At 41.7% G+C, this 144,179-nt stretch overlaps 2 protein-coding genes across 5 annotated transcripts; one reads left to right on the top strand and one right to left on the bottom strand.

Moving 5' to 3' along the window:
• Positions 1–34,264: 34,264 nt before the first annotated feature.
• Positions 34,265–82,381, top strand: Pcolce2 (procollagen C-endopeptidase enhancer 2). Its single transcript, XM_075964975.1, has 9 exons — positions 34,265–34,473; positions 35,222–35,330; positions 61,234–61,489; positions 67,393–67,517; positions 70,893–71,029; positions 73,996–74,150; positions 79,767–79,850; positions 81,497–81,664; positions 81,820–82,381. Exons 1-9 carry the CDS (start codon positions 34,394–34,396, stop codon positions 81,948–81,950), a joined length of 1,245 nt encoding a protein of 414 aa, XP_075821090.1. The 5' UTR covers positions 34,265–34,393; the 3' UTR covers positions 81,951–82,381.
• Positions 82,382–86,975: 4,594 nt separating this feature from the next.
• Trpc1 (transient receptor potential cation channel subfamily C member 1) lies at positions 86,976–141,760 on the bottom strand. 4 transcript variants are annotated; one of them, XM_075964972.1, is made up of 13 exons: positions 141,241–141,760; positions 131,668–131,822; positions 124,786–124,887; positions 119,510–119,712; positions 107,289–107,420; positions 105,220–105,415; positions 101,818–102,154; positions 99,805–99,944; positions 98,127–98,270; positions 92,744–92,919; positions 91,096–91,297; positions 90,672–90,866; positions 86,976–88,864 (listed from the first exon to the last, which is right to left on the bottom strand). In XM_075964972.1, the coding sequence occupies exons 1-13, from the start codon at positions 141,458–141,460 to the stop codon at positions 88,637–88,639; spliced, it is 2,430 nt and encodes an 809-aa protein (XP_075821087.1). In that variant the 5' UTR covers positions 141,461–141,760; the 3' UTR covers positions 86,976–88,636. The 4 variants fall into 4 exon arrangements, with proteins under 4 accessions (XP_075821087.1, XP_075821085.1, XP_075821088.1 ...); XM_075964971.1 differs by having other exon boundaries at positions 87,454–87,688; positions 141,241–141,595; XM_075964970.1 differs by lacking the exon at positions 124,786–124,887 and having other exon boundaries at positions 141,241–141,595.
• Between the last annotated feature and the right edge of the window lie 2,419 nt (positions 141,761–144,179).

Raw genomic sequence — 144,179 nt, 5'->3', positions numbered from 1 at the left:
AAATGAGCAGCAGAGAAAAAATGGAAGAGAAATGTTAGAATCTAGATACCCTATGTGCCAGCCTGTCTGTTTTCTTTCTTGTTTCTAGCTTCTATTTCTTTTTCCTCCATTTTTTCCCCCTCATTCTTTGTGCTAATGACTTAATTACCTCTTGTGGCAATGTCTGAGCCTTGTAACAATTTTGCTGTAGAAGCTTTTTTTTCTTCTGAGTCTGGATTTCCCAGACTGTCATTGGAGGTAGAATTTATATTCTAAGGCTTTGTTAGACAAACCCGAACTCCGGGCAGCGAGAGGCGAAGGGAGGGGAGAAAAGATGGTTTACACTGAGCTGGGTCCTCTAGCTCTAGAAAGCAGTGTAGGTTGCTTGGTCAGGTCAGGATTTTGAGATAAACTACATGGAACCATTTTTCTAAAGAGTCCTTTTTGGGGAGGGGAAGAATTCACTCCTAGACTCTCTCTCATCCTTCTTTGCCTCACTGCGCACCAAGTTCTTAGTACAAAATAACTGTGGCATTTGCCCGCCGGTGAGTGCCAGACTGAGTAGTGAGTGGGCACAGAAAGGTGCATTCTTACAGCCTGAAGCCTCCTGAGCTTTATCACACCGGCATACCTCACATGGTTCCACTGCGTCTTGTATCTTATGACGGGGGAGCCCTGGAGAAAGACGCGCAGCCCAGCGTAAGGTACAAGGCAGTGTACCCAGTAACAGCGGGCAAGGCCAGGCTGCCTGAGCAGGGAGAACTCTATAGCAGAATGACTGCTGTAGCCGTGGAGTCCTGAGAGCTCCCATAGCAATGGCTAAAGCGTCCTGCCAAAGGTTGAAAGGGGATCTTCCTTGAAGATCGACTTAGTGCTGAGTAGGATCGATGAACTCAGACTGGCAGAACATTCTCACCTGGGTCTAATGCTCGCCCAGGTTTCTCTTGGTTGTATGTTTAGACGTGTGATGGTTGGTCATTGAGAATGCTCATTTTTACTTCACCAGCTATATCAGATTGCAGTCTTAAATAATAGCTCCAGAGAATTACTGGTCACTGATCCCATCTGATTTTCTTTCCTTCCTTAAAAGGTACACTAAAGACTAGCCAGATGGCTCAGCGGGTAAAGGCACCCGATGACTTGACCTGCATTTGATACCCAGGCCCCCCATGCTAGAAGGATAGAACCAACTCCAGCAAGCTGTCTGCTGAGCGTCACCTACACAGTGCAGTGGTGTGCAATACCCTTATACACGCAAATAAATAAATATCTTTTAAAAGTCCACCAGAGACCCCGAAGGTGATGGAATAGCCAAATATTCCCATTACAATGTCCTCCTTATTAAACTGCTAATCGGCATCAGCTGCCGAATTCACAGGAGAGCCCAAAGTAAGTTTAAAGTTACGAGGCATTTGGAATCGAAGGGAGACAGTAACATTCAAATCCACGTTCATTTTTTTTTGAAGTTTATTTTTTTTATTTTTTTTAATTTATTTATTTATTAAAGATTTCTGTCTCTTCCCCGCCACCGCCTCCCATTTCCCTCCCCCTCCCCCAATTAAGTCTCCCCCCAGCCCGAAAAGCAATGCACCCACACACTGAGACAATGGGGATGTTCTATTGGGAACTCACCAAGGCCAGCTGGCCTGGGTCTGAAAAAGCCTGGGATAAAACCGGACTCTCTGAACATAGCGGACAATGAGGACTACTGAGAACTCAAGAACAATGGCAATGGGTTTTTGATCCTACTGCACGCACTGGCTTTGTGGGAGCCTAGGCAGGTTGGATGCTCAACTTACTAGACCTGGATGGAGGTGGGGGTTCCCTGGACTTCCCACAGGACAGGGAACCCTGATTGCTTTTCCACGTTCATTTTGAACGCAGAATTGCCTGATGTTCCCGGGAGAGAGCACCGGCTGTATTTGATGCTCACTCTTAGTTCTCTTTGCCGCCTCCCTTCCCTCCCCTACGTGCACGCAGCCCTTCCCATGACTAAACCTTTAAGTAACTTCTGCACTTGCCACAACTTTGCAGTGAACCCAACTAGCACACAACATTGCCTGTCAGCTGGCCAACTCAACTCAGAGAAGCCCTGACCTAGAGGGGGCTATCAACATGCAATTGTTTGAGAGCTGAGTCCCTCATGGCGCAGAATCACCGTTGCTGCTGGAACTGCCTTGGATGCAATTCCATCACCAACCTGTGTGGGGCGAGCTGCTTCTGTACTCAAACACTAGATCTGAAATAAGTCATGGCAGAACAGGGACCATGACTGCATCTGAGCAGTTAAAACTTCAATCTTTCTCATCAACTTCATTCTCTCATTAAAGCTTTCACGGAGTGTTTGCTCAGGATCAAATTTTGAAACAGCAAAACAGTGTAAATTGCAAGGTCTGTTTTGGGGAGCGGGGCATATTAATTCAAATTCACATATGGTAAACTCTTGATAAACTGATATTGACTCTTTTTTTGTAGTAATTACTGTTAATCTGCAATGTTATTAGTCATTTCTGTAGTTAATATGAAGGCATGTGTACTTTTTCTTTTGAACAATAGTAATGGAATTAAGGAGAATAATCAATTACATTCTCCTCTCTCGATATGGTAATAATTTATTACTTTTTTTTTAAAGCTGACCTAGAAAGTTTGGACAATTCTCCTTCCGCTTATTCCATGCTTATTGATAGTGGGTTATGGAGGCAGGCGAAGGATCTGCTCCCTGTGCAGATCTACAAGGTGCCAGCTCCCGATGACCAGGCAGGCAGCTCAGATTGGAGAGCGCCTCTGCCCCCTGCTGCTTGCTGTGAATTTGCTGGGGGAGGGATGATTAGCCCTTGTTTCACCTAAATCCTGGTTTTGTGTTTAGAGACACAGACTTAACTATGATGTCAACCCTGTGAGGATTAGAATTTAATCGCATTCACAGAGAGCTTCGGAAGCGTGTGGGCAGTTGGCGTACTTTTATTGAAGAAATGAAGGGACGTGGTACTACTCTACTGGAAACCATGTGCTAACACCTTGGCATGGTTTTTGTTTGTTTTATAGTGCTGGGTCTTGAATGCAAGGCCCCTATACATGCTGGGTAAGTACTCCGCCACAGACCTATACCCTCAGCCCATTCTGTGTGTTTGTGTGAGTGCTCACAGAACAAAGAAGATGCCTCGTCAGAGCACACATCAGATATTACTTCTTTTGTGTCCTCCTTTCCCAACTCCCCCCACTTTCCTCAGTGTCAGAGACTCAATAATTGCAGCTTGACAAACTAGTTGATTCACAAGATCCAGACTCAAAGCGCTCCTCTGAGGAATTGAGAATGACAAAGAAGATAAAAATTGGATAACTGGTCTAGCCTGCACCACACAGCTGATCTAGCCTTCACCCTCTGCAACTCCAGTGAAGGCTTCTAGGACCACCTCAGCTCAACTTTGGGACTATCATACTATGAATGGCTAGGATGTACCTTTTTCATTTAGAATTAACTTAATCATTGTGATCAGAAGCCTTTTACTGTTGCCAGAGCTTTTAAAGCCTCCACGTTCACTTACACAATCCTACAGCATGGCCACCTATGGTTTGGGAACTGTGGCTTTTAGGAAGGTGTTCCTAGCCTTAAGCGACTCTCCTAAGGGCCAATGCGATTTTTCTATTCCCAGGCAAGATGTCAGTCACACTGGCCCCAGAACTCAGTCTCCTCCCCTCTTGCTAGCTCTCAACCAGTCTCTCCCTTTTCCTTCCCATAGGGTACTGTGTGCCCGACTACTCCCCGGTCACAGGACATAGTTAGGGGATGGAAGTAGAATGGTGCCAGATCTTAGGAAGCTGGAAACCCTGAGCAGGCCATCGGTGAATCACTGATAGCCTCTGGCAGGGCTGAGGGAGCCAGAGGCTTACTAGGAGGGCCCCTTCTCGGGAAGGTGGGCATTGCACCGAGACCTCCTTGCAGGTGGTGCTGCGTTGGCAGGTGATCTCCTGAGCCAGGCAGGTACTGTTTGGGAAATGAAGCCTTCCAAAGCTAGGCAAGCAGAGGTCCCTGACTATTCTTCTCTCCCCCAGAAGGGGGAATCAGTCATCTATCCCTGAGAGAATCTATGGGGATGCAGTCATCACCATTAAGAGGATTTTAACTCCTGATCCTGAAGAAATCATCTTTTTGGTAGGCGGTCAAGCAGATGGTCTGAGTGCCCTACATCAGGGTTTTCACAGCTTCAAACAAAAGCTAAAATAACATCAAATAGTGTGAATTTGGAGAGAACCAGCCTTGTTCCCTTGTACACATTACTTAACAGTTGAAGTTAATTTGATGGTAGAGAAGGCCTATAACCTTATGTTTTGACTGTTTCTTTTTTTAAATCACTGTTAATGTATATAATACAATGCTCACACTTCCTGTTTCATCTTTCTAGGTTTTTATTAAAATGTGATATTATTTATTTTGTTAGCAAATGGATTTGTTTGTTCTGGAGAAAGGATCTCACTACTAGTTCAGAGCATCCTAGAACTCACCATAGAACCAGGCTATCCTCAAACTTGCAAACACTACTTTGGCCTCCCAAGTGCCTGGATTCAGGTATATGCAACCATGCCTGGCTCAAAAAAAAAAATTTTTAACCCAAGAATTTAATTAAAAAACAAACAAACAAACAAGGCAGAAAGGGACCCAGCAAGCATGAGAAGATCCAGTTTTAGGAATGAGTCTCAGGATATCTGTTGCTGTGATAAACACCAAGACCAAAAGCAACTTGGGGAGCAAAGAGTGTATTTGGCTTACACTTCCACATCAAAGTCCATAATTGAAAATGTCAGGGCAGGAACTCAAGACAAGAACGTGAGGCAGGAGCTGAAGCAGGGTCATGGAAGTGTGATGCTCCTGGCCTCCTCTCTGTAGCTTGCTTTATACACCCAGTACCACCTTCCCAGGGTGGCACCACCCACCACCTACAGAGGGCACAGTGGGATGGGCCCTCCCACAATAATCTTTTATCAAGAAAATGCTCACAGGCTTGCCTACAGGCCAATCTTATGGAGGCAGTCTCTCAGTTAAGGTTCCCTCTTCCCAGATACGTCTCGTTTGCAACAAGTTGAAAAAAACCAACCAGTATAGTGTGGGGCTATCCTAAGAGATTAAAGAGGAAGGAAAATAGCTTTGGATTAAAATGTATTTTGTGGCCTGGAGGGATGGCTCAGCCGTTAAAGGCTAGGCTCACAACCAAAAATATAAAATGTATTTTGTATGATAAGATGATGTTTTTGTCTAACATGGAAACTAAATTAAAGCATGTAACAAAAATAAGTGTGTATATGATGAAACTTAAAATGACTCGTATAATTGAAGGCTATTCAAATTTTTTAAATTCAAAATTAAGCACACAATACAGAGCTAAAGCCCGATTCTCAGTTTGAAGGTTTTCTCATACCATCTGCTCTCAGGAATGTTGACAGAAAACTGGTTCGAAGAACAATGATTCGGGCAGCTCTTTGTTGATGGAAGTTTCTGTCCTGCCTGGTCCTGCAGCCATTCGGTCCCAGAGAAACACACAGAAGCTCGTATTAATTATAAACTGTTCAGTCTATTGCTCGGGTTAATTACTTAACTAGCTCTTACAACTTAAATTAATCCATAATTCTTGTCTATGTTTAGCCACATGGCTTGGTACCTTTTCTCAGTAAGACATTTTCTTCTTGTTTTCTCTGCGTCTGGCTGGTGACTGTGTCTCTGCCTTTCCTCTTCCCAGAATTCTCCTAGTCTTGTTGACATGCCTATACTTTTTGCCTGGCTATTGGACAATCAGCATTTTATTAAACTAATATGAGTGACAAATCTTTACAACGTACACTAAGACGGTTTCTTAATACACTCTAGCTTCCCTTCAGATTGACTCATCCTAACAGTTTTTTCTGCATTCTAAGTCAAGAATCCAGGTTTCACCTCAGTAGGAGTCTCTGACTTGAACTCTGGAAGGACTCTGGACCAGGCTTTCCAACTACAGCTGGCCGTGTTGAGCTGTGTCTCACTCCCACCGACAGTCCTCCACGGTGGCAAGGGTAGAGATACTGGGAAGCTCTGCTAGTGAGCTTATTACTATTATCTATTTCTATTTATTATTGTTGTCTCTTGCCTGCTCAGCTCTACTCTTGGTTCCCATGTTACTTTCAGTTCTTTGCCTTTTTTTGTTGTTGTTGGCTCAATTAAACATTGAATGTTAAATGAGCTCCTCTCAGGCTGTTACAGGGACAAACAGCGTTGGAGGCCACTGAGGAAGCCCACCTTCTGTTGCCTTTCGTAACACTGGAAAGAAAGCCCCTCTTTAGGATTTAAATTACTCGATAAAAAACTGGAGGGACCTGAGCTTTGATGAGACCCTGTGATGGCTAATGTCATGTTTTAAGTTTAAATTACTGTGCTTAAGAGATCTATAAAACAAAACTGCCTCTAACCTATAAGCCCTTTGCCCAAGGACAGATCACTTCCTGGAATGCTGGGGGCTGTTGTTTATATAAGATAACAAACTGTGTGTTTTCACTTCTGTACCAAGCTTGATTGCTCAAGTGTCCCTTCACTTAGCCTAGAGTCTACCAGGGAAGCTGGTCCACCTGAGGACATGCTAAGAAGAGGGAGGACTAATTATCCCCTTAATGAGAAAACATACCTCTCCTCCCTAGAAACCCCTCCTTGGGTGCAGTGGCTTACAATGCTTCTATCAGGCAACATGGCCGAGTTGGTCGGCTTTTCTGAGTCCTAACTCTGAAAAACATAACTTTTTATCTTCTTTGTTTCTAGCTTTTTTTTCTTTCTAATATTGACCAAGCCTGAGCAGGCATTTCCTGATGCACTGGGGCTTTCCATTCATTCTCCGAAGCACTACCTCCCAACTTTCTACCATGCTTTCACTATAAAAGATATGACTTCTGCTTCTCCTCCTCTTCCCCCTCCTCCTCTTCCCCTTCTTCTCCTTTTCCCTGGCCCCTCCTCCTCCCCCTCCTCCTCCTTTCCTTTTTCTCCTTTCCTCCTCCTCCTTCCCTCTACTCCAGGCAGCCGCTGAGATGTACAGCTTGCCTGATCTCTTGTTTTTCTTTCAAACGCTGATCAAATTGTCCTTTTCTTCCCAGTCTACTGATGAACTCTTCACTAGCAAGCCTGAGAACCCACGAGTGGTACTTCACTGGGGAGATAAGCAACGCTGGGGCAAAGTACAGCTGCAGGAGCCTTGAAAATCCTCGGAGGATGTCCTATCCATTACCAGCCACCACCACCACCAGGCACCCTCTACCCCACCAGCCTGGACTGGGTCAGCCTTCTGCTCTGTCTGTTAGGCTCCCAGCTGAGTGACAGATAAAGCGCACAGCCTGCAGACTGAGCTCATCAACGCTGGCATCACTGGGCTAATCAGGGTCACCCAGTTGTTCCCCATCAGGCTGGCTAAGAACTCTTTCACTGACAAGTCTAAGAACCCACAAGTGGGCACTTCACTGGGGAGATAAGCAACATAATGGCTTATCAAGACCATCTGGTCCAAGGAACCTCAGTCTTGAGCCCACCTATGCCCATCCTCAGCCCATGGCCAGCGCAGGATGGTCAGTCTGAGTCTCAGGAGATAAGGTCTCTCCCCATCAAGCAAGGAGGCAGAGAGACAGTACAGGGTGTTATTGGTTATTTTTTTACTCTTTACTCTTGGAGGAGGCCTGCCACCCAGCTCCCAAATAAACACATAGAGACTTATTACTTATAAATCCCTTGGTTTATTTCTAGCAATTTTTTCTTAACTTAAATTATCCCATTTATCTTCTGCCTCTGGGCTTTTGCAACTTTTTCCTATTTCTTTTCCTCCCCTTTGTAATTATCTGTTTATTTATTTAAATTTTTAAAAAATTTTACATGCTAGCCCCAGTTCCTCTTTCCCTCTCCTTCTTCCACCCCTACCTCTCCCCATCCCCCCATCCACTCCTCAGAGGGGGTAAGGCCTTCCTTGGGGAGTCAACAAAGTCTGGTACACCAAGTTGAGGCAGGGCCAAGCTCCGCCCCTCATAACAAGGCTGAACAAGGTATCCTACCATAGGGAATAGACTCCAAAAAGCCAGGTCATGAGCCCAGGAAAAGTCCTCATCCCACTGCCAGCCGCTCCCCACAACAGATCAAGACATATAACTGTCACTCATATTCAGAGGGCCTAGTTTGGTCCCATGCAGGTTCCCCAGCTGTCAGTCTAGAGACCATGAGTTCCTACAGTACATGCTTTTAATCCCAGCACTCTGGAGGCAGAGATACGTAATCTCTGATTTCAAGTCTAGCCTGGACTATATATCAAGTTTCAGGCCAGCCAGGGCTACTTAGTAGCCTAGTTCTTTAAGTTGCCTAAAACACAGCAACCAAGAAAACAACAACAAAACAGAACAAGTAAGCAGGCAAACTAACAAAAATCCCTGGGTTTTTTCAAGGTTCTTATCTTGTCCAATTTAAAGTAAAGGAGAAAAAAAACTATTGGGGCTGGAGAGATGGCTGAGCGGTTAGGAGCACCGGCTGCTCTTCCAGAAGCACTGGGTTTGAGGCCCAGCACCCACAAGGCAGCACACATCTGTCTGTAATTTCAGGCCCAGGGGATCTGATGCCCTCTTTTGGCCTTTGCAGCTACCAGGCACACATGCGGTACACAGACATATACACCCGTACACAGACATACACACCCATGCACATAAACAAAAGTGACAAAATTTAAAACAGAAACAAGCTGTTGGTGCCTGGCCAGTCTTATTAATGCCTTGTCAGCATACGGGTGAGGTTCTGTCCTTATCTTCAAAGGCCTTATACTTTATATAAAAAAAATAATAAGCTCTATCTTTACATATGACTGTGTGCATACACATTGTTTATATGTACTTGTGCTTTTACGCTTACACAGTACTAACTCTTCAGATTTTATGATTACTCTTTAGCGTTAGCTGGAGACTACCATAGTGGCACAGCTTTGGAGCCCTCTCCATTTCCCCGGTGACAGCTCTGTCTCTCCATACAAAAAGCTGGAGGTATTTGTGCTTTGCTGAGGCTTCATTAAGGCAAAGTTATTTCCTCCAGGACAAAAGAATAAAATTTAAGTTCCACTTCTACCTCAGACCCAAAACATTATGTACTGTTGTCTCCACCTAGTTTTATATTTTTTGTGAGGGGGCATTGGGGGTTTGTTTTGAGACAGGGTTTCTCAGTAGCTATGGAGCCAGTCCTGGAACTCACTCTGTAGACCAGGCCATCCTCAAACTCACAGAGATCTGCCTGCCTCTGCCTCCCAAATGCTGGGATTAAAGGCATGCAACAACCTTGTGTCTTGTGCTTGTGTCTCCACCTTTTACGAGTTAATTCAGACCACAAGTGATGCTGCACGCCTTTCATCCTGGCAGACAGAGACAGATCTTTGTGGGTTCAAGGTCAGCCTGATCTACACAGGGAGTGCCAGAACAATCAGGGCTACATATTGAGACTCTGTCTTTTAAAAAAAATAAAAGAAAATGGAGTTAATTTAGCCAGGCCTGTCAATCCCCCAGCTGAGAGTCCATCCTTCCAGAAATGAGTTACCTGAAGAGGCATTCCAGAGAATGGAGGATTAGCTGTCCTCTTGTAGGGATAAGTCCCGCCCCTTAGGGGGCGTGTTCGCCTCGGGCTAATGTCTGCCTATAAATTTGGCCAGCGTGCTCCCAGCGTCGCTTCTGCTTTCCTGGTCTCTGCTGGAACGGTGGTTCTGTAAGTCTCTTTCGACATTAAAGCTATATATATTGTTACAATTTGTCTGCATTCGTTTACGCCGCTACATTTTGGCGCCCAAAGTGGGGCTCGAACCCACGACCCTGAGATTAAGAGTCTCATGCTCTACCGACTGAGTTAGAGTGTTGAGCACCAAAGACACTCTACCTGGAGCCTTTCTATTTGGCAGAACTGGCCTTTGGGCAAAGAAATGCCCATACCTCAACCACTGACAGAGATACAGAGCGTGCATCAATGGATAAAACAGGACTGTCATATCCTGCCAAGACAGGGTAAGATAGTTTTGAAAAGTTCCTTGCCTTTAATAATGGTATGTCAGTTATGTTAGGCCTTAGCCAAAATTGGTTGACTCAACGTTGCAAACGAGACTTTGGGTGATTGCCCAGGTAGTCAGTTGTCTCTGTCAATTGTTGCACATTTTGGATATATCTCGTTTGTTGAGTAGTGTTTATTCCCTTCTCAGATCTTTGACGGAGTTGAAGATTATATAATTGTAGTTACTCTTTACATTATTTGAACTCCTTGAGATAGAATGTTTAGCAAAGCTTTTGTTCTCAATATTGTTTGTTATATTTATTATTTGTTGTTATTGTATGTAGTTGTATTTGGTTTAGTTCTGTCTTATTTAGACAAAAAGGGGAGATGTAGGGATAAGTCCCGCCCCTTTAGGGGGCGTGTTCACCTCGGGCTAATGTCTGCCTATAAATTTGGCCAGCGTGCTCCCAGCATTGCTTCTGTTTTCCTGGTCTCTGCTGGAACAGTGGTTCTGTAAGTCTCTTTTGACATTAAAGCTATATATATTGTTACAATTTGTCTGCATTCGTTTACGCCGCTACATCCTCTTAATGAGAGAATACATTTTTCTTTCCCAGAAGCCTCTCCTCAAGGAAGCCTCTTGCACACCTTTCATCGGGCAGTACTGCAGAGCCTCAGGTTTGTCATGTGCCTGGTTTCTTTCTTTCTTTCTTTCTTTCTTCCTTCCTTCCTTCCTTTCTTTCTCCTTTCTTCCTCCTTCCTCCCTCCCTCCTACCCTCTCTCTCTCCTTCCTTCCTTCCTTCCTTTTCCTTTCTTTCTTTCCTTCTTTCTAACTTCCTTCCTTCTTCATTCCTCTCTCTCTTTCCTTCTTCATTTTTGACACTGAAATCCAGGCATGCTTTCCCTGATGCTCTGGGCCTCCACATTTGTTCTCTGATGCTCCACCCCTACCCTATCCCACCCCATAGACACACTTTCTGCCATTTCACTGCTTACCAATCTCCCTTACAAATGACACAGCTTCAAGGTCACCAAATCAAGTCTCTAATAAACAGGACACCATATTTCAATTGTTGACTTCCTTCTGCCTTTGTTTCTGGTAGCTCAGTGTTATAGATTTTGTCTAGCATTTGTGAGGCTCAGGGTTCAAACCCTAGCACTGCACAATGGAAATTACTTTAACAAGGTTTTTCGTAATAGTCATTCAGAAGATTGCAAAATGTGCACTGGAGGAAGCTGTCAGGTTGGCAAAAAAAAAAAAATCATCAAATCCTGTTACTTCTCTGTCTTTAAAATGTAGTAGTATCTAAACAGTATAAACCACAAGAACCTCCAAGGAACAGAATCAGTCAATGAAACGGCAAGTTGCTGGCATAGTAGAGAGAAGAAACATGACACTCAGGAGAATATTTACTTCCCGGCATTATTTGACATTTACCATTTAATAAATTCTGAATGTTGAACTTGGCCATAATCACAAGCGTCAATTTTTATATAGAAATTACATTTGTCTGTGATTATTTCCCCCCTAGGAATATTCTTTTTGGTAACAGAAAAATTAAGTGGCCTTGGATCTTGAAACTTGAGGAAAGGACTTTTTTGTGTGTCCCTGATTTTGTTTTTCCTAGCAGAGAGTCATAAGAGCCCCGTGTCAGCGCCCGCAAGGAGAACTCTGCCCTCATTCCTTGGTAATGACCTGAGAGTTGGACACTGTCCTGTGTTTTCACAAACATGCTGTGTAGGGTTTTCCACTCATCTACTGACATGACTCATTATTTCTTCAGAATGATTATCTAACTTTTTTCTTTTGAGACACCATTTCCAATTAGATACTCATTACAATAAAAGCTGAATGTTTTGCTAAAAGACTTGGTGAGATCCTTCATCTGAGAAAATTCTACCTTTATGGCACTATGAAGAAATTTGAGTTCCGGAACTGCTGTGCACAAAGGTTTTAAAAATTCAGCAATAGTCCCTGAGTTGGCCAGATTCCCAGCAATGTCACTGCAACTTTCCCCAGTCAATTGCAATGTGGGCTTTGCATCTTAAGGATGTTCAGTGTGAAAGAGTTCTCCTTTGGCTCCACCCCCTTTTCCTCTCTAGCCACCTGTCTTCCATCGAAAAGTATTCTGTGGGATGCTTTTGAAAATACAAGTGAAATTAAAATGGCCATGTTTTGAGGTTATTTTGTTGTTGTTGTTTTAGAGGGGTTTTGGTTTGGTTTGGTTTGTCTTCCCCCACAGAATTCTGGGTCAGATATGGAGGATTCGTTTCCATGAGGATTACTTTTATATCTCTTTATAACTAATTTATGATTTACCCCTTTTTACTTGATGAAAATTTCAGAAGTTGGTTCAGATAATTTTCTCAGATGTTCGAGAAGAACCTAGTCATTGTAGGCACTGTCTCAGCATTACAGTTGTGGCTTCACCTCTAGTTCCGAGCTTCAGGGTGGTGGGTGGAACATGTGTTGGGCCTTGGTGGGTGAGAAGGTGGGAATGCCCTGCAGTGAAAGCATCCTGATCCCGCTCAGCTGCCATCCGTTCTGGTACCAGGTGGACTGGATTTAAGGGCCCAACAGGCAGCCTTGGGGAAATCCTGAACCAATGTTGTGGTGATATCTTGTTAGTGATCTAACAAGGAGAGCTTTCCTAAAGACTGAAGGGCAGAGCTAAACCACTAGTTGTCCATAGAGACCAGGCCAGTGGTGGCACACACCTGTAATCGCAGTACTTGGGAGTCATGTGCTTTAATCCCAGCACTAGGAAGGTGGAGACAGGAAGGGATATGGCTGGGCAGAGAGAGGAATATAAGCGGGAGGAGACTTCAGCTCATGGCATTCAGTCTGAGGATTCGTGGAGACAGGAGTTTGTCCACTCTGATCTGAGGATTTGGTAAAGGTAGAAGGTATCTCTAGTGGTTGGCTCCTTCTCTGATCTTTCAGCATTTACCCAGATATCTGACTCTGGGTTTTTTGTTTTTGTTTTTTTTAAAAAAATAAGACTAATTAGTATTGTGTTACACAATGCGAGCCTGTTTTTTTTACTTATGTAATGAACCCATTAGGGTCCAATCAGGAGACAAAATTCAGACCAGTTCTCTGAGCAATGAAAATTAAGTACTTAAAACATTGCTAACTAGGTGTGGTAGTTTGAATGAAAAGGGCCCATAGGCCTGTGGGAAGTGGCACTATTAGGAGGTGTGGCCTTGTTGGAGTGGGTATGGCCTCTGCCTTGATGGAGGAAGTGTGTCACTGGGTGGGGGGGGTGGTTGAGGTCTCAGATACTCCAGGTCCAGTGTCTCCCTCTCTTCCTGCTTCCTGCTCATGCAAATGTAGAACTTTCAGCTGCTCTCCAGCACCACGTCAGCCTTCCTGCTGCCCTTCTCCTTCCATGATGACAGTGACTAAACCTCTGAACTGTGCATGTTTTCTTTATTAAGAGTTGCCGTGGTCATGGTATCTCCTCACAGCAACAGAAACCCTAACTAAGACTCTAGGTACGAGGGTAATGGTTAAAGAAGACTCTAAAGAATAGTAGCAGTAGCGGCTGCAGGAAGCAGTTGCTGCCCCCAGAAGTGGGGTGATGGGGTAGGGAATTGGAAGAGTAATCTAGGGTCCCTGAGCATTCAGCTTTCCCCAAGGCTTACATAAGTGTTTTAAAAAGCACAATCTAGAACAAGCAACAAGCTTCAAAGTGGCCTCAGTGTCGAAGGAAGATCCAGGCTGTGGAGGTCATGCTGGAAGTGAGAGCCTCCAGACTGGGCCAAGAGCACATTCATGCTCCTGGAGTCCAGTTCCCTGGCGACAGACTCCTAAGTGGGATGTTTACACGTGTCTACAAGTACTCCGGCGGTGAAGACACCAGTGAGGGAAGAAGGGCAGCTGGATCAGACCGAGGAGAGGCAGAACTGCTGTCCAGCTGTGACAGACTTCAGCTGAGTGACCCTCAGAAGGAACTTGGTCTTGGGTGCAATCCTGTGGCATAGTGCCATGGTCCTGAACAGAAAGATTGCATACATCCACAGCATCACCCATCAACTCAAAACATTGTTGAATCACACACTTGAGAGAGGATCTCATGTGCCTCTGGCTGCTCTCAATCTCACTATGTAGTGAAGTCTGGTTTTGACCCTTGATCATTCTTTTTCTGCCTCCCATGTGCTGGAACTACAGATAAGTGTCACTATGTCTACCTGAAGAAGATGTTTATTGAATCACTGCTCCAAGCAGGCCCTGGGAATGCATCATTGTTGGAGCCTAACAATGACCGAGGCAGACAGAAGTCTGGCAATAGACAGCTATGTTTACTAAACATTTCTTTGTTGTACTTGATCTCATCCGTAAATTAGGGGTAGTAATAGCTCTTGACCCTCATGTTTGCTGTACAGAGCAAAGGAGACAATGCAGGCTAAATCTGTAACATTTTGCATAGCACATGGCAGTTGCTCAGTATTAAATGCTGTGACTAAAATGTCTACTCTGCATTGTCTGAAGATGACCTGGAGGGCCAACAGACCAGTCAGGTCCACTGCTGACATTGTTCCCAGGCATGTACAGTTGCTTGGGAATTCAAGGGCCAATGTGAACTCTGCATATTCTCAAGACTCTTATATAGAACTGTATAGCATTTGTGCAGAACCTGGGCCTGTTAAACTATGTCTACATTACTTATTACAGGTATTAAGTACATTGGGAGCCAATGGAAGTGCCATGTTGATAGTTTTTGTACTCTATTGTTAAGGGAATGATGATGCAGGAATGGAATGTTAATTTTTTTTCTCAAAATACTTTTGATTAATTTTTGGTTGGACCTGCAAATGCAGGGTAAACTTCCAGTGTAGAAAGTTATGGTTCCCAGCAGCCTCCCCTGAGCATTGATGGCCAGCCTGTCAACAAAGAAAGTCAGAACAAGAGGGCTACAAGAAGATATGTGACAACTCACAGGGCTGTCTGACTGAAATCTCCGTGGGCATAAACATGGCCCCTCTCCCCCTCTCACCACACCCTGCCTAACTAGGCCAGCAGCCTCGCGTGAGTCACTGTGGGTTATGCACCAGGCAATCCACCCATGCTCCCGTCCATCTCTCCACCACGGTGCTCCTCAGCTCCACTCCCTTTGTCCCTTACATGAGGTTCTGGTCATGGCTCCACATCTAGGAATTGCCCCTGTCTCCACACCCTTGATTCCACCGCCACAAACAATGCTTTCGAACAGCCCCACCTGGTGCTTGTGCACACAACACTGGGGTTCCCTTTATCTGATCTTTCAGTGGGTTCCAGCAGTGGGAGCAGAGGGCATGGGCCTCGAATGCAAGCCTTTGGGAGTTGGTCCTTCCTGTGATGTGTAATGTCTATTCAGCCTCTGGAGGACATTGGATACCCAGCAACAGCACTGGTCTTGATAGCCACTGAAGTACCGTAGGCCACTGTGGCAAAGGATGGAGAGGGCCAAAGGCGGTGAATGCCATTTAAATGCTAGACGAACCGTTCAGACTATCCACATGTGATTCCTAGGAGACCCTGAGGACCGACAAACTGTCAGGAGCCAATTTCCTCCTAAAATCATTGCAGGAACCATCACCCTGGGGAGTCTGCAGAGAACCCCACACCCCTAATTGTGTTAGGAATCGTTCTATTGACAGAGCCTACCCCACACCCAAATTGGCTGTTAATGAGAGCTATCTGTTAGCGGAACCCACCCCACATTCCAAACTATCTAGGGAGCTAGGTGTGTCAACTCGTGACTTCTTGGCCTACAGTGACCTGACCGAAGGTAACCTCCTGGCTACGTGACCAAAGCGGACCATGTGACCAACGTGAACCATGTGGCAAGAGCCCAGGCCCCTGTGCCCACCCCCCAACTCTTTACCATATATAAGCTGTACCCCATCTCTAATAAACGGGGGCTCTGAAAAACTTAGCATGGCCTTCTTCCTCTCTCTCAGCCCATATCTTACAGGTAGTACCTCTCTGGGACCCTGGAATAACTGACTGCTGGGTGGCTTACAACCCCTAGACTGAGTAGCCCACCCCAAGGCAATCAACAACAAACAATTGTATGGAGCTGAGAGGATAAAGTCCCTACATCATAGGTGGGAATACAGCTGGAGAAATTCCAGTTTTTATTTTTGTGATCCCAACTGTCCCTCCCATCTGTCTCTTCCACAGACACCACCCTTGTATGGCCTGAGGTATTAGGAGTTTCATTTACATAAATGACACCTATTGTATGTCATGTAGCCCTCATACTTCCTTCAGGTAAATATAACAAGATTCCTCTCAGGGTTGTCGTCACCAGCTCTCCTCTCCCAAATATTAAAATTATGGTGGGATTAGTTCAGCACTTGGCTTGTTACATGGCAGTGTGACTGAAGCCACAATTACTGACATTTAGAAAGAACGCCACTTTTTATTATTATTAGCTAAAATTTTATTCTTGAGAATCTCATACATGCATACCTGAGAATTTCAAACATGTATATGATGAAATATAATCATAGCTGTCCCCTCATCTCCCTTGCAAACTCTAACTCTCCTCCCCAACACACCCCCAACTCAAACTGTACATTTTTTAATAGCCCACAAAATCCAGTTTGTGCTGGTCCATACATGCATGGGTGTTGGAGTAAAGATGATTATCCCTCCCTGATGTGGGAAGTCCTTCTGTATATGTGTTGCTTTATTGGCTAATGAATAAGGCTATTTTGGCCAATGATTTGGCAGAGTAAAGCTAGGTGGGGAAATCCAGAGATGGAGAGAGAGAGTAGGTGGTGTCCAAGGGACATCATGTAGCTGCCAAAGGAAACAGATGTTGGATGGAACCTTACCAGTAGGCTCCAGCCTCGTGACAATACAAAATAATAGAATAGAAAAGGGTTAATTTCAGATATAAGAACATGGGTAGAAACATGCCTAATGTGTTAGGTAGAAACAGCTGTTGGCCAAGCTGCATTGTAATTGATATTGTTTCTATGTGATTATTCGGGTCTGAGAGGCCAGGAAACAAATGAGCAGTCTCTGTTTTACACTCCCCGAGAAGTTATCAACTGCCAGTCAGTCCTCAATAAGGAACAGGGAGGCCTGGACACTGTCTGCCCTGTAGGTGCTGGAATTCTGACTGACTGAAATTGTGCAGGTCACCCCAGCTGCTGTGAATTCCTGAGTGTGATGGTGGCGTACTCTCCGGAAGACAGCGTGGCACAGCCCTCCTCCCCAGCCTCCTGCTTACATTCTTCTCACCTCATCTTCCACTATGTTCCCTTATCCTTGGTGATGGTAGCGGGGGCCTTAGGACATGGATAGATGTCCCACCTAGAACTGAGCAGTCAGCCTCTTATTCTAGGCAATCTGCACATCTGTCCGGTGACTGCTGTCACTGAAGATTGTCACTTTTGGTCACAAAAGCTGGGGTAGGGATGGAGCAGCATCCAAACAGAGCCAATAAAACAGGATGTGGTTCAGGAAAAGGATGATTATTGCTTTATATTAAGAGCTGATTTTATTTAGCATTATATTTGAGGTACTAATAAAAATAGATGAAGAAATTAAAAATCAATCCCACATTCGATATAAAGGCATTCAACACAGTAAAACCCTGCATCTTATAACTGATATCAAAAATACGAAATGCCCCATGTGTATAATGCATAGACTATAGAATGAGGACTTCCTAATAAAGGTCCATAGTCAGAAAAGCTGCAGTCTTTCTGGTCTGACTACTCTAGCCTACACAGCTGTTTTCCCTAATGCCAGTCTAAAACTCTCAGACAAGACTAGCAACACCGAACGTTCTTGGACAAGGGAGGCCCTGGGCAAGCAAGATGCTGGCTCTGAGAAACAAGCAAATTGGTCTAGTGTTCAAACAACGTTTGAATGTTCAAACTACTAGCACCTGAGAGCCCCAGTTCTTACATCACCTACTCAGTCTAGAAGTTAGTTCTATTTCTGCAACAATTTTATGATTACACAGAAAAAATCATAATTTTTCAGATGGTATTCATATTATATGCTTAAGTTTCTTTTTTCTTTTTGTTTTTTGAGACAGGGTTTCTCTATAGCTCTGGAGCCCATCCTGGAAGTCACTCTGTAGACCAAGCTGGCCTTGAACTCACAGAGATCCGCCTGCTTCTGCCTCCCGAGTGCTGGGATTAAAGGCGTGCGCCACCACCGCAGGCACGTTTAAGTATTTTTAAAGCAATCTGTACCACTTGGTGAAAAAGTGGCCAAAATAAAAATTAGAAATTTTTTAGAAATAAAAAGCAAGATGCATTTGAGATTCATAAACACATAAATGGGGAGGGTAAAATTGGTTAATAAAACCAAAATGTACTCCCAAAATAATTAGTTCTTTCCAGGCTGTTGGAATAAATAAACAAAACAAATCTGGAAAATGAGAACATACAAGGAAATATTTTTAAAGCCATAAACATCAGAGAAGGAAAAGTCACTATAGGCATGTGGTATTTTCTTACAAGCACCTTCTTAATGTAATGCAAAGTAAGATACGGGAGAAAACAACCTAAAGATCAGTTCATTGGAAGAGTTTAATATCTTAATAATTTTATTGTTTCTAAGGCCTTCCACAAAAGGACACCACAATTCTTCAGTTTGTTGCAAACACATCTTTTTAAAAATCGGCTCTAAAATAAAAGCTATGAGACTAGGATTTAATTACTGGCTCTATACAGTAAAGCACAAAGTAGAACCATTTAAATAAAAATAATATTCCATCGGGAAGTACACACAGTAGCTTTTTTCTCTCTCCATATCTGTATCCATTGATGATATTTATAGACAATCAGCCTTGGGGAATTAAATTCCCACACACCAGACAGTCAAGCCACCTATTACAAACTAGGGAGCTGCTGACTTATGTATAGGCTAGTTTCGAAACAAATGTAATCTTTTAAACATTGCAAAAGCCACGATTTGCTCAAGAATGCTGCTGTTCACACACCCCCAGGTTGTCCTCCAGCAGACACCAGCTTGCCAAGCTTCAAATGGCAAAATGCTAGGCTGTTGTCATTGCTATTACCCCACTCACTGCTGTTTCTTGCTCTGGGGACTCTGATGACAGATGTTGAGAGATGATCACCTTGAGGCCACTCCTTCTCTTCTTACAGGTGGCGCCACTAAGACAGAACCTTCAAGTCCATAAGATGTGAGGCCTGACAGAAGCCACCCGCAAAGTCAATGGATATCACAATGTTCTGCGTGAAAACTCTGTTGCTTAGTCAATGACATTGTTGATTTCAGGGGTTGGTCTGTTCTCTCGTTTCTTAATCTGTCTTTTGTTTACATCTGTAACTCTCTTCTAATTGACTTGCACAAAGCCACCATGACAGGCCATCTGTAGAAGAAAGTCAATACCTACCAGTTTCTGCAAGTTTTCCAGCCTTTAATTCCATTTGGAATTAAATTCTTGCACACCAGACAGTCAACTCACCCAATGCAACCTGAAGAGCTACTGAGTATTTTCTATGTTAGGTTCCAAACTTTGGCCAAATACTCCGTTCCACCAGTGATATCCTCTTGCATACTCAGTTAAGTTTGGCATTCCACAGGACTCATCATTGCTTTCTCACAGTCTGGGGGAAGAGGATTTCCAGGCTCTATGATACCACCTGCTGCTAGTTTGGGGGGCGGTCCCCCAATAACTACTTCTTATCCAGTAGACTTGAAGTCTGCTACTGCTGCAAGCATCTTGTGAACTGGTGGAGCAGTAACTTGAAATTGAACCAACAGGGAAGGAACAAAGGTGACTGGCTAGGTTCCAGTGACATCATTGGAACTGTGGAGGCCCAAAAATGTGAGCCTGAAGGCCAGAGAGTTTTAACTTTTCAAAGTTGTTGACAGCAAGTGGGCTACACACCCTGACCTAGGGTGTGGTTACTTGGTCTTTTTGACATTAAGATGGCCCATACAGGTAGATCCACTCCACCCTGACCAATGGTCAGTATATTCAATAATGCTTTTGCTCCTTCTTTTGAAATAGGAGGTTTGACCTTGGAAGTGGCTGTCTTTAGGATACTTGGTTTAGGATAGGTTTACTGCCTAAACAGTGGAATGTTTTTCTCATGGATTAATGGCTTGATGGCTCAAAGTATTGAAACAAATACTTTGTTTTAGTTGTCCTTTGTATCATGTTAAAGCAGTCTTTTGTCTTCTTCCCCATGTTGTATTGGGACATAAAGTATATGGAAAATTAAACGCAGGAATTTCAGTATCCCAGTACTGTACTATGTTTTCTGTTTTATTATTTTATCTTGCATCTTTGTTCTCTTTGCTATTTTTCTAATCCCCGTGCCCCTACCCTGGTAAGTGGTATTTTTGTCCAAGCTGGTCTCCGACATGAAACCAAAATTCGTCTTTAAGTTGTGAAAGCCAATTCACTTTAGCTTTCCTTATAGGTGTTTGTACCATTTCTCTGTTAAGTTTCAGCTTATCAGACAAGCAGCGTGGAGTTGAACATAAGTTGACATAGTCTAATTTTAGTCTTTCTTCAGGTAATCTTTATTCTAGCCTTAAGATATAACCAGGAGTTGTGGTTTTATTATCCCATTGAAGAAGTAATAAGATCATGTTCTTGTTATTTTTAAGGACTAGCCCAAGGCTTGGAGTTGGCTATCTTCTGATTTGGAAAACAGGAAATGTCAACACAATGAGGACATCAAGACACAGCACTTAGTCAGGTCTATTTACAAAGATGGTCTTGAGAATAATTTTAGAAAATCATCTGACTATTAAATTTTTTCTTTCTGCATCTATTAATGTAACCTTATTCTACTAGTGGTCATGTTTACTCTACCACACAGTTTCTCATATTAATCAAGAGAAAAATTGCCTTTAATAAATAAATTCAGTTGACGGGTGAAAATGCAGAAAATACTCAGAAGCTACTCATCAACTTCACTGACTTCTTCAGTTTTTCCCCCCCTAGAGATGACTATTACTGAACATACCCCAAGAAATAAAGTTCAACCACCTGTACTCAATAAGCCAATTAAAACATCCAAATCAATAGTAAAAACAGAAAGTGGAGATTTATTCAATATGGCCACAATGGGAAGAGGACAAAGAGATTCAGTGACATTCAGTTCAGCCGTGTGCCCATGGAGCTCCCTATCTCAGAGCAGAACTGACAACAGTTACTACAAAAATCAGTGCAGGATTTCCTGTTCCCAATCCTGGGAGCCTCACAGTTGAGCAACATTCAGAGACATTCAGCCAGATTGAATCTGGGAACTGTTATTTCGAGAAAGAGTTGACAGTCAACCTCCCGGTCAACACTATGTCTGCTGTGGCCAGGACTCTGAAGCAGTTCAATACTGCATGCTCTAAGTGACTAGTGTCACGTTCAGCCTCGACCCGCAAGGGTGACGCGACCACTGGAGCTCTTCTCACTGCAGTTTATTCAGGACCTTTTACAATTCTCTCTCTCTCTCTCTCTCTCTCTCTCTCTCTCTCTCTCTCTCTCTCTCTCTCTCTCTCTCTCTGGGCAAATCTCTCCCAGCCCTTAAAAAGGCACAGGCTGCCAAACCCGGATTGCCAGGTGGGCACTGCCCATAGGTTCACGCATATGCAAGCAGCTGATAATCATTGCGTGATCATTGATTATCATAGAGAGCACTCGCTTTCGGGATTGCAGAGGGCGGGAGCCAGCACCCTCAGGTGCGCTCCACGCAGCTCTCTACAGTTCCCCCTTTTGTTTTGTAAAACACCAGGCAAGAGTAGAGGTCTGATCTCTGTTAAAAATGGAACATGTACTAGTGTTTGTCCAGGTGTCATCCACTCAGAGAACACTAGACCTGTCCAGTTGCCCCGGGCTGGGACAGAGGTTCAGGCCAACAAGATCTTATCGTGGTTGTGCTGTGCTTCTACGCCCTGAGGCAGGTCTCGGGTGTTTGCAGCTTCGCAGACCCTCAGTGCTGCTTGGCCTTGGAGCCACCTGGAGCTCCTTGGCCTTGGAGCCTCAGCTGTTCACACTCCACTGCTGTGGAATAATCCTTTATACACTGTGAATATAGTGTATAGTGTAAAGAATTAACTTCATTGGTTAATAAAGAAGTGACTGGCCTATAGCTGGTCCAGAAAAGACTGGGCAGGAGAGTCAGATTAGGAGGATACCAGGAAGAAGAAGGATGCCAGGAAGAAGATGGGTAGAGTCAGAGGAATCGTGAGCAGACACAGCAAGATGGGCATGCGGTACTAAGAAAAGGTACCAAGCCACGTGGCAAAATGTAGATAAGAAATATGGGTTAATTTAAAATGTAAGAGTTAGCTAGTAATTAGCCTGAGCTATTTATAATTAATATTAAGCCTCTGTGTGATTACTTAGGAGTGGCTCACGGGACAGAAACTCCTGCCTATGCTATACCTCACTAGAATCTCCCTGAGAGTGGGAGTGCCCATAGGCTTCATTGCCCACCAACTACCAGATCTTCAAGCACTCCCTACTTGCAGTCTTAACGGTTTGTTTTTGCTTTCTTGTTGTTTTGCCTTAAATAGTTAATTTTTCTTAATTTCCAAATTCTCTTGGCAGTAATAATGTTGAAGGTGGAGTTATTTGTCTATTATGCCGCTGATGGAGATATTCAAGATGTTTTCAAACTTGCTAGAATTCTTTGACAAGAGGGTAACCCAAGGATGGGTTCAGTCATGTGTGGGTCACTTATAATCATTCTGGAACTAGTCACACGACCTTGTAGTTTTCAAGTTCATTTTTCTTATGTGGTCCTATAATCTCAATGTTTGTGTCCTCCTCAAAATTTAGAAGTGAAAATGCTAACCTCTGTAGGGGCAGGGCTTAGGGGGATGGGTCTTTTGTGGGGTGATGGAGCAATAAGGAATGAAGCTCACAACTGGAATTAGTGCCTGATCGACAAGATTAGGTCAATTGCTTTGTTCCCTCTACCAAGCAAAGACACTATGGGAAAGTGGCACCCGTGAGAATCAATTGGCATCTGCATACTATGAGAACCTCAATCCAAACTTCCCAGAGTCTAGAGCTTGAGAAACAAATGTTTGCTGTGTAAAAAGCCATCGAGTCTAGGGTCCTGTCACCAGACATGTTAAAGAGAATAGTCTCTCTTTTTTCTATTTGAACTCTTGTTTTTATTGATAGCAAAGACTGGGTGTTTATATCTTACTTTTTTAAAAAAATAAGAAAAGGTAACCCAAGGTTGTCCCTAGATTTGAGACTCAAGGAGGACACAACCTGAGTAGCTGGAGGAGGCAGGTGATAAAGGTGTCTTCTGTGTGTGACTCCTGGTAGGTGACTGCTATAGGACAAAAGTGGACAGGGAGGTGACTTCCCAGGCACCTGAGATGAGCCCCACCCTACAAGATTAATGAAGCAGAGAGCATACATGGTGGGAGGGAGACCTGGGACACTGGAGTCCTGATACCTGCAGTCCTCAGGGCCGCAATAAGGTACTGTCCTGTTTCCTCCACCCCCACCTATCCCAAGGCATGGAAAGCAAAGTTGCCTGATAGGATGAAACCCTAGCATCCAGCCAGTGAGTCCCATAGTTCTCATTCCAAGAAAAAAAACATCTGCTGTAAGGGCTGTCATTGGCTGGCAGCCCTGCCCACCACACACCGGGATCTGCAACTTCAGGCATGCCAATGCTAAACTCACCCTCATCTAGGCTGCTTTCTATCTGTGATCAGCAGTACCCTTCACAGCCTCCCTGTCCTGGGCCATCTTCTTGCTAAAGTTCTTCACTGCTGGGGCCAAACTATTACTTAGGCTGCAGCAGAGTCTGGAGCTCTGCTCCCTCCGTTCCTCTGACTCCAGGCTGAGGTCAGATTTCTCGTAGTCTCAGGCTCTGTAGTAGGAGGCCACTTGTTTATTCTCAGCTGCTCAGTACCGAAACAATCACACAGAAACCATATTAGTTGCAATACTCTTTGGCCAATAGCTTAAGCATATTTCTGACTAACTCATATCATAAACTAACCCATCTCCATTAATCTGTGTGTCGCCACAAGGCTGTGGCTTACCAGGTAGAGTTAGGGCTTCTGTCTCCAGTGGGGCTGGCTACATGGCTTCTCACTGACTCCGCCTTCTTTCTCCCAGCATTCAGTTTCATTTTTCCCGCCTAGCAAAGTTCTACCTTGCCAAAGCAGTTTCTTCATTCATTAATGATATTCACAGCACAGGGAGGAGACTCCCACATCAAGGCTCTCTTAGAGGCATTATCTTGCAGGTCTAATTCTGTCTTGGTGTTTTCTACTCAGAGGACCAAACCCACACATTACAAAATGAATGAGACTCTTCAAACATTAAATCCCTCTTTTAAAAGTAGGAGGCGGCAATGATGGAAGTGTTTGTAGAGGCCAAAGGAAAACTCTGGTCTCTTCCTCAGGAATGTCCTTTGAGACTGGGTTTCTCATTGGCCCGGAGTGTGTCAGTTAGGCTGGACTGGTGAGCCATTGAGTTTGGGGCCCTTTCCTGTGTGTGCTGTTATGTCTGGCTCTTTACATGGGTGCTGGGGTTTAAACTCAGGTCCTCATGCTTGAGAGGCCAGTGTGTTACTGACTGCGCCATCTCCTCAGGTCCTAAAAAACAGGCTTAGAGGCTTTCTCAACAAGGAGTGTGGGAACCAGACTCTGCTGCACATGCTGGATCTCCAGGGCCTGCATTGAGCAGGCTCCTAATAACAGGAAAAACAGAAGGAAGGGAGAGAGGGAGGATGGAGGAAAGGAAGAAAGGAGGGAGAGAGAGAGGGATTGGGGGATGGAGGGAAGGAGAGAAGGAATGAAGAAAGAAGATTTGGATTAGCCTGGACTAAAATCTAATCAAGTGTTAGTAAATGTTAAAAAAAAAAAACAATTTGAATAGAAAACCTGCAGGCAGATGAGCAGTCTTGATTTGAAATCTAGAAAAGGAGCCAACCCAAAGTGTGTGTTTCTAGCACTGTCCGGGAGACAAACATGTACACAGACACATTCATCCCTCCATCTCTATCTACATAGGCATGAATGAAATGTTCAGGACATACTATACAAAATATGCATTTATATGCCTAATATTTTTCACAAAATATCCAATACTTACAAATAAGACCTAAATATGCCACAAAAATAAAAGGAAAATGAGCCAGCAGTAATAGCAACAATAACAAAGCGTCTAGACACTGCCATGGAAACACTGACAACCACGGAAACAGAGCCAACGCCAGCTCCAGGCACAGAGGTGGTGTGTCTGCTGAGGGCACTTCCCATTGGTGCGGTTAGCCAAGAGCAGGAGGTCAGAAGATTGCTGTTGCTAGTGTCTGGCCAACTCTCCCCAGCTCAGAAGCATCAATCCTAATATCCCTGAGAGGAAGAAAAAGAGTCAAGCACGAAGTATGTTCTGATTAAGTTCAGTCAAACAGGCAAGGCTAGCACTGGGGTTAAAAACAAACAACGATTTAATGCCCATGATAAGCTTATGCTAATGTTCGAGTGTGTTGACATGACGTAATGTGTTCCCGTGTTGAGAATGATGCTTTCCTCTCATGTATCTTCTTCTGCAATTATCTTAGCAAAAACGTGTATTCAGAGTTCTCCTTTCTCAGGAAAAATGAAGTTTTTTGTTGGGATTATTTCACCAGCTATCACAAGACTATAAAATATTCTCAGAATTCTCAGAGCAAAGGAGTTGACTTAGGCTTTAAGCCGGTTTTATGGATATTGTGGATTTGTGACTCTATTCATAAGCGTAATTTTATAGGTGAATATATGTAAGTACACATGCTTGTAAACTCTGTAGGGCTTTTCTCTCAAGTTCGAAATTAGAAAGCAGCCCTTAGTTACTCAGTCTCTCACCTCCAGTCCCTTTATCTCCATAGAACATTTATTTGGAAAATACCTTTCATGTGATCCTACTTTTTCATAAATGATAGCACTAAAATAATCTTTCAATGTAATAACAATCCAGACTCCAATGGCTCTTTCACTCCAGCTGTTCAGTAAGCAATGAATGCAATGTTTTCCCATGTGAATTGGCCAGATTCTCTAATTGTCTACTGTGCCCTTGATGACAAAGAGGTTCTCCAAATAGCAGGTTAGAGAGGACGGAGTAAATGGGCCAGTGTGGCACTAGTGTTCTCGTTCTCTCTCTCTCTCTCTCTCTCTCTCTCTCTCTCTCTCTCTCTCTCTCTCTCTCTCTTTACATAATGAGCAGATGTGCTGGTTTGAAAGAAAATGGCCCCTGAAGGGAGTGGCACTGTTAGGAGGTGTGGTGGTTGTTGGAGTAGGTGTGGTCTTATTAGAGGAAGTGTGTCACTGTGGAGGCGGGCTTTAAGGTCTCATATATGTTCAAGTCACACCCAGTGAAACGGACCACTTCCTGTTGCCTGCCAATCAAGATGTAGAACTCTCAGCTAAAGCCCCATGTCTACCAGCATGAAGCCATACTCCCAATCATGCTCCCTGCCATGAGGATAATGAACTAAACCTCTGAAACTATTAGCTATCACCTCAATTAAATGATCTCCTTTATATATAAGAGTTGCTGTGGTCATGGTGTCTCTTCACAGCAACAGAAACCCTAAGACAGAGGCTATTTCCTTTACACTGAAGGATATTGTTACTTAAGACATTGCCCCTCCCACACACACAAAGCTGAAAAGCCAATTTGATTTCATTCCTTGGTGTGGTCTGCCCCGACCTTCTAGAACCAGTGAGTGAGGAGGAACATCTGAGAGAGAGGGAATCTGGGATAATGGCTCCTGCTACTCTGAGTATGTCTTGTTCTAGACTCATGGCTTCTTCTCACCAGCCAGCTTGGTGGCTCATCTTTGCTGTCCTTAACCTTACCTTGGGTGGACCTATGGCATTGTCTTTCTTGCAGACAAATACTAGCTTGCTATGAGTCAAGGTTATGAAGTAATACTGAGCCCAGTGAGACAGTCAGGCTAGTCAGCTACAAAATGTACTCACTGACTGTGCGTTTACAGGATGGGGCTATTCCCATGTGGTAAGTACATTACAGGATAAGGCTATTCCCACGTGGTAAGTGTACCTGTACAATAAGATTTGTGTTACAGGCAGCTGATGCTAATCCCTCTTACAGCCAAAAATCTGCCTCTACAAGTCAATACAATGAGACAGTTCAGAGGTATTTTGGTATGATTTGGTGGTCCTAATTGTTTTCTATACTTCATACTTCTTATTGCCACTCATGGTCTATATAATTGGTTTCTTTTATTATTGGTGTTGTTGTTATTATTTGCAAACCCAGGGCCTTGCATATGCAACCATAATATCACTGAGCTAGATCTCTAGGCTTTGGTTTGATGGAGTCCAAGCTTGCCTTGAACTGTGATCCAACTGCCTCTGCCTCCTGAATGCTGGGATTGCAGGCATGAGCAACCATAACCAGCTAGCATAATTTGAGTAGTGTTTTGATTATCCTTATATCTTCCATTCATGACTTCTCAGTACTACACGGTAGAACTATTGAATTTTCAGGAGTCTTTGTAATTCTTGGAACTCTAGCTCCATAAGGAAGCCTTATGTGGTCTGTTGTTCTGCAACACTGATCTCAGGTTTGGTTTTGGAAATGTTTGCTTACACGCTACTTCCAGGGGATTAAAGAGGAGACAAAAATAGATAATTAAAACCTTGAGTGAGCGCTCTCATTCAGCCCTTGGTCACATTCCCTACCTGGGTGCCTGAGGAATAGTGAATGGGCTTAGTGTTCCCAGAACCACAAAGCACAAGGAGGGGTGGCTTCTTGCAGAAGAGATTCTGGAAGGCAAACAGCATCTGCAAGTCCATTTACACCCACTGCCTCTGTGTGCCATGAGCATTTTGCATAGAGGTCATGATGAGTTAGCTTACAGTACTGATTAAAAGCTTAATTTTTCAGTCAGTCCGGGTTCCAATCCCAGCTTTTCATTTACTCAAATTAACGGCTTAGTGTAGTAATATGGGGCGGCGGCGGGGCTGCGTCCCCAAACACCCCAGCCGCCTGCCCTGCCCGGCTAGCTTATGCCCCGAAATGATTACACGGACACTGTATTCATTTATAAACTGCTTTGGCCCATTTCTATGTAGCCTCTTCTAGGCTAATTCTCACATATTAATTTAGCCCGTTTCTAATCATCTGTGTAGCGCCCCTAGGTGCGCTTACCGGGAAGATTCTAGCCTAAGTCCATCCTGGGTCGGAGCTTCATAGCGTGCATCTTCCCTGGAGCAGGTAGCATGGCGTCTCTCTGAAGCTTCTGCTCCGGAGAGCAGAGCTGCGGAGTCTGAGCTCACTTCCTCTTCCTCCCGGCATTCTGTTCTGTTTACTCCACCCACCTAAGGGTGGGCCTATCCAATGGGCCTAGCAGTTTCTTTATTGCTTAGCCAATGAAATCAACAGATTGATATATCTCCCACATCAGCTTAGTGCTTTGGACCTCAGAATCTCCGCCTATAAAACAACAGCAGGCACTCTTACCCCACAGACTTGAAAATAGAAGCAAGTTAATCTTATTGTCTTGTATTTTGATATGTTCGGTTGTTATTTCTTAGAAGCCTGTTCTTTTCTAATGAGAGACACAAAGGGAGTGGATCCAGAGGGGAGGGAAGATGGGGGAAGAACTGGGAGGAGTAGAGGGACAGGAAACTATAATCAGGATATATTGTATGAGAAAAACTGTTTTCAACAAAGGGGAGAAAAGGAAAATAAATGAATAAACATTTTTTAAAAAAAGGAAAAGCAAAGCAAGTGAAATGTTGCCGTGCAGGCCGCGCATGGTTCCTGTTATACAGTACATGATGCTCAGCAGAAGGCAGAGATCATTACTGCCGTGATGCTGATAGCGATGATCTCGACAGCAGCGATCCATCATGGAGGACCTCCATTGGAAATCAGCCAGCTGCAGCTCGCTCCTTTGAGTCCAGCTTCCCCTGGCTGCCTTTGACTGACCGAGCCTCACCTGTGCAGGTGGTTGTAGCTGCTTCTATTTCAAACACATTATGTTGAAAATACCCAAGAAAACACCTCTTCAGGGTCTTTTTCTCCATAAAGGCAATGGGTTCATTGAGCTATGCAGGCGTTAATCCTAGCATGGATTCACCTAATCCATCTTTAGCGTGGATGATAATTGGTCTCTTGCCTTTCCATTGGCTTTTGAAAGGGGTAGGATTTCAATGGTGGCGCATGCCCTTCATTTCCCACATGATGAGTTTCTACCTCCCATGGAGCTGAGAGGCAGGCAGGTGACATAGACGATACCCATCTAGGCACTTAGATGAGTCCTTGGATCCTGTGCTGAGCTTTCATTCTGTAGAGGGTAGGAGGAATTTCCCAGAGCAGAAAAGCATCCAACAGGCTTGCTGCAGTGGTGATAGCAGTAACTTCAAGTGACTGCACTTAGTGGTCAGTTTTAGTGGCAGTGATGCCAGTGGATCTCTCAGAGGGCCACTTGCCAGGTGAAATTCTAGCCATGATTCTAGGGTAATAAGCCTTAAGTCTTTTTCCTTGCTTCTGTAAGTGGTATTGTGCACTACTCGCTTGGCCATGTTTGTGACTAAGAAGCCATTACTGATTCAGTCCCTCCGTGACACTGGATTTTTGGGAGGAGTATTGGGAGGGTAAAGGAAAGCTTACTGCCGGGAGCATTTGTCACGAGCGATCGTTGACCGTGATGCAAATGCATCTTACAGAATTTGATAATTCAGATGTCAGCCCACCAGAGAAACTGTTCTCAGGTGGAGGGGCCCTGCCCAGCAAAGCCAGCAGAGCCACCGCCTCTGAAAACTGCTGCTTCCATCTGTAATTTCGCTTGTGCCATAAGAGCAATGGCATGGCCCCTCTACCATGCATTTTCATGTAGTGTGTATATGTAATCTCATGGTTACGTCTCACTCTTACGGGCACATATATCTGTGGGTGCAGGAAGATGACTACTTTCTCCACCTTGCGGTTGGAAACTCAGAAACCTGTTCTCTATCATTAGCCTCACTAACAGAGCAACTTGGCCAGACATGGGTCCTTCTGAACAGATCACAGACGAAACCTCCACAGGTTTTACTTACGAAGTTGCAGGTGTTTGACCCTGTAGGATCTAAGCCCTTCAGAGGATTTATGGTGAACTAGGGCAATATTGAGGTGTCTGTCTTTGTTCTATCACAGTCCTTCAAGAGATCAATAGCACTGATATTGCCCAAGTTTCCTTAATCACCACCTCCCTACTCTGACTCAAAAAAGCAATTAACACTTTCGGCCAGTTTTTGAGCAAAGATTTTAGATTCAGTAAGCTGTTTTTGTTTAGATCCTGAGATTCAGACAATAAAAGAAGGCTGTTAATTTTCTAACCATGTCTAGATATTATTAATCGCACTTAAGAAATATAAAATAATAATGTACTCTTCGCATTTTCCTTAGTGCTCTCAATGGTTTAGTTTTCTCCCTTTGTAACCTGTGGCAGCCCCTTTAAGAGATGGCTGGAACCTCCTCACAGCTGCAGCTGTGGTTGGCTGATAATTTTTGTTCTATATCTTCAATGAATGCCTGTGTTCCTGAGATAGGACCTTGTAACCTTTTTGATTGCTGACAAGTTGCTAATGAATGGATGTATATACGCTTGGGACTTTGTAATAGTTGGGGAATAAGAATGTAGAAGATATAAATTTAGAGGAATAAGAATGTCGAAGAAATAAGAATGTTAGAATTGGTACAGAAAATTAGAGCTAAGAAATTATAGTCAATTAGGACAAGAGAATTAGAATTGAAGAAGAAATAAAGAAAATGACCCTGCCTGGTAACCACATTTTTTAAGTGAACTTCTAATTGTAAAGTTGAAAGAACATAGAGTATCTACTGTCATGGGTAACAGAGATCTTACATGTTGATATTATTATTTCTCAAGACAAATTCAGGGTCTGATTGTGCTGCTCGATGTAGAATACTTGACTAGCAGACATCAGGTTTTACGTTCAGTCCCCAGCATCAGAATCATAGTAGCAATGACAACAACGAGAGCTAAATGGGGAGAGAAAGAGCTGAATCCATGAAAGATATTTTGAGCACTGTAGCATTAGCTTCAAAGTTCTACACTATTATATTTTCCCAGAAAGAACATAAGGAATCCTCACTTTCATAGCTCTAGCAAATTAAAAATATTTTGGAGACATCAAGATGCTGTACAAAGAGAATGTCCACACGGATAGCTTCCCAGTCCTGCTTTCTTCCTAGTGCTATGACACTTAGAAGTCAGAAGACCAACCAAGTACAGTAGGAGCACAGAGCCCACTTGAGCTCCTCCAGGTTCAGCTCGGAACAGTGAGAAGGGAGAGTCCAGAAACTCTCATGGCCTCCTCCTCTGCCTAATCCAAAGCCCTCGCTGGACTGGTTTTGAGGCACCTTTCAAGATAACCAGAGGAAGCCAGTGTGGTGGTTTGAAAGAAAATGCCCACCAAAGGGAGTGGCACTATTAGGAGGAGTGACTTTGCTGGAGTAGGTAAGGCCTTGTTGGAGGAAGTGTGTCACTGTGGGGATGGGCTTTGAGGTCTCATACGTGTTCAAGGCACACCCGGTATCACAGAACACTTCCTGTTGCCTGCACAAGATGTAGAACTCTCAGCTACCTCTCCAGCACCGTGTCTGCCTGCACACCGCTGTACCCCACCATGATGATAATGGACAGAATCTTTGAAACTGTAAGCCACCCAAACTAAATGCTTTCCTTTCTAAGAGTTGCTGTGGTCATGGTGTCTCTTTACAGAACACTAAGATACCAGGTACCCTGTTGCTATGATAAACCCCATGATCAAATCTTTTTAGAGGAGGAAAGGTCTATTTGGTTACACTCCCAGCTAACAGCCCATCTTTTATAGGGCTGATGCTGACCTGTAAGTGATGGGGTTGGAATTTATGGTGTATTTTAGATGTTTGCAAGGTTGATGAATCAACCAGAGATGAAGCAGCAAACACTAGATGCTAATATTCCACACAATGCATGCTAACTTTACAAGAGGTCAGTTCACTGGTGGTTTTATACATGTTCCCATGACTTAGATTCTCTGTGCTACCAGGCAACATCAGAAAGGGTATCACAAACTTGTGTGAAGAGAACACCTGGCCCCTCACTCTGCGATCCTTCAGATGATCTCTCAACAGCTCCCTCTGCTTCTGTCCCTTCTTGCCCTAATTGCATCCTAAAACACCAGAAACTGACCTCACACATGTGAAGTATACACACACCATCAGAGGTCCCTTGAGTCTGTCTCAAATTTAACACATTAAACATCTCAGGACATTTAAGGTTTATAATTTTGGTTAGAACTGTAGTTCCAGGTCAAATATGTGTTTTTAAGAGCAAATAACACGGTTCTTAATAAACTTTTAAAATCACAAGGTAAGATCTTTTTTGTGAGTGTCAACAACAGAATGATCCATGTTAGAACCTTTTACTTCTTAGTGAGAATACAAACACAGCCATTATCCGATAAATTAAGAAAAGAAAATAATTCTACATATTTGTGCTCAAGCAGTTTTCAATTTATGCATGGTTAGCACTTATTTATTTTATTTTATTTTTTAAAATCCTACAAATAGAATAGTTTCAGGCATGAAAACTCTAAACCATTACTAGAAAATGAAATTTCACTTTAGATCCCCAAACTGTGACTTTTTAATAAACCATCATCTACAAAGTCTTGACTTTCTGATAGCTTATTCTGGGACTGTGTATCAAATAAACAAATTAATTTCCTCTTGGCTGTTTTAAAGAAGTTTTTACTAAGTTGAGGGTGTAAGTTTCAGAATACAACGTATGCTGCCAAATTCTGTAATTCCTTTTGCAAAAATGTCATACAGGGTGTGGTACATTTAGGGAATTTTTTTAAAGTTGTAATTCCCGGTAAGGTTTTTTGTTGTTGTTGTTGCCCTTGCTTTAAAATAAAATCAAAAACAAAAACACAACAAGCAAACAAACAAAAAGCAGTGCTAAGGCAGGAAGGGGCTGGAGAGATAGTTCAACAATTAAGAGTCCCAGCAACTCTTCCAGAGGACCAGGGTTCAGTCCCTAGCACCCACATGATAGCTCACAACTGGCCAGTTCCAGGGGATCTGATCTCCTTTTCTAGCCTCCGTGAATACTGCACACACATGGTGCTCAGACATACATGCAGGCAAAACACCCAAACATGTAAAATAGATATTTTTAAATTATTTAAAATAATAATGCAATCTAAACTCTGAAGAGGGCTTCCAACTTTCAGCCTGTAGTCTTTGCTTGCCAGAGTGTTAAGTTCTTAACATTACAAACTCATTATTAGCAATTAAGTCTTTTAAAAATATTAGTGTGTGTGTGTGTGTGTGTGTGTGTGTGTGTGTGTGTGTGTGTGGTGTGCTCGCTCCCATAGAAACCAGAAGAGGGTATTAAATCCCAGAGAACTGAAGTGTCTAACTGAGCTGCCTAACATGGATTCTGGGAACCGAACTCGAGTCCTCTGAAAGAGTGGCAAGGACTCTTAACCTCTGAACTGTTCCTTCAGCCTCAGAACTGGAGTCATAAAAAGGATCGCCTTATTTTTTTTTTCCTTACAAAGAAAAAAGTAATTTAAAAGGAGCAACACTGGAAAAGCCTCACAGGTAAGCTGTATCTCCCAAGGGTGTCGAGTTAATTCTGCTGCTCTTGGTCTTTTATGGCTCTCTGGTGACGTGCCACAGTAAAGGTAAGACATTTTTCTGTCATTAAGTAAAGCCTCGGTGGCACAAGGCTAGAACTGCCCTCGTCTAAAGTGTGTAAATATTTTAACTCATCAATAAAGTTGCCTTTTCCAGCCGTTGGGGTAACTCTTCAAATAACAGACATGCCCGCAGAGAAACACCATTTTCAGAAGCTAACGTGGGTGGTGAGATGAGAGGATCTGACATTTAATGACAATTCACTTACAAATCTCTTACTTGGAAACGCATGTGGAAATCTGCCCACAAAACTATCTCTCTAGTCATTGTTACAGTCCCGTGAACACAGGCTCTAGCGCGTGTGTATTTAAAGCAAGCACGCGAGCTGGAGGTCCACTATGGAAGGATCTCTTTACTTGTCCCTTGGGGCTGCAGTTCCAAGAAGACAAAGGACCGGGGGAGGGGGGGAGCTCCCCAGCAGGCCCACTGTGTTATATTTAAAAGCAAACTGGGGGCAACCCCCCGCCCCCACCCCGGAGAACCACGGCTGGCCCTGGGTACCGCTGGCTGGGCTCCCTTCCCCCGCGGCCGCCCCGGGGGACAGGCCGCGGCCCCTCCCGCCGGAGAACAAACGGGACATTCAGCCGCCGCCCGTGGCTGCCAGGGCGCGTCCCCCGGGGAAAATTAGGCGTGGAGTCGGCCCCGAACGCCTTCAAAAGCGGCCCTCCCGCCGGCCGCGGCGCACTTGGTACCTAGCTGCGGGCGCCGAGCGGGATGCCGCAGTGAGCTGCCGGCCATGGGGGGCGCGAGCGCCTGCATCCCACTCTGCCTGCTGCTGGCTGCCGCGCAGCTGGCCCGGCCGCAGACCCCAGAGAGGTAACACCCGCCCGGCCCTTCCCGCACCCCTGACCCCGCACCTCGCCACCGGGGGCTGCCCGGCTCCCCTCGAAGGCTGGCGCTGCGCCCCCCGGGCCACCACGTGGCGCGGCTCCCTCTCCCTTGCCTCGCCTCCCCGCTGTGTGCGGGTGCAGGACACACTCGCGCTCGAATGTGCTCCCTCCTCCTCCCTGCTCTTTACTTCCCAGCCTCGGCCAATCTAAGGCGAACCCAGGGAGTCGCTCTTTTAAGTCCTCACTAACATCCAGGACAGAGGCTGGCTAACTCCCGCGTCACCTCCAGCCGCCTCTGCCTTCCCCTTTTCCTGGGCGCGGGGAGGGGCGCACGGAGAAACTCAACTTTCCGAAAAGGGGAGAAAGCAAGGCCTGTCTCCAAATCTAGGAGCTTACAAACTTTATATTTACCACTACTTTTAAACCATGCGACTCTCCCCCAGAGTGTCCCTCACCGGTGACCTCTCCCACTCTCTCCAGTTAAATCATTCAATTTTTATACAATACTCTCTGTGAGTGGAATATCTCTATCTAAGTCAATGGTGAATTTGGATGGGTTCGCGGGCTATGATTTCAATATTCTAAGAGCTGGCAAGCTTTCAGATTTTTTATCTGGTGCAAGATTTTGCTAAACAATATTAACTCGTTCATATCAGCCCTTAGACCTTTTTGAAATCCACATTCGATTGCTAGACTGTGTTTCAGTTTAAGTGTCCTCTCCTTTATTTCCCCAGACCTGTTTTCACATGTGGCGGCGTTCTCACCGGAGAGTCTGGATTTATTGGCAGTGAAGGTTTTCCTGGAATGTACCCTCCAAATAGCAAATGTACTTGGAAAATCACAGTAAGCATTCCTTTTAAAGGTGTTCTTCTGGACGTGGGTACTGCAAAGAGTGCACTGTGATGCCTCCCCCGCCCCCGCCCCCGCGCCCCGCGTCAGGATTGGGTTTAGTGGGAGACGCCTGAGAACGTGAAATGTTGCGTTTACTTCATTTGCGAGGTTTTTTATTAAGAAAGCCGGTGGTGTCCTGCAATAGCGATTAGACCGCGCTCAAGATATGGCTGAAGGAAGGAACCCTTCAAGCAGATGTTTCTGAGTGAGTTGAGCTTTATGAACTCACGATTAAGGCTGTTTCCATTCAGAGGTCTGTTGTAAGGACCGTTGACAGCTAGATGCTGTTCATGGCTGCATAAATCCCTCCTGGGAAATAAAAGATCAAAGTTTTGACTTCTTTATACTCAAGGGAAGAACAACAGTTACCACCCTGCTGCGTTCATTGTCCCTTCTTAGGAACCACCACCAAGGCAACCTAAGAACTGAGGGTGCTAATGAGGGCTTAATAAAATGCCATGGGGGTCAGTGCTGGCTGTATTAGCCCGAGTCAAGGCGAAAAAGCAGATATAGACACAACTAATGTAAACAAACGTCCGGATTTAGAGTCAGCTGGCTGAGCCATATTTCCAGTCATTGCTGCTGTAACTTTTGTTGCTACCTTCATTTTGCTATTGCTCTTAGGAAGTTATTTGGTATTCAAAAAAGCCCATGTAGTCAGGACATAACACCCACCGATTGTGATTTGTTGTGTGTGTGTGTATTTTATGTTGCGGAAGGTTGTACATGCTAAGCCCCGGATCATGTTTGAAGTACTTAAATGAGCCAAGTAATTAACAAGTGTCTCACAGAATCCACAGAATCATTCTGATCATTGTTTTTTGCCTATTTTATAGATGGGAAAGCTGAGGCCTAATAGAATTATATAGAGACATTGATTTGATAAGCCCTCCTTCACCTGTTGTGCAGTGATGTTTGGCAGACCGATTTGGGAGGAGGACCCCTCCATAATATAAAATTTAATTTTTTTGGTACATTATTGCCCACCTGTAAAATCTCAGTGGATGGGTACAGACTTCATTATGTTGTTATAGCAACTAGGGTAGGTGATGTCCCAGAAGCAGCTTTGAAATCCTGATATTGTTAATAAATGTGAAATAAGACTGGGAAGCAAATGTAAGATGGTTTAGCTTTATATTGTCATTGTGTTTTCATTGTGACTCAGTGGTTCTGAGTTCAGAATGATCCAAGAGGCATCATGTGTTTAACGAGGCAAAATTCATGCTTGGTTGTGTATTTGGGGACGGCATCGGACTTTCATGAGAGAAGTGTGTGTCCAGGGAAGATGTTTCTGGATCAGGGAGGGCTTTGTCTCAGAGGAGGTGCAATTGCCAAAAAAAGAGAGAAAAAGAAGGGCCTAGGGGTGGGGCGGTGAAATGGGTGTGGAGTGTTCAGGGGTGGGGTGAAGAGGTTTAATGACCTTAAGAACAGTGGAGGAGGGCAGTGTGGCTGGGACAGATGAACAAAGACCGTAGTCTGGAGAGAAGTGGGGAAACGGAGCCAAGAGGATCCTGAGTTTGAAGCCAACCTGAAACCCTGAGCAGTGGGGGGGGGGGCAGTGGAATGACGGGTGCAGGGGGCTAGGATACTGTTAAGGGTCCGGGAGAGGATGGGGTAACTAGGGTTCTAACAACAAGGATGAAGAAACGGGGCATCTTTTGCCTTCAGTATTTCATAGGCAGATGGACATGCAGCCAGGGTTAGGTGGCACCAGCTGAGAGGCCCATGTGCCAACTTGTCCCCTTTCCTTTGTGACTTCTGTCCTAGACAGGGGTGACTTCTGCTAGGGCCTTATCCAAGTCTCAAGGCCAGCTGTATTAAACAAGGTTCTCTAGAGAATTGGAACCAATAGTGTGTGTGTGTTTGTGTGTGTTTGTGTCTGTGTGTCTATGTGTCTGTGTGCTAAAAACGGATCTATTAGGCTGGTTTGTACATATGGTTTGGGGAGTCCACCTGTGCCTGTCAGCACAATGGACAAGCAAGAAAACCATCAACTCAGTAACCATTTAGTCAACACAACCGGGTACCTCCGCAGTCTCAGTCTGGCATTGGGAGCCTGGAGGCTCCCTGGAGAGCAGCTGGAAAGCAGAGGAAGCCAGGGTGTGATGTCAGTATAGGATGGCGACAGCGGGGAAGGACACACTGGCTCCTCAAGAAGAGAAGGCAGGGTCGTGCCTACGGCTGTTTCCTCCTGCCTCTTTATATCTGGGGTGCCAGGGGGATGGTACCACCCTCAGTCACTCCTCTCTGAAAGACAAACAAATGACAACCCTCCCCTGATAAGAAACCCAAACACCTAAAACCTCATAGACACGCCCTGAGGTCTTCTCTGTGACTCGAAGTTCTATCAGGTTGACAATCAAGATCAAATGTCACCTCAAATTGATCCCGTCCAGTTTTCCGCTCCTGCAGTCAGTAAAGCAAGAGTGGAGTTCCACTGGAACTCAATATTACATATTATATTATATTAATGATTATATATGTGTACGTGGGTATACATGTACATGTGTACAAGTTGAAGCCAGAGATTAACATCTAGTGTTTTCTTCAACGCTTCTCCACCTTACTTTGTGAGACAGTGTCTCTCACGGAACCCTTCTCCCACCTGGTGTCTGGACTGGCTGGCAAGCCCCAGAGCTCCCCGGCGACCATCATCCTCCACTATCAACAGACTTTACACTCCCCTTTCACCCCAACCTTTCCAGCTGAAGATGTGCACGGCAAGGTGGATCGCACCCCCAGATGGTTTTCATGAAGCTGCTTCATCAGTGGGAAAATAAGGATGTTTGATGCGTGTTGTAAAAGTTGTCTCAACCAAATGTTTTAGCCCCTTGTCTTGGCCTTCCTGGCATGGAAGTGTAGCTTGCATATGGGACGTTTATCTTTTTTCCTGGTTTTCATTTGTTTTTTGTTGCTATGATAAAGCTCTGACCAAAACCAATTCGAGGAGAAAAGGGTTTATTTCATCTTAGACTTTACAGCCCATCACTGAGGAACTCAAGCAGAAATCTGGATGCAGGAACGTAAGCAGAATCATGGAGGAGGATGCTGCTTACAGGCTTGCTTCCTCCACCTTGTCCAGCTATTTTTGTTATATAGTCCAATCCCACTCACCTGGGCAAGGCACTATCTAGATCTATATCTATATCTAGATATGAATATTGACTGCTCTGTCAATGGGGAAGTGATTAATGACTCAGCCTTACCAATATTGATAACTATATCTAGGTGTAGATATAGATATAGATCCCTCCTGTATCAATTAGCAATAAGAAAATGCCCCACTGGTGTGCCATAGGCCCATCAGATGGAAGCAACTCCTCAGCTGAGATTCCCTCTTGCTAGTTGGCTCTAGTTTGTGTCACCTTGACAAAGACTAACCAGCACAGGCCTGATAGAACTCACTTCCCTCGGAGGTGGGGATCAAACGCAGGGTCCTCAACAAGCAAAGCCCTTGCTGTACAACTGAACTAGATTCCCAGCCTCTATTCTAGCATTTTAAATTCTAGGGCAACTTCGTGGATGACAGCACTGTTGTCCACGTGGTCCACATGGATTGTATAAATTAAATGAGTTTCATTGCCTTAATCATAGTAGCCACTTCAAGTGCTCAATAGCACTCCCTCTCTCCTCCCTCTCCCGCTTGTGGGACCACATGTTTGTGAATATTTCCATCACTATAAAATGCCCCTTTGGCAGTTCTAGAGAATTTTAGGGATTGGTTTTCTTGTGGACAGACATATGGAGAATGTGCTCCAGACTGCCTAGCCATACTTCGGCTCCGTCAGTGGGGAAGTGATATTAGTCCTCCATAGTTGATGACTTAATCCTGTTGACTCAGCCTTATCATTCTGACCATCAGCGTACAGTGGTGGCCCTAGCTGGCTAGGTTTTAGTAATTCATCTGGCTGAGTGTGTTCTTAAAAAAAATGCATGGCTAGACATTAAATCAGATGATTGAGGGTTATGACATAGTTGGATATTTTGTAATCCATGGTGAGAGTGAGTGTTTCTTGACTTCCTGTAGATGCTAAGGCTACAGGCAGCTAATCACATGAACATCTGCATCAGATGCCAGAGCCTTGCGCCTGTTGTAAGGGGCAAGGGTTGAGTACAGTTCAACAACTACCGTCCTGGGAAAAATGGAGATCAATCTGGTTTGATCTAAAAGATTGGAAATAAAAGATTGCGGCGAGACTGACATTACCCCAAGTGACTGGAGCATGAAAACCACATGCCAAGCCCAGCAGCAAGAGATGAAACTCCAGATCTTGGCACACTCCTACTGCAGTGGGTTACAATGCTCCTTCTCAGTGATGTGCAGAGCATGATGGGAGGTATCTGAGATCCTCAGAGAAAGTGGGGGAGGCAGCAATGAACCGGGCCAGCAAGGACTTAGCCAGTGGCTGAAGCCTTTACAGCATCCCCCACCCCAGGCGAGCCCAGGTGATGTCGGAAATGGTGTGAGCACATGAAGAGGACCGTAAGGTGTGGGCTAGTGAGAGAAAGCCCACCAGACCTCTGCAGTTCTAGCTCTTCCGCGACCCTGGCATCTGAATCGTCATCCTGTGACGATAAACTCAGGATAAACCTCAGCACAAACTCGGAGAATCGCCGAGTTGTTCCCTGGTGCTTTCACCCATTTTCTGTCCCTTCTATGATCCCCTCGGCAGGGTTAAAGAAACAACTTGAAACAATCACACTCTTCTTCTGTAGGAACGTCAACAGCCGAAGCTTTGCTTACAGAAGAAACTATAAATTACAGGAAACTTGAAGCCCAGAGCCTTCTGGGAAATCTTGAACATGTATAGGAATTGTTTAAAATTAGTTCCTGAACTTAGAATCCAGCCCAGTATCCAAATGTGTAAAGGCGATGCTGTTACTAAAGCTGGCTCTGCAGAGATGGGTGAAAGTCATTTTATTCTTAGGTTTTAAGCCGGACACAATTGGCATATCAGTTTGAAAATAGAGAGGTTTACGTGTAGAGCTCAGTTGTCATGCATTATGACTGAAATCATAAAGTTTTTACTCTTTGTAATTGCCTCATTTATTAAAGATGTTTGAAGTCAGCCTCTTACTTAAAGTTTTAAATATGAATTTCAGCATGAATCTGATTTGGAGAAAAAAATCAGCAAGTCTTTGAGTAATTTATTTACGTTTCTTCTGCAGAAAGACCCTCGGCTACCTTGCCAGGGCACGTACTGCAGTTTCATAAGCTACCTGCTTTATTCTGGCCAGCTAACATTTCCTAGACTTACTGTGTAATTCGTGCTACTAAGATGATAAGGCATGTCTTCAGCCTTCGCATGTACTGAGCCGCTTTATCTGAGTGGGTGAGGCAAGCATGAATACACCCACTTCACAGACAGAGAAACGGTTATCTGCAAAGCCTCTGTTAGATTTGAACTGGGTGTGACTGCTTACACCTGTAATCCCAGAGGTAGGAAAGAGCCATGAATTGGGGGTCATCTTCATCTTTACAGTGAGCTCCTGTATCAAGAAAACTAATCTAAACAAAACTTGTACCTTGCCTAATAACATTGTGTCTATAAACACCATGAAAAGATTCGCAATTTCCTGGCTCAGTACTATAATTAGCTGTGCATGTACTTACTTACCTCTTGTATAAACATTTACCTCAATTCACTGAGTGTCCTTGAATAGGTGTTCCATTGTGCCGGCCCCCTGGGTAAAGAGAGGAGGCAGGCTTTCCATCCCCAGAGAATTAGGAGCTGGTAAGGAGGAGATAACGAGAATCCTTGAGAGGAATGTTTAGAAGTCGTTTCGCGGCTCACTCTTAAGGAGCTTTATGTATTGAAAATTTTGGAGAGGTTGTAAGGTTTTGGATTTACAGGTCAGCTTTACATGCGCCTTGGTTATTTTCAAATCTGAATAATAATGAACCCTAGAGAGGTATTTCTGTACCATTGCCTTGAGGGTAATCTTATAACTTATGTCTGTTAAAGTCATCATACTGAGTCTGTCTGCCAGAAGCCTGGTTACATTGAAATGGCGTTCACATTTTGCTTAGAGAATTTATAAATTAAAAGGGGGTTGGGCCTTGTTTCTTCTCAACAATTTTTATATGGTTAAGGAGAAGAAAATCAGCAGGGACAGACATGGTATTGTGGATGTTTGAATATATAGTGATGGTCTAGGAAGACCAGTGGTAGGTATATAATTTGAGAAAGCACACAATTAATTTGGGCAGGAACTCAGCATTTAAGTCAGTTATTATACCAAAGGGTAAAGAAGGGGCTCTCCAATCATTGTAGCTGTTATTTGTCTGGGATAGCCTCAGCAGGGAAGAGAGAGGAATGGGATTTGGGGCTTAACCACGTGTTTCCTGACTTTTGGTTGCACATAGGATTTAACATTATATGGAGACTTAAGTTCTAATCTTAAGTATTTTTAAATGAACGTATGCATTTCTCTGATAGGCACAGTCATTTAGCCACCTGAGTAATAATTTTATCCAGTGCTGAAGTTGGTATGACTTACGCCCGAGGAAAGCCCAGCTGAGTGAGATCACTAGACCAGATTTGCATCTTCAAGCTTGGGCGTCATATGGCTGGGCCGAGAGTGTGCAACCGTTGCTTGTCTTGCGTTTTAAACTGATAACGTCTAATTCGGAAGCTTTATGAGTCTTACAGTGGATAAATTCCTCCAGCGAGGGTTCAGTTACTAAGGCACTAGAATTACAAAGCTTTCCTGTTGCCTCTGGGCCTTTGGGGAAGGACAGATACAAATCCTAAATAAATAAGCCAGTGGGTAACACTTTCCTGATGGGGCCCCGGTCCACTTTTCCTAAATTTGTTTAGTTTTCTGCTTGCTTTTGAGGGCATCTGTTGCCTCTTTTAATTTTGTTTTCCTTTGCTCTTTCAGGTGGAAGTTAAATATGTTTTTATTGACTGGAAACCCGATGTTTTATACATATACTTCTTTATTCTACCTGTGTTTTTAATGCTGTTTCAATCCAATGCCTTTAAAAGGCTTAATTAATAGGGGGGGGGACATGAAAATGAAGTCTTCACATTTTTCTTTTCTGACAGAAATTCTTTGATAACAACATTGTCAATAGAGAAGGCATTCAATAAAGGTAAACACCCAGGGAGGATTTTTTTTAAATGTATCATTAGATGGACTGACAGATGTACTCTCACATCCCTTGCTTATGCCACAGTTCAGTTTATGGTGTGAATCCAGTGGTAAAGTTGAGTTGTTTCATGATGACTTTGCAAATTCCTTGTGAAGTGAAAAAGTGGGCTCCTTGATTGGTTTCCTTTGCTGAAGACAAATGCAGTGTCAGAGGCTTTCACTTTTCACATCCTTAGAGTTGGGCGTGCTCCTGCAGATGGTTGCTGCATCCTTAGAGTTGGGTGTGATCTTGCGGATGGTTGCTGCATCCTTAGAGTTGGGTGTGATCTTGTGGATGGTTGCTGCATCCTTAGAGTTGGGTGTTCTTTTGTGGGTGGTTGCTGCATCCTTAGAGTTGAGCGTGCTCTTGCAGTTGGTTGCTGCATCCTTGGAGTTGTGCGTGCTCCTACAGATGGTTGCTGTGCTGTGTTCTTCACGCAGAGGGATGTTGTTTATGAACGCAGGTAGAGCCTGAGGAGCAGCCTATGAAAGCATTCACTACCCTCACATCTCTACCTCAACAGTGCAATTATGCCTTTGGGTATCTCCAAATTTCTTACTCTAGGAACTTGGGGAAAAACAAGTGTTTTCCTCAAATACTTTATTCACTAGCTCATGAGTAGCAAGTCTTCGACAACCTATGTAAACATCCTGAATAAGCTGGAGAGCTAGAACAGTGTAGTCGGAATCAGAGTGTCCTAAAGCGAAGTCCTGCCACTAAATGTCACCCCTCTCTCACCACCATGCCCCAGGCTCCCTCCCCCAGAAGCTCACTATTGGACACTGCACATAACCAAATAGTGTGTCCCCAAATGTTCAGGGTTAGAGAGGTGAGTTTGTCAAGAACAGGCTTTGAACAGACCAGCCTGAAAAGCAAGGCACGCAGAAGCCTGCGGCAGTTTTACTGTTAGGTGCCAACAGAGATGGATGCTGAGTTTGGCTGCTAGACACAGACTTGCCGAAATCTCTGGGCTACAACTGACCTCTTCTGAAGGAACCATAATTCATTAATTCACTAAAACAGTTCATGATGCGCCCACCCGGTGAGAGGTCACATCCCTGAATAGAAGCAGGGATAGGCATGGTGAAGGGGGATCAAAATATTGGGTTGTGTGTGTGGCATTTCTTGGAGCCTAGAAGAATAAACAGTGGAGAGTCATATGGACGTGGGCTTTAATCCCTGTTTACACATTTGCTGGGCATACGGAGAAGTTTCTGGAGCTGGCACCCTCTTGATGTGAGGACTGGAGTAGGCATTAGATGGGAGGCCCCTTGGCACGGGGCAAGAGGTGTTGTTGATCTTTTTTAAACCACTTCTCCAAGGCTGTAATGAGGAATGAAAATGTGGTGTTTGTGTAGAACTTGCCTGCAAGCCAACTGGTTCCAATCTGGATGGTAATCCCTTAGGGCATGGCGAATTCCCATTGGAAATGTCTCACTGTGTCCTTTCTTCATTTAAAATACGATCTTTCATAAGATTTCATCCACAGAAGTGCCTCCAACCCTCCCTTCCCAGCCAACTCCCATCCCGAAACCAACTGAGGGTTCCTCATGACTTTGAAACTGGAGTGTTTAGAATCAGAGAAAGGCCTGTCAGTGAAACTGAGATAGGGTTGAGCTCAACGGAAGGACATGTGTCTACCTCGTGCGAGGTCCTGGGTTCTGCCCACAGGACTACCTGAAAAACATTGCAAGCATTGTTCTGTCTTTAGAGATGGAGGCTTTATCCTCCTTTGGAATTCCAAATTACCAAACAGGCCCCTAGCTACACAAACTAGCTAAAGGTATTCCCCAGGGATTCCCAATGAAGACACACCATGACCTCATGTTTAAGGTGTGGTGTTTGGAGCCAGACTGCTATGGTCCATCACCAGCCCTGCACTTGAAGTCTCCAAAGATGAGCTTCTTTCTGATTGTCGTGCCTTCAGGCTTCCCGTGTCCCCCAACAGAGTTTTGAGGGGTCTAGAGAAACAGAGAATTATGCAAATGTGATTTGTGGGAGTGGCCTAGGGAGAAAGAAGTCCTAGCTTTTGCCCAACCTTTGTCTTTTCTTCCTTTCTCCCCTCTCCTCCCTTTTCCTCCCCTCCTTTATCCCATCCTTTCCCTTCTTTTCTCCCTTCCCTCCCCATCCCTTCCTCCCTCCCCCACCCTTTCCTTTTCTTTGTTTTCTATATTGGGCATCAACCCAAGAGTCACTAACTACCTCCCCAGTTCTGCCTTGATTTTTAAAAATGTACATTCTAGAGCCCAGGAGGTGGTGAAATATTCATAACGTCTCAGCATTTAGGAGGCTTGGACAGTAGCATGCTGAAATTGAGGATAACCTAGGTTTATAATGAATTTGGGGTCAACCTGGGCTACATAAGAAGATCCTATCTCAAAAAAAAAATCAAGTGTCTTTGGAGTCTGAGGAGATGATTTGTTTAGTAAAGAGTTTGAGCTGCAAACATGAGGACCGGAGTCCAGATACTCATCACTCAAGTTAAAAACCATAATCCTGTGTATAGTGGCACCTGTGTAGAACACCCTTACAGGGTAGATGAGACAGGAGGCCTCTCGGAGCTCACCTGCCAACCAAGGTAGCCAAATAGTGAAGTCCAAGTTTAGTGAGTGAGCCTGTCTCAGAAAAGGTAAAAAATGATTGAGGAAGGCACTTGAATGTTGGCCCAAGTTCCATGAATGTGGGCACTCACATGCATACATGCACACACACATACAAATGTACACACACACCCCAGGTGGCATAAAATCCCTTCTTAGGACCATCATTCTGTGAGTATGTCCATGGGGAGACTTTCAGGCAGCCCTCAGAATTTGTCTTCAAAGCTGACTTGTTAGACTATTAGTGAAAAAGTCACCTTGGAGGTCCAGGCCCTCAGAAGACTAAGTGTTTCCTGCTTGCTCACAGAAACCACAGAAGGGAATCAAGCAAGAGGCCTGACGCCATCTGTGGTAGCTTGAAAGAAAATGACCCCCAAAGTGAGTGACTCGTGTTGGAGTAGGTGTGATCTTGTTGGAAGAAGTGTGCCACTGTGGAGGGAGGCTTTGAGGTCTCATATATGCTCAAGATACCACCCAGAGTCTCAGACCACTTCCTGTTGTCTTTGAGTCAAGATGTAGGACTCACAGCTTCTTTCCCGGCTCATGTTCCTCAAAGAACGTGTGAAAACTGCAGTGCTCCAGGTGCAGATACTTTAGTCTGTGGGGTAACCCCTCTCTGAGTCTCTGTTCCCTCCAAGTGGTGCACATCAAGCCCCCAGTCCATCTGTGAACCAGAAGGCCGTGCCTAGGACTCATGGCTCCCTTCCCAGAGCATCCAGAGAGAACTTTTGTCACAGCACTGATGGATCACGCTCTGTGCTCCCTGTCTGTTCGCTAATCGGTGTCCCCTGCTACACTGGAAAGCCTTTGAGAACACAGCCCTTGCAGTGTCTTTTCCTCTCTGGAATGTCCTACCCCAGCCCCACAGAGGACATGGAAACCTAAACCCTCCTACAGTTTAGTCCTCTGCTCACTTGGGAAGGCCTCAGCTGAAAGTAGAAAATCAACTTGAACAACAACCACAGGGGGAAGAAAGGTGTGGCGGGGGGAGGTATGGGGGAGAGTGGGGGAACCACGGGGCGGGGGGCGGTGTGTGTGGGGGCTCAACCAGAAACTACCCTACATATGTAAGTCTCAGCATAGAAACAGCATGAAAAACCAAGACAATCCGTCTCCTCCACAAGTTACAAATACCATAATGATGTTACCCAATGAAAATGACCTGTAAGAACTCTTAAGGAATTCAAAAGAATGACTTACGTAAGTTCAAACAACTCAAAGAAGACATGCGTATACTCTAGGAGAATGAAAACAGAGAGAGAAGTTAGATGAGGACGTCCATCTAAGATACGAAAATAGAATTCAACGAAGAGATAGAATTGCTGAAGAGAGACCTAACCTGAAATAACGCTGGAAATGAAAAACTCTGTAAGCCAAGGGACACCTCATGGGAATTTCCAACAAAATGGATCTGAAAGAACTGGGTGGGTCTCTAGGTGCACCTAAGCTACGAAAGTTAAAGCAAGGTGACGTAAATGATCTAAACAGACTCACAGCAACTGACATGAACTCAGTAATTATAAAATCTCCCAACTAAAAGAAGCCCAGGGCCAGTTGGATTCTGCTCAGAATAATACCAGACCACCCCAAGAACTAAGACCAATATTCATTCCTCAACTTATTCTATAAAGTAGAACAGGAAGGATACTTCTAAATTCTGCTGGAGGTATCACCATCCCTGATTTCAAGTAATAAAAACAGCATGGTACTGGCATAACAGCAGACACACTGACCAAGGAATAGAACTGAGGACCTACATAGAAGTCCACACTCTTGTAGCCTCCTGATTCTCAACCAAGAGGCAAAAAAAAAAATAATAAGAACAAGAGCAAAAACCACATTGGAGAAATGACAGCATCGTCAAGAAATGGTGCTGGTCAAACTGGATAGTGCCATGTAGAGGATGAAACTATATCTTTATCTGTCACCCTGCACACAACTCAACTCCAACTTCAACGTAAGACCTGACTTGGTACCCACATCTGATAGAGGGGGAAACAGGGAGGTTTTAACTTAAAGGCATAGAAGAGAATTTCTGAGCGGGACTCTGGTAGCACAGCCCATAGGAAAGTGGGACCTCGTGAAATTAAAAAGCTTCTATACAGCAAAGGAAATAATCTAGATGTCCCTCAACTGATGAATGGATAATGAAAATGTGCCAGATAAATACAATAGAATATTATTCAGCTGTAAATAAAAATATATTTAACATAGACAATCTATTATAGGCATATGTGGAGACTCTTATTTCAAAGCAACAGTTTAAGTGGATGGGTATGCAGTGCTGGGGATTAGACCCAAAGGATTTGTGCACTCTGTCCCAAATGAGGTGGATTCTCAGCTCACAGCTTGTGTTTTCTAAGCATCACCCGGATGCTGTTTGGAGAACAGACTGTGGAGTCTAAGAGGGGAGGCCAGTTAGGAAACTTGCTGCAAAACATGAAAAACATTTTCTTGTGCTAAATGTTGCCAGGACTCTGTTCATGGCCGTAGCCCAAATGGAAGCAGCCAGCCTTGTAGATTGGAAGTGTGATGTGTTCATCAGCCGAGCATTTGTGGAATGCTGGATTTTGTGAGAAGGAATGGCTTCATTACTTTTGGGTTCTTATTTGATGTATTTCTTCATCAAAACTATCTGGGGAAGACAGGAAACACATGTGGCATTATTACGAGAAATCCACGTGAGTCTGTTTAAAGGGTATCAAGGATTCATTAAGATATGAAAGGGGGAGATACACTCACAAATACAGCACGTGGTAGATCCAGTTACAGAGTCCTTGGAAATCTGGGGACCAATCGCACACTGCTTCACGCCCACCTGAGCCAGTCTTCACCACTCAAGAGAGAGCAATCCCTTCTGTCTTTCCTCATAAGAGGTTATGAGAAGCACCGCCTCTATCCAGCCAAGGTCAGGGGCTGTGTGAATACCCACTTCAGGGCATTCTTGACATCTTATTGTTCTCCATTGTGAAATTGTAAAGATAAACAACAAATGCTTTAAATCTAGAGTGTCGGCTCTGAGTAAGAGCTTTTCTTAAGGACCTGGGTTCAATTCCCAGCACCCACATGGCAGCTCACAACCACCTGCAACTCCAGTTCTAGGGATCTGATGCCCTCTTCAGGTTTCTGACGGCACTAGGCATGTACATGATACACAGACCAAATGCAACCAAAATGTTCACACATATAAAAATAGAATTAATTTAAAAAAAATCTCTCTTTGAGGTCATTAGCAGAAGGACTGTCATACATTAGAACCATCTCTTTCTTATGTGAGCACGGTACTGTGTTCATCTGAAAATGTCTCAGCTCAGTGAAGGTTAGAATTGAACGCAGGTCTAGCACTGACAGACAGTACGCGTGGCTAAGACCCGTCCATTGCCCTTGGAGGCCAGAAGTGACACTGTCGTCCCTGACCATGTTGTCGTGGGGAGCAGAGAACCCACACTTAGCCTTCATCCTCTCCTTAGAGCCCAGTACATGACCTGACACAGTCATAGTGCCTGACAAATATTTGGTTAATTATTTTTAAAATATTGGCTCGCTTTCACAGGGGGTGCTAAGTAAATAACACAACTTCCTCTTGTTCCCTGCCCCACCCTCAAGGAACTGAGTTCATCCTTGAAGGGTTTAAGTTCATGTCACTTCTTGGTTTTATGACCTGCTTCGATTTTTTTTTTCAGGCCTCAAAGGTACTTTCTGAACTGAAGCCAGGGACCACAAGTCTGGCTGGAAATGTAGGTCAGTGTATATACTCAGCATGAGCGAGGCCCTGGGTTCAGTCCCTAGCACTACATAAACCCTATCACACATAAACTGGAAACCAAACCCAAACAAAACAAAACAACAACAACAACAAAAACCCCTACTTTAGAGCCATTGAGGGAACTATCATATTAGCTATTGATAAACATTTTGTGTGTGCTGGAGATGGAACTCCTGTCCTCGAACATGCATGGTAAGGGCTCTAGCACAAAACTGTAGCCCCATCACTGATATATCCTTTTTATTTAGAGAATTTACATATGTGTGCCTGATGAGAATGTGTGCACCACATGTGTGCAGGTGCCTGCAGAGGCCCAAGGAGGGCTTTGGATCCCCTGGAACTAGAGTTACAGATGGTCGTGAGCTGTCTGATGTGGGTGCTGGGAACAAAACCATGCCCTCTTCAAGAGTCTATAAACACTCTTAGCCACCAAGCCATTTCTCCAGCCCCCACTACTGATATTTCTAACCTATAAATGGAGTGGTGATTATTTCAAATTAAGGCCACAGGTGGTAAAACTAGCAAGATATGCTACACTGTGTGTGGCCTATAATGAGTTACTGGATTTTTCCGGTAGGTGGCAGGGTGGCAGACTGTGAATATATTTCAGGTAATTTGTTACACGGATCCATAGCAAACAGTTTCAACTGGTTCCTACGTAGAGGGTTTCAAGTCTGCTCTTAACCAGTGGTTTTATTGTGACAGTATTTTTTATTTACGTCTATTTTATATATACGGGTGTTTTGCTTGCATGTATGTCTGTAGTGTACAGAGCCCAAGGAGACCAGAAGATGTTGGATTCCCTGGAACCCAAGTTACAGATGGTTGCAAACCACCATGTGGGTGCTAGAAATTGAACCGGGGTCCTCTGCAAGAGCAGTCAACGTTATCTCTCCAGCCTCCATAGTGTCATCATGTTAGCCAACCTTTATCCATAGTGAGTGGACAGTAAGCACTGTTCTGAACTCAACTGACTGGCAGATAAATAGACAGGTTATTATATCATACAGGTCTTAGCACCTGCACAGCACGTGGGTTGGCTTTCTTCTCTATGACGAAGACTTTATAACATCAACTCCAAGGAGGGAAGACTCATTTTGGCTCACAGTTTCAGAGGTTCCAGCCAGTGGTCACTTGGCTGCTGCTTCTGGGCCTGTAGCAAGGCAGGGGCAAGGCAGGAGCACCAGGTGAAGCTGGTTGCTTGCTGAACGACAGGCAGGAAGGAGAGAGAGGGAGAGGAGAAGGAAAAGGGAGGCACAAACCGTCAGTAACCTACTTCCTCCAGCTCAGCCACCTCTCTTACAGTTTCTCCCACATTGTGACCGAGGACTCGTCTCTGCAGTGAGAAGTTAGAACACTGAGCATAGAACCTGAAGACGGTACCTCATGGTGGGGAGACCTCCTGGGTAGGCAGAATTAATTTTGTGAAAATGGCTGTATTACCAAGCAGAGCTACCAATTCAATCCAATGCATAAGAAAATTCCAACGATCTCCTTCACAGAAGTAGGAAAATAAAACAAAACAACAAAACAAAACCAATCCTACATCCATTTGGTTTATTTTAAAGCTGGGGATACATCTCGGTTGTCAGAATGATTGCCTAGCATGCAGGAAGTCATGAGATCGATCCCCAACCCTCAGCCCCACTGTGTTTTAATTCTTGGTTCCTCATCTTCTGCTCTGGAAAGCAGTAAGAGGGAGTCCCTGCTTCCTTCCTTCCTTTATTCTTTTGTTTGTTTCTCTGTGTAACTCTGGCTGTCCTGGAGCTCACTCTGTAGACCCGACTGGCCTCGAATTCAGAGATCACCTGCCTCTGCCTCCTGAGTGCTGGGATTAAAGGCGTGCGCCACCACACCTTTGCTTCTTTTTTGTTTCTTTAAAATCACACCTGGCCATCTTGAAGCATTGCTGCCATTTCCATCAGTGCTGCCAAGGCCTTTGCTGAGAGCAGACCAAGTTTAAAAGTCTCTGCAGATTTTGATCCGATGTTTCTAAATTGTCAATCCTAGAGAACTTTTAAAATCGAAGTACAAAGAAAAGAATCTAATAATCAGATGTACATCGGAGGCACAGCAAATCTGGTCTGCACATCCACTCTGCCAGGAGGGAGATGGCTGGTACCCCTAGGTGGCTTCTTTATTGAGATCACTCTACCCAAAGTGGCAGTGACCTCCAGGCCCCAGAGAGAATGTCCCAGCCCTGAACACTGTTGTTTTCTTTCATTCTTCAATCAGCAGCCAGGACTCTGTTTTGCTTTCATGCCAATGATAATTCCCCCAGGGTGTTTCTGGGGAAGTGGAAGCTGCTCATACTTTCTCAGACACATCACAAAGCGAATGTGTGCTTCGCTGTGCACCCGAATGAATGAGTTTACAGCTGCCAATCATACCTAAATGGAGCTGTTGTTTTTAAGGGTCGTAAAAGGGGGTGGGGCTTCAGATTGGAAAAACTGGCCTGGCTGACATTTGAGATCTCAGGGGACTGTGGGACCCTGCCTAGGGATTGTGGCCTAAGGGGTGGGGTGAGGACAACACCCCCCAGGCCTGGCTTCCTGGCACTAAGAAGCCCCACAGCATCCTGCACTGCCAGCCAGCCCCTCAGGTAGTGGCAGGGGTGGCAGGCGGGGGTGGGGAGGGCTCTGAGTGAAGGGGCTTTAATCTTTTCCTGAACTAAGGTCAAGCTCTGTGGTTGAAGAACTAAAACCACGGAGGACACCTAGAGATGCCAGGCACACCGCACACCATTCCCGGCATCTGTAGTGGCCTGTCCAGCCACATGCGTCAGACACTGCGCAGCGACAGTGCTGAGCCTTCTGTCCTCTCTCTCCACTGGTGTCCTTCTGGGTTTCCCTAAGTGTGTCATTGTATTAAACATTGGATTAAATATCACGCCATCTGAGCACACTGACTCACTCTGCCTCGCTGTGCTTAAATACCACGCTAGTTTATCCATTTTTCTTCTGTTTTCAGTTTCATTATTCTTTTTAAAGCTTTTTGGGTGAGGCTAAGTGGGAGATAATTTAATTATTTTGAAGAGAATTTATAACAAAGTTAGCTAGGTTTCTCCCCCACCTCCCATGACCCCTCCTCCCTCCCCACCCCTGGCTTTTGAAATAGATTCTCACTATGTTTGTAGCCTGGGCTTGCTTTGAAGTCCCTATCTTTTGCCACCGCTTTTTAAGTACTGTAGCGACAAGCAAGGATTTTTTTCTTTTTCTTTTTCTTTTTTTGAGATGGGGACTCACTATGCCCTAGAGCTCCCTATGTAGGCTCATTTGGCTTCACACTGACTTCTGTCCTTCTGCCTCTGCTTCCCAAAGGCTAGGATTACAGGCTTGTCCATCACACATTCTAAGCATCCTGAGCTACTGGCAAGAGCTCTGGAATTACATGGGGGAGAAAAAAGGAGGAGCAAGCGCTACACACAGCCAGTCATGGTCACACGGGTCTAGTTGACCCATTTCTTAAGTCTGCTTCTGTGGGACCCAGCTGGCCCCAGGAAGTCTTTATTGCCTGGAAATTGAATGTGGTTATTATCTGTCATTGCAGAAGGAGAATCACTATTCTTGGAATTCAAGATGAGTTGAGGCAAAAATGACAGCCAGAAAGATAGAGTGGGTTAGAGAGACGAAACTGGAGGTTGACAAGGCCGGAGCCTTTGTGGCAGTCGCTCTGATTGCCCTTTGATATTGTAGCATATGACTGTAACATCTTAATCTCAACATTTTCAAAAACAAGCCATTGTTCCCTCTGCCTCTAAGGTAAAATAACGCACGCTTCTTCTCTTGCCTGCGTTTCTGATGGTGCCTGTGGCCTTGTGGTCTCCAAGGTACCTTAACGAAGTGTCTCTTCCTTGACATTGTTCCTCTGGTCTATCGTCACCTTAAGTAGGCTCAACTTTCCCCCACCATGGCCAGAGTGAACTCAGATAACAATGACGTCTCTCCTTCTTTCCCTTTGTAATGTGTGTGCACCCAGCTACTAAGTCAGCGCATACTGACGACATCCAGTGCAGGAGAAAGTACTGGAAATAGGAATTAATACAGCTTTCTGTTGTTAACATTCTGTCAATTTTAAAATGCTGGGGCTGAGGAGATGTAAAAACACTCTCCGCGTAAGCCTGATGACTTGAGTTTCTATCCCAGAACCCAAGTAAAAACAGTAGTGCAATTATCTGTAATCCTGGCATGCTTGCAAGAAATGGAAAGAGGAGACAAGAGAACTTCCCGAAACTCAAGGGTTAGCTTGGTTTACCAAGCCATCCAGGGTCTGTCTCTGACAAAGTAGAAAAGCAACGACCAACACCCAAATTCGTATGTGCATTTTATGCGTCTGTTTATGCCCCCCTCTATCTCTCGTTCTCTCTCTCTCTCTCTCTCTCTCTCTCTCTCTCTCTCTCTCTCTCTCTCTCACACACACACACACACACACACACACACACTAATAGTAGGAAAATAAATTATTCACAAGTCTTGAGTTCATCAATTTCTATGAATCTATTCTGTAGAGATATTTTCTTAAACATAGGGTTTGTGTAATTATGTATATATCAACAGAATGGATGTTCCTGAGGAGAAAGTGGAAACCATGGGCTACTGATGCCTGAATAGGGAGGATTTCATGATAGAGACTCAGAAAACTAAGCAACCTTCAAGAAATGCAATTACCACCCTAGAGAAAACAAATTCCATGAGAAAGTGTGAGGGCCCACAGGTTTTGACCATTCCTTCTTGACTGAAGGCCAGAGAGTTCAAACCCTTTCTTGCTCCTCAAGGAGGAACAACAGGATATTTGGCCGAAGGTGTGGCTACTGGGTGCTTTGCTCCTCAAAAGCCTGACAAGGGTGTTTGACTTAGGGCGTGGTGTTCTGAGCTGTAAGGAGGTAACTACACTTGCTTGTTCTTGTGTCATGGGAGTCTTCTGCCGGCCCCTTTGACTCGGGAATGTAAGGGCTGTGATTTATGAACTCAGGGCTTTCTGTTACAGTATTCACTGGAAGCCCCCTGACTCTGCTGTCTCTTGTCTATTCTTTCCTCAATCCACACGCCCCTTCTCAGGAATGTATGGACCAGTTGGGTCAGATTCGACAGGAAATATAGCACTTTAGTTCCACAGTGATGTTTACAGGAAGGTGGTACAGGAAAATCTGAATATTGATTTAACTAGAAATTTGATGGAGGTGCATGGAGAATTATAGGAAGCAAAGAGATAATGAGTAAAAGTGATAAACCAAGATGAATCACTGGAGGTGAGTCCTGGAAGGGCTAGCTCGGAGTTAAACTGGTCACCTGTGAGAGGCAGACTCCAGGGATGGGAAGACAGCCTGGGCTGGAACGTCTCACTAGAGCCTGTAGTTCTGCTGTAGATTATGGTCAGCAACATTCATTTTTACAGAGAAATTAGATTTTCAAATAATCGAGTTGTCTCTTGAGGCAACTGTATGCAGCCCCTTGAAGCCTTTTTACTCATGGGAGAGGACGAGATGCTCATCTGTATATATTCTGTTTTAATTATTCCATTACCTTGCCGTGACCTCAGAAGGGAAGGGTTTCTGTTTCAGTCCTTGTAAAATACCATTATAATTTTATATTCAGGGTCCATTACAGATCTATCCAGTTAAATCCCAGATTTCAGAAATATTCTTGAAAGTGACATTTCAGGGTTCCCCCCACACACTTCTTTAGGTCGCTGGATAGAGACAGGCTCTACCTTGCAAAGGTTTAGCAGTATCACACTTCGGATTGTTTAAAAACGCTCTGAAGGCTGGGCAAGAACAAGGGAGGTACATGCTGCTGCAGAATCTGGTCCTCGGATCCCGGGCAGAAAGCCAGGCACTCTCTCCAGGGCTTGCAGTCCAGTCAGCGTAGCCTAATCAGAGAGTCCCAGGTCCCAGTGAGAGACTCTTGCGAGACAAACTGGACAGCTCCTGGAGGACAAGGCCTGGGGTGACCTCTGGCTTCCACAGGCTCGCACTCCTGCAAACACGTGTGAGCCCACGTGCACGTGTACACGGCCTCGGAAACACGCACACTGGTGCTCGCACACACAAAGAAGAAATCTTCAGTGCTGTATGATGAAAGGGAGCGACTAATAAAAGGCTCCTCTGGCTTTTATTTCCATTGTGCTTAAAAGTGCTGTGACATGGGCTCTGATTTAATGTAGGGACACTTTTTCCTTCCCCAAATCTCCACCCATTGTGTTTATCTTGTTCTGGATTAACTCATCTTGACAACTTCTGGAGATCTGAAAGAATGTCCTAAAATGACTCTTTGAAGGAGAGAAATTGGCTTCCTTTAGTTTTATGGTCGCCTGAAGTCTTCCATCAGGAAGCCTAGTTCAGAAAAAGAAGTTACGACCTCTGCCTTGCAGGTTCCCAGCCCTGTACACATGGTTGAAAGAGTATGACAAAGGAGACCCCGTGGGACAGGCATAGCAGCCTAGCCCCAGGTCCTGCCTCTCATCTCAGCGAGGTCTAGCCTGCTCCAGGAAGGTATTGCCAGGCTCTGGGCCACAGCGATTCTTGGAGTTCTAGTCTTTCTTCTCTTTTGGCTATGACTGTCCTTCCCTGGTATTGAGGAGCACTTGTTGATTTGAAAAATAGATCATCAGACAGCACAGAAAAGCCTAAAACTGTTCTCACCTAGATCAAAATGAAGAAAATGAAGATAGAAATGTTTCTCTCGTTGCCACTGCCACCTCTCTGACCTTCTCAGCTGCCTGGGCCTCACTGCTGTGTTTAGTTACACAGACGGGTCTCAGAGGGGTACTGTCTGGCTGTGCACTCTGAGGCAGAGGCTATGGCGGAGGTCACAGCGAGATGGAAGGTGACTAGTGATCTGCCAAGGGAGAGGAATATGGGCTCTAGCAGGGAGAGAGAGAATGATAATTCTTTCTAGATATGGCCTAACAGGGTGTGGAAGGCAGGTTCCTAGAGAAGATGTGTTTGGCCCAACTCTGAAATTGGGGTGGGAGTCAATGGTTGGAGATGAAGGAAAAACTATATTCCAAGAAGGGCAAATGCTCATGGAGGGAGAGAGGAGGAAGGGATCAGTTTATGGTCTCAGATCAAGAAATAGCTTCTTCCCCAGCTGTCCAGCCAGGTAAAGGCGTCAGGGTAGTGGTGGTGGTATTTAGAGACTAAATTTAGAGCTGTATTCTGTAATGTGGATCTTGAACGTGCCCTGAAAACACACGCATGGAAGCTTCAGCATTTAGCCTAGGGTGTCATTAGGACAGTGGCTCGCAGCCCTCTAGGTCACCTAACACCACCCTGCATATCAGATATTTACATTATGATTTTTAACAGTAGCAAAATTACTGTTATGAAATAGCAATGAAACAATTTTTTTTTTGGTCGGGTGTCACCCCAACACAAGGAACTGTATTATAGGGGTTGCAGCATTGGGAAGGCTGAGCCTGCAGGTTCCTGCTCTGAGCCCCTGCCCTGACTTTCCTGGACAACAGCCTACAAGCTATACAAGGGCATAAACCTTGTCCTCCACAACTTGTTTTTGGCCATGTTGTTTTATCAGAGTCATAGAAATCCTAACTGAAGCAAGGGCATTTCTCCAGTGGGGAAATCGAGATCTTGGCCCCTTCATACTTCTCTCTTTTACTTCTTAGCTGCCATGAACTCTTTCAGCACTGCCACATATTCCTGACAGTGATATGTGACTTTGTCACAGGCTAAACAACATAAACATAAACAGCATAAACCTGTGAAAGCCTCTGCCCAAATAAACACTGCCTGTTCTTACAGCTCCCTCATCCCAGGCGGGTCACCACGATAGAAAGCTGACAAGCACTCTGCCTTGTCTCACTTCTGTGATTAATCCAAATGGCCCATGCCCCCTCTACAGTGACTGTATTTTAGTTGTATATTAATGAAGTACGGCTTGCCAAGAATGCTCTACATAGCTGTCATCGGGCAAAGCCGTTCCTCCCTTGGCTATTTTCAGAACCTGCTTTGTCTGGGAGGCACACTGTGATGTTTGCTTATAAAGAACGTATAGACAGACACCCAAAACAGCAACAATGACAGCTGCATGTCATGGAGGTGTTGGGGAAGGACAGCCGATGCATGTCACTACCTGGGTCGCTAGCATAAAGCACTGAGCTTCCCTAACAAGCAGCTCCCCCAAACTCCACATAGTTCTTGATCTCTGTGAGAGGCTGTACTGGTCAGCGGTGCTCAGCAGTAAGTCCTTCCCTGTGAAGCTGTGCCGTCTCCTAGGACCTCCTATTTCCTGCGCTGAATCCTTCCCTTAAAACCAAAACAGAGCTCCAAAGGGATTATACAGAATATTTGATGCATCGCTTCTACTGGCCCAGATCTCTTCACATGGCCCCATTCTTCCTGCAAAGAAGGCTGGGAAATGTGAACTTCCTGTGTGATTAGAGAGAGGAAATGAGCTTAAGAAGCCTCCCCTTAGTCGCTCCCAGAGCCAGGTCATGGGGAACACTGTGGGGTTCTCCTTCCCTCTGGCCTGTCAACCATCAGCCTGAGAGGGGAAAAAGGCAGAAGAGGTAACAGAAAGCTTTGTATGTGGAGCATGAGCGGAGACGGCCCTCTGGGAGACAGACTTCAGTGAATCAGCTCAACTTTATTCCAGAGTGAAAAGGGATATATAGGTTTGGGGAGCCAGGGGACAAACCCTATCTTGCAGTAGGTGGCACGCTCCAATCACAAGGCTTAGTATGTAGCCATTGGCTCCTATAGCAGAGCTTCCAGCGCAAGTCTTCTTAGCAGGGATCTGTGCCAAGGGTCAAGCAAAAGGTGAATCAGGCATCTGGTTTTAGAAACAGCTTTTAGATAAGGTCAGTCCTCCACGCCCAGGAACATTCTCCAGATAAAATCGGGTAACGATCAGAAGCCTTGCTGGGGATGGGGGGAGTTTCTATAGTACCAAGCTTTGAGAAAGCTGCCAGGCTATGGCAGACGGCGACCTCTAACCAGCCAGCAATGCATTCCAACAAAACACAGCAAGCTACAAATCTTTGGCTCTGCCACAGGCCTGCTAAGTGGCCTTAGACAGTCATTAGATTATAACCATTGTGATGTCTCTTCCTGTTCCTAAGGTCAGTAATGTTTGCTCTGTATTTTTAAGTGAGTTTACATTTTGCATAATGATATGCATGAACGGTGGGAATCACAGCCCGCCGTTTACTTTTTCAGATTGCCAGAATGCAGTCATTGGTTCAACGCATAGCTTCCGAGCACCATGCTGGCTGCCTGTAGGTAATTCTGCTCTCTACACCATCCCTGCTGGTGGTCATACGGGTGCCAATAATCTGTGAGGAAGTAGTCGGGCTGTGTGATGCTCACGGTCAGGGTATGGTGCCTGAGGGCTCGGGGGGACCTCCATGAAGAGGTAAGCCTTAGCTGAGACCTAAGATAAGATGAATTCGACAGAATATCAGGAGGAAGCATTGGCCAAGTAGCGGGCCCTGAGGTGGGAGCCATCTTTGAAGTGCTCATCAAACCGTAAAGTAACTGCACAGTAGCCAGACTGTTTGGGATGATACACGAGACAGTCAAGGGCTACACCAGGTAGGGCATTGACCTCTATACCTCAGTTTCCATCACCTGGGCCGATGCCAGCGCCAACTCCGTGCAGTCACTGGGAGTGTTTGTAGGAGATAACATGGACAGTGTTTAGAAGTGTACCTGACACCCAGAGTTCAGGTTTATTATGGTTCCAAAGGCAGCAGGGGCGGTTTCCAGCAGGGCAGCGTGCCTGGCTCTCTGCAGACCCCAGTGGATGGGTTTTCTCCCTCCTGCACATGAAAGGAGTTTAAAATTTTCGGTGAAACTCCCAGGAACAAAAGGAAATGTTCACAATATTATGTGTTTTTCTATTAAAGTTGTTCTATTCTCTAAACATTGGCAAGACTGCCTTTAAAAACAGTATTGAGAGGTACAGGGGCTGTATAGAAGCCAGATCTTGTGAGCTTCTGATTTATTCCCATCTTGAAAAATAACCAAATATTTATGCATACTTTTAACATAAAATTTTCTGGACCACATATGGGATGCATGTGCGGTGTTGCAGTGGGCTGAGCACCTTTCTTCTCAAGCTCGATGTGAATAAACTGGCCGGAGCGTTCCCATGTCCGGAAAGAAGAGAAACCCCGGAAGCTGGAAATGATGGTTTAACAAAACAACAACAAGAACAGCAAAAAAACATGGTGCAGAAACAGATCTGTTCTCTCAAAGTAACAAGTGAGGCCTTGGTGGAGCAGAGCTGCAGATTGGGAGCAGAACCAGCTACAGACGCTTGGCCTCCGCAGCAAAGCTGCCCGTGGGTTTGCATTTCGCTCATCCTTCCCTGAAAATGCAAACTGCCAACTTCGAATGCACTTCCCCTGTGTGCTGGCAGGAGCCCCGGCATCAAGTGACTTGGCAAGCGTGCCTGTGACAATAGGACATCCCAGGGGCTGTGGGTGAACTGAGGTCATTGCCGCAGCCTTTGGCCTTGGTCCGCGCAGAACTCGGCTGTTGATTGGAGAAAGCTCGGACGTGGGATTTGTTTCTCCTCCAGGCAGATAATGAATCCCCTAGCCAATATCATCTCACAAGACAACAGCGTCATCTAATTGCCACCGAAATAAATAATTGTCAAGTGTTTGCATCATATGTGAGCCTTTGGAGAAGATTTGGAATCAAAGGTCTCTAAAGAGCAATGCCTGGCTTTTGTGAGAAACCTTAAACAGTAAGCTGCATTTTCTCTTAGGTTCTTGGGTCACATCTCTGGAGTTTCTGGTACTTGCACAATTAATACAAATAGTTAGCAATTAGAATGCAAGCATGGAGTGCTGGAATACGTGGTTTAGTTGGTAGAGTACTAGCCCGGTGAGCATAGGGCCCTGGGTTCAATTCCTAGCACATTCTAAACCACAGCCTAGTGGCCTGTACCTGCAGTCCCAACATGTGCGAAGTAGAGGCAGAATTTCACATCATCCAAAGTTACATATGGAGGTCTGTGCCAGCCTGGCTTACTTGAGACCCTGTCTCAAAGTGTGGGGGGGAAAGTGCCCTCTTGGGATTTTTCCACCACAATTTCCCCTGTGGGTTGTATATGGGTTTGGCAGAAAAATTAAATGGCACTGAAAATACATTATTTTACTGTAGCCAAACAAAAGGTGCCCTGGAGAAAGCAGGTCGGTGTTAGTATCTCTGGCCTTTCATCCTGAGGCCCTCCAGATGGATGCAGAGCCAATCAGCTTAAACTTGCAGGCCTGTATTTCCAGCTTTGACCTTTGTCACGTCATGGGTACAGAAGAGAATCCTAGCCGGGTGGTGGCGCACGCCTTTAATCCCAGCACTCCAGGAGGCAGAGGCAGGCGGATCTCTGTGAGTTTGAGGCCAGCCTGGTCTACAAGAGCTAGTTCCAGGACAGGAACCAAAAAAGCTACAGAGAAACCCTGTCTCGAAAATCAAAAAAAAAAAAAAAAAAAAGAAGAGAATCCTGAGCGTGAATTCCCGTGGTTGAAAAGACAAAGCACGCGATCTGAACCTTGAATAAAGAAAGTAAAAGCCACAGGACTGAGACTGGTGACCAGCCATCCCTCCAAATGCCTTGGTAGACGTTTTCTCCTTCCTCCTTACAGGTCAAAGAAGGAAGCGCCGTCAGAATTGCATGGGGAAGTTACAACGAAGAAAATAAGACAGAGGAAAGGTTGCTGGGCATAGAAATTCAGCGCCACCTGGCAGACATACTTGCCACCCAGGGAAAACAGATCAAAATGTTTTAAAGTGTAGTGACTTTAAGAAGAGATGAATCAACAAGTATCCAATTAACTTAATATAAATTTTAGTTCATTTTTTCCTGGCCTCAGTCAAACTACCTGAAAATTCAGGATACAATTGCCAAATAAGCTCTTGACTTTGAACTTTACAGAAGCATACTCTATAGTGAGGCTGGCCTTTGTTTCATTTGCAAAAACTAAACTAAAATAAAATGATGTTTCAAAGTGTTTCTTTGTCTGGAACTGGTATTTTTTACAAACAATGGTGCCAACTAATAAGATTAGTCCAGCATTCTGCGGCTTTGAGATAAATTCTTTTACAGGCTAGGTCCCAGGCAGTGTGCTGGGAACTCTTCCTGGTTTAGTTTAGCCCTGAAAAGAAAATCACCTTGAGTCACTTATTGGTTTATGAGTGTGTGGTTGCTGGGATCCAACCCAGAGTTTCACACATGCAAAGACTCTGCCCTGAGGCAGCCCCCCTCCCCCACACCCTGAACCCCCACTGTACTGTCCTAGTGTACTTCTGTCTTTAGGGCTGACGGGCCACAGATGTTGCTTTTTTGGTACAGTTCCTTATCTGGCTTTTTTCTTGACTCTTGACAGGTCCCCGAGGGCAAAGTGGTCGTTCTGAATTTCCGGTTCATAGACCTGGAGAGCGACAACTTGTGCCGCTACGACTTCGTGGATGTGTACAACGGCCATGCCAATGGCCAGCGCATTGGGCGCTTCTGTGGCACATTCCGACCAGGATCCCTCGTAGCCAGTGGCAACAAGATGATGGTGCAAATGATTTCCGACGCCAACACTGCCGGGAGTGGCTTCATGGCCACCTTCTCTGCTGCTGCCCCAGATGGAAAAGGTACCCGTTTTCACACAGGGGCAGTGACAATAATGACGGCTGATGGCGGGTCATGGGGATTCATTACCTACTGTGTGTCGGGCGCCGTTCTTGGCACTTTATGTTTCCTCCTACAAAACACAATAGCGGTTCTCAAAGAGCCAAGGAACGCCAACAAGTTACTAAGAGATCATTCTGCAAAGTCTGTCCTTTTCAGAAAGTCCATATGTATTCTTGTAAAAAGTCAAATATTAAATTCATGGGGTTGAATGAGAAGCTTGAACCTCATCCTCCAAAAAGGCATAGCCAAGGGTTTCTACATCTTTCTCTCCGTGTTTATTTTACATGCATGTACTTTTGTGACAACTCTTTACAAACCTAAGTGAAATCACATATCATTTCATAATTCTCATTTTACTTAGCGCTGTGTCTTGGAATATTTTGATGCAGTTTGTAGGAGCTCTCTGGGAAAGCACTTTAAAGGAAGACTGCAGCTTACTGGATCCCCAGCCCTCTGGGCAGGCTTAACTGGATCCCCAGCCCTCTGCTCCAGGGTTTGCTCGTAGTACCACGTGACTAGACTGAGAAGTCAAAAGAAAGGGATTGGGGGCTGACAGTGCAGCCAGAGCTTTGAAGGAGAAATCTTACCAGGGTGCTAGACAAAAGCATAGAGTTCAAAACATACACAGAAATTTACCCATGTCTTTGACAGCAAAACTACAGTTTCAGGAGTGAGGAGCTGGAGAGATGGCTCAGCGGTTAAGAGCACTGACTGCTCTTCCAGAGGACCTGGGTTTAATCCCAGCACCTATGTGACAGGTCACAGCTGTCTGTGACTCCAATTCCAGGTGACCCAACACCCATGACAAAACACCAGTGCACATTCAAATAAAATAAAACACTACTACAAGGACAAAGGCTCGAATTAGAAAATACAGAATTTGATATTTATAATTTGCCTACCGAGTAGCCTGGAGGTTGCAGAAACAGTTTCCCACAAATAGAAGCTACCAGGGTGAAATAGCAGCCTCTGCTCACTGCCAGGGAGATAGACTGTTTAGCTGTAGCTAAATGTCTACTAGGAGAAAAGTGATTTTTCACAGGAATAGAGCAGACTCTAGAGTATAATGCGGCCCATTCAATGCTATATAGCGTAGTGAAGAAAAAGGCAGTCAGTAGAAAACCATCATAAACCAGAGGTTTCAGTTAGCAGATGAATGCTTCATCTTTCTACTGGGACGTCTATTATATTTGTGCATTGGTGATTTCTCTATAGAGAAATAAACCAAAGGGGACACATGGAAGTATACGGAATAGACAGACAGACAGACAGACAGACAGACAGGTTTGAGGAATGGTTCACTACAAGCAGCACTTTAAGCAGCTATTGTGAATTTGTTTCCTGAATCCCAGTCACCCAGGAAGCTGAGGAAGGAAGAATTCAATTTGAAGGCTAGCCAGGGCTACAGAAGAGACCCTTTACTGGGTAGGGGGGGGGGGAAGCTGGAGGTGTGGCCTAGTGGTGGGGTGAGGGGTGGGGGGCTGGAGGTGTGGCCTAGTGGTGGGGTAGGGGATGGGGGTCTGGAGGTGTGGCCTAGTGGTGGGGTAGGGGATGGGGGTCTGGACGTGTAGCCTTGTGGCAGAATGTTTGGTTAACATGTACAAAGTCCTGGGTTCAATTTCCAGTTTTGAGGGAGGGAAAAAAGTTTCAGGATTTAAAAGGAATGCATGTAGAATAAAAATAAGAAAAAAGAAACAGAAACTATAAAAAAGTAAGATGATGATACTAGAACTAGAAAATACAGAACTTGATATTTATAATTTGCCTACCAAGTAGCCTGGAGGTTGCAGAAACAGTTCCCCACAAATAGAAGTTACCACTCTGAAATACCAACACAGAAAAGATTGAAGAAAATGGAGACCAAAAGACCAGAGAAGTAATATCAAATTGCCTAACGTATGTGTTTTATCTGTAAAACAACGATAATAGTACAGAAGCAAAAATATAAAGAAAAATGGCTTAGCTGCACCTAGATTGAGCAAAGTACATGAATTGATGCAGCCAAGAAGACAATAAACTCTAAGTAGGTTAACTAAAGAGGAAATATAAAAATAAAAAATGCTTAGTCCATTCTAATTGAATCACAGAACTCAAAGGGTAAAATTCCTAAAGCTGAGCAGATAAACCGAGAGAACGAAGCCGAGCGTGGCCTTCTGTTGTGAGCAGTGGAGGAAGCAGAGGGTTCTGTCATGGTATTCTCCAAGTGCTGGTATGAGGCTGCCAGGTATCTTCTCCTTCCAGCTTTCCAACAGGAAAGTGAGGGGAAGCACTCACGACGCGTGCTGTGAACATCTCAGAGACATTCCCATCCTGTGCTGCAGGAAATGCTGATGGCCGGCCATGTCGAGGGAAATGACAGCAGAGACCCGTCTGAAGGTGGTGAAGGACGCCCACTGGGAATGGTTAGCATAGACAAGCGCATAGTGTGTTGTCTTTTGGTCTCTTTTCACGTGTGTTCATGACTAAAACATGAACATTGTAATATGGAAGACATAATAATGTCTTATATTTGACAACAAAGGACGGCTTAAATGTAGACACACATACACACGAAAATGTCCAGAATGACCTCTGTATAAATTATAATGAGTTAAGTGTGTAGAACATCCATTAAAACCAGAAGATCTATGCTTAACAGACAAAAGATTTAAATAGAATACTGATTTAAATAGAATAGGATACCGAAATTGCCCACTTAACGAAAGCTTGAAGGAAGAACACATGTAATAAGAGGTCTGAACAAATTGAAAAAAATAACAACAGGCACACTAAACCCAAGACACCCATAAATACACTAGATGTAAGGATTAAACACTCAAATAGAAGAAAGCTATTGTTAGGACTGATCAAAAGCCAGTCCCAAGCACATGTTGTCTATCAAAAACCACCTGAAATACAAAGACCAAACAGACTGAAAGTAAAAAGATGAGAAAGACATTTACTGTATGAACTTCATCAAAATTAAAATCGATATGTATTAAATTATAGCATTACAGATACGAACAGGCAATCCACACCAGTAGAGGAAATATTCACAAAGTGCCGGTTTATACTCAGAACACATAAAAATAGCACCCAACAGCAGAAGAATCTCAGTAAATACAAACTGAGCCAAACACTTGTATAGCATTCCACAGAGGACGCTATGAACGGCCAATGTTGTTACTCATCCGAAAAATGCAAATTGAGACAGTGAGGGGCTGAGAGATGGCTCAGTGGTAGAAAGCACTGGTTGGTCTTCCAGACGACCAGGAACTGTAACTCTCATCCCAGGAGAGCTGATGCTTCCTCTGGCCTCTGTGAGCACCGCACATGGTGTGCAGATAACACATTCAGGCAAACAATGAATATACACACAAACATATTTTATACACATAAAATAAAAATAAAACATTAATTAAAAAAAAGATTGCAGTGAGATGCCACTACTTCCCCATTATGTTGGCTAAAAATCTGATAACTTGGTGTGGTACCAAGAATAGGAAGCAACCAATGAGCTCACTCCTTGGGAGCTGTAAAATAACAATAAAACTCTTAGGTGTTAAGAGATGTTTCAGTGCTGCTGAGTGTTCAGTGAAGTTAAACATCTGTGTCTATTCTGGCCCAGCAGTGCATTTGTGGGGGTATTAATGTAAAATAAAAATACATATCAACGGAAAAGATGCGCACAAAAACAATCATAGCAGCCTGGCTAACAACGTGTGCCGGCTAGCTTGACACAAGCTGAGGTCGCCCAGAAAGGGGACTCTCAACTGAGAAAATGCCTCCATCTGTAGGCAAGTCTGGGGAAGTTTGTGATTAATGATTGATGTGGAAGGACCAAGTCCACTATGGATGGTGCCACCCCCGGGCTAGTGGTCCTAGATTGTATAAGAAAGCAGGCTGAGCAAACCTTTGGGGAGAAAGGTTGTAGGCAGTATTCCTCCATGACCTCTTCTTCAGCTCCTGCCTTGAGTCCCTGCCCTGGCTTCCCTTCATCATAGACTGTGATCAGAACACATAAGCCAAATAGAATCCCATAATCCCCCTGCCACTGCCCAAGTTGCATATCACAAAAATAAATATCCCAAAAGAACACAACCCCAAATAAACATCAACAGAAGAATACTTCCCAGCAATCTAAAGTACAAGTGCTGGTGATGCCACCTGAAAGACCCTGCTGGACATTGCAGAAAGGCACAGAAGACCAGGAGGGTTCATACAAAGCTCTGCATTAAAACTAAGCTGCAGGGTTTTCAGGAGAGAGGCATGGCGGGAGTTTGTGATAGACGGCATCTGTGTTACCTCAGGAGCGCGGCTCACAATGGGTGTGTTCATCTGTCAGTCATGCAAAGGTTAAGATTGTGAATTTACCTCCCCAAACCTGTGAAATTAAAAACAAAACAATGAAGCAGGTGGGGGGGGGGTTGGGTAGCAACAGGGAGAAAACAAAACCTGTGACTGTTGACGATGGCTGATGGGGACACAGAGGACTTTATAGTCTGTCTACTTGAAAGGCTGGAGGTTTTCACTCACAGTTTAGTAAATATCCTAAACTCAATTCTTATAATATGATTTCTTAAATTTAAGTATGTTTTAAGAATCTTCTATGTCAAAGAAATACTTTGTTCCTTTAGTCTCAACTCGGTTATTTGTAAGTTAATTCTAAGTGAAATTAAATTTGTAACTTTATACCAAAATAGATTTCTAAAGCTATTTCCTTGACTTAACAATATAAATGCAACACATGCCAGGACATGTCAGTACATATGTCCAATGTCTAAATTAAGATTCGTTAAATATTAACTGTGGTCGAGTTTAGGTGGTGGGACTGGGGTAATTTTTTTACTTGTATGCTTTCCTGTACTGCTGAAAGTTCATAAGCATACTTTTGGGTGGGTGTGGCTGTGTGTATACATGGTCTTGTGACCCTCCATGTGTGCATACATACGTGTGTAAGACAGACATCAACCTCAGGTATTGCTCCCCGGGAGCCTCCACCTTATTTTTGAGATAGGCTCTCAGAGGGGCATCTGGAGCTTCCCAGCTGAGCTCGACTGGCTGGCCAGTGAGGCATCAGGGACTATGTGCCTCCACCTCCCCGGGGCTGGGATTGTGAGCACATGCTACCATGCCTGGCACTTTTTACTGGGTTCTGGGATTCAAACTCAGGTCCTCAGCAGCACTTTGCCACTTGGCCTATGTCCTCAGACCTATAAATATGTATTGTTTTTATGAACTGAAGACCTCTACAATTTATAAGTGTTACTAGATGTTATAGTAGTTTTATATATGTGTGTATGTGTGTGTGTATATATAATACTAGATAATAGTAATGAAAATAGTGTATAACAGCTAATTTAATTTTTTTCCATGGAACTTTAATAAATAACCCATGAACAATTGCCTTGAGGATTCTTAGAACCTGATTCCTTGCACTGTCTACAACTATGAATGAGTGGGAATTTTTTGTTCAAAAAGAGGAGGAAACACCAGAAAAGCTGTGGTTCTGATCCCACGCCTTCCCTCCCTTGTGACACGCCAGGCAATGACAGAGTACTCAGTGAACTGGCTGCAGGGATGAGGTGTCAGTTATCAGAGCACTAGGAGGTGGAGGCAGAAGGACCAAAGCCAGCCTCGGCTACATAGTGCGCTCGTGGCTGGCCTAGGCTATGTTAGACCATCTCAGAAACTAACAAATGGGATGTGGAGAGCAGATTGTGTGATCGTTTTCTTTTTAAAGAGAAAACTGAGCAGCCCCTACCATTGCCTTGACGTGCTGTGATACCCCTGATGTTCTCATTGCTGACCTCCGGGTGATTGTACGGACTGTGACCTATGTTAGGGTATAAACTTGTATGTTCTTCATATTTAATAACTGCAGGAGACAGGTACTGTGGAGGACGCCTTGAGAAACCTTCCGGCTCTTTTAAAACCCCCAACTGGCCAGACCGAGACTACCCCATAGGAGTTACTTGTGTGTGGCATATCGTTGCCCCAAAGAACCAGGTGAGGCTCCAGAAAATGTGGCGAAAGTGAGTATGTGTGAACTGCCCCCGTGTGAGCCCCTGCCTCTGGGATTCGAGAGTTACAGACGCAAGCGGGGAAAGCCCAGGTGGACACCAGTCTTATCCTTACGAAGATCCAGGCTAAAGTTGCCCTTTGCGCTCTCTGACTTGCAAAGCCATAAATTCTGACTTTTCTATTATGTAATTATAACTTTCAAAACAGTTTTGAAAATACAAATAGTAAGCAAATTCCGCATAGGACTGTGTAGTCCTGGGGCAGATGAGAAGCACAAGAGGCCGCAAGCGTCAGCACCTAGCAGTGTGGGGGAAGAGGGTCCTCAGGCATGCGCACACCGCAACTTCCCCATTGCTCAGTCAGTCCACCTCGTCCAGAGCAGGCCCCACTCCAGCAAAGCCAGGCAGCAGCCCCAGAGCCTTCAAGGAACCCCCATGGTGATACAACGTCAGCTTTTGAGGATCGGGTTGTTTGAAACAAAATGTGTGCAAATTCCACATCTGTTCCTCTAAAGCAGTGGTTCTCAACCCTCCTAACACTGCGACCTTTTAATATAGTTCCTCGTGTTGTGGGTGAGCCCCAGTCATAAAATTTTCTCATTGCTACTTCATAATTGTTAAGGAATGTAATGGAAATGCCCGATACGCAGGATATCTGATAAGCAACCCTAGAGCGAGGACCACTGCTCTAAACCAGTCCGCTGAGATCCAGTGTTTCAGTGGTTATTAATATGTGATTGCATGAATTTCTGATCTTTCTAGGAACCACCACATATCAACTGTAGGACAGAATTTGATACAGGAATAGATGGGTCTTTACTGTAGGAAATTTTAAGAATAAATTTGTAAAGTTATTATTGTTTCACTTATTACTGACTTTAGTCTAAACACTCTCTGGTGAGCATGCTAATACTGCTTTCTAAATTATTTGATTGAGTTATTTTTATTTTATCTGCATGTATGTCTGTGCACCAAGTGTGTGCCTGATGCCCGTGGAGACCAGAAGAGCGAATCAGATCCCCTGGAACTGGGGTTACAGATGATTGTGAACGGCTGGCCATGTGGGTGCTGGGAATCGAACCCCAGTCCTCTGAAAAGACAACCAATGCTCTTCCACACCGAGCCACCTCTACAGCACCATGATACTCACCACGTGTTTGTTTCTAACATCAGTTATGATCCAGGCAAACACACTATGCAAGTCACTGGGGTGAACACCATATACATCCAAATGCAGACATCCACACTGTGTGACCGTAGCTCAAATCTCAGTCTTCATTTAAAGACTAGAAATAGAGCCTTTTAGTTAATAGTGAAAAACTACATGTCTGTTGAAGGGATTACAGTTTATAGTAATATTTAAAAGTATATATTTTAAATACTTAAAACCATTATGTAATTCTTGAAATTGTGTTGATTTATGACATTGTTAATATAGCTGACCAAATAAGGTCAATATCATTAGCTCCCAAATTTCAGTGGCATCTCTTCTCTCGTGGTTCTTCCCCCATTATTGGGAATTTCGGGTTTATTTGATATCACTCAATTGAATTTTTCACTAGCATTGAGGTATTTGGAACCCGCAGGCAGTTCTGTCCAAAGAGGAAAAACAGCAGGAAAATTAAACCCTGAAGAATTTCTGTGCAGTCCCTGGAATGTTCTTCAGATGCCTCTGGAGAAGTCCCAGCTCTCCCCTCTCTCCTCTTAGTTCCTTTTAATCGCCTCTCCAAAAGCTCTTTCATTTTTAGGGCAAGAAAGTTCAGCCAGTCTTTAGATGGAAAGTATTTCATTAGTTGCTGGTGAAAAGTCAGCGGCCCCAGTGGAGATTTTGAAACATAGTTGAAAGCAATTTTTAGCATGACTAAGGCAGGACTCCCCCACCATCGAGGCTGCCTTCTTAGCGGCAGGTGAATAAATATCACATGTATGACACTTATGATGCAATCAGAATTGGCCTGTGTCCAACTGGAACACCACTGCTCTTGCTGCCTTTGCTCGGATTGATGTGCAAGCATCTTCTTGGGAATGAATACCCTTCATCTAGTGGGATAATCCTCCATGAATTAGCAGATAGGGTCCCTGGTTAACTAGAGCCCAGCAAGACTGGATAGCCGCTGAGCGCCACGGGTGTTAGTGACCCAGGGAGATTTTTCTACTGAAAATGTGTTTTTCCAGCAAAACTGCTTGTTAAGGGTGGCAGGGGAACAATGATGGTTTATGAAATTAAAATGTGTTAGTCACATGAATGACTTAGGACACTATTCTTAGTACCAGAGGAAAAAAAAGGAAGGGTTTAAAAACTCACTTTGTGTATCAGTTCTTCTGTGCACCCTCTTCAAATCCAAGCACGTTTCTCGTGATGGCGCTTAGAGTGTGCGTAGTGCAGGCCTCACGCTTCAGCAGCTCCAGTCAGCTCCACGTGACTGTACTTGGAGTGTGCGCAGTGCAGGCCTCACTCTTCAGCAGCTCCAGTCAGCTCCACGTGACTGTACTTGGAGTGTGCGTAGTGCAGGCCTCACGCTTCAGCAGCTCCAGTCAGCTCCACGTGACTGTACTTGGAGTGTGCGTAGTGCAGGCCTCACGCTTCAGCAGCTCCAGTCAGCTCCACGTGACTGTACTTGGAGTGTGAGCAGTGCAGGCATCACTCTTCAGCAGCTCCAGTCAGCTCCACGTGACTATATTTGGGGTGCGCAGTGCAGGCCTCACGCTTCAGCAGCTCCTGTCAGCTCCACGTGACTGTACTTGGAGGGTGCGCAGTGCAGGCATCACGCTTCAGCGGCCTCCAGGTCCCCGAACCTCTCATCCCAAAGCTGACTCCTTTCCATATGATCAGAACGTTTGTCTCCTCTCAAAAGGAGACATCTCCACGTCTCATGACCACACACACCGTGCACACATGCCACACCCAGATCTTAGACAACACTTTTGATTTCTGCTCATTGTTTTCCAGAGAAGAATGGATTTGGTATACAGGTCCCTGTATCACTCCAACACACACACAGGTTTCAGATGGAACCCCCCTTTTATTCTTTTTCTCCCTAGCTTTATTGAGGCATAGTTGGCAAATAAACATTGTAAATACCTACAGTATAGAATGATGCTTTGATGGTGCATAGCTTATGAAATATTGTGATTAAACTAATTAGCATATCCCTCATACAGCATGGTTATTACTCTTGTGGTTGCGCACCTTGACAACGTGTAAAGTCTATGCTCTTAGCAATTTTCAAATGTACCTTATTATTATTTATAGTTGCCATGACAGATAACCATATAGTTACCATGTAGTTATAACCATATATACCATAGAGTTACCATAATTTCAGGTTACTGACATTTCCATGCTGTGCGTTCCCTGAAGCTTATAGAGCTAAAGTTTGAGAAGTTCGATGTGGAGCGAGATAATTACTGCCGATACGACTACGTGGCCGTGTTTAATGGCGGGGAAGTCAATGACGCTAAAAGAATTGGCAAGTTCTGTGGTGACAGCCCACCCGTGTAAGTAGCGCCTATCTGTAGCACTAATATTTTAAGGACTCTAAACCTAGGTCCTACTAAGTTCCCTAATTACCTTTCTTTCCTGGAAAACGTCATGTTGTTTGCTGGCAAAGGATTGGGTCCCCTAACAGTGGAGCCCTGTCCACCAGCAGCAGCAAAGACCAGGCACCCAAACACGGGGTCCAGCAGCCACGTGCACACATGGAGGCAGAGCTGGCGGTGCCCCAGGGGCAGACACCCCCACCCGTGTCACAGACCTGCTAAGGGAGCTCAAGCATCAGGAAGAAAGGGAGCTTCTGAGGAGAAAAGAAAGAGCCAGAGGCTCGTTTCTCTAGGAGGGTCCGTGTAACGCTGAAACACTTGTTCGTCGGTGTCTCTCAGAATGCTGGAGAAAAACCACGTTGACTCGTGTTGGGGGCTAGCCTGGACTGGACACTGCCCAGTGGCTCTGATGATGGGATGCGGGCATTTGCCCCTCACCTAGTCATGCCAAGCAAGGCCCGCTATGGGGGGGGGGGGGCATGGTGGGCGGGGAGAGGGGGAGTCTGGGAACTGGCGTTTGACCTGCCCCACCCCCACCCCTGTATGTGCACGGTTAAATGTTCTAGACACTGGGGTGGGAAGCGCTTTGTTTGCTGTCCCGAAATGTACCTCCCTAAAGGGGAACTTGAGCTATTCTGAGCTCCCTGTAATTCTCCTGTCTCATGCTTATGCCTTTTTTTCTGCTTCCCCATGTGAGGGGTATGTAAGGAACTGTGATCCTAATAAACTGGCTGGCCTGGGTCGTCCGCCCCTGCGGCTCTCCTGACCAGTTTAAACTCATTCCTCTTGCTGTCCCTTTATTTCTTAGTCCTCAGTCCTCCTCCTCGAGATGTCGGGAATCCCGATACCGCTGACCGGGTTAGACTCCTTTCTCGCCTTAAAGGGGGAGAAACATCTGCCACTCAAATATCTTGAATGATTTCTGTGGCCTTTTCTTCTCCCCGCAACCATTTTGAATGAAAAGAATATATTTTCTCTATTTGCTGGACACAGTGTCTCTGTCCCCAGCCCAGCCATGGGCCAGCAGCAGGAGAAGCAAGGCCTCAAGCAGATCTCGGTCAGATAAAACTCCTGGCTTTGTCATAAGCTTTTAGCCTCTTGGCCCATGTCTCCCCTTCCTAGTTGTTCCTAACATCAGCTTGTAGATGCAGTGCTGGGTTCTCAGTGCACTGTGGTCCTGTTATATTTCCACAAAGCACCACAGCAAAAATCTAATTTTGTTACTAAAATACTCTTCCTTGAAAAAAAAAACAATTTCTGATACAATGTCTCCAAGTTAGTTCAAAGAAAAGTCAGGGCCTGGTCACCAGATGGGCTCCTGCCTGTGTAGGCCAGCCTGACTGGACTCCATTGTTTCCTATAGGGAGTGCTTGTAGCAATTTATCAGTTAAACAAGATTAGTGTGTCTTGTTTGTAATTGTAGCTGAGAATCATGTACAGGGAAGTTTAAAAAATGTATTTCATATTTTCTTTTTCCTTTTCTGTTTTTGTCTGCTTGCTTGCTTGTTTTTCCAGGCAGGGTTTCTCTGTGTAGCCCTGACTGTCCTGGAACTCACTCTGTAGACCAGCCTCGTCTCGAACTCACAGAGATCCACCTGCCTCAGCCTCCTGAGCACTGGGATTAAAAGTGTGCACCACCACCACCCAGCTTAATTCATGGTTCTCATAAACAAGTTCAAATGTTTCTGTTGAAAGCTTGAATCTCTGAAGGATTCTTTACTCGGTCCTAGCTGCTTTGGGGATGGGAAATGACGGAGGTCATAGGACGCCTGCTTCTTCTGCTGGTCCCACACTCGTGTCACACGAGGCAGTCCACAGTTCTTCCTTCTGGTCTGTTCTAGAACGAATCTGCCTGCTCCCAGCAGGTGGTGCCGAAGGGAGCTGCTCATTACGGCTGTCACAGCCCAAATGCAAAAGGAGTTTCCTCAAACCACTGAGTGACTCAGTCACATAACTTGTTTCATCTCTTTCTACTTATGAATTCGTTTTAAAATAAAATTAGCAAACGGCTCTGTCACCATCGTTTAGGAAACATTAGCGGCTGAAGTGAGACTGGTGCTCATACAATTTCCACTACGATGTTGGGACCAGAGTGAGCACTGTTTCCCACAAGCCCCCGAGGGGCCTTCGAGACTTACTTCAGCTCTAACCCTGTGGTTCCAACTAACCATCACATCCCTAACGCTGGAGCTCCTCATGGCATCACCTGCTCTCTTTCCTCTCCGCATTGCCCTGGCGGGGATTATGAAGAGAAAAACCGCCATGGCCGGCAGGCGTTAGACCGCCCTTTAGAGATGAAGCGTGGTGCCTTTGAGCCCTCTGTGTCATTGGCTCTGTCCCTCACGCTCTCCAGCAGCGGCAGCCCGTGTGAGTGGCAGACTCCGTTCAGACTCACGAGTCAGGCAAAGCCTCGGGGGCTTGTGGGAAACAGTGTTCACTCTGGTCCCAACATCGTCCACTATTCCCAGAGTCACTGAGCCCTAGGTTCAAATCCTGGTTCCTGTGTGCTTGGACCTTGGGAAGATCACTGAATTCTAGGTTCAGTTACCTATTCTACAGAAAGAGGATGATAATAGGGTCCTTACGAAGTCCAGTGTTAGGACTTGTATTTTTTTTCAAGTGTTTTACATTTTACATTTACAGCAAGTTCCTAGTCTATTGTCAAAAAACGAATAGAAGTTAGAAGTTTTAGCCAGGTGTGATGGTTCATGCCTTTAGTCCTAGTACTTGGGAGGAAGAGGCCCAAAGGTCTCTGAGTTCAAGGCCAGACTCATCTACAAAACAGGTTCTAGGATAGCCAGGACTGGACTACACAGAGAAACCCTGTCTCAGAAAAACAAAAACAACAAAGAAAGAAAAAAAGCTACAAGATTTGACATTTTCAGAGAGGTGTTGTGTAAACTTTGAATGTGTTTTTCTCCTAGGCCGATCGTGTCTGAGAGAAATGAACTTCTCATTCAGTTTCTATCAGACTTGAGTTTAACAGCAGATGGATTTATTGGTCATTACAAATTCAGGCCCAAAAAAATTCCCACAACTACAGCCATGCCTGTCACCACCACGCTCCCCGTGACCCCAGGTAAGTTCTGCTGTTTGCAAGTTGGCGCTAATACTTTTAGTACTTACTCTAAAAAGAAGTCTTTGGAAGTAGAAACTCTTCTTATTTTCAGGCAAAATAAGAAGGTACCAGAAAGAGAAACAACTAAATGAAAACTTGGGTGAGATGGTAATGAAATCTCATGGATAAAAGAAAGGCAGGGAAGAATGCTCACCAGCTAGTTAGTAGCTTACATTAGCCATGGGCGAAAGCAATGACCATCTAAGACTTACAAGCAAGCAAGCTGATTATAATATAAACACTCTCTTTATAAGCCCAGTGTTCCCTTTCTGGTACATGGCAAAATTCTTCCCTTTATAGTTTTCTTTAATTTAACATAATTGGCACATATTTGTCACATATAGAATTTGATCCATGCATACATACATATATACAATGGTCAAACCAGAGTAGCTATCATTTCTGTCTCCTTAAATATTTGCTGTCTCAAATCCGAGCGCATCTCTTCTAGTTCTTAAAATATATAATACAGGACTGGGGAGGTTCCGCAGGAAAAGGTGCTCTCTGTGCAAGGGTGGACCCCGACTTTGCTCCCTGGACCCACCTAAGTGGAAGAAGAGAATCCCATAGAGTAGTCCTCTGACCTCTGCAAACACACCTTCCCGTAACAAATAGAAGGTTTTTAAACTTACTGTTTTAACTGTGTATAATACAATGAATTATGTAGTCACACTACAGTGCTGTTGGATTCTAGACCATTCCTCCTGTTTATAAGTTGATGACTGTGGTCCTGGGTCACCTTTTCTTCCCTCTCCCTTCTATCTTCTCACAATTTTCATTTTTATTAGAGAAAATTCTATTTTAGGTTAATGTTCTAGAGCCTTGATATCTGCCAGTTTTTAACAACAGCCGGTTTAAAGATTTGGGGATTTTTTTCTGCATATTAGAAGATGTCATATATGTGTGTGTGTGTGTGTGTGTGTATATATATATATATAATGAAGTAAATCAAGCGAAACTGTTCACTAATTACAAAAGCTACAGATAGTCGTGGGTCATGATCTAAGAAGTTACAAAGGCAGTGAGGCCTGGTATCTGGTCTCTGTGGCCTAACTAACTGTTCTACCCTGTGGGAATTCAGGAACTCAGATTAGAAACCTCAAATTAGGGCCAGGATTAAAGTGAGAGATAATAGCTAGGCTTTTTGCCCTCCTCTGGTAGAACACAGGCGTGCCCCGGAGGCTAAATAAAGCTTGGTACTAAATGAATAGTTTACAAGTTAACAGCTTTTGTATGGCTAGGATTTTACAGCTATTCCCCTGTTAAGTCTGAGCTTTAAAAACCTAAATTGAAGATTTAATCGAAGATTCTTTAGCATCAAAATAAACCATAAATGCAGAAAACTTTACCATTATAGAATATTATAGTTTTCTGTCTGTCTCAGTTTATCCGAATAGTTAAAGTTTAACAAAATGAGCAAAGATGGAGAATCTAGACAGATTTTACTTTCTCTGAGCACTCCACAAATCAGCCAGCTTGTGGCCTGGCTGCGCCGCCTCGTGTAGTGAACTTTCTGGACAGACCCACGCTGCCAGCGGCTTTCTGGCTTTTAGCTCCAACTTGAACTTTCTCTAAAACAGCAAATGTGGGGTTACAGCGAGCTCCCAATCATCTCATGAAAGCTTGTCAGGCTCAGCTTGCCTCGAGCACACACTCTGCTTCAAGCCTATAGTCTTGTTTGCCCAAGCTCATCCCGAGCATCAGCGGACGTTCTCCCAGTCGCCTCTGCCTTCCTTTATTTTACCTCGTCACTAGCATCTCCCAACCTAGCATGGACCACATCACGAATGAATGAAATGAATAAATTATAAGGAACAAGACGATGAGCAATATGCTGTGACACAAATACAGAGACCAGCGATGAGCGGAGGACAGTGACAGGCCCTGGCGGCTACCTGGACAGTATCTCCTAAGTCCCTGGCTTGTGCAACTGAGGGGAGAGGTTTCTGTTCCCTGAAGCAGATTGGAAAGCAGGATTCACAAATGAAGGTTTGAAGTGCCTCTGAGAGACATTCAGGCAGACATTTGGGCCGCCAGGCTAGAGAGGGAGGCGTATATAGAGTCAAGGTCATGAATATGCAATGGGACTTCTAGGGCCAGGGAGATGGCTCAGTAGTTTAGACACCTGTTCTTCCAGAGGCCTGATTTGATTCTCAGAACCCACAGGGTAGCTCACAGCCATCCCTAACTCCAGTTCCAGGGAATTCATCCTCTCTTCTGACCTCCAAGGGCAGCAGGCACGCATGTACTGCACATATTCGCGTAACAGTATTCATATACATAAGAAAGTAAAGGAGTCTTTAAAAGAGGGGAGTATCTACCTTGGAGAGATTCTGGTACAGGGAGGAAAGAGGCTAGAACTGAACTTTGAAGAACTCTGACTCAGCAAGGAGGAGGAAAGACACGCGCAGCTTAGGCCCTGGAAGACGATGCCTTAGGCAGAGGTGGTCGGTGACTCTCCTGTTGATGAGACAAACTGGAAGGGCTAAGGTGTTTGTGTTTACTCTGTGACCAGGGATTTTAAATAAGTGGTTGCAACACAGGCAGAAAGCAGCCAGGGTGGGGCAGGGAGCATGTGGATCAAAGTGAAGAAACAGAAAGTTCCAGCAACTCAGCACACTTTTGGTCCTTAAGGGAAAGAGAAGGGCATTGAGAGGCGAGCACATTAATGCCAGTGTGATACAGTGACAGAGGGAACAGAAGGGGACAGAAGGATCAAAGGTTGACATTTTCTGCTGTGACTTCTGTTCCCTCGGAACACAGGCAGGGTCACCTGCTGAGGAGGAGAAGGCAAGAGGCAGCAGTAGCAGCTGGGAGAATGGAAATCTGAAAACAGCCGTGGAAGTGGGCCTGTCAGCCGATTTACCAGGAGCCTGTCTCTTTCTGGTGCACGTCTGTGAACTCAGTTGACTTAAATGCAGGCACCAAAAGAGCATTCTCCTGCAGGACTTCTGGGGGTTAAAAGAGAGAGGGAACAGGGCAGTCTAAATGATTGTAAAGAAAACGGTTGGCTGAGAGACTGTAGAAACCAATTGGTATAACTAAGCAAGTAAAAGCGAGCGAGCGTTGATTGGCTAGGGACCATGTGGGAGCTCAAATCACTGACCCTCCAATGTTGGGATGGGGTAGCCATTAGATTAAATAAATGAGCCTGAAAGAGAGGGGGCTACCCAGGGTATTAGGATGACTAAATATGCTGATTAAGAGATCGGCAATACATGACTTTACTTGAGGACTTGTGAGCCTGGGTTTGAGTGGTAAATGGACCAGAGGATAGTCCCTAAGGAGGCTGAAACTAGAACCACCCAAAAATGGTAGACCCCTGAGGGTTCGTCCATGAAGAGGATGGACCCCTTGGAGATGGTGTAAGAATGCATAGGGAGAAAGGCTGAGAGCCAGGGCCAAAGTTCCTGAGTGCAGGAATTGAAATAAAGACCAGAAGATGAGGTAGACTGTTGTGAAATATTTAGTTCAGGATGTGTTGCATTCGTTCATGCTGTGGAACATTTGTTTAATGATGCAAAGATGTGCTGCATTCTTTTACATTATATTTAACTCTGTGAAGCTGTTTTACTTTGCCTGCCTAAAACACCTGAAGAAATACATAGAGATTCAGAGACACACATTCACACACACAGGAATCCCATAAAAAAACCAAAACCATAAAAAACAAAACCCATAGTATATACACAAAGGATCTATAAAGCTAAAAAAATGCTTTGCTTTGACTTTATGAGACAACCACCACAGATGCTGTTGAGTGTGTTTTCTGTTGGCGTCTACAGACGGGCATGTAGCCTATCCTTGAGAGTCGTTCGTTTCCCCAGTGAGACTCCCTTGTATAAACTAATTTCTGTGTTTTTGTAAGGACAGGAAACTTTGTAAATACAGTAAAAATGTGATGGTCACTCAATGCAGTAGATTCTGCCCCCTGGAATCTGAACTGAGGTGTTTCAGGCAGTGTTGACCGGGGTGATGGGGCCTGACTCTCGGCTGAAAGAAGCACTGAGTTCGGACCCAAAGCTGCAGTTCCCAGGGCACCTCAGGCCAACACTGCCACAAACACCTTCGATATATATATTTGAATTATTATAATTCAATATGTATCATAATATAATATAATTGAATTAGTTTTTGGCCACTGTACATTCAGGAACCATTGAACATTGCCAAACTCTTCGTGACCCCCCACAGTCAATTACAGAACCCCATATGAGCTGCAATGCAGTCTTAGCTAGGGTTTCTGTTGCTGTGATAAAATACCATGACCAAAGTCTATTTACTTCATCGTACAGCTGTAGCTCACCATCCAGGAAGTCAAGGCAAGAACTGGTACAGAGGCCACGGAGGAGAGCTGCTTACTGGCTTGCTCCTTGAAACTTGCTTAGCCTGTTTCTCATACAACTGGGGACCACCAGCCCCAGGGATGGCACCGCCCACAGTGTGTGATCGTTAGTCAAGAAAATGCCCTAGAGATTTGTCTGCATGCCAGTGTTATGGAGGCGTTTTCTCAGATAAGATTGTCCTTTCCCAGATGGGTCTCAGTTTGTGTCAGGGCGACAGTTTAAGCTGTGAACTAGATGCACTTTTGCCTCACTAGTTACGGCAAATGTTGCCTATGCTCATCAGATGTCGCCTGCAGAACAGAGTCACCGCCAACTGAGAGCCACTGTGGTTGGGTCTAATTTTACCTGTAACTGTGCCTCTTGATGGATGAATCCAGTAACTGTGTTACGTCTCAGCCCTTGAGACCCTTACAGCCAATACTGCGTTCAAAATTAATACTCAGTGATTCCTGGCATGAAGCCTAACACTTTACATGGAAGTTGCTTTCCTAAGCTCCTGAAAAATGGCATCTAGATCGCTGCATATTTTAAATAAGAACTATTTGTCTATTTACACCAAGAAAGTGCCTCTTGCCCGCTTGAAAACGCCGTAGAATTCCTCTTGTGAAGAATTAACCTGTGTTCTATCAGTTCAGATTGGTCATGCTGCTTTCTTGGTTTATTTTTGTTTGTTTCTTTGTTTGTTTGTTTGTTTTCCCTAAGCTGGGCACACAGGTTAATTCTGTCATAGTGTGAGGTTCATATAAAGCATTGGTTCTCAACCTGTGGGTCACGACACCTTTGGCAAAACTCTACCTCCCAAAATATTTACATTATGATTCATAACAGTAGAAAAGTTACAGTTATGAAGTAGCAATGAAATAGCAATGAAGTAGCAATGTTGGGGTCACCACAACATGAGGAACTGTATTATTAAGGGGTAGCAGCGTTAGGAATGTTGAGGACCGCTGATACAAAGGAAAGAGAAAGCAAGGCTAAATTTGGATTATCTTTGATCTCAGGTTTAAAATTCAGTGGAGAGTATTGAGTTCCTGTGAGAAAGAACAGTAGTTGGTAGCATGAAGAATTTCTCTGCACGGTTCATAATTATTTCATTGCAGTGGTGGGTTGGTGGCTCAGGGACATGAATGCTGATTTCAGGTGACCAGATTCTAATATAAACACCAATTACAGTGCAATTCATTTTCCTGAATCTCACGACTCCGTTCTTTGAATTTCTTCTTTGAATTAGGTTTAAAACCCACTGTGGCCCTGTGTCAGCAAAAGTGTAGACGGATGGGGACTCTGGAGAGCAATTATTGTTCAAGCAACTTTGGTAAGAAACAGAAACCAGCCTTTCTCGCTAATGAGAAACTTGAGACTGTGTGCTTAATCTCCAAGGCACTCGCTCGGCTTGTCTGGTGGTGGCTCGGCAACACCAATCATTTACCCGCGGAAGCATAGCCCTGTCTACCAGAGTGTGTCCACCTGTGCTCTTTGAACTGTTTGGCTTCACGGTGAGAAGAGTAGGCTTTAGAAACAGAGCCCCCTTTCCCCATATCAGTTTAATAAGTTGACTCTTATACATGACCCTGCCACTCTGTGTTCTGGCTGACTTCTTGAAAAAGCCAGTACAGTCTTTTCATCATGCATCAGAGAATGATTTTCTCACATCTGGCATTCAGCTTAACTACACTAAATGATTAAACTCACATCCAAAAGCTGGCCTCTCTCAGAAAGAAGTGCAAGTATCATCTCAGCCGCGGGGTTCCAGTGTGCTAAGGGAAAATGTGAAAATCTGCCGTCCGTTTGATGCACTTGTTTGTAAACGAGGCGGGAAACTCAGGTGCTTGGGGTTTCTAAGGGACTTTTCCCAATTATGGAACTTGCATCTTCGTGAAAAGCACTTGAGAACCAAAGATGCCAAATTTAATCTTATCGGGAAAAGACAGATGCTGCACTCAAATAGGTTATCAGAAACAAACGTGTCCCTCCTCCCAAAGTTCCTGCTCACTTTCAGTGCCCTAAGTGGCAACGGCCTGGTGCCCAGGGACTGTCTTGTAGGGAAGGGGTACTGTTGTCTTGTACGGCAGTTTTCGTGCCGAGTTCAAACGGCTGCATAGAAATGTAAGCAAATATTGCCAGGTGTATCTGCGACCATACCCAGGTTAGTCTTCTTCGGGGGATGGGCGAGGAGTTGCGTCTCTGTTTCTTGGGGAACCCTCCCCCCATCTTCCTTGGCTACAGACGACATTGCGAGTGACCTCCATTACCAGGAGCAAAGGAAGGTGTGCTAGGACTTGGAACTCTAGGAGCCTGGCGTATTACATCGCGCTGGGGCTCACACTGCCCTGCGGCATTGTTACCTGGGTCTAGATCTAGATTTAGCCTATTGTCTATGACTCACTTAGATGGCACAGTGACCAGACATTATCTGGTCAGTGAGTTCTCAGCTGTGGATGGAATCCCTCCCCACGGGCAGTTTTTGGTTCTATTAGGGAATGCTAGTACAAACACACAGCTCACTCTTTTAAGTTATAGCTCAGTTCTTGACTTTGATTTTCTAAAGGAAATAAACAGGTATGTACTCATAAGTGAGGGTTATAACTCTATCCATTAAGTGGCAATTATCCACATGTTAGAATATTTTAAGAGGGTCTCCATTTCTTTGTCTTCCTTCTTCTTCTTTTGGTTTTTTTGAGACAGAGTTTCTCTGTGTAGCAGCCCTGGATGTCCTGAAACTCACTTTGTAGACCAGGCTGGCCTCAAACTCACTGAGATCCCCCTGCCTTTGCCTCCCAAGTGCTGGGATTAAAGGCGTGCGCCACCACTGCCTGACTCCACAATCCTTTTCTAGCCTGCATTTTAGCCACCAATTTTGAGCACTCTTTAACATTAAATTCTCATTTCTGAAATGCAAAAGGTTGAAAATCATTTTCAGCTCTGTTTGGATTTGCCCTCACCATCTGCTTTCCTCTACAGTGTTAGCCGGCACCGTCATCACAACCGTCACCCGCGGTGGGAGTTTGCACGCCACAGTCTCAATCATCAGCATCTACAGGGAGGGCAACCTGGCCATTCAGCAGGCTGGCAAGAACATGAGCGTTAAGCTCACTGTGGTCTGCAGGCAGTGCCCGCTGCTCAGAAGAGGTGAGGACGGAGCAGACAGCCTCTCTGAGCCAGGCAGCGGCTGGGGTAGGAAAGTGGAGTTGAGGTTAACACATTGTCCACTTCGATGGGGAAGGAAGCCTTTAGTCATGAACATAAAGAAAAAAAACATTTATTTTTATATTCTCTTTCTTTAGGTCTGAATTACATTATCATGGGACAAGTGGGTGAAGATGGGCGTGGCAAAATCATGCCAAACAGCTTTGTCAAGATGTTTAAGAATAAGAACCAGAAACCCATGAACGCCCTGAAGAACAAGCAGTGTTAGCCTGAGCTCAGCCACTTCAGCTGGACTTGTTCGTCGCCTCTGAAAGATCTCTTCTCCCCACATAGAAAAGGCCCATACGGTTTAACACTGAGCATCCTGAGAGATGGGGCTAAGTTACTCCTCACGTGGTGGGGTTGTGCCCCACTCCAGTGTGGCTGGTGGAAATTCCGAGCCTGCGCTGTGAGGAGCCGCTCTCTGAGACCCCTCTCACCGGCTGCCTGATGGGGACAGCAGCAAACATGGGCAGCTTGTAATATATGTCTCTGTAGAAAGATATTCTAGAATTGAGTTGTATGAAGATATAAGAAGGGTTTTATAAAGTGCAATATTTATAATGATATTTGGTTACCTTTAAGCATTTGCTCTGAGATGTCACATTTTTTTTCTCTTGCATTTTTTAAATCGATGCTTAATAAAAATATTTTAAGTGATTACAAGGCAGCCAGTAAACGTGTTCTCCCAGAAAGTATAGCTGGGGTACCACTCCTGTTTAACAGGTTCACGGTGCTAGTTACACATAAGGTTCTCACTGTGTCAGCTCAGAGCTGGCACTCTGAGAATTCCAGGGATGAGACTCTGATGCAATTATAGTTCATTGCCAATACATTGTAAGCCCAGCACTGGAAATGAAATACTCCTAAATAGGGAGGCTGGGGAAACTGAGTGAGTCAGGCGGAACCATAGAGCTGAATCAGTGAGCTCCAGGTGCAGTTAGAGACCCTCAAAGAAATAAGGAGGAGAATAAATGAAGGTACACACACATGCGCACGTGTGCACACATGCAAGCACATGCACAACACACATGCAACAAGAGGAGAAATATGCTTAGAACAGAAATTGAGTCAAAAGTGGCTATAAATAACAGGCAACTTTAACAAAGCTGAAAGTTGTTCTTTTGAAACAACTAATATAGTTCAGAAAACTCTGCAAAGATTAAACATAAAAAAACAGTAAAGAGTAGGGGCTAGAGAGATGGCCCAGGGGCTAAAAGCACTGGCTGTTCTTCTAGAGGACCCAGGTTCAATCCCCAGCCATCTGTAACTCTAGATTCCAAGGAATCTGACACCCTCTTCTGGTCTTTTGGGGCATTGCATGCAATATGGTGCATAGATGCACATGCCGTAAATTACCCATACATGTAAAATAAAATAAAGATAAATAAAGTTTTTAGAAAAGAGAACCAGGTAAAACCAATTTTATAAATAAAAGGGGACCTTTTCTCAGGTATTATAGATTTAGCAGTATTAAGAGTTCTGGGCACAGTGGTGCTCACTTGTAATGTCAGTACCCATGAAGGCTGAAGCAAGTAGCATCACTTCAGCCAAGAAAGAGAGGCCAAATAATAAAACTGACACACTTACTTCCTCATTTCCCCTCTCTCTCTCTCTCTCTCTCTCTCTCTCTCTCTCTCTCTCTCTCTCTCTCTCTCTCTGTCTGTCTGTCTCTCCCAGCAAAGTGATAATACTTAGATGGCATTATGAGCTCTTTATGCCTACAGGTTGGAAAATGTGTATGAAGTGAGGAGAAATGTAATTCCTGGGATGCGGGGAGGGGTGCCTAGCAACACAGACTTAAGTAGAAAAAGACATCCAATAAGGATTTTAAGATCAATTGTCCTCCAAAGAAACTCCAAACTCAATTAGCTTTGTTTGTAAAGTTTATCAGGCACCTAAGGGACAAGAACTGTGCACCTAACACAAGCTATCCCAGAGTGTATGCAAGGAAAGGACACGGGGCATTTTCTGCGAGGTTAATAACCTTAATTCTAAAAGTTTAGCAGACAGTAGGTGCCAGGGAAATATCCAGTCTCATTTCATTTAGGAACATAGGTGCAAAAGCGCTAAACAAAACCTTACCAAACAAACAAATAGATGGAGATCAAGTAGGGCATAGTCTAGGAATGCGTTCAACAGGTGAAAAGTCAGTGGATATACTCCAATGCACTAAGAGTTTGATAAAACTGAACACTCAGAATCCTAAGTGCTCTACAGGTCTCTTTTGGTACCATTCTTCTCAGATGAGATATATACACCAGGATCATTTTATATATAATATATAGTTTACCTATATTGTATATAATATATATGATTCTACATAATACCTATAAAATCCTAAAATACAAGTTTCCATAGCTGTCCTTTGCTATCTTTCTTTGGTTTTCCTAGATGATGTGTCAGGTACAAGGAGACAGCAGTCACATCAGGTGGGTGTCAAAAATAAGTCAAAAGATTTATCTTCAGAAAGTTCCATCCCACAATGCAAGGGGCACAGCTCCCAGACGGTTCACAGATGCCAGGCCCTTAGATGCTTGGATAAGCCCAGGGCTCTGGTTCTTCGCTAGATATTCCCAGTTTGCTATGGGCCCTCCTAGTCCAGATGTAGTTTGCCAATCAGAGCTTAGGCTTTTAACCATAAGCAAATTTGCCTAGCAACAGAGTTGACATGCCACATTATCAAATTGCTAGGTAACAAATTAGATGAAACTGGGAATGCAGTGCCACTGGTCGAGGGTTGCCTAGCAACTGGGGATGTAGTGCCACTGGTCAAGAGATTGACTGGCACAAAGCCTTGGCGTGGGTCTCCAACATAAACCAGGCGTGCAGTGCGCAGCTGCAATCCCAGCTCCTGTTAATAACCCAGAAAAGGATCAATATGATTCCACAATTTTTTTTCATGTCAGAAATAAACCTTGAGTAACCTGTGAATAGAAGAAAATGTCATCAATGTCACAGGGAACCCTTTGGCAAACTTCATGGCTAACTACTAAAAGCATTTAAAATTAACGATCAAATGATTATTTTATACACTTTTGTATAAAATGACCATTTTTATTAGAAATTGTACTGGAAGATCTAGACAGTGTAGGGAGGGAAGAAATGGAAGGTATGATGCAACAATTGGAAAGGAAGGAATAAGGTCAGTGTAACACAAAAATGATATGTTGTCCAAACAAAAAACTCTGCTGAAGAAACTTGCGGGTAAATAAGGAGTTGTTTTATCATTAAAGGGAGAGCTGGCGAGATGGCTCAGCAGGAAAGGACACCACCAAATGAGCCACAGAGTCTGATTTCTAAAACTCACATAATGGAAAGAGAGAACTGACTTCTGCAAATTGTCCCCTGGCCTCTACATGCATACTGCAGCATGCATGCCATCATACACAAACACACATGTGTACATGTGTCTAAACTAAATAATTAAAAATGCAATTTAAAATAAGAGTTTTACAGGTTTGTCTTAGATATAAAAATAGGCTCTAACTTCAGGACAAAATACTGAGTATATTGTACTTTATCATTAAAAGTTTTGAATTAAGTACCATTCACACTTAAATCCTCTTGCTCTGTTTTAACATCGGGTCTGACTATGTAGCCCAGGCTGGCCTGCAACTTGCTATGTAGCTTAGGTTGGACTTAAACTCCAGATCTTTGACTTCAGCCTCCTCAGTGCTGAGACTGCATGCACATGCCACCATGCCTAGTCGGTGGAACCTATGACTGCGTCCGCATGGATGTATTCACAGGTATACAGAGCTGTAGTCAGACTGTTGTGTTCAGAGACGCTCTGGAACAGACATAGAAATTGATCTCTTGTATGTCTTTTGCCTGAGATCCAGTGCAGAAATATTTACAGAGACACTTTAATGCTATAACTAAAATTCTTGATCTTTTCCCTCTGTCGTTTGTTTTTTCCTTTCAAAAGTAAAGTAACTTTAAAAGGCTAACATTTGATTAAATATAAACTAGAAATAATGTCTTTTGCTTGAAGGATGTCTATGGTATCCTGATAGTGAGACTTGATTAGATTTCGGAGACAGAGATTTTAGGAATAAAAACCTATTAGGATCATTTACAAGATGAGGCTTTATATATCTGACTCGTCTAAAAAAATAATGTCAATGGTTACATAATGCAAGGAAGAGCCTCCTAGATGAGAAGGGAAATTTCTTGGATTCCCATGCACAGCATATGGCCAGAAGAACTGCAGTGTGTGTAGAATGAGAAAAGCAAGGATAATCCTTTCTGAGATCCTTTATGGTCTTGAAATGTGTCTGTATTATTTACATCCACATCAAACAGGAAATTCTCATCACACCTCCCTCCCAACTTCATGTCCTCCTTTTATAATTTGTGTGTATTTTTAGCCCAGTGAGTCTGCTTGGTGCTGCTTATATGCAGTCGTGGGGCCACCCACTGGCGTAGGGTCAAGCTCCAGCTACCATCAGTCCAGTAGTTCCTCAGGTCGGGTGGGACCCCCATGAGCCATTCCCACTCCATGCTGTCTTGATCTTACGCAGGTCCTCATGTAGTTGAGAGGCTTTTAGAGACAATGAAGAAAGTTCTCTTGAATGGTCACATGCAGATCTTTGTGACGTGTGAGGTGGATATTTAAAATTTAAAATATGCTATACTAGGGAAGGGCTAAGAAGCTAACAGTTAAGTGTAATAGCTATGGAAGTGGGAAGTGTTGCTAAGTGTCTGATATTGGTATTTTGCATTTTAGACCTTTGTGGCCATAAGTTTAAAAAGTACTAAATTTTATAGATGTATATGAATTATATCTCAATTAAAATTTTTCTTATGTGTATGTATGAGTGTGGATGCTGTGTGACACAGACTCATGTGGATGTAAGGAGACAACTTGTGAGAGCCTCTCCTCTACGTGGGTGGCGGGGGTTGAACTCGGGTCATCAGGTAAGCATATTTCCCCACTGAGCTGTCTTGCTATCCCTGTATCTCAAACCTAAAAAGCAGATGAGAGGTTAGAGAGATGGCTCAGTGGTTAAGAGCACTGGCCATTCTTCCAAAGGACCTAAGTTCAGTTCCCAGCAGCCACACGGCAATTCACAAATGTCTGTTACTCTAGTTACAAGGGTTCTAACACCTTCTTCTGGTTTCTGTAAATACCAAGCACATGCATGGTAAACAAATATACACACACAGGCAAAATATTCACATATTTAAAATAAAGTAACTAAAAAATAAAAAGCAAGCAATAATAAGTAAAATGCTAATGCTCTATCAATTTATAATCTAATGTCAAATTTTATTCACCTTTTTTCTTACAATATGCTGTCATTCAAAATATACCTCATCAGTAATTCATGCACACAGTAGGCACTCTATAAATTTTTTTAATAATTAGGTATTTTTTAGAATGACTAAAAATCCTGATATAAAATCCCAATAGGGAAGTGCATAATTCCATTGTAGACAAAATATATAATTTTACAATAAACATTTTTATAAGAATTTGCCCCAAAGAGGGAACACTTAAACTTGAACATTAAAAACATGTAAAGCAACATGAAACCGAACACTAGATTACTCAGACGCCCCCCTGGGTAGGCCAAGGGCTGCATGCACCCTGTGCACCCTCAACACCAGCTGACACTCAGCTAAGAAAACAAAGGCGCATTCCTCACTGGCCATGCTGCAGGAGTGTCTGTGCAACAGCTGGGGAGACCCTTCAGCCACACCCTCATATGAACACCGAAAAGAGGTCAGATACACTTTTTATTTTCAAATTGAAAAAACAATACTTTACAGCTCAAGCAGCAAGCATGAAGTCACTTTTCTAAAAGCTGTGTTAAATCTGTGGTCAACACTTCGGAAGAGAGCTCAAGAACCTTCATCTGAACTTGAAGCTGCTTTTTTCAAGGCCCAGATGCTCTCCAGTCCTGCCCATTGTGACCACACATGAAGACAAGCAGCTTATACTTTGTAACTTACTCAAGCCTGAAAAGTTTGAAGGAAAAGTTAAAACTAACCAAATGCCTAGAGAAGTAACTTTGCAAATGCATAAATATGAACAAATATTCTATGGCTAAAAGATGTCTACTCTTTTTCAAAAATCACAGAATTCTATAAATATTTAAATATATGAACTATCTCAATACAGAGAACTATGTATAAAATATTAAGTAAAGAAACAAAATTAAAAATATAAAATTATTGCAACCATGTAAAAGTAAAATACAACAAAACAATAAAAACAAGGTGAATTTAGATTGAACTAAATAAATTAATTTTTTGTTTGTTTTTTGAGACAGGATTTTTCTGTATAGCCCCAGTTGTCCCGGAACTTACTCTGTAGACCAAGCTGGCCTTGAACTCCAAGATCTGCCTGTTTCTGCCTCCTGAGTGCTGGGATTAAAGGTGTGTGCCGCCATGCCTGACTTAAATTCAGATATTCATTAGAGACTTTTCTTTGTTGCTTAAGATTATAGCGAAAGAAAAAATGTGGTATTTTAGACAAAACTATACTCTTAATAAATACTGAACTCTGTGTGAATTCCTAGAACAGGAGATTTTCAACATTGTGAACTCTACAATTCAAGTGTCTCTTAAGGTAGCTGCATTTGCTGATATTCATTTTATAAAAGGGAGTGGGCAATGTGTACACTGATAGCTGCCCCTCAAACATTACAAATTTTAAGCACTGACAAACTAAGAAAATCCAATAGCATGCTAACAAAACCATTTACTTATTGTGTTTTGCTTCTACAAAAAGCCATAGACAGGTTTTAAAAAACTAACTCTATATACATATTTTACATGACATATATTTATGCTATAAATATTTAAAGAATGGCTTTTGTGTAATTGTTTAGGTCCATATATATCTTATTAGTTTAGTTGTAAGGTATGCAAATACAGTCTTTCAGATTTGTTATTAGAAAATGATTAATTTCTTGGATAAAACATAGCATATTTAGAAGTCCGAAAGCCAAGCAAATCCCTTATTTCATTTCGGAATTTTGACAGATCTTGGCGCAGTTCATTGAGATTCTCCACAGTGGCCTGGTCTGTGCTCTGCATCTTCTGTCGCATAGATGTCAGGTAACGATGCACTAGGCAGCACATCACTTTCTGGTAGTTCTCGTCTCTCTTTTGCTTCAAGTTTCTCCACTCCTTCAAAACAAGCAATCACATGGTACAATGACTGCATAACAAAGTATGTGTAAGTACATTCATTTATATGTAAGAAAATATGTATACACATTCATTTATACATATGTATTTGCAGAACTGAGGAGTGAGTTCAGGGCTACACACATTCTAGACAAATGTCTACAATCAAGCCATTCTCCAGCCCCAGAGACAATATTTAAATGAGGTAAACTTTAAATATATTCACAGATACACATATTCAACACATTTAGAGGACAGTTTACTTTGGTAAAAATCATAATCAGTACACGCTTAAAACAATATAGCCTATGTACTGGCCCCATTCACTCTCCTTTAGTCCAATTTCATTGAAAAGAATTTAGTCTCAGTAATGCTCAGTCTACAACAGAGACTCACAAACTACCACCTAAGTCAACAGTCTACAACAGATTCACAAACTACCACCTAAGTCAACAGTCTACAACAGATTCACAAACTACCACTTAAGTCAACAGCCCACTTCCTGTCTTTCTTTCCTTGTGAGTCAAGAATGGGTTTAAAGATGAATTCTGCAATCAATTTTATAATGGACAACTCAATTTTTAACTTGAATTAAGCAAAATTTTAGCCCTACCACAGAGAAATCTGTTTTCCCTAGTAACTTCTTATAGTGACTGCTACTTAGCTGTTATATTTTTATTTCATCTTTAAGTTTTTTGGAAAAAATTTCTCTTACATAATTTCTTAGATGGTGTTTTGTTTTGCTTGATTTACAAAGTGTAAAATATTTACTCTCTGGTCCTTTAGGAAACTTAACAATCCTTGGTTTACAAGCAGCATGTACTAAATAAGAAATACACCGAGTAACTTTCAAGACCTAAAAATGGTATGAACTAATAGTTATTCTTTAAATCTATAGTGAAATACTATGGGATAAGAGTTCATGTGTTAGGGAAATTTGAAAACTAAGAAAAGAACCAAACCAATCCAAAATTCCTTAGTTTTATTTCTTATTCTCAATTATTTATTGAATCTTTATATTAGATACAGCATTCATTAGGGATACAGAGGAAAATACGTGAGGATGACCCTTTTCAAACTTTCATATTTGTGTTTTAGTTGTTTTTTTAACAAAATATCAATTGTTTGATTTTACCAAAGAAAGAAGACTCAGGAGCCAGATGCTGAGGTGGAAAACCTGCTAGCTCAGAGAGGCAGAGAAAGTACTCAAACGACCTTCCTTCCTTCTCAGCTGACAGCCCAGAGGCTTCCCACCTTCTCCTCCTCTGTCTCAAACAAGATTCTCTAACTGGATGTTCCTCCCTTCTACTTCCTGTGTGTCTCCCTATCTATCCTCCTGACTCCCTCTTACTCTCTATAGTCTTTTCTTAATAATCCTATGTTCACTTTCTGTCAACTGGCTACTTGCTCAGCCTCCTGATCTATAGTTAAATATTAAATCCTGTTTACAATATTTAAACAGAATGCTCTTGGATTAAAGGTTTGTGCCAGGTCTGAGCCATACCACAGTTAGAAACAGGTTTTTCCAGTAAATAAGGCAATCTCTCGGGGTCACAGTGTGATGAAGTATCCTGTAACAAACACCTGAACTGGGCATGGTGGCACATACCCATCATCCCAGCCTATGGTGGGCAGACAGGAGGATTTCTGCAAATATGAAGCCAGCCTGGGTTACATAGCAAGTTCCATGTCAGCCATGGCTATATAGTCAGTAAGACTACATCTCAAAAAAATAAAACAAAGAAAAAATAAAAGTGAAATTAGCAATTATAAAACTGTGGTGCAATTCAAGCTTCTAATTTCTCACCTTTAAACTGTTTTGCCGCTTGACCTTGCCTTTCGATGTGTGAGAGCAAACCCACTTACTGAGGCTGCTGATCATATAGCAGATAGTCTTTGGTGAAGGAATAATGTTGAAAGGTGGGGGCAGTGTACATTTGTCATCAAAGTAGCTAAGCCATAGCTTTGCTCGAGCAAACTTCCATTCTTTATCCTCATGATTCTATGAGGCAAGGAAAAAGCAGGATAAAAAAAGAACACAAACACAAACATGAGCGCATATGGACAGGTTGGAGAAAATATTGATTAAAACTGTCTAAATGTCACCACACCTTACAGATTAAAAATTGGCCAAAGATGTGCAATTTTAAAGTCTATATTTAATTCCGTAATTCTATAATCTTCAGTGATTTCATTTCATGCATTTCACGTGATTTGGAGAGAGCACTTACTGCTATCAGCTGAAAGCTCTTATGAAGCATGGCTACCAGCAGCTTCGTAAGCACGATCACAACCACGACATTGTAAGTTCCAACAATCACAGCTCCAACAAAAGACTGCAGTTCTTCTCCATAGCTAAACCTTGTGACAAAGATGGCCACGTGTGCTAAGGAGAAAATGTACCAGAACAAAGCAAAGCAGGTGCCAATGAACCTGAAAGGGCAAATATAGTCTGTTTAAAAAGGAATTAATTAGCAAGAACAGATAATGCATTTATATCAAAATTATACATATGAACCATTAATAATTTTGCATAATGCATTATAAAATAATTTTGTTGTGTTATTTTTACTTTCACAGTACATATAGTCATTTTTAAATGTTATTTCTGTTTTATGTGTGTGTGCCTGAGTGCATATATGTGCATCACATGTATGCATGATGTCACAGAGGGCAGAAGAGGCACCAGATCCCCTGGAACTGAAGTTATAGTTGTGAACCATCAAGTAGAAACCCAGGTCCTCTGCAACAATAGTAAGTGCTCTTAACCACTGAGTCATCTTTCCAGTCCCTAAAGTCTTATTTTAAATGAGAAAACACACTCAAAAATATTATTACTATTTTATTTATTTATTTATTTTTGCTGTCTTTCTAGTCTCAACACAGCAGTTCATAGGTTATCTAGTTAGATCCAGTCCTTTGCTTCAACCTTCAGATGACTGTATCGCAATAGCCCCAAATCAGACAGCAAGGTCCTATATGGTCATCCCTATTACCTGTTTATCCTGGTTAGCCCAGAAATTTTATTCTTCAAATGGGAAGACATACAAAGTACCTAAAGAATTGTGGCACACAATATGAACACAACAGATATGCAGTACATACTCATCCGTATTTTATTTAAGGCTGAGGAGAATAAGACCAGGGATGCAGCTCTCTGGGGGTTAGCACTTGCTAGCACATACAGAACCCTGGCCTGGATCCCCAGCACTGGAAAAGGAACCTGAGGGGAAGTATTCTGTTTACTTTATAGTGGCTGTACCATTCTTTATGATCAACTGGGGAACTGGCCCTTAAGGTCTAAGGATTCTGAATTCTAGTGACCTCTCATGAAGTGTTGAAAACATGAATGCTCTGGGCTGTGATAGCAACCAATAGCTTCTACAGGTATTTAATAGTTTGGGGGCAGAAATGCTGAGCATTCTAATATATGGGATGAATAAAAGAAACTTCCCAAAGTGCTAAGAATATAAATTTGTCAAGAGTTCTGTTCAGACAAACTTCAGCAGAGAAGACACATGCAATGACTTGGATTTATTATTGAAGGTCCTATAGGTAAAGATGATGAAAAATGAGCATTTGTTAAAGCTTACAGACATTTAAAAAGGATTTTTTTAAGATCAGTTTAAGTAGCTGGGCTTTGGTGGCACACACCTTTAATCCCAGCACTCAGGAGGCAGAAGCAAGCAGATCTCTGTGAGTTCAAGTCTAGTCTGGTCTACAAAAGCTATTTCCAAGACAGGCTCTAAAGCTACAGAGAAACCCTGTCTCAGAAGAAAGGGTGGAAAAAAGATCAATTTAAGCTCTATTCATGCAATGACTAACCCATACAGAACTCAGCAGCAGAAAGTCCATCTAGTAAGATCTGAAGCTACTCACGAGTGAAAGGTGTCGTTGCTTTGTTGTTCACAGAAGATGCCGACACAGTCCTTCTGCTCTTTGGAAGTGTACCCCTTGTCATAGAGTTGTGTCAGTCCAATTGTGAAGGAAAATAGAACAAGAAGGAACATCCCCAGAAATTTCCCAAAATCTTGTAACATCTGTCCCATCGAAATCTGTAGACATATCACAAGGTGTCCATTAAAGCTGTTGGGAAAACTATTTATTTAATATAAAATTACCCAGGATCAAAAGGAAGACTAACACGAGCCACAAGTCATATCCATTATTTCACCTGGCTGAAATATTTCAGTATGTTAAGAACATCAAAACTCCAGCTGTAGGAAAACAAAATGAAGCAAAACCAACAAACCCAGCTTTATTCAAGGTAAATTTTATTTTCTTTAATACTCCTCCAGTGTCTGAAGATTAGGTAGTTTTAACAAATCTTGATTTTTTAAAAAAAATTGGAATATTTGTGGGGTTTTTGTTTTTGTTTGTGTTTGTGTGTGTGTGTGTGTGTGTGTGTATGTGTGTTTTGATTGTTTGGTTTTTGGGACAGGGTTTCTCTGGGAAGCACTGGCTGTCCTGGACCTTGTTCTGTAGACCAAACTGGCCTCAAAATATATGAGAAAGAGAAGAAATGTATTTTCCTATTTAATGTACTAGAAGCAATTCTAATAGGTCACTTAGGAAAACAAAGCCATTCATTCAGACTGTGAATATTCATAATATAATCATACCTAAGTGTAGTGATATTTTGTATGTGTTTTAACAAATAAAGCTAGCCTGAAGATTAGAATGCAAAGCTAAGCCACTTGCAGCCAGGCAGTGGTGACACACACCTTTAATCTCAGGACTCAGGGGACAGATGGATCTCTGTTAGTTTAAGGCCACCCTGGGCTACACAAGACTGAATCTGTCTAAAAGAGAAACAGATCACACAAAAGTGATCCCAGCACTCGGAATCCCAGACTTTAATCCCAGCACTAGAGAGGTGGAGACAGGAGTGATATGGCTGGGCGGAGAGAGGAATATAAGGCGGGGTGGGGGGCGGAGACAGGAGAGCAGTGCAGCCTGAGGAGCAGTCAGTCTGAGGACAGGATCAGCCCTGTGGTCTGAGCACTGGCAGAGGTAAGAATGCTAAAGTGGGCTGGTCACTCTGCTTCATAATCCTTCAGCTTTCACCCCTGGTAGCTGACTCCGAGTTTTTATTACTAAGACCAATTAGAATTCATCCTACACCTAAGTCAGCAGGAAATGTGCTAAGGCAGTAATAAAGTAATTGCTTTTGACAACTTCAGGAAAAATGACCTTTGAAAAAATATCTGGCACTATTCACTTATTTATAAATAGAGTTTTTTAAGTAACTACTTACAGTGACATAATCTTAATTTTTAAAAAACTTAAGACAACTAATTAAAAAATAAGTGTAACCAACTTGAATAGTAAGGTGAGCTACTACAGTGGGAGAACACCAGAAACTGACGTTAGTTCTTATAATACAGAACTAAAAATAGTACAGTGGATATCACAGTAGTAGGCCCTGTCTGGAATACTAAACATGCATGTGATAGGTAAACAGCTTGAGGAAAAATAGTACAGTGGATATCACAGTAGTAGGCCCTGTCTGGAATATTAAACATGCATGTGATAGGTAAACAGCTTGAGGACGGAAAGGTCATAAGCATTATGACATTTTGTAAATATGTTATTATCACAAAAATGAAAGTGTAAAGAAACAAAAAAGGGAATTAAACTATCAATACAGAGGTTTACAAAAGAGTTCATTTTAGTGCAGACTGAGGAAGAACACTCTTGGCGTCAGAACAATAGAAATAAAGCTGGGTGTGGAGGAGCGCATCTGCTCTCTGGCACCAGAGGTTGAGGCAGTAGGATCACAGAGCCCAGGGACTGTAAAAATTTGTTTCTTGTACTTGTTTAATAAAATGCTGATTGGCCAGTAGCCAGGGAGGAAGTATAGGCAGGACAACCAGACAGGAAGTAGAGGTGAGGCAATGAGAACAGGAGAATTCTGGGAAGAGAAAAGATTCAGTCTGCAGCCATCATCCATATGCAGAGGAAGCAAGATGAAATGCCTAGCTGAAAAAGGTACCAAGTCATGTGGCTAACACAAACCAGAATTATGGGCTAATATAAGTTATAAGAGTTAAGAAGCCTGAGCTAATATACCAACCAGTTTATGATTAATGCAGACCTCTGTGTGTTTCTTTGGGAATGAACAGCTGTGGGACGGGGTGGGACAGAAACCTCCATCAACACCTAAGAGAGAGAAAAGTGGGCTGGGGACATGGGTCACCAATAATATGCCTCCTACACAAGCATGAGGATCCCCAGTAACCATGCAAAAATGCCAAGTATGGTCATTTGCAAGGAAGAAAAAGGAGATAGACAGATTCCAGAGCTCACTGGCCACACAATACAGGCAGTCAATGCGCATCAACTTCACTGAGAAACCCTGTTTTAAAAAAAATAAGGTGGAGGGCAATCAAGAGAGACGTGAAATCAACCTCAGACCTCCACACATATGTGTACGTACAAATGAACACATACATAAATTTTAACTGAAAAAAGAAAGAGGCAAAGAGTAAGAGAATGACAGAGAGAGAGAGCAAATGGGGCGATCATAAGATACTACTATGAACAACAAATTGGGTAGTCCAAATAGACAAATTCCTAGATATATACAACCTCAATAATAAGTCATGAAGATAGAGACAGTCTGGATAGATCTATAACCACTGAAAAAACTGAATCAATAATAAAAATCTCTTAACAAGGATCAGATGACTTCAGTGAAAAACTATGAAATGTTTTCTAAAATTTAATACAAATCCATTGTGAAGAATTTGAAAAATGTTCAATTCATTTTATAAGGCCAATGATAAAAATATCATTTATATCACCCTGATGCCAACTGCAGACAAAGACTATAAGAAAATAGTGATATAGGCTTAAATATCCCTGCAATAAACGTATAAAATGCTTTACCAAAATAAGGGCCAGTAAGATGGCTCAGCAGATAAAGGCACGTGCTGCCTGGTCAGACAATTGAGTTAGGTCTGTAGAACTCACATGCTATGGAACATGCACATATATGGTGATCTGAATAAAAATAACACCAATAGTCTTATCTATTTGAATGCTTGGCCACTGCGAGTGGAACGGCTTGAATGGATTAGAAGGTATGGCCTTGTTGGAGGTCTATCACTGCGCGTGGAACGGCTTGAATGGATTAGAAGGTATGGCCTTGTTGGAGGTCTATCACTGCGAGTGGAACGGCTTGAATGGATTAGAAGGTATGGCCTTGTTGGAGGTCTATCACTGCGCGTGGAACGGCTTGAATGGATTAGAAGGTATGGCCTTGTTGGAGGTCTATCACTGGGAGTGGAACGGCTTGAATGGATTAGAAGGTATGGCCTTGTTGGAGGTCTATCACTGCGAGTGGAACGGCTTGAATGGATTAGAAGGTATGGCCTTGTTGGAGGTCTATCACTGCGAGTGGAACGGCTTGAATGGATTAGAAGGTATGGCCTTGTTGGAGGTCTATCACTGCGAGTGGAACGGCTTGAATGGATTAGAAGGTATGGCCTTGTTGGAGGTCTATCACTGCGAGTGGAACGGCTTGAATGGATTAGAAGGTATGGCCTTGTTGGAGGTCTATCACTGGGAGTGGAACAGCTTGAATGGATTAGAAGGTATGGCCTTGTTGGAGGTCTATCACTGGGAGTGGGCTTTGAGCCTTCAAAAGCCCACGTCAGGCCCAGTCTCTGTCTCTCTGTCTCTGTCTCTGTGTCTTGTCTTCTCCCTCTCCACCTCCTCATAGCCTTCTCCCTACTCTCCCTCCTGTCCCTACTACCTGTGGATCAAAATGTAAAGCTCTCAGCTCCAGGGTCATGTCTACTTGTGTGTTGTCATGTTCCCCACTATGTTGATAATGGACTAACCCTCTGAAACTGTAAGCAAGCCCCTAATTAAATGTTTTCTTTTATAAGTGTTGCCTTGGTCATGGTGTCTCTTTACAACAATAAAACACTGACTAAGACAGTACCCATACACCAAAATATTTAAAAAAATGTAATAAAATTTATAAAAGAAAAATGTCTTTACTCAAATAGTACATGAAACCAAATAGTACATCAAACCAAACTCAATAGTACATGAAAAAAGCACATACATGTCCCAACTAGGATTTATCTTTGGCATACAAAAAAATAATTTATGAGGAACAAATCAGGAACTAACATTCTCCAATGGCTTCTGCCTCAGTTCCTGCTCCAAAGTTTCTGCCTTGACTTCCTGCTTTGACTTTCTTCAATGATGGACCTTAATGTAGAACTTTAAGCTTAAATATTCCCTTTCCTTTACAAGTTCCTTTGGGTCATGGTGTTTATCAGAGAGAGAAAGAGAAAAAAAAAACCCAAAGAACAATAAACCTTAACTAAGACAGAAATTGGTATTAGGCCATGCGGCACAGCTGTGACAGACCTGGCTGTGGCGGCACTGAACTATTTACATCTATTGTTATTTCTTCCTCTTTAATTCATCTGGACTTTTTTCCTTTTTTCTCTTTTACTGTCTTATTTTGATAATTTTAAATGTTATTTCATGTCCTCTGTTGGTTTATTAACTCTAACTGCTTTATTTCATAGATTGCCTTAGGGTTTATGACACCCATCTTATCACAGCCTAGTTTTAAGTGATATCATATCACTTTGTATACAGTTGAAAGAAAGCCTTACAATAGTGGATTTCCATTCTCCCAGCCTGGTCTTTATGTTCATATTGCTATTCATTCCACATGTACATATCTATGTATTAAAATCATATAGATAGTATTTTTTTATTAAAAGTCAACTATCTTTCAAAGTTAAAATATGAACTTTATTTTGGTAAAAGAAACAGACTTTTTTGATGCTCCTATTTTTGGGGAGTGGGGGTTGAGACAGGGTTTCTTTGTGTAACAGCCCTAGCTGTCCTGGAACCCACTTTGTAGACCAAGCTGGCCTTGAACTCACAGAGATCTGCCTCCTCTGCCTCTTTGACTGCTGAGATTAAAGGCGTGCGCCATCATCACCCAACTTGTTACTCCTTTCTGTGAAGCAGAACAATTATTTTAAGGATATCTATGGCCAGCAAATGAAGAAAGGACCAGAGCTTGATTGAACCAAAGGCCATTGGACCACAGCTTGATAAAGTTTCAATTCTTGAAAGAAAATTACTTATGAGCCAGAAACAAAGTATTTGCTAGTCATTTTCAAATCCCAAGTGTAGTTTTAACATCATGAGAACAGTGTTGAAGTGAATAATCTGATACAATAGTAGTGATATGTAACAAACATTATTTAAGACCTTTATTTACCTGCAGTGGACCCAAAATCGAGCTGGTTGTATACATAAAAAAGAGCCGAAGGTAACTCAAAACGTTTGCAAATGCAAAAAGCCCTTCTGCTACAAGTGTAGGGTGGAATGCATCCCAGTCCTTCCGGTCAGCAAAGTCATGAAACTGTAGGCAGAAAGAGAAGCCAAAGTCAATCAGGAAAATGAAGAGACATATGAAATGTCTGAAAGAAAACTATCATAACTGTCTTCTTGTAGGAGACTTAAATAATGTTTTAGCCAAATAAAAGCTTTCCACGTATACTAGGAAATAGCACTTTATATGCAGAAATTTACCAGAAATTCTTTGGTTAAAAAAAAACCACAACAGGTCATAAAACTTATCATTAGGGGCTAGAGATATATAGCTCAGTGGTTAAGAGCCCTGGCTGCTCTTCCAGAGGTCCTGAGTTCAATTTCCAGCAACCACATGGTGATTCACAATCATCTATAGTGGAATCTAATGCCCTCTTCTGGCAAAAAGGCACACTGCAGATAAAGCACATAAAATAAATAATTTTTTAAAAAAAAGCAAAATAAAACAAAAAACACTTATTATTACACTTTTTATGAGTGAAATATTGGCAGGTTTCCTTAAATTTTATAACACAAATTGTGAGAATGGATGCTGTCAGTTAATCAGATGCCATACTAAACCTAGACATTTGACTCAGGAATTTAGAGCAAACCACAAAAGTTGCCCCTCTTTCAAGTAGAAAAATGCATTGTTATAGCTAGACATGGGGCATCTCCCTGTCCCAGCTGTTCTGTGGGACTGTTAGCCACGCATCCTTCCACTCTCAATGTGTCCTGTTTGGATAAGAAAACTACTTCTAGAACTAAAAAACTTAGTCTGAAAAATGAATGTGACCCAACTATCAGGCCATTCATTTACATATGACCAATTTTGATTGTTTTAGAAACTTCTCACTTCAGTCATTGAATCTCTCTCCGACCAACATGTTAGGAAACAGATGTTAAATAAGCCGGTAAGAATCACTTTGCTCTTTCTATAATCTGTAAATAGCCAAAATAAAATCATGAAATGTTATATATCTTAGTCCCTTAAATGTGACACCCCATAGCTAACATAGAGCTTATTACATTTTCTGGCTCTGAGAAACCATAAATATTGATGAGTGTAAAATTAGAAGAGTTCTTAAGTATATATGGTAAATGAGCTAAATGAAGAAATAAGACACTTGATAGAAAGCAAATACCTGGCATCTGTATTTAAATCACCTTTTAAAAAAACCATAATCTTAGGTATGTTGCCTAATATCTCTAAGTCATTTTTTTATTTGCAAAATGAGGATAAGGAGAATCTTAAAGAATTCCTGTGAGAATGTAATTAGATACAGTATATCTAACATCAACCACAGAATCTAGCATATGTAGGTAATCATCAATTGTGAGGATTAAATTAAATGCAGTACATCTAACACCAACCATAGGACCCAACTTATAGCAGGTAACCATCACTGAAAAGGTAAACCACTCAAACTACTGAAAAAGTAAGCAACTAGATCCACACAGATTGTTTTAAAATGAAAAAACACACCAGACACAGATTTGGGTTTCTAGTAACTCTGAGTTACATAGCTAAGTATATTAGTCCTTTAAATAAATGTCTGTATCTTTGATTGACAGTGAACAGTCACCTTGTTGTGAGCCACCACTTTGAGGGCAAAGGTTGCCAAGTAGAGGGAATTCATGACAAAGCTGAGCTGATTACGCGACTCTTCTAAAAAGTCTTCCAGCCCTTCATACCAGAGTCTCTTAATGTCCGACCAGATCATCCCTAAAACAGTAAAACAGCAGATTCGTTAATTCAATAATAAACTAAATAATACTTGAAGAGCAAGTGTTTATAACACTTGGGTTAACTATAGCTGTATTACAAAGGCACTAGAGCTGGGGGGCAGGAGGGGGAAGAAGAGCCTTTTAGTGAAAAGCTTTTAAAATTTGAAAGAAAAAAAAAATAAAGGAATTCTCTAAAAGACCACAAATAAACAATAAGGATCTACACAATCCCTTACTTTTCCACCAAAACAACAAGGTCCAGGACAGTTAATCCCTGAAGAATGTCATGTAAACATTTATTAAATATGTAAAACTCATAAAATGTCTTTTAGAAAATAAAAACATTTATTATTTCAAACTCTTATCATTTCCTTTTTTTTTGTTTTTTGTTTTTTTGTTTTTCAAGACAGGCTTTCTCTGTCGCTTTTAGAGATTGCGCTGCAACTCACTTTGTAGATGAGGCTGGCCTCGAACTCATGGGATCTGCCCGCCTCTGCCTCCCGAGTGATGGGATTAAAGTCCATGCACCGCACCACGCAAGGCTAACTCTTATCATTTCTTCAGAGCTTATATTTCCATGACAAATAACTGACCTACAGACTGAGTCACAAGGGAGCTCTTTTCATCTCAATGTAAACAATATCTTTATAATATAAAGCGAATTATAACTACAAAACTTGGTAAATTCTTAGTAATAAAACCACTGATACAATGAAACAAAATAGTTGTTAAGATGTCTGAAAGTGAAATTTAAGTTTTAAGATACCTAAAAAAATATATGCCATATACAAAAGAGCATTCACTAAGAAAAAATTATACTTTCTGCTTAATAATCATTAACATAGTCCAAGAATAAATGATTTTTAGGGCTAAGGACAAATTGCTTGCCATGCAAGATTGGGGAAGTGAGTTCAGATCGCCAGCACAGACATAAAAAGCCAAGTGCATCAGCATACACCAGTAACCCTAGTGCTGTGGAGGCCAAGACGGGCAGATCCCTAGAGCCAGCCAGCTTGTCCACATTGGTGAAATCCAGGTTCTGTGAGCGACCTGTCTCAAAAAACAAGGTGGAGAACAACTGAGCAACACATTCATCCAACTGTGACTTTTGGCACCTGTGCATGTACATGCATACATGTACACATAAATACAATTTTTAAAAATAAACTTTTAACCTACAAGCTGCAAAGCTCAGTTATGTGTAAGCATGATGATTTGAGTTAGAGTCCTAGCACTCACACAAAGCCAGGTATGGTAGCATACACGTGTAATACCAACAGCAGAAACAGGAGGATCACAAGGGCCTGCTGACCAGCCAGCATGGTCTAATCACCAAGTCCTACCCCTCAGTGAGAAATAAGGTGGATATTCCTAAGGAATAACACCCATGGTTTATTGCTAGCCTCTATTTACACAAGTACACTACTGTGTAAGAGGAAATTGAAAAATTCCACCCAGTAGAGAAGCTTCTTAAGCAGGAAGGTAAACAAATCCAAGTAGTTTTAAATTTCATGTATTTAAGGAATACAAAGTTATAAAATCAGGAACATTAACCTTCATAAAAGTATGAGATAAACTGGGTGGTGGTGGCACACACCTTTAATCTCAGCACTCAGCAGGTAGAGGCAGGCGCATCTCTGTGAGTTCGAGGCCAGCCTGGTCTACAAGAGCTAGTTCCAGGACAGGCTCAGAGAAACCCTGTCTTGAAAAAGAAAAAGTATTAGATAAATGATCATGAAATAAATAAATAAATGTTCATATTTTACCTGTGACAAAAGACAAAATTGCAAATTGAACTCCATGTTCATAATGTCACAAAGCAAGGAATATTAAATAACAAGGCAAATCTTTCAAAGTCACTTGACACTTACCAATAATCCACAGTATGAGAAGGTAGTCTATTCTCTCAAGAGCTGGGCCCATTGTATTTTTCTTGTCTTCATTGTAGACTAGTGAGTACAGATTTAGTAACAGCAAGAATGTGAAATATGATGCTCCATGAATAATAAATTTCATAAAAGGTGTGTGAATGATTCTGCCAAATTGAGATTTGGGAGCTATCAAATAACATAGAGACAAAACTGGCCAGAAGATGCCAACTGTCAAAACAGTCATTATCTTCTTACAGGTGGGCTTACGGCGGTAACCTGACATCTGTCCAAACCAAACGGTGTTCAGGAACTGCTGGCAATTTGACTGGGAGACAAACTGAAAAGGACATACAGAAACATAAAAAACAAAAAAGGGAAATAAAACCTTTAAATAGTAACTGGATGATATTCAGTCTTAACATTAGATGAAAATACCTTACATACTGTAATATGTCCTTTTCCTTTTATAACTAAGAGTATAGAGGCTCAGAGCATAGACTATGGAGCCCGATTACACAGTTCGAATTCAAACTCTCACAGACTAGATAACTATGAATAAGTTTTCAACCTCTCTAAGCTTCCCAGTCCTCATCTCTAATATCTGGATAGCAATAGTAGCTCCTCATAAACTAGTGAAGATTAAGCATCAAATTCTTAGTATACCACCTTATTCACAGCACAATGCCATTTTAGGAATCAAAAATATTAGCAACCTACTGCATTGAGCTGATCACATTTAAAGACTATCAAGAGCCTTTAAAAACCAGTACAAAGACAAACAGTATGTATATGTTAATATGCAGTCCATAGAGACAGCACTAACTAATCTTTGAGAAAGTGTTGGCTTTAGCTTCTGGGTTGTGAGAAACTCAGATGGCATGACAAAAAGTGGTCCATGTATTAGATCTCTGCACACTTCATGAAAGTCCTGGGAGGAACTTAAACTACGTCAGAGACACTGGCTGTAGTGCTGAGGACTGAAGCTAGGCCTTGCACGTGGTAGACAAGCTCTACCACTCAGCTGCAGCTGCGCCCTCAGACCAGGCTGGCTCTTGGCTTGTGATCTTCCTGCCTCAGCAGCTGGGATTACAGGCCTGAGCCATTAAAAATACTCTCTTAAAAACCATTTTTCAGCTTTATTTATGTGTATGTCTGTTTTACGTACACATATGTATGTGCACCATTACATGCATGGTATTCACAGAGGTAAGAACAATGCATCAGATGTTTGTGAACCACCATGTGGGTTTTGGGATTTGAACCAGGTGTCCTCAGCAACAAGTGCTCTAAATCACTGAGCCACTACTCCAGCCCCTTAAAAATAAGATACTCTTAAACTTGGCTAATGTTGAATTTCATGTGAGAAGAAAATCTCAAATAAGAGCAAAATGCTAGTTCAAGTACAGAAGTTAATTTGTACAAGTTACACAGAGTTTCTTAGCTTACAAATTTAAATGGCAGTATTTTCTAATATAACGTAATCAGATTTCATATTACTAAAGTATAATCATATTATTCAAGTAATGTAAAATAGCATTTTGTGAATATTATATTTTTAAAAGATTTTGGTGGCACACGCCTTTAATTCCAGCACTCAGGAGATAGAGGCAGGTGAATATCTGAATTTCAAGGTCAGCTTGGTCTACAGAGCAAGTTCCAGGACAGTCAGGGATATACAGAGAAACCCTGTCTTGAAAAGCAAAAACAAAAAAAGATTTATCTTGATAGTTCAGGAATCTAATTCACAGAATTTTAGCCTGCAATAAAAAAACAACTGCACAGCATCCTATCATGCTTATCAAGAATTTTTCTAATATAACTATATTCATTTTAGCAATGATTTATGTCATTCTTTAATTTTTTATGTGTATAAACACTTTGCTTGCACGTATGTCTATGTACCAGTGTGTGCTTGGTGCCCACAGAGACCAGAAGAGTGCACTGGACACCCTGAACCTGGAGTTAGAGACAGTTGTGAGCAGCCATTTGGGTGCTGGAAGATGAACCTCGGTCCGCTAGGCTATGTTCCTAACCACTCAGCCGTCCCTGCAGTCCCTTACTTCATCCCCCATTTTTCTGTTGGATTCCAGTGAGATGCCTGGGAATGAAAGTCTTTCTTCCCAAACCACTTTTAGCAGCAGCCAGAACTTAGGGGATGTCACCTTTCCGTAAATATTAAAGAAAACTCAACCCTAACACTATACTTGACATCCCTTAATTAGAAATTATATTAAGTAGTATCTAGAATAACAAGATTTCAGCTACAAATGTGCTAAGTGGTTTGAGGCATGGAACAAAGATTCTCTAATATTCCTGTCATCAAGAGGTGGAGAGAGGAGGAAATCACTGTTACCATCTGTCCTTTAATTCAGTAACCTGTGATTACTATAGCCAGCAGAAGAGACTACATTCTAGCATAAGGGACATAATATGACCTCTGAAAGGCTTCTTTCACCTTCTTCATATAAATACTGACTTTTAGAGGCTGAAGAGATGGCTTAAAGGTTAAGAGCACTGGCTGTTTTTGCAGAGGTCATGAGTTCAGTTCCCAGAAATCACCTGTTAGCTCACAACCATCTGTAATGAGATCTGGTTCCCCCTTCTGGCCTGCAGGCAGACATGCAGACAGAACACTGTATACATAATAAATCTTTTTTAAAAACAGAAAGGAAAGCTGGGCGGTGGTGGCGCACGCCTTTAATCCCAGCACTCGGGAGGCAGAGGCAGGTGGATCTCTGGGAATTCGAGGCCAGCCTGGTCTACAGAGCTAGTTCCGGGACAGGTCCAAAACCACAGAGAAACCCTGTCTCGAAAAACCAAAAAAAAAAAAAAAGGAAGGAAGGAAGGAAGGAAGGAAGGAAGGAAGGAAGGAAGGAAGGAAGGAAGGAAGGAAGGAAGGAAAAGAAAAACAAAACAAAAATCTTTACCAAAACCCAAAAACAACCTGACTTTTAGAGTTAGGAGTTGCCCTGTAAAAAGGTCCTCCACCCCAAAGCCACCAAGCTGTAAAAAGCTCAAGAAACACAGACACACGAAAACACACCAGTCAGCCCTTAGCTGCTTCTTGGCCCATGGCCTCACTGCCTACTGTAATTACCGTGCTCTTCCCAGGTTTCAGTTTTGAGTTCTCAGGAGCTCCACTTTCTGAGCACCCATCTGAGACCATGCTATTCATGGTCCCGGCTAATGGTCACACCCCAGAGCTCCGAGGGACCACCCTACAAACAGTATCTACTTCTACTTTCAGATGCTAGCATGGCCCTTCCTTCAAGTTGTATTTACATTGTTGAGTTATGAATGTGTTCTATATTGTTACAACTTTTTTATTTTATTTGAGAACCAAACAATAAACAAAATAAAGGTAAAGAAAATAATTTAGATATATCGCAGAAACCTTCATACCTCCTTTTGGTTATATTTGATAGCAAGTTTTAGACGACTTAAATTCATTCTTTCTTCTAGTAGTCCCCGTTTGTCAAGAGGCTCATCACTAGATGTATGGTTTAGTATAACTTCCAGTTCACGTGAATTCCGGGCTTGTGCAAGCAAATCTTTAGCAAACATTTTGCACTGACGGGCTAGCTCTTCATAATCATTCCTATAAAATGCATAGTCTGCTATTAGGAATGTCATTCCCACTGCCCAATGAGATTACACCACTAGAAATTACTTTACTCAGTAATCTTTAAATTCTGACAGGGCCACAGAAGATCTGCTCGTTTCCTGCGACAGTCACAGGAGTCTCCACACCTGTGGAGAAATAAGCTTCCTGTGCCCACACTGATGATTTCAGATGAACACAGTATACTTACTATATTGATACCCTGAGAAATGCTTATAAAACTTGGTCAATTTTTCACCTAACTCACTTCTCTCATTCTCTGTAAGATGGCTAAAATTTCCCTTGACATTATTCATATAAGCAATATCTTTGATATTATTAGATGATTTTTACCTACAGTAACTTCAATAATCCACAATGTACACACTACTTCTAATACTGATTAAGTATTGTGACTCATTTAAAGTGTTCACTGAGTGAAATTCACAATGGCATATCCCAAGGAACTCTCTTCAGAAGTGCTAGTTTCCAAACCTTACCGCTGTCTTTGACTTACTTATAAAAACTATACTTAATATAATTTATGAGAAATGAAGATGTTTTAGTACATAATTATTTATTAAATATAAATTATATTAAATTTATAACTCAGCTAAACAAAAATAAGTATATTACAAACAACTATGAGTCATGAATCAGAGGCTGGATTTTAGAAAATAATTTTATTTAGCTTTTCCCCTCATGTAAAAAGCAAGGTGAACAGGAAGGCTGCTTAGTCTTTGCACATGGCAAAAATTTCTGTGAACTGGCTATATGTAGCTAGACTTAAAATTCACAACTTTTCCTTAAAGGCAATATTTTTCTCATTCTTTGCATTACTCCATAACCTGTGAATAATTGTTGTTCAACAATTAGTTCTTCAGCAAATGAAATATTTATTATATTACATGCCTTTTGGTTTAGGAATATAAATGCAGATGGAAACATGCATCAAAGGTGTTATTGCAAAGGCATCTCATTTTTAAATGAATATTTAATAGACTGCTAGAGCAAAATACATAATTTATTAAATTGTTTAATCTCTAATAGATTACAGGACAATTAAGTGGCTGTATAGTGATGAGCAAAGATATTGTTCCTTAAATATGACTTCATGAGGATTTTGTCCCATTTTGTTTTGCTTTTGTTTTTAAAGATAGGGTCTCACTTTGTAGCCCTGGCTGCCTGGAATCACTGGGTAGACAAGGCTGGCCTGGGAACTCACAAAAGTGAGCTCTGCCTCCCAAGAGCTGGGATTAAAGGTGTGTGCTGCCACGCCCTATCCTCATTTTATGAGTTCACCAAAGTATATAGATGTCATATCGAGGTTTTTTTGTTTTGTTTTTTTTAATGCAATGTACTTAAAGAATAGCAGTTCTAAACCTGAAAACTTAAATGTAGTCTTTTGTAAGTCTCTGGACTCAGAACTTTCAGGAACACACTATGAATGATTGTATTAAGGCTAAAAAAAACCCTGTGCTTTCTGATCCTGCTCTGCAAGTGTGAATGAACTTTGTTGACTTTCAAGATGGGGCCACATAGGCAACTGTGACAGGAAAGTGGGTTAGTGTACAGTTCCTGTTGGCACTTTGAAAATGGGAGCTGGTAAGAGGGTACTAGAAATACTCACCATAGGAGGACTGCAAGGTTTGCCTGGGGACTGTGTGGTTACAGAAGGGCAAAGCACAGAGGAGGAGTCAACTAATCAGCACCAACATGTTACTTTGACAGAGAAAGAAAATTCCAAATGGCAACAACATTACTCATCTTAGATTAACTGTAAATAAATGCAAATTATCATGCATTCTATAAACAGATTGAAGCAGAAGATTCTACAACAAAAGACATAACGACATCCATTCTTCCCCACCTGAATTCCACCTCCACAAGGCTGAGTTCTTTTAAGTCAGCACTAAGTTCAAATGCTCTCAGGATTGGATCTTCCTCTGTTAACATTATTAGAGCTGGGCTGGCTAAACATCTATAGATATCAAGACGAAACCTGTGATAAAATTAGATTACACAACGTAAAAAAATTGCCCTTGTTAGTTTTAATATGCAATGTTTATAAACTTAAAAAGTACAAAATATTAAAATATGCTTATTTCAAGATATTTTCCCTAACACCTAAAACTTAAATATTTTGAAAAACAAATACTGGAAAATGTTGTCCACTGCTCTAAGTTACCAACTCTTTTCAAATATTCAAAATTTTGGCTGCTTTGATATAACTGTAATTTCAGCTCTCAGGCAGCTGAGATAGGATTGGGAGCTTGAAGGTTACACAGAGTCTGGATTATGTATATTATTGTGTCTTCTTTGAATTTTTTGACTGTGAAGGAGCTAAGTACAGAGAGACATTTCATTGTATGGACTGCAAAGATAAACCAACATAAAGGTATCTTGATTTCAGAATTTGGGTCTAAGGATATGTTGCTTTGGAAAAGAGGTTCTTCTTTTGTTTCCACAGAAGATGAGAACCTGTGGAATCCTTCCAGACTAATATAGTTTCATGGACCAAGACCCCTTAAAAGGTCACTGTGAACACCCACTCAAAAAATTACTTTGCCCAATAAAAAGCAGGAAGCAGTTTGAAGACAACATGCCCAAATTTCCAAATATTGTTTGTATATCTTTGTTTATATTTAAAGGGAGATATGATATAATAGAGTTTGCATTGGTATGAATCTTGGTCTACTGATACAAATTTAAGGTCAATTTTCTTATATGTATATTTCTGCTCTTGATTAAGGTATTGTGTTTGTGTAGCTCATTTAAAATGTAATGAATAATTAATAAATATAGGTTAATAGAGTCATTTATAATAGTCAAGCTTGTAGTCATATTAGTTAGGTTTTCTAGATATATAGAGATTTATTTTAGTTAGATAGATAACTTGAAACCTTTCAAAGACTACAAAATATGGCATTTAAAATTTCTTAAGAAATTTGACTTTTCATGACAATGAGACTCATCTGCTCCTGGCAGCACCAATCTACTTCAAGAGGATGATGGACATTGAAGAAATTCCTTATGGAGTTTGCTAACCATTTTGGCAAGAAACTGCTCTTGCCTGGACTGCTTGATGTTATGCTATATGTACTGGACATGCAGAATCCACAGAAAAATGACTGCTGAAGTTGCCTAAAGAAGGTGACACAGTTCTTTGGGGTTCCTGCTTCATGAAAGAGTCTTTCAGAAATTCTGCAGGACACAGACGAAAGTGACTGACAAACTGCCAATATAGGTGGAATTGTCTTTGAAATTTCCTGCTTCATGGGAAAGTCTGCTAGATGCTATGGACCTGTGAGCTGAAGATTGGATGCCCCAATGATATAGAAGAACTTTGGGCAGGAAGATGTCTCTTTCAATTCTAGAGGTTTGGAAGTTGCTTACAATGTACTTCCTGTTTACTTAGATAATATTATATCCTTCTGGAGTCTTTGATGGAGTTGAAGAATTTATTGTTATAGTCTTCCTTAGTTATAATAAAAGATAAAGTAGGTATAAATATTATAACCATAATTTTTACTTGATACCTATTTTGTAATATGTAATCTTACTAGGTTAAAGTTAAAAACCTTTCTTTTTGTTTAAACAGAAAAGGAGAAATGGTGTGGGAAGTCTTTGTGTCTATGTGTTGCTTTTATTGGTTAATGAATAAAGAAACTGATTTGGCCTATAGCAGGGCAGAACTTAGCTAAGGTGGGGCAAACTAAACTGAATGCTCAGAGAAAAATGACAGAGTCAGAGAGAAACCATGTAACCCCACCAGAGATAGATGCCGAAACTTTACCTGGTAAGCCACAGCCTCGAGGCGATACACAGATTAATGGAGATGGGTTAAATAATATGAAGAGTTAGCCAATTAGAAGCTAGAGCTGTAGTAAATGGAGCGGCGGGCTGTGTCCCACCACCCAGCTCCTGGCCGCTGGACTAGCTTAACCCCCTAAATAATCATATGGAGATCCGTATTAATTAAATTGCTGCCTGGCCCATTAGCTCTAGCCTCTTATTGGCTAACTCTCACATCTTGATTCACCCCATTTCTAATAATCTGTATGTCACCACAAGGCCGTGGCTTACCAGGAAATATTCAGCATGTCTAACCTGGCAGCTTCATGGCGGGTAGCTCCTTCTCCCTGCCTTCTTCCTCCCAGCATTCTGTTCTATCTACTCCACCCACATAAATTCTGTCCTATCAAAAGGCCAAGGCAGTCTCTTGATTCAACCAATGAAAGCAACATATAGTCAGAATGACCTCCTACACCATAGAGCTAATGGGCCGAGCAGTGATTTAATTAATACAGTTTCTGTGTGGTTATTTCGGGGCTGAGCAGCCGGAAACAAACAAGTGGTCTCCTTACAACAGAGGATTGCTTGAACTCAAGGTTAGTTTGGGTAACATAGCAAGATACCACCTAAAAAACAAAACAAACAGCATCCAATTGTCTGCATCAACCTTTCAAGTAGCTCAGATTATGGGCATGTACTACCATATCTGTATCTTAAGTATTTCTGAAGAAGCAACTGCCTGCACTATAATTACTAAATATGTATAGACAACTTATCTCCATGCTTTCATCAATATATCTACATTGATTAATTTTATCATTACTTTTAGATGACATTCAGGCACAAGTGGGCTTCAGTGAAGCTGCACAACACAATACAGGCAGAAACACTCCAAATTTGCTGTTCGATTTTGAATTTTTAGCCATTTCATATTTGCAAACCTTTTACTGTTGACAAGTTTTATGCCCTTCCCCTTGAGTTTAAGAAGTTATGGCTGAGCTCTGCCTCAATCCTTCCTATTCCCTGTTCAATAAAGAGCTATAGTTTTGTCAGGTTCATGCTAGTAAACCTGTAACTTTGGTTTAGAAGAACCAAATAGTGGACTGGACAAAATGACCAATGGAAAACTAGGTTATCAAGACTGAGCCTGCAAGTCAAGATGAGGCCAGTAGAGGACCAACCAGAAATGTCAAGAGATACTCTGGAAATGAGAAAACCACAGATGGATTAATAGTGTTTACATAAATCCCTAGCTGACTAGACAATTACACATATGTGGGTAACTCATAAGTTTAGAAAAAGAAAAGACCTAAAGAAGTATTAAGAAGTTACTTAATGCAGGATCATGTGCAGGATCCATAAGCAACCAAATGATTCCATTTAGGTAAGATTTGAAAAAACAGTGCCAACATGGATATAAAAATTAGACTCTGTTGTTTTTATGTACTGGAAGAGTGGCTAAAACAAAGTTTTGGTTTGACATGGTTAAACTCTAAAGTTAAAGTGATCAATGATAAACTTTATAAATATACTATCTTAGGGTTTCTATTGCTGTGAAGAGACCCCATGACCATAATAATCTTATGAAGAAAAGTGTTTAAAGGGGTGGCTTACATTTTCATAGGTTTAGTCCATTATCATCATAGTATAACATGGTGGCATGCAGGCAGACATGGTGCTGGAGAAGTAGCTGAGAGTCCTACATCTTGACTCACAGGCAACTGGAACTAGACTCAGTCACTGGGTGGTATCTTGAGCATATATGAGACCACAAAGCCTGCCTCCACAGTGACACATTCCCTCCAACAAGACCATACCTATTACAACAAGGCTACACCTCCTAATAGTGCCACTCCTTTTGGGGGCCATTTTCTTTCAAAGCATTAATATCACTTTCTGGCCCCCCAAAGGCTTGTAGCCATATCACAGTGCAAAAATGCATTCAGTCCAACTTCAAAAATCCCCATGATCTATAAGTCTCAGACTTATTTAAAAGTCTAAAGTTTCAAAGTCTCTTCTGAAATTCATACAATTTCTTAACTGTAATCCCCTGTAAAATAAAATTCAAAAAGCAGATCACGTACTTCCAACACATAATGGCACAGGATATATATTACCATTCCAAACATAAGGAAGGGAACATAGAGAGGAAATACTGGACCAAAGCAAGACCAAAAACCAACTAGGCAAACTCCAAACTCTGCATCTCCATGTCTGATGTTAAAACACTTTCCAGATCTCCAACTCCTTTCAGCTTTGTTGACTGCAACACACTTTCTCTTGCAGCTAGAACATGGCCCTTCATTCAATTACAGTGTCACCAGCTTTCTGTTTTCCATGGTTTCCTTCACTGTCTAAGCTTGGCTATTCTGGAACTTGCTCTGTAGACCAGACTGGCCTCAAACTCAAAGATCCACCAGCCTCTGCCTTCCAAGTGACGTATTAAAGGATTAAAGGCGTGAGCCACCAATTGGCTCTAAGCTTTTTTCTTTCTTTCTTTTTCTTTCTTTCTTTCTTTCTTTCTTTCCTTCCTTCTTTCTGTCTGTCTGTCTCTTTCTTTCTTTCCTTTCTACCTTCCTTTCTTCCTTTTCTTTCCTCCTTCCCTCCCTTCCATTCTTTTTTTATTCATTTATTTTTTTTGTATGAGTGCTCTGTCTGCCTATGCAGCTTTATGCCAGAAGAGTGCATCATATCTCACATGACTGTAAGCCACCATGTGGTTGCTGGTTACTGAATTCAGGCCCTCTGGAAGAGCAGCCAGTGCTCTTAACCGCTGAACCATCTCTCCAGAACCAGCTTTTCTTTAATTCCTTTTCACAAGTTGGGAACTTAGCTGGGTGGGATCTTGTCCTGAGGTTACCACTCCCTTTAGTCCATTTCTTAATCTGTTTATCTCTTTGAACACCAAACACTGGATTTAGCTCTAACACAAGACTGGTATTCCTTTACTCCTCAGCTTGCTCCTTTTCATTATAAGCATGAATACTAGTAGTCACAGTCTATACTAGGTTTGTGGTAGTCTGAATAAAATCTCAAAACAATATATTCTGTTGTGTTATTAGTGGTAATTCAAATGAAGATTTATAATGAACAAAAGCAAACTGAGCAAATAAAAATTCAGAACATACAGATTGATAAAAGAGGCATCAGGAAGTGGAATAGACCTAAATTCTGTGTTCAAGGACATAAACAGATTTAAGAAATGGAATAAAGGGAGTAGTGAACTCAGGGCAAGATTCCACCCAGGTAAATTTCCAACTTGTGAAAGGGAACTAAAGAAAAGCTTAGGGGCTGGAAAGATGGCTCAGAGGTGAAGAGTACTGGCTGCTCTTCCAGAAGTCTTGAGTTCAATTCCCAGCAACCACATGATGGCTCACAACCATCTCTAATGAGATCTGGTGTCCTCTTCTGACCTGCAAGCATACATGCAGACAGAACACAGTATACATAATAAATAAATAAACCTAAAAAAAGAGAAAGAAATGCTTAGAGCAAGATATAGTGATGCATGCCTTTGGGCCAGCAGATCTCTGAGTTTGAGGCCAGCCTGGTCTACAGAGCAAGTTCCAGAATAACCAAACTTAGGCAGTGAAGGAAATTATCAGAAACAGGAAGCTGGTGAAGATGTAACTGAATGAAGGGGGCCATGTTCCAGTCTTAGCAAGCAGCAGAACGTGGCAGGTTCAGCCACGTGGTTCTGGTTTTAGTGTGAAGGATAGAAGAAATGGGTTATGGAATTTGCCTCCACACCTAATGAAACTCACTGAAGCCAGCAAGTGTCAGGGGTGTCTCTGAATGGAGGCCCAAAGAGGCCATTTTGTGAAGCTGTGAAGTTGAAGCCTGGATTGCCTTGAAGAACTCAAGATATTGGTGATGCTAGAGCTGTGGGATAACTGTCGGGGAAAACTGCTAACAGGGAATGGAACGAGCCCAAGAGAGAGAAGTGTGTTGCAGTCAACAAAGCTGAAAGGAGTTGGAGATCTAAAGAGTGTTTTGACATTAGACATGAAGATGCAGAGTTTGGAGTTTGCCCAGTTGGTTTTTGGTCTTGCTTTGGTCCAGCATTTCCTCACTATATTCCCTTCCCTATATTTTGGGATGGGAAATACAGTTAAGAGACTGTATGACTCTCAGAATAGACTCTGAACTTTGGACTCTTAAACATTGTTGAGACTGTGATAAACTATGGAGACTTTTGAAGTTAAATTAAATTCATTTTGCATTATGATATTGTCACACACTTATGGAGAATGAAATGTGGTGGTTTAATTGTAACTGGCCCCCATAAGCTCATAGGGAGTGGCACTATTAGGAGATATGGCTTTGTTGGAGTAGATGCAGTCTTGTTGGAGGAAGTATGTCACCGTGGGCGTTGGATTGTGAGGTCTCATCTATGCCCAAGCCATGCCCAGTGCCTCAGTCTACTTCCTGTTGTCTTCTCATCAAGATATAGTCAGCACCATGTTTGCCTGCATGCCTCCATGATCCCTGCCATAATAATAACGGGTTGAACCTCTAAAACTGTAAGAGAGCTACTCCATTAAATGTTTTTCCTTATAAGAGTTGCTTTGGTCATGGTGTCTCTTCACAGCAATAGAGACCCTAACTAAGACAAGGCTGTTTTGAGATTTCCTCTGCCAAAGGAATTAATCAAAATTTCTTCATTTTAACCTCAGGCAAATTTTTGGACAAGGGCAAAAAGCAGCCACTTTCTTCACCAAAATATCACAAGAGAGATTTCTAGGCAACATACTAAAATTTTTCGCCTTGGAAACCTCTTGAGCCACTCACAGTTCAAATCATTGTCTTCTATGTTCTTACTAGAATGGTCCATTAAGTAGCACTTAAAGTATTACATTGCTTTCCTAACCCAAAGTACCAAAGTCCAAATTCTTCCAAAGAAAAAGGTGGTCAGGCCTATCACAGCAATATTCCAGTCCTTGATACCAACTTTCGTCTTAGTTAGGGTTTCCATTGCTGTGAAGAGACCCCATAACCATGACAACTCTTATAAAGGAAAGCCAATGGCATGGCTCACATTTTCATAGGTTTAGTCCATTATCATCATGGTATAACATGGTGGTATGAAGGCAGACATGGTGCTGGAGAAGAAGCTGGGAGTCCTACATCTTGATTCGCAGGCAACTGGAAGTAGACTCAGACACTGGGCAGTGTCTTGAGCATATATGAGACCTCAAAGCCCACCTTCACAGTGACACACTTCCTCCAAGACTGTACCTACTCCAACAAGAAGGCCACAACTCCTAATAGTGCCACTCTCTTGGGAGGCCATTTTCTTTCTTTCTTTCTTTCTTTCTTTCTTTCTTTCTTTCTTTCTTTCTTTCTTTCTTTGTTTTTCGAAACAGGGTTTCTCTGTAGCTTTGGAGCCTGTCCTGGAAATTAGCTCTTGTAGACCAGGCTGGCCTCGAACTTACAGAGATCCACCTGCCTCTGCCTCCCAAGTGCTGGGATTAAAGGTGTGTGCCACCACCACCTGGAAGCCATTTTCTTTCAAACCACCACATAGCCTAAATTTTACATTTACATTATCGGAATTTTACATTTTAAAAGAGTGAACTTAGTTTGTTACTTAATACTATATTAGAAAAGAATTATACTCTTCAATCCTTCAGAATTAAGGGAGAAGTTACCAATAGAAAGAAATCTGGAAATCCTTTGTATAAATGTATATAAAACACAACACATTTAAAAATAATTCACAGGTCAAGAGAATGAGTGGACAAGTCATATACTAAGATGTTGTGGGAATTTGCTCTGCCAGACAATATGGGCATGGTCTTTTCTGGGAATACGTGACTGGGTAAAAATGGAGGGTGAGGGTCAGGTGCTCTCTTAGATTGTAGAGGGCTCACTGGCAGCAGCAGCTTGGTGACCTTCCTGTAACTCCCCAATTGCCCTTGGGAATGAGGATCAGCAGCTAAAACATCAGCAGTGTTAGAGCCTCATTCTGTATTATGAGTGTACTTTAAATTCTGCACCTGTTTAACAAATCTGACTTAATCCCAGAGATCCATTCCTCTTTATCTGGCACCCAATGTGGGGCTTGAATAGATGACCATGCAATTAAAAGTCTCATGCTCTACTAACTGAGCTATTTGAACTTGAGCTGTGAGTGCCAGGTCACTTTACTCATATAATTAAAAAAGGTCAGAAAAACACAATAAAGACAGATTCAGACAAAAAAAAAAGCCTCTAAATGGGTCACAGTATGTTTCAAATGTACATAGGCTTGAGAGAGAGAGGATAAAGGGTATAAACAGTCACAGATTAAAAAAAAAGACTTAAAAATAATAAATCCCTTAAAGTAATAGGGAAATTAAAAAAATATATAATTAAGTTATGCAAAGATGGAAAATACATAGAGTCTGGATTATGTATATTATTGTGTTTTCTTTGGATTTTTTGATTGTTAATGAGCTAACTACTTAGAGACATTTGATTGTGGGGACTGCTAAGTTAAACCAACCTATATATTTTAAATCACAAATTTTATATTTTAAAGATATCTTAACTTCAAAATTTGGGTTAAAGGATATGTTGCTTTGGAAAAGAGGTTCTGCTTTTGTTTCCACAGAAGATGAGAAGCTGTGGATTCCTTCCAGGCTAATATGGTTAGGTCTAGGAAGGTCTCTGATGGGAGCAATAACCTAGGTAATCCAACATCCAGAACAGCTTCAAGGTAACTGGCTGAGAAGATGCAGTCTCACAGACTACTACAGGCAAGATGCAACCATAATTCTCTATTTCCTCAGGGTTCCTCAAAGATTACCAACATCCAGCAATCAGCAGGAAGTTGTCTAGAGAAATATGCCCAAATTCTCAAAATATTGCTTATGAATGTTTGTTTTCATTTAAGGAGGGGTTGGTTATAAATTGTTATTAGTCATAGTTAATCTCTTTCTAAAAGAAGAAAGGGGGATATGATATAGAAATGATGGAGAAAAAGATAGATTATTGAATCTACTATAATCCAAAAAACAAACACTAATCTCAAAATATTTTACATTGGTATAGATTTTAGTTATTGATATAAATTTAAGCTTAATTTTGTTATACTGTAGGTATATTTCTACTCTTGCTTAAGATATTGTGTTTATACAGCTTAATTAAAAATGCAGTACATAATTAAGAAATGTGGATTTACAAAAATAGTGTTATTCATCTATAACAGTCGAACCTATAGTCATACAAAGATATATTTCAGACAGATATTCTTCAAACATTTCAAAGACCTGCAGAATATGGCATTTAAAATGTCTTAATAACTTAGACTTTTCATGACAGTGAGACACATCTACTCCTGGCAGCAACAATGTACTCCAGAGAAGATGGTGGGCATCAAATAAACTTTGTGTGGAGTTTGTTCTCTTTGTGGGAAAAGCTAGCCATGAGGGCAAAGAAATGTCCTTGTCTCAATTGCTGACAGTTACTGTTCAAACTGGACCAGCAGGACACTAATAAAGGTGACTGCCAAGTTTTGCCAAGGCAAGGTAAGTCAGTCCTTCAAAGTTCCCTGCTTCATAGGAAAATCTGTCAGATATGCTAGGCCTGTAGGCCAAAGTTAGATGCCCCAACATTACAGAGGAAACTTGGGTGACTGTTCAGGCAGCCAGATGCTTCTGTCACTTCTTACATTTTTGGAAGTCACTTGCACTTCCTGCTTACTCAAGTAATATTACTTCCTACTCAGGTCTTTGATGGAGTTGAAGGCTAGACAGTTATAATTATAGATTTTCTTATTTATGATAAAAAGATAAATTATATATAAAACTTTAGACTCACCAAGATAGATAATAGAATATTTTTTCTACTTTTGTCAAATACAGACTAGATATTATAATTCTTACTTGATATTTATTTTGTTATATGTAATTTTACTATATTAAAGTTAAAATCTTTCTTTTTGATAGAAAAGGGGAAATGCTATGGAATGCTTCTATACACTAAAATATGTATTGTTTCCATTGGCTAATAATAAAAGCTGTTTGACCAATAGCCAGGCAGGATAGGGTTGGGCAGAACAATCAAACTGAGGACTCAGATGAGGAAGGGCAGAGTTGAGAGAGACACAAGCAGTCACCCAAGGAACAAAATGCCAGTGACCAGTAAAAGTCACGCCATAGGACAATACACAAATTAATAGAAATGAGTAAATTTAAATGTAAAGTGCTAGTTAGTAATAAGCCTGAACAGCCAATCAGTTTGTAATTATTTGGGACTGTGTGATCAGGATATGAAAGCTTCACCTGTTTACAGTAAGAGAAAATATAATATCCCTCCTTACCCATGTTGATGCCATCAAGAGGTGCATCACTACACTGATGCTCCTCAACTTGGAAGGTTCAACTTACAACTATTTCTAAGCTTTCCTACTTTGCAAGTGCTAAAAGTTATGTACATCCAATAAAAACTGAACATCACACTTTTTCTAGTTAGTATTTATTATGTAAATATTTATTAAATACTTAGCTCTATTTTACAGACAAGGAAATCAAGGACCAAAGAGGTTGCTTCATTACAATACAAACATCTTTTGATACTATGTATAATAATACCTAAGACCAAGTAATTTTACTTCTCTAAATACCCTCTGCTGGCCTCAAATTTATGATTCTCCTGCCTCAGTACTCTAGGTAATGAGGTTATAGATGTGTGCTACCATGTCTAAGACTGGCCATATTGCAACACGGCCACATGAGAATCAAAACCATATTAAAGCAGAGAAAAGGCTTATTCTTTTCAGACTGACTGCTCAATCAGCTGACCACCACAGTAATAAAACTGTCCATGGGATGATCTTGTGAGACCTATAGAAGGCAGGTGCTTTCTTGATCTTAACATTTCAACTGGGAGATGGGAAAAGATGATAAATAGTAAAGAAGTAAAGATAAATATGGTCTAAGAGGGAAAACAAGAGGCATGAATAGCTAAAATATTTAGTGAGAAATTAAGTCTGTGGACTGGAAAGATATTTCAGTGGTTAAGACCACTTCTTGTTCTGCACAGAACCTAGGTTCAGTTCCTGGCATCCACACAATGGGAAACAAGTATAACACGACATGTGAAGTTGGGTTCTGGAGCCCTAAGTAAGTGTGAGAAGGAAGAAGGAATGAGGAAAGGACAAACTACACAGATACACACACACACACACACACACACACAGAGAGAGAGAGAGAGAGAGAGAGAGAGAGAGAGAGAGAGAGAGAGAGAGAGAGAGAGTAAATCTGGGATCAGGTGGGGTTTTGCTACCTCTGGAACCTCTCAGCACATTAATATGTCTAGCACAGATGGAGGGATTAGCTATTCTCAGTTGGAGATCTCTGTAGGCAGCTGTCTCAGGCTACAAACATCTGGGAGAAGGAAGTTGAAGTTACTAGTCTTTGCACACTCACAAACTGTGTTAAAAAATATTTCATAAACACTCGTACCTGGGCACCTAATGAGATATGTGTCACCCCTCTTGAGCCTCACCTGGGTAAGGCTTTACCACCCTGGAGGGTGAAGCCATTGAAGTTCTCAACATGGCTATCCTCATGTCAACAATACACATTTATTCAGGACTTCACTCACTCAGTGTTTCCCAGGCTCCCTATACAAGCGACTGTACCTCAAGTTCCAGAAGACCTGGCCTTCACTGTAAACATGTGGTATACAAATATATATGCATGCAAAACACTTATATACATAAACTAAAAATATTTAAATAAATGTTTTAAAGTTGTCTTCTACCAGAAATAGTAGGTGTGCACCACTATTTCTGGTAGAAGACAACTACCAGAAATACCACAAGTACTCAAGAAGCCGAGAGGCAACTTACAGGTCAGCTTTACAGTCTACAAGATGAGTTCCACTAGCCAGTGCTATATGACAAGACTGTCTCAAAAAGCTAACATGATGATGATCATCATCATGGTGGTGGTAAAGAAGATGATGATATAGTAGTAGTTTTGTTTTCTTTATAAGGTAGCAAGTGGTGCCCTTCTATTCTTGCTACCTGGAACTACTCTTGAACTAATAAACTATGCCTCTAAAAAGCTTTACCAGAAAGAGTATGAGATAAACCTCATATACAACTTGAAGGATTTTCCTATTTAGCATTTGGTAAACATTTCTGAAAATTTCAGAATTCACCTGATAAGCAAAGGCGCTAGAAATCTGACTTTCCTAAGGCTCCCAAGCACATTTCTCAGAAATTGCACTGAGAGAATATTTTTTTAAATAATCATCATTGACATGTACCTTGGTACATCACTTATCGAACCCTCATTTTCTAACCTGGAATGTCTGAGGCTGTCCTTTTTGTTTTTTGCAGAACACAGCGTGCATTCACAGCCAACTGCATGGGGCTTGGGCAAAGACACGTCCTGTTTTAAAAGCATGGTAAGGATTTCATAGTTGTTACGATGAGCAGCTAAAATGACAGGGGCAACATCCATCGTTGTTGAATATTCAGGATTCTGAATTCGTTCCATAAGTTTCTGGAAAATATTCATACAAATGTCCAAAGGTTATTATCTGTGACATAAAAATATACTTATCTAAAGGATGGAATAAAAAAATTATATAAGGAACTTTCGAATTGTTTTAAGAATAATACATTTTACTTCAACTCATTTTTTGAAATTTTAAAATTTCAATTCTAATTAACAAATGCTATATAATATAACATAATCTTAAATAGGCAACATTCCTAAAGTACAGTTCCATTTTCCTAAAGAAGCAAGGGTATCTAAAGAAATACTTTAAGAAAAAGTATTAATTTTTTAAAAAAAACTAATAGGAACATGCATGATAAGGAGAAAGAACAAGAATTTTAGGAAAAGAATAAAATGGAAAAATAGAATGTTAAAAACAGCAATAGTATAAATGCATGAGAAAAACTAAAATTTCTACCTGTGTGGCCAGCCTTGTCCTACAGATAATAATGAAGCTACTTTTTTTTATACAATCCAAACCCTGCATAGTCTACAACCTGTCACAAATGCGCAAGATCACTACAATCACAGTCAATAACTAATGAGAACTGCAACTGTTAGTCATTTATCCTCCCATTTCATCCCCACGGTGAACTATTAGGCTGAGTTTAATTAGTAACCATGAAGAAACTGAGGCTCAGAGAAGTTAATGTGCCTGAACCATAACTAGCACAGGTGCCAATCACATCCAGGTCTGTGTTACTCGGGACCCTGAGCTCCTCCCACTACAACAACCCTTTCACCTACAATGGTATGAAATGAGAAAAAGAAACAAAAAACAAAAAACATTAGTAATTCAAGAATCAAGATTAAAGAAAAAGGTTCACTATTTTATGACTATTGCATATTCTTTCCAATGCTTCTCACTTTTTTGCAGAGGTTTCCCTGAGAGCTGTTTGAGTCCAGGGTAAGCTCATCAAGTTCACATTTTGGTAACTTTTATTAACACTGTAAAAGTAGTGTACACTCATTATAAAATATCTGAAAAATACAGAAAAGCAGAAAGAAGAATAAAAATACCCATATTCCTTCTACTCAAATAACATTTTACAGTACAATATTTCCTTCTAGTCCTTTCTTTACTTCACCCCCTCTGAAGGATACACTTTGCATAAATCCTAGTGTGCTAAGCACGAGTGATAAAAACAATAGTTTTTGATAAAAGCAATAGTTCTTAATACTTCAAAGATCAAAAGAAAAAAATAATCTCATTGCTCTAGAGCCCAGGATCTTCAAGGGACAAAATCATGCACAGAAATTTGCATGCAGTTTAAGGAAACTCACAGACTCTGTGTTCAAGATACTCTGCAATGTAAATGACATTACAGCAAACTGCTACGAAAATAGCCTTTTAGAAATTTAGGACTACCTCATTAGCATAGATCCTCCCCCAAAAATAGAAGTATAGGTCAAAAGGCCAGGAAAAATTAGAAGTTCTTGATATATAATGTGAAAGTCTTTTCAATGCTTTATAGTCTCAATATAGGGATGCATCCATTTCGTACTATTGTTTCACTCACAGAAAAGGGGACTGTCACTATTAATATGGGTGAAAAACAATAAAATTTTAATTTATTTTCTTTTAAATACTGATAAGTTTTGATATTTTCTGATATGCTTTTCTTCTTTTACGAAGTTTGTTCCTGTACTTTTCAATTATTTTTTGGAGATTCATATTCATGAATTTTTGTAACAGTTACATAAAAGCCTAAAATTGGCACTTTTTTCTCATTGTATTGGTTGAAAAGAGTTATATTTACTCCCAGGCTTAAAGTCCTAACTGAAAACTGGTCCTGTGTTTCCTATGAAGCATTTTATGCCTGGAAAACCACTATGAGACGTTAAAAGATTAAAGCTTATAATTTCACTGCTGATAGTATGACCTACATATTTTCAAGTAAATAGCCCATATTTTAGAGTTAATAGTGAAAAGACAATTCAACACGTCAAGGCTATAGGATGAATTCACTGAAGTAGTAAAAGAAAAATATATTAAAATATTTGTGTCTGATTAGAAATAAAAAAGTTGTTAAAAGGTGATTTTAGAGCTGTTGTAAGTATTCAGATAAAGACTGAATAAATGACCTTGTCAGAGACAGAGCAGCAAATGCTTTCTTCACCGACCAGCTGGGGACTGCCAAGGCTTTCAACTGCTGAGAACAGTGGTGATAAACTAATACTTGCCACTGTTCTAATGGCAAATAGCACTCCACCTTGCTCCAAAGACATAAATGTGTTCCCAGGCTAGAAGGTGGAGCAGGAATATAAAAATACAGCAGAAACTGCAGGATGAATGGCAGACACTGAGTGGAATTATTGTCTTTGGTCTGTTAGTGAAAGGACCTCCTTTTAAGCTACCCCCTTTTACATCCTTCTTATTGGTTTCTTCCCAACATCTGAACTAAAGAGTATTCTAGGAGAGTCACACTTTGTTGTTGATGTTGCTAGATTTTTGTTTGTTTGTTTGTTTGTTTGTTTTTCGAGACAGGGTTTCTCTGTAGTTTTGGGACCTATGCTGGAACTTGCTCGGTGGACCAGGCTAGCTTTGATCTCACAGAGATCACCTGCATCTGCCTCCCGAGTGCTGGAATTAAAGGCATGTGCCGCCACCTGGCCTGTTGTTACTAGTTTTTAAATTGTATGTGTGTGTGTGTCTATGTGTGTTGCTAAAGGTTGCATGATAGACAAACACCTTATACTATTTATAACATCAGGTTTTTTTTTTAGTGGTCCAAATGAAGGTAAAATTTGTTTAGTTCTTAAAAATATTTTTATTCTGATTACAGTTAGATGATAATCCCAGGAACTATTTAAAAAGATTAACTGATTAATATACCTTCAACAATAATAAATGTTAAAACTTTTTAAATTCAATGTACAAAAATATCTCATTTTAAAGTAACATCATAAATGACTATCTTGCTACTGAGAAAACCAATGAAATATTTTTTTTAAATCCCTAATTAGGTCAATCAATAAGAAATGACTACTATAAAGTGGCATTTGGTTATATTTATATAGCTTTTTTCTGTGTGCATTTTTAAGGATTTAAAAATATTATTTATTTTATGTGTATGATTATTTCAGAAGTATATATGTCTGGGAACAATGTCCATGCAATACCCAGAAGCCAGATGAAGGTGATAGGTACCCTAGAATTGAAGTTGTAGATGGTTGTGAGCTACCATGTGGGTGCTGGGAATGGAACCCAGGTCTTCTGCAATAATAGCAAGTACTCTGAACCATCGAGAATCTCTCCAGTCCCTTTTCTATGTATACTTTTAACCATCAGTTAATTATAAGTATAGTTCAGTGTCCTCATTTTATCTCATTTAATATTTTTTCCTAAAACTTAATTTAAGATTATTATCTTTAGCTGGGTGTGGTGGCTAACACTTATAACACCAGCACTTTAATGATAGGGATTTAGGTAGGGTAGGAGGTTCAGGAGTTCAAGATTATCCTTGGTTATTTAGGGAGTTTAGGGCAGTCTGGGATACATTAAAGTCTAACTCAAAATATTTTAAAGTCATTTTAATTATTGTCTTATATTCCAAAGTTTATATACAAAACTATTTATATTTCCTTTCTTGGCTTTTAGAATGCTTATCTTTTTTTCCCCTCTTGTACTAGGAAGGTAATCAAGGGCATGCTAGGTAAGTGCTCTACCACTGAGATACCTTTTGGACATTTAGGATATGCCAAACAGTGTTCAAACTGCTACACATAAAATAAAAATCAATGATTTGCTTATTTTCCTTCTCAGATTTCTAGAGGAGTGGTGTAGAAGGTCCTTCTGTATTTGTGTTGCTTTCATTGGTCATTAAAGAAACTGCCTTGGCCTAGTTGATAGAAAGGAAATCAGGTAGGCAGGGAAGACAGAACAGAATTCTGGGAAGAAGGGCAGAGTGGCAGACGCCATGGTTCTCTTGCCCAAGATGGACGCTGGTTAGACTCATGCCGGTAAGCCACAGTCAAGTGGTGATACATATTAATGGAGAGGGGTTAAACTAATATGTGAGAGTTAGCCAATAAGAGGCTAGAGATAATGGGCCAGGCAGTGTTTAAATGAATACAGTTTCTGTGTGATTATTTCAGGTGTAAGCTAGCTGGGTGGGATGAAAAGCAGGCCCTCTCTCTCCTACAACAGAGGAGACAGCACTAGGCTAAAGAATACAAGTATCTTTCTTGTTTATGATATACCTTGTAAAATATTTTCCAAAACACCTGATTCTGCAATAATACACAACCATGGCCACTTTTCTTAATTTGGTCAAAAATAAGCAAAATTCAGTAACTTGCTTGATTAGCAATTATACTTTAAAATTTTATGTTTTATTTTATGAAAATTTCTAAATGTTCTTTTCTAATAGAGTTTGGTGCTTTCTATCACTTTTTTCTATTACTATTAATAATAATAATAATATTTATGTATGTATGTATGTATGTAAGTATTTATTCATTAAGATAGGATTTCTCGATGTAGCCCTAGCTGGCCTGGAAACTTGCTATATAGACCAGCCTGGCCTCAAACACAGAGATCCTCCTTACTCTGCCTCCCGAGTGCTGGCATTAAGTGTTTGCTGCCAGGCCCAGATCTATTATTAATTTGAGATACTTCCTGGAAGCCTGTTTCCCAGTATCCATAGTTCTATATTTGCCCAATGCCCGAAATTGAGACGTAACTTCTGTAACAATGAGAATGTGTGCCACTGCAATTCTCACCTGCTGTTTTTAAGCTAAAACACTTCTTCCACACCAGCTACCTAAATACTATCTACTTTGTCTTCCTTTTTTATGGTTTCATCACTTGTACATCTTAAATCTACCTAGAAACTAATCTGTATTTTCAACGAAATACTGGTTCACACTGACACAATATTAACTAATTTTAAAAAGGTTTCCAGAAAGCAAAATTAATTGTCTCTACTTACTTCAAAGTAATATTTTACAAAGTAAAAATATCAATACTTTTAAAAACAAAATAAACTGGGGAGGGGGAGAAAAGATGGCAATGGGGCAGGAGATCTACTTTGGCTTAAAAATCCAGATTAATAAGTATTTAAGAGTACTGACTACTATAGTTGGTCTTGGTGATCGTTTTGGTCGATGATTAAGTAGTATATCGACAGCTCCCACTACTTCAGAGTCGATGGCCACCAAAAGTGCATCTGCGGACTTTAAAAAAATAAAAGTTAAAATGAAAATGGAAGATAAAAATGTAAAAGTACTTTAACTAATTCATGGTTATTTTAAAATTCTTTACACTGTATTATATACAGCAATATTGGATTTTAAAAAAATTTATATTGTCCACATAGTACATTTGCTTTCCAAATCAGTAGTACTTCTATGTACCACAATGTACCATTTTTGTTCTGATTTCAATGCACAACCTAATAAAATAATAATTATTTCATAGAAGGGTTTCTGTATGGAACAGTGCTAATCCATGCAATGTTTAAAGCTAAAAACAAAAACAAAAGCAAAAAAACCTTCAAGATGTTTTATCTTGAACCATGGACCAAAAATTTCCTAGAATTCTAAATGTATTAAAGAAATTACCAGAAACTATTAAGTAAAGAAATATGTTGGATAACATCATCAGTGTAATTCTGAGAAGAGGGGAGAATATGAAGATATACAAAAGCCCTCTATTCTCATCTTCAAAACATACACTGCCAATAGAAATGGTACAATTTGAGATTGTCAGCACTCATCAAGTAGAAACCACAAAGAATTCAGTTACCAAAGTTGTCAGAGACATGAAAGAGTTTACAGTTCCAGTCCCAGCCTACTGTGGAGACCTACTTCTGAGCAGAGGTGAACCTAATATCAGACTCAGGACTCAGGGGCTCTACACTTCCTTCTAACAAAGCCAACGTGCTACTGGCAACCATGATACCAAGTTTTGGATCCCTTGCTTTTTGTCTTTTTTAAGAAAAACCATAATAGCAGAAGGAAAAATGAGGTAATGAATGATGATTTAATCTTAGAAAATGTCAGCATTCTTGCCCCAGGAATGAAACTATAGCAAATCTGTAGCATTCTTTATAGCTGCATAAAATAAAGTTTTCACTGTCCTTATTTGAATGTCAAAAATAAGACTAAAAATGGCAAGCTTTAGTGGGATGTTTAAAAATAGTATTTGACAACCCAAAATAGGGGCTGGAATTCTTTTTAAGCTCTAGGAATCGCTAATGTTTTCCTGTAGGAAAAATTTCCTTGCTAGATGAGAAATTTAATCCCTTGAAAATGTTAGTGTTCATTAGATATGGTCCTAAAAAGTGCAAGGACTTTTTTTTTCTTTTTTCAGTTCATGCTTCCCTTCAGTTTTAGCATATTAAATCAGTTGAAGCAAACAAACTTTTAAAAGCAAGGACCCAGTATCCATTATTACTAGATATAGTATCTACAGTTTTAAATTTAATCAATAAAGCTAACTATAGTAATGCCACTGCTCTCAAACACCATGTAATTCCAATAATCTAAAATATAGTCATGAATTATTTACAACTCAAAACAACATCACCAAAAAAAAACAAAAAACAAAACAAAACCCAAAAAACTAACAACAACCCAAGTCACAGAGTAACATCATAGACATTATTTCCTGAAAGAGACAGGCCTAACCACTTTGACTTAAGACTTGTCCATAAGTAAAGGGCAGTGGCTTTCCTAAGCATTCCTCAGATCTTTACTGAATCAAAGAACAGCTAGAATAAAACCAACAAAAATGGGGAATAGAAAAAAAACCTAAAAGTTGACGACAGAAAGAATAAAATACCAGTAGAACAAAATCACTGTCAGAACACAGAAGTCTGCAGACTTAAATGCTAGGACAAATTATTAATAATTTTTTAGACCTCTACAGGTAAGGGCAGAAGGGGAGAAGGGAAGAAGGGAGGGGAGTAGAGAAAAATGTATAGCTCAATAAAAACAATTAAAAAATAATTTTGGACCTCATGAAGCAAAGTAAAATGATTACATTCTCAACTCCAACTAATGATGGCAAAGTTAAATTATATTCAGGCACACTACTCAGTAAAGGGTAAAGAGGTATGCTAATATTCAATGCTTAAAAGGATAAGCTTCAGCTATGAAAAGTACTTATATTAAAAACGTAATTAAAGAGTGGCCATTGACTCATTCTATACAAATAGTATGTTACTTGATAAATAAATGACAGTTCTGAAGGAAAATACTTTAATTTAAAAAAATAAATTTATTTGAGACACAGTCTTAAAACCAGACTGGCCTTGAGCTTGTGTTCCTCTCGCCCCAGCCTCAAAAGCACTGGGATCACAGGTGTGTGCCACCATGCTCAGGTTAAAGTATTCTTAAATACTTGCAAGCATACAAAACACCCTCACTTATTTTTATTTTCCAATTTCTAAGCAAACTGACCATCCCCACTAAAATATATTCAGTACATAAACTTACTATATTTGAAGCCACTCTTTCCTTCTCACCTCAGAACTTGTCCAACAACTTGTGATCCTTCTACCCTCAGTGTGAGAAGATACTTATATTTCGTTTCTATACCTGATTTCCACTTATAGTATATATTAATGCTCTGGAATATTCTATAAGAACTTAGTCCTTCATCCAGAGGAATATTAGTCCCACGTTCCACAACTTGAAATTGTTCTCCCTTTGTTGACTTTACTTGATCGTATCTTTCTATTGTCACTAAATGTTTTCTTTTTTATTTCACGGTTAAAATTCTCAAATTAAGGTATATCATGTTCCCTAAATATTTCAGCACCATAATTTCAAAATCCAATGACTTTTTCTTCTCCTCTTGTGCCTTTACTTCTAAGCAGAAATTAAACTAAAATTCCCCTTTGGTTTTCACACCACCATTCTAACTGAACCAAAAATTGCAAATAATTCATTTGATCTTTTAAAATGTAACTCTTTCCTACCAGTGCCCTTTATTAAATATAAAAACTCCCTAAGGAAAAAAACTTGTGCTAGCTCTATGCTCTGTGATTTCTGCCCTTGTGAAGATATATAGGGTCATCTTCTTGTTTATGATGCCTAGAGTATCTTGGTCATTATCAGACAACCCCCAAATAAGTAAAGCTAAAACCTGGAAATTATATTGCTTTACTTACATCTAACCTCTCCTCCGAGCTTGCTAGTATTCGCCCCTCTCTCCTAGTCACTCATATTTAAGATTGATAAAACCCTAGGACTCAATTCCCTTTCTTGACAGCTTTTGTATCTCCTCTTACTCCACACACACACAGGGCCTCAGGCGTGCAAGACAAGGGTTTTACCAGAAGCTACAACCCAGCCCCTCCCCTCTTCTTACACAGCCACTGTCGCTCTTATAGACAGTCTTCAGTTCAGCCCTTAATATTCATACCTGAATTATTACAAAAACTGCCCACATGGGCTATAACCTTCCCTTCCTTCTCAGTCTTGCCTAAACTTGAACACCATATTCATCTATCTAAAATAACACAAGACACATACCATATTTTCTATCAAAATGTATTGAATGATACCTAACTATCTATTATATAAAACACAGATCCTCCCATTCAAGGCCTTTTCACCTGTTGTGTTTTAGTTATTTTTCCTGAGTATTTCCATTACATCACAAGCCCAGTGCTTTATTCTAAAGGCTGTGAATTCACTGTCTCAGAAAACACACCTCATATATCTGCCTTACATTCTTTCCTGCATCCCCTGTCCCTTAACTACTTCTAAGTTCTTGAATAGACTTGGATAACAGGAAGAACATGGACTCGAGAACCAGAACCTAAGTGCAGATCCCAAGTTTGCCATTTACAAAGTAAATCCAGGCAAGTTACTTAATCTTTCTGAAGATCAGGAAGACAAGTCCACCGGCACAAAGCAGGGCAATATAAATCTTAGCAATGGTAATATTTCTTCTTTTTTTGATTTTTAAATTTTATTTTATTTTATGTGTATGAGTGTTTTGTCTGCACATATGTCTATGCACCACAAGTGTGTCTTGTGCCTGAAAAGGCCAGAAAGGGGTGTTGGGTCCCCTGGAACTAGAGTTGCACACAGATGGTTGTGAGTCATCATGTGGGTGTCAGGAATTGAACCAAGGTCCTCTGCAAGAGCAACAGGTGCTCCTAATCACTGAGCCATCTCTCTGGCTGAATATTAATATTTCAAGGCCAAGCTCAATAGACACTCTTCAGTGAAATCTTTCTTAAAACTTTTAAAAGATATATTTTTAGGCTGGGTGGTGGTGGTGCATGCTTTTAATCCCAGGACTTGGGAGGCAGAGGCAGGAAGCCAGTCTGTCCGGGACAGCCAGGGCTACACAGAAAAATCCTTTCTCAAAGTAAACAAACAAGACACATTTTAATTATATGAATGGTGAGCAATATTTGCATGTGAATGCAGGTGCCTGTGGAAGCCAAAGATGTCAGTGCCTCCTGCAGCTGGAGTTATGAGTTATATGATGTAGGTACTAAGAACAGAACTGGAGTCTTCTGCAAGAGCAGCAAGTACTCTTTACCATTTAATCATCTCTCCAGTTTCAACACATTAAAAAAAAAAAAAGTCCCCTCCACCTCTTCAGCACTAGGGATCAAAGACAGAGACTTACACATGCTAGACAGAAACCTAGTTTTCTTGATAGCTCCAAACCATAATGGTCTTATTATATTGCTAAAATATTTACGTTTGAATTGCAAAAAGTTTAAGTATAAAATAGGGCTTCTCAAAAGCAGCTCTATTGACATTTTGGTCAATAAGTGGGTCAAAACCATATGGGTTTTGGTGTTATTGCAGTACCTTTCCTGTGTGTTTAGTAACATCTACAGCATCTACCCACTAGATACCAATAGTAATCTGTCCATCAACTGTGAAACTAAAATATCTCCAGATATTGCCAAATATTCTTTGGTACAGACAAAGTTGTTTTTTTTTTTGAGGACCACTGTTGTAACTCAAGATAAAACAAGAAGTATTTTGTAACTGTAACACAATATACAAGCATCAAGCATTCTTACCACTCAGCACTTATTAAATACAGTCTTACATTTAAATTCCCTTGTAATCCAGAGGTGCTTTAGCTGTCAATTCATTTTAATACCACTGGTGAATAAGTCATATTTTCCGTATTCATTTCCACCATCACACCCAGCTAAGGTCTTGGACATTTGCTGGCTGACAGAATGAGGCACAGGTTACTTGGACAGAATACAGAGAACTGGAAAGAGTATGGGGTTTGCAGCCAAAAGATTAAATTCAAGTATTAGCTTGCCTTTACTAATTTTACAACTCTGGGCAATCCATTAAAGTCTGTGAGCCTCAGTTTTATGATCTCTAAGATACAGCAACTAGATAGTCTGATTGTGATGTTCAAATATAATCAAGAGTATGAAAGAATCATGTTACTGGAGAATTAGTATGTATATAAAACCATATGTGTAAATGCAGTTATTATAACATTTCTTATCCAAAATAATCAAGGACTGAATTTCTTTATACCCAGCAGCACAGACATTAAGGGCAACATTGAATAAATGGGACCTACTAAAACTGAGAAGCTTCTGCATTTCTTTATAACTTTATTTTCTAGGTAACTGAAGCTTATGCCTTTAAGTGTTTAAATTTAAATTTTAAATAATTTTGATGAAAGTTTTCTGCTTTTAAAGGATACATATACATATATACATACATAAATACATATGTTCTTTCATCTAAGGTTTTAGGTAGTGAATATAATTTAACTTTTCCTTATTGATGCTAAACCAGTTATAAAGTTTAACCACCAGGCAGACACTCAGTGCTAAAAATCTCGAATTAAACAATGTGAGTGGTCCCATGCTTCATTTTGCTCAGTTATAGCTCTATGCTCCCTTTTATGGCCTTTCTTGATCCTCTTCAGATCAGAAATCTAAAATTTTAAGTTTGTTAAAATGAGAAAAAGCAGGCTGTGAAGGAGAAAGGAGAAAGAACACCTGAACGAAATCCAGAAACCTCATGGAAATGACAACGGCAGCTCAGAGGCCCTTCTCACTTAGTTTCTTGTTGTACTCTAGGTGGTAGCTAAAGTGGCTAGGTACCCAATTTCCCTTTCTACCCCAAGAGTGTGTGTTTGTATACTTAAATATAGACATATACATATAAGTCACTCACAAGTTCACATTATGATATAAATCATAGGGATGTAGCTAAACCTGCCTATCACACTAAGAGCAATCGCTGCGTTTCCTGATGTCAGTCCAAACGCCACGCCTCATTACAGCTGCAGCAGAGGAGCCAGAGCTCTGTGCTATGTTCACCATGAGCGACCCAAAGGGAGAGGACATAATGCCATTAACTTGTCCAGAGCTCTGTGCTATGTTCACCATGAGTGACCCGCAGGGAGAGGACATGATGCCATTAACTTGTCCTTCAAGTGTGCAGCAGCATGCGCTACCTTAAGGGACATGAAGACAAAGGGCAGGTTCTATCATTCATCTTTAGATGAAAGCAAACTCTACATTTCAAACAAAGAGAAAACATAATAAAACCGGAGAAACCAAATCAAACTGTAAGTTGTTTTGTGAGGAACATTTTGTTCATGTGTCTATAAATAACACGGGCCACAGAAAACCCTGTCCCCTGGCACTTCTATAACACTTGCACTATTTTTAGTATCAATACAAATAGTTATCCTATCAGTAATAAAAATAATGTCATCTTTAATAATTCATGATCGTTTACTTTTGTCTGATGTAGGGAAAGGAAACAGGAAGAAAAACACGAATAAATTTAAAATATTACATTTTTAAATAGCTTATTTGGGATTGTTTTGTAAATTCTTTAGTGGCTTAAAAACAAATAGAAGGTGGAAGGCAAAGGAAGAAGAGAGAGTAAACAAAGGAAAGAAGAAGAAAGTAAGCTAGGAGGAAAGAGGAAAGCAGGCATAGCTAACATTTCTTAGACGCTACTGGATAAAATCATCTAGCCTTGTACCTGACAACCGTAGTCCAAAAGCAGCTGCAGTATATCCAAGCTTTCGTTTTCAATAGTTATGGTAACAGCATTTCTCCCAAGCACATCTACGCAATTTATGTTCAAGTCACCTGAACTGTTTTCCTCCAAAATCTTTTTAACCATATAATAGTCACCTAAATAACAATATACAAACATACTTTAATATTTAAGACATTAAACAAGAATGAGTATAAGAAAATTTTTATCCTGCTGAATTAAAAGATTAAAAATACCTAAACTCAATTTTGCTTTGCATGTGGACATGCGCACAGAAAATGTGAACATTTCCTGGAAAAAAAGTATATCTTGATAAAATAATACACATATAAGCAGCAAATATAAAACACTAGCAGAAAAAAATAAATGTGTATCATGTTATAAAAATTTCTTACTTAAAATTCTTTACCCGATGTTATAAGGAGAAAAACTTATAGAAGATATGTAGGATAATTTCATAAAGAATAACCCAAAATACAGTCAGACAGCTCTTATAGAAAAATAAAATGAAACTTAGAAGGAATTAGTTTTGGATCTCATACACACATTTACTCATGCATCATATTGGTTAAAATGGAGAACAGGAGAGAGAATATTAGAAAGAGGGGGAAAGCATACATTTAAAAAGTAGCATGAATTTGACAGTATATATAGACAGGGCACCTAAATTCTTACTCCTTCCTCCCTTCTCTCTCTCTCTCTCTCTCTCTCTCTCTCTCTCTCTCTCTCTCTCTCTCTCTGTCACACACACACACACACATAAACACACGCACATGCGCGTGCACATCCCATCTTGTTAAGGAAGGTGAAGTGTAGTGTTAATAAACAGGGACCATCCAGCTCACAAAGCACCAAGTTGGGGCTAGAATGACTGCTTGGCCTATCAGCAGCAGAAAAGCTATCTTCTCCCTGACTGAGGTGACCACAGAACGGTCAGTCCATATGAGGACAATGGGAATTACTGTCACCAAAGGCGCAGTTTATTATTTGCCTGCTGAGACTGTGCAGGAAAAAAGAGAAATAAAAATCCAAAGGGAAATGTTCACTAGAGAAAAGAAAGCAAGGGGATACTTGTTTCATTCTACTTTTTAAATACAAAATGGATAAACGATTTTACATAGTTATTCCTTAGATGTCTGTGAGTAAGAAACAGGGAAAGAATAATCAGAGTGGAAACTGGAAAGAGAAAAGAAATACTTTCATGGTACACAGAGAGAAAACATTAGACTAAATGAATAAGAAAAACAATACTGCAGCTAAGGTAACAGATTTTATTTGTGAAAATGTCAGACTTCCTAATATTTTAAATACCTGCTTATGTTTTAAAAAGAAATGGAATAATAGTTTTCTTAATAATACATCTCCTTAGGTCTCAAAAATAAAAAACTAGTCATGAAATAATTTCCCCATAGCACTAATTAACATTTAAATTCCACTGAAGAAGCAATGTTCTTAGTCTTGAGCTGTGCCAAATGACATCACTATTGCCAAAAAATAACATTTAAAACTATTTCAGACAAATCAGCTTTTAAGCCTAGGGTTAAGAAAACGCTACCCATAAACCTCCGCTTTGCTATCCTGGTATATCTAGGTGAGGTCACTCATTTAAATTCACCTTTTTGGAACTCAATAGACTTTTCACATCTAAGGTCATTGCGCTTCATTAATCTTGTAATATTTTCAGCCACCACTTCTTAAACGTCACTCTAGCTACTAAAGTTTATATCTGCAAGTGATATGCCATAAAGACTAGAAGAGTTATTAAGTTTGAGGATGGATGCATATATGAAAAGAGGTTAGAAAACTTAACAAGACAAGAAGCAGGCTTACTGCCCAGATGCTCAAAATGCCTGCTATACCAGATGACGTTTTCCTTTCATAGTGAAGGTGTTTCAAGTCATATCTCTTGCCTTGGGAAAAGCAATATAATTTGCTTACTTTTTTGATGGTATAGTTAGCTTTTTTAAAATTTATTTTTAATTGTGTGTCTGGTGTGTGTGTGTGTGTGTGTGTGTGTGTGTGTGTGTGTGTGTGTGTGTGTATTGAATGTGGAAGCTAGAGGGTTGAGTATCTTCCTCTACTGCTCTCTATCCCCACCCTCAGCCCCAGACAGGATCTCTCCCTGAGCTCAGAGTTCACTGACTGGCTTAGACTGGCTACCACCAAGCTCCAGGGATAGGCTTGCTCTTGGTTACAAACTTAATATCAATACACTCTGCTGGAGATCCAAACTCAGTCTTCATGTCAGAGCAGGCACACTTTATCTGTCACCTCCAGTTCCTAGTTGTCTTTGTTCAACAAAGAAAACAAAGTATTTTTCAGTCTACTCCATAGGTGGTGCACCAATGCAACAGCAAGTCATCTCAGTGCGACCTCTAAGCACCTCCCACACTCATTCACCTGTCCCTGTGAACACAGCTAACCTCATCCAAACTATTATCAATCCTTTTGGACAGTGAAACAACCTCCTAACTGATAGAACCACTGAAGATGTTCTCTAAATCCTAAGCAAGCTAATGGTCCCTTTTTTCCCATATGAAGCTTCCATAGCCCATAAGACTTGGCCAAAACATTTCCTTTAGCCTACGATGCTCCACAATGCATCACTAGCATGATCCTCTGCAAATACACACCTGAGGAAAGTCATGGCTGCTGGTTCATTTGAACATTGAAGAAAGAACCCATTCCTGGTCCACATGAAAAGACAGCCATCTAACCACCTTTAGTACCAGGTAACAAATCCACACTGATTTCTCATAAATCCACCCACTTTTTCAAAACCATCCACTTTTTGTACATTTTCCCCTGCTGCTTCATAATTTTTCCATTCCCTGACTCTATGGAACCCCCACTCACTCCTCTCTAACCCTTTAAACTAACTGCCTCTGTACAAAATGAACTTGGATTCAGTTCACAATGGGCTCTTTTCTGTATTATTACTCATACAATGCTTTACATTTTGACACAGGGGGTCAACAAAATTGTTCTAAAAAGGGGCCAGGCAATAAAATATGCTATGTTTTGTGGACATGACAACTCAGTCACAATTACCCAGTCGCGTCGGCACCAAAGCAGGCACAGACCACACAATACAACTGAGGATGTGCCCCAATACAGCTTTTTGAATTTTACAGAATTCTTATGTTTTAAAAATACCATTCTTTTAATTAGAAATATTTTTAAGTATCTGAAATATAAAATGTAAAGGCCAGTCTGAACTCACAGACTTTAGAAAAAGAGTTGGACTTGGCTTATGATTCAGTTGGTCACCCATGGTCTAGCCCTACCTTGTCAGTCCATTCTGTAAAATTCAAAGCATATCAATCTTATGATTTTTTTAACATTCTCAATGGACACGGTGTTTACTGAATTCTAGGAAGCCCACTGGAAACTGGGCATTCAAATAAATAGTATAAAAAATTTCAAGGTGATCCCATAGACCCTCAACAATAAATTTACTCTGCTCAACTCTTATAAATGTTGAGAGATGTAGAGTAGAGAAATGTACAATATTATTTATAAAGATGATTCTCTATTTTCTCACTGGCTTCTCATCTGACTTTCCAACATATGAAGATAAATTTCATCATTACTGATGACAGCATTAATGCTGGTCAGTTTTATCACATGTGGGGGCTCGCGCCTATAACTGCAGAACCCGAGAGACAGAAGTAGGACTGTTGCAAGCTGAGGCCAGCCTAGGCTACTTACACAGAAAATTCCAGGACAAACTGGACTAGAGACTAAGGTTCTGTCTAAAAAAATCCCAGCTCCCCCAACTCCACCAAAAACGTTGGCCAGTTTTTAAACTTTATATTAACCAAACAGAACTTGAAGCTAGTTGTAAAGTGTGGGAAACTTTGTGTCAAAAATTTACAAATCTTTTCAAACCAAACTTTCTACAAAAACCTTTGGACCTGAAATTATAACATTTTACTTAAAATATTCCTAATTAAGGCAGGCAGTGGTGGTACATGCCTTTAATCTCAGCAGAAGGAAGCAAAGGCAAGATCTCTGAATTTGAGGCCAGTCTGGTCTACAGAGCAAGTTTCAGAGCAGCCAGGGCTACACAGAGAAATTCTGTCTCAAAAGAAAAAAAAATCCCAATTAATATTTAAAACAGACTAAGAGGAAAAAGCTTTGGAACCCAAAGAAATTCTACTGAACTCATAAATAATTGATATGGTACTGGAATCTTTTATTCCTAATCATTCACTCTGGATTTTAATGTTATCATTTATTGCTTCTAAATAGTATTTGGATTTTTCATTACCTATATTAAACTATTATTCCTAGTCTTACACTTCTTAACATCATTAACTTTGATGGAATTAGTCTGAAGAAGGCATTTATAATACTCTAATGGGGCAAGAGAATCTCCAATTACAACAGAGCATTCAAATTTAATCTTTCAGCCTCATAATACACTGAGGTTTCACTTGGATAGTTTGTTTTCAACTTCCCAGGAGAGAGTGCTCTGTACTAGGAATAGCTTATCTTCCAAATGTCATATGGGCCATTTAAGATAAACTGAACATTTGCTCAGAGAGATCTATTATATACACAATTATAACATCTTTTTACCCTACTGTTCCTTACTTCTGCACAAGAAAACATCTTTATAATAGAAAAACTCCTAAAGAATATTGATGTAGTCAGTAACTCACTAATAACAGCTTTTTGTCCAATTCCCTAACACAATTAAGAACTTCATGTATATGTTTTGATAGCATGGCAAAGAGCAGAAAATTAAAAATAGGAAAAAGAAACGCACCATGAGATCACTACACAGGCCAGTAAGGCAGCTAGCTGCTCAGGCACTGATCATTAAAGTCACTGAGAACCACTCCCTATGGCTACACTTCTCAACTAGTACATTCCACAGCTTTGTTGATTTACGAAGATTCCCTGTACAGAATGCATATGATCTGTAACTAGTGATACTTCACGAGCTATTTAGAATGCTTGTAACAACCCCAATATTCCTGATGCTAATTATACTCTTATCATCCCTCCTTTCTGCAAATTATTTTCCTCATTGTACATATCATTTTTTTTAAAAAAAAAAAAAAGATTTTTATTTATTATGTATACATTATTCTACCTGCATGTCTGCCTTCAGGCCACAAGAGGGCACCAGATCTCATTAAAGATGGTTGTGTGGTTACTGGGAATTGAACTCAGAACCTCTAGAAGAGAGTCAGTGCTCTTAACAGTTGGGCCATCTCTCCAGTCCCAGTGTACATATTAGGTGCTGCCTAACAACACAAAACTCCGCAATACTCAGGAATCTGCATTTAAATGATCCAAACCACTCTCCTCTCTAACCTTACACCCTTCAAATCTCTTCCAAAACAGAAAGTACATATAAACATCTTAAGTAAGTATTAACAACAGTGGCACGATCTCAAGGAAATGCTGCGCATTTTGAAAGCTTCCTGAGCCCCAAGGTACACAGAGCTTCTATAGAAACTTAAAGTATCCTTCCTTATAACATAGCAAGCCTACCACAACGGTGATGGAACACAAACTAGGATGACTCCAGGGGTAGAGGTGAAATTCTGCCCTCCCCCCCACCTTCTCTAACTCCACAGTGAAATGTTCAGAAGGGACTGCTAATGAAAATACAAATCTTCTGCTAGTACTCCACATGCAGCACTGGCAGAGAGTAAATATTCATTCTTCCCTACTCGGCATAAGCACTAATTAATGATATCAACAAACAAAAGGCTTACATTCACACATACGCTTTAAAGCATCGTCTACTTAACACTTTAAATGAGAAAAAATAAAGACATACTTAAGTTTATGTGCTTCCTAAAACTTTACTTACCCTTTCAGCAGGCAAGAGGCCTTAGATCAGAGGCTCCCACAAACAAACAGGCTAATTGCCACACTAACTCTCAATAAGAAAAACAAGGTGGTCTACTTAACATCAATGATACAAAACATTTATTGGCAGCTCTTGTTCAGTTAGCTTAAATTAAAGCCTCTCTGTCTACAAAAAATTCACATATATACTTTGTAAGAATTTTATTTGGGTCTTGAGGTAGATTGTTTCCTAATTTTCTGAGAAAACGCCATACTGATTTCCAAAGTAGCTGTACGATATACCTCAAGATCCAGCAATACCACTGTTGGGTACATACCCAAAGGATGCCCAGTCATACCACAAGGACATGTGCTCAACTATGTTCATAACAGCATTATTTGTAATAGCCAGAACCTGGAAACAATCTAGATGCCCCTCAACCAAAGAATGGATAAAGAAAATGTGGTAGATTTACACAATGGAGTACTCAGTGGTAAAAAATGACATCTTGAAATTTGTATGCAAATGGACGGATCTAGAAAAAAAACATATTGAGTGAGGAAACCCAGACCCAGAAAGACAAATATAATATGTACTCACTCATAAGTGGCTACTAGACATAAAAAAAACCCAACCTACAGTCCACAACCCCAAACAACCTAGACAACAAAGAGGACCCTAAGAGAGACATACAAGGATCTACATAGGAAGGAGAAAAAGAAAAGATCTTTTGAGTAAATTGGGAGTTTGGGGGTCACAGAAGAGGGTAGGTGGAGAGGGGGAGGAAGGGAGGGAAGCAGAGAAAAATGTGTAGTTCAATAAAAACAATAAAAAATAGCCTTCTTCAATATAGACATTGGTGAAGCTTAGAAGCACTCTCATATTGAATACTGGCAAGAATACGTCTCATAGAACACAGGTGAAGATGTAAATTGGTGCTAAAAAAAGAACTTGGTAGGTTTACATAAATTTGATAGGTTTATATAAAAACTCTGCTGTGCATCAATAGTACAGAAAATTTCAATCCAATTTTCCTTATTATTTTTAATACAAAAAAGGACCAAGAGTTAGCTTTGAGATGATTCTGATCTATTTTGATGATCCACAAGAACCATTACTAATTGATTAATACTTAGATACGCAATTGCATAGATTGACTGAACTAATTTACATAAAAGCTGGTTATTCCAAACCATAAAATCTCTCTCTTCCCTATTTTTATTTACTCCTTACTCTGTACACTGTTTATTTTAAACCGCCATTCATCCACGAAAATACATACAACCACCACACTGTTGAAAATTTTCTTTTAAGAATCTCTAGCCTTGCCGGGGGGGAGGGGGCGGCACACCTTTAATCCCAGCACTCAGGAGGCAGAGGCAGGCGGATCTCTGGGAGTTCGAGGCCAGCCTGGTCTATAAGAGCTAGTTCTAGAAGACTATACTACAAACAGTTCATTCATGTAGAAAGGATTGTTAAATGTAACTAGTTGATTTTTCTGACCCTATTAAGGATCTCATGCTTGTTTTTTACATTTACACAAAAAACAAAGTTTATAAACTATCCATACAGATAAGAGTTAATTTCCAACTAGTACATGCACATATGGATGTCTTTTCTAACATAAATTATTTTAAAATCTTCAACTATAATCAGATCAATAAAACATACTAGTGGCTTGACATATATATACATACATATATGTATATATACATATACAAACAACAGATCTGATACATGAAGTTGTGAAGATTCAATTACATGGAATATGCATATATATTATATATGTTATATATATATATTAAAGTAGCAGTTTTGGTGATTGAACCTAGGGCCTTGTTTATGTTAGGCAAGTGCTTTACCGCTGAGCTATATCCCCGGTCCCTCTGAGCATTAGATGAAATGGTCTACAAAACGCATGAGCACTCCACTCCACCCTACTTTAGTAAACGTTTGCCATTTAGGCTAATGGAGATTTCACTGTAAAAGTGGGAGTTAGAGCTAGTTCAAGAATTTTTCTACTTTTTTATATTTGATTTGGACATTAAAATGTTTTAACAATATTAGTGATTATGAACATAAACAAAATACGTGTTCCTCTAACTTCAACTCGTTTTTAAAATAAATGCAAATTAAAACTTTATGCAAGAAATATGTAGTTTCTTCACCATAGCACATTAACCCCTGTTCTACTTCTGCATATCTCCAAGGCTTTTAATGATGTCATAAATATATATGTATGTATTAGATGCCAGTTTCCATAAATAGATAGACAGATATAGATATCTCAAATTGTTTCAACTAGTACTATGGGCAGTTTATAAAACTTTTATAATTAAAATTCCTTTTGAGAACTCTCACGCAACCATTCTAAATATATTTATCACAAAAGTACCTGCTCCAATCAAATTCCATTACAACACTTTTCTGTTCTCAGTTTGACAAGAATATCAAATTCCCTTTCCTAACATACGTTAAATAATCACACAGTTCACTAGAATAAAAGCAGTGGTTCTTGACTGCTGTAGTACAACACCTTCATTGCCTTTCTCCTTTTAGATTATTTTTGAGGGAAACAACTCAGGCAAAGCATTTGGGGAAAAATTAAGTAATTTATATAATCTACAGATCACAATTTTGTGACATTACAGACATACATTTTGTATTTCTTTATATTTCTAAGAGTAGTCAAAGATGCCTATGGTAGACTTTAAGAAAATGCTTATTTATTTAATATTACCCGTAAAACATAAAAGTGAGTTGGCAACAGATATAAGGGGACTTTGTTTACATGTCAATGTGCTTTCAAAAAAGCATAAATAATTGCTTTTTGCCTTGCTAAGATCAAGTGTAGTTGTATAAAGAATGAAAAACTATTTCAAAAGCTTTAAAAGGCTAGGGAGACTATTGTTGACTTGAGCAAACATATGTAAACAAAACCAAAAACTTCTGTAACTAACTTTCCCACAGTGTAAGGTGGCCTCTAAAATTGGGAAGTCTGCATGGTTCTAACAAGGTTTTCCTAAACGAACACAGCCTTTGCACAACACACTGCTGAATTGAGGCATAACAATGTTTTAGGACTTTTTTTCCAGTTAGCAGCCAAATGTAGTCTGAGAGCAATCAAGTTCCCACTCCTGCATTACAACGCATCACTCGAAAGCATGCCTATCTCTTCATGTGCCCATAAAGTGATCAGTTTCTACATTCAAAAACAGTAAGGGCCGGATTTTTCCTGTCTCGTCCTGACTTCATATTATTTCTGCTTAGGATAATGGAATACCTAATTCCACTCAACTGCAGCAGGCACTGGCAGCTGATGCTAAACAGAAGTCTTTAGATTAAAAAAACAAAACAAAATTGTAAGGTGACAGCCCATGAATTGGAGAAATCGTAAGGGAAATAAACAGAATTTTCGACTTAGAAGGTCCAAAACTAGCCTCTGGCTCCCAAAGATAGGACTCCAACCTGGAGTTTGTCAGTGGCAGCAGTGGGGCAACTTTGGGATCAGGGCACCCAACAAGCCACCAAACATCCCACCTGCAGGAGTCCACCGCCCCCGCCCTTCCTGCCTGCTGGCTCCTGCTCAACCAGGCAGAAGTCCTGCGGGTCTCACAGGTAGGGACTAGCCGCCGGGCGCAAGAAAAAGCGGGAGTGCCGGGAGTAAGTTGAGGCGGCACGGGCAGGACCCAGGGAGTGAGTCTTAGGGTGTCCAGAGGCGGAGAAAGGGGCCTAGCTCTCACCCTTGTCGCACGCCAGCAAGAAAAGCTTCTCATTCAGGGTGTTCTCCTCCTTCACCTCCCGCACATCCTTCAGCGCCATCACTTCGTTGGGCGACGAGGAGGATGGGGAGGAAGGCAGGGAGGAGGAGGAGACTCCCGAGAGGTCCGTGCTCGGGTACAGGGCCGCCATCATCGCGGCCCACGACGGGGGTAGGCCAGGAGACGGAGGTTGGGCCCCCATGGGCGCCGACCCCGACCCCAGCCCCGACCCAGAGCTGGAAAACGGGTGAGTCGTTCCCAGGGCCACATCTGCATGCGGCCCGTTGGCCCCGAAGGGCGTCGCCTCGCCCCGGAACCAGCACTCGCCCTCCACGGACAGCCCCAGGTTGGTGGCCGCACCGGCGCGACCCCGGGGCCAGCGCCCTCTGCCCAGCCGCCGACGCCCCGGTCGAGCTGGTCCGCGCCCGTCCGGGGACGACAGAGTGGAGCGCGCCAGGGCGGCAGCGGTGCGCGGGGCCGTGCCAGGAGCCGCGGGGGCCGCGCAGGGGGCGGCCCGGCCTGGGAAGGAGTGAGGGGGCCGCCGGCCGAGGAGCTCGGCGCTGCGCTTCGCCACACGTCAGGCTCCGGGGCTGTGGGGACCGTTGGCTCGGCTGCACCCGCGGGAGGCAGAGGCTCACCGCTCTCTCCTCCTCACGTCACCCTCAGCCCCGCGGAGGCGACGACACCGGGGCGGGGCTGGCGGCGAAGCCCGCCTCGAGGGGGCGGGGTCTACCGGGGCGGGACTGGTGGGCGGGGCTCCAGGCCTGACGCCCCTCCCTCGTCAGTAGCCTAGCGCCCCTGCAGCACCTATAGGAACCCGAAGAGGGGCATGGGAACCACCTGGTCGCAGTTCTTAGGTTGCAGATTAGCGGTAGCTGCTGCTGCTGTCGCTGCTGTGGCACAGAAAGTAAATACACCGCAGTGTGCCATTGAGCTTTTGAGGAATTGTCCTAGAGCCTGGCCAAGCAACCCGATTTTGGAGTTTGTGTTTACGTTACCCTTGTTCCTAAAGGCCGTTTATAATTTCTCTTGTGATTATAATATGGTCTAACATTCCTGATATGTCTAAAGTCATTATATATATGCATTCACATGTAATTCAAAGGTGACCTATAAGCATTGCGTATGCACAGTTTAGGACTTAACTCTCCACACAGTCCTATCAGTGAATTAGTTACATTTATCACATCTAATGTTAAGAGGTTTGTTATTTAGGCATAGGCTGATTGACACACAGCAAGTGTGATTTGAAATTACATCTTTTCAATAATTCCTATTGCTTCCTACAGTCAATGCTGGGGGAAAATCTGAACTCTGTGTTTAGGGTTTAGATTTTTAAGACATGGAATAAATTTACTTAGGAATATCTTAAATTTGAAGGGAATACTTCCTCTCCCATTCAGGTTGCTTTGTTCTCAACCAATATTTTAATTTCCTAATTTTTAAAATCAACATTCTCTTTAGATGTTCTCTAAAAGGCCTTAGGAGATTCCAAAGACACCTTCTCAAGCATTTTTCTCTATGTTTACTTTAAAATAGCCTCTAGAATCATTCTGTTTTTCGTTTCTAGACAATCTCCCTATTATTCTGTAATACAGTACCAAGTTTATGTATTTTGTGAAATTTCCAGGTGACTCATGGTGAGTCCAGTGGAAACACAAAAATGCATACATTTTATCGATCCACAAATGTTCAGTCAGTAGCAGAACTCTAACCCTGGCCTATCCAAAATTTCACTGTTTGAAGTTAAAGAATTCAAATGATTCACAGCCCTATACACAGGTTCTTTATTCAAAGAACTGCCATGGGGCCTGGATTAATTTCTAAGATTTGGAGGAATTCCAACCCACTGTGGTCGAAATCTTAGGAGAGCTTCTAAAGCGTGAGAGTCTACCTCCGGCAACCTGGTGTTACACTTCAGGTTTTTGGATTGTCTCAGTTACAGACTATCTTCTTTTTTCTTATTCTCTAGTAAACTGCTTGACCAGCACAAACTGGATCATTCAAAATCACTTACACATTTTGCATGTAAAATATGAAGACCAGTGTAGTGATATTTTGTTTGTGTTTTAACAAATAAAACTTGCCTGAAGATCAGAGTGCAAAGCTAAACCACTAGAGGCCAGGGAGTGATGGTGCGTGCCTTTAATCCCAGAACTAAGGAGACAGACACTGGAATCTCTGTTAGTTCAAGGCCACCCTGGGCTACGTGAGATTGAATCTGTCTAGAAGAGAAACAGAGTTCCCACAAAGGTGATCCCGGCACTTGGGTAGTGGAGACAGGAGTGATCTGGCTAGTCAGAGAGAGGAATATAAGGCGGGAGGAGACAGGATCTCAATGCAGTCTGAGGACATGATCATCCCTCCATCTGAGTATTGGTAGTCTTTGTAAAAGGTCTCTCAAGTGGCTGGCTGCACTGCTTCTGTGATCTCTTAGCTTTCACCCCCTAATATCTGACTCAGGTTTTATTTATTAAGTCTGATTAGAATTCGTGCTACAGACCAGGAATGGAGTTATGATGAACAACTGAATGCAAAACTCAGAAGTAATATTACTTCAAGCCACTCCCTCAAGTCACAGGTATAAAAAAAAAATCCCAAATCAAGAGAAGGGAAATTACATCTAGCCCTACAAATAAGGTAGATCCTACACATATTTTTTTAATTTTTTTTATTGATAAAAGGAGAATAAAGAAAAGAAAAAAAAACAAATTTCCACCTCCTCCCAGCCTCCCATTTCCCTCCCCCTCCTCCCACTCTTCTCCCCCTCCTCCCACTCTTCTCCCCCTCCTCCCACCCCTCTCCCCTTCCCCCCACTCCTCTCCCCCTCCCTCTCCAGTCCAAAGAGCAGTCAGGGTTCCCTGCCCTGTGGTAAGTCCTAGGTCCTCCCCCCTCCGTCCATATCTAGGAAGGTGAACATC

Source organism: Microtus pennsylvanicus, chromosome 3 (genome assembly GCF_037038515.1).
Source record: "Microtus pennsylvanicus isolate mMicPen1 chromosome 3, mMicPen1.hap1, whole genome shotgun sequence".
NCBI classification, from domain to species: Eukaryota; Metazoa; Chordata; class Mammalia; order Rodentia; family Cricetidae; genus Microtus; species Microtus pennsylvanicus.
The sequence above is the reverse complement of the archived record's forward strand: the minus strand, read 5'-3'. Positions and strand labels throughout refer to the sequence as shown.

Excerpts from the sequence above, each read along its gene's own strand:
- Pcolce2 (XM_075964975.1), top strand. The coding sequence starts at position 34,394 with ATGGGGGGCGCGAGCGCCTGCATCCCACTCTGCCTGCTGCTGGCTGCC. Across the intron at positions 34,474-35,221 it reads CGGCCGCAGACCCCAGAGAG|ACCTGTTTTCACATGTGGCG; the intron begins GTAACACCCGCC and ends TTATTTCCCCAG. Across the intron at positions 74,151-79,766 it reads CACGCTCCCCGTGACCCCAG|GTTTAAAACCCACTGTGGCC; the intron begins GTAAGTTCTGCT and ends TCTTTGAATTAG.
- Trpc1 (XM_075964972.1), bottom strand. The coding sequence starts at position 141,460 with ATGGGGGCCCAACCTCCGTCTCCTGGCCTACCCCCGTCGTGGGCCGCG. Across the intron at positions 119,713-124,785 it reads CACCAAGACCAACTATAGTA|AAACTTATGGAACGAATTCA; the intron begins GTCAGTACTCTT and ends AATATTTTCCAG. Across the intron at positions 98,271-99,804 it reads AAGTGGTGGCTCACAACAAG|TTTCATGACTTTGCTGACCG; the intron begins GTGACTGTTCAC and ends TTCTGCCTACAG.